This window comes from Halichoeres trimaculatus, unplaced genomic scaffold, assembly GCF_033239565.1.
Source record: "Halichoeres trimaculatus isolate MK-OKI-2021-1 unplaced genomic scaffold, fHalTri1.1 fHalTri1_scaffold_15, whole genome shotgun sequence".
NCBI classification, from domain to species: Eukaryota; Metazoa; Chordata; class Actinopteri; order Labriformes; family Labridae; genus Halichoeres; species Halichoeres trimaculatus.
Genome location: NW_027437193.1, coordinates 15,157,353 through 15,301,531, shown reverse-complemented (window position 1 = coordinate 15,301,531; position 144,179 = coordinate 15,157,353). Strand labels below are relative to the sequence as shown.

The window sequence follows — 144,179 nt, the reverse complement described above, 5'->3', positions numbered from 1 at the left end:
TTGCCACATGTTTCCAAACTGTCCTCAATGCCTCCTCTCACACAACTTACAAACTTACTTACATACATACAGCAGATACTAACTTTGAAGTTCCAGGATTGATCAGCTCACTGTGTCAAGATAGTCCTTTTTACAAGACATGTTTGTTATTTACAGCTACAGTTTCAGATGCTTTTGTCTAAAGCAACATACAACACAAGAAAGCAAGAATTTAGACAGAAGAGTAAACCTTGGTCAGTGGAACAAAGAGCTGCCATCAAGTGCAAGAAATTTTTTTTTTCCATCTTGCCACAACTAAGCACAATTAATCACTGCAACAGGATAGTTTAACCTTCAACAACATTCAATAATCAGAGCTGAATTTTTCAGAGCTGGATCTGAGACCTTCTGAATCATTTTACCCCTGAGGACAAAGAGGAGAAGGGTCAGTTTAAGTGCCTAAGTGTTCCCCCGAACAGATAAGTCTTCAGACTTCTCTTAAATGTAGAAAGGGACTCTTCAGATCAGATGGAGTTAGGCAGTTCATTCCACCATTTGGGCACAACAGAGGAGAAGAGTCTGGCTAGAGATTTGGAGCCACGCTGGGCTGGGTGCACCAGGCGTCTTTCACAAGCAGAGCGTAGTGGGCCAGAAGAAGTGTATACCTGAATGAGGGACCCCAGGTAGGCAGGAGCTGTTCTTGTCATTGTTTTGTAAACAATGAGCTTTGAATTTGATTCGAGCTGCCACTGGAAGCCAGTGATGAGAGATTGACAGTAGTGTAGCTATTTAGACAATACAAGGTACATAACTACATTGGTTTAAAAATGAGCACATAATGAACATTATTAAACAGCTGTGCTTAGCCTTAATTTTACTTTTTTAGACTAACTTGTTTTTCTTTTTTCTGGTTTACTGTTTTTTTAAGTTCAAACCCAAAATGTTCCCTTACTAAATATTGTATTAGTTCATATTCTGCACAATGAAGCATAGGCTGAGGCTGAGATTTGTTCCACTAAAACTAACTTTGAATATTATATATATATATATATATATATATATATATATATATATATATATATATATATATATATATATATATATATATATATATATATATATGAATTTAAATTCATTTGCTTGAAATTGTATTTAACCTACTTGAAAATACCTGTATTTGTATTCCTTAAATGCAAAAATACAAAATTCAATTTCAGTTCAGGTTTTTCAGAGTTCCACTGCCACAGTCATTAGGTCCTAACACTTTTTTACCCAGTTAAGATCCAAACAGCTAAAAATCTAGTAAGTAGCCTTGGACAGTAATGAAAGTAATGAAAACACTTATTGAACTAGATTTCTTCCCCAAGGCCTCTCTTGCCAACTGTTCTTAATGGGGAATTGGTTCTTTAAACCCACTGATACATTTTGATACCATTCTCGCAAGTTTCTTTTTCCTTTTTTTTTTATCCGAGATTCATTCTTGGCTTAGAAAAAAATCAGAAAAATCTTTACTTAACCTGTTTTGTCATTTCACTTTAAAATACAAGGGATATAAAGTCCATTTATTTTTTTGTAACCCTTAACATTCCATCCAAGAAAAAAAAGGAAGGTTTTCCTTTTCTGATGTTGTCAGAGCACTAAGACCAGACAACACAAAATTCAGAAAAAATATTTCAAGCGGTTGAGGCTGAGTCAGATTTTACTCAGTTTAACAATTTTTCAATGAGATATTGTTACTCAAAAATGCTCTACAAAATGGTTAAGCTGCAAGTCAAAGGGTTAAGTCCAAATACAATGGCTAAACTTTTGTAGATAGGGTTTTTTCCTTTCCTTTTTATCGTGTTGCTTTTTCTTTTTCAGTGACTGACTCAAATACTGATTATCAGTCATTTAAAAACTGCTCAGATTGACTCTGATCTGACATTTGAGGTCAGGCTCAGCACATCCCAAGAAACACCCAAGGAAGATGTTGCAAATATGTGAAATGTAGAGGATTCATTTGAGTCCTCTGAATTGCAATATTCCTTTTAGTTTATTCTTTCATTCATTCATTCGTTCATTTTCTGAACCGCTTATCCTGTTCAGGGTCCCGGGTGGCTGGAGCCTATCCCAGCTGTCATTGGGTGAGAGGCGGGGTACACCCTGGAGTGGTCGCCAGTCAATCTAAGGGCTGACGTAGACAGACAGACGACCATTCACACACACACTGAAAAAAAAGAGCTTGATATAAAAGTGCTTGTGAAAAAGGCCAGCAGCCTAATTGGTGCACCGCTTGCCTTTTGACTACTACATGTGAAACATTTTGCGTTAGGAAGTTTGTCTCATTCAATTATCAAATCAAGGGTAAACACCACATTTCTTATGCATTATTTTTTCAAAGTTTGTGCAAGAAAAAGTATAAAAAAAAACTCAACATAAACCCAAGGATACTAAGCTACAATGGCTCTCATAAAACCACGGGCACAATAAAAAACTGACCTTTAACCAATGTTTTCAAGCTTTACAGAGAATGTACATTTCTAGTCAACCTTGTGGGCGTGATTGCTCAGACAGTTGCGAGTACAACAAAGTCTGCCAAACATTCCTTTATTAAAAAGCCCCTGGTTTGGTTTGTATTATAACTCCTACAGTGTATTTGTTTGCCTCAGTACTCCCACATAAAATAATTTAAATGTTTACACATACAGCTCTGAAACGTACAGACACAGTTGGAGTTTGCTAAGCAATGCAACAGTTCATGATAAACATCTTTATGTAAAGGACTTTTTTGACCTAACAGTAAACAAACACTCTAAACACAGGTCGTTTTTATCTGTACCAGGACCAGGACGCTGGCGAGACACTTTGATTGTCACTGAAAACATTAACAAAGACTGCAACTCGTGACTACTTTGATAGTTGATTAGTCATCGATTGTTGGAATGATTATTTGGCTGATCCAATAATAAATTTGACAAAAACTTAATAGTTTATATTGACTGGGTAGCTTTTTACTTAAACTGTATTCCTTTTATTCTTTCAGACTCTAAACTTGCCCTAAACAAATCTTAACTCATGCAAGACAGAGAAATTATTATATATTATAATGTGCAGCGCGGTGAGAGCGAGGAGAAAGAAAAAAGATGAGAAGAGAGAAAGTTTTTATGAGGTATGGATTTTGGGGTCTGGTAAAAATGCAGAACTCACACAGAATTTAACTAACGCATGCTAATGTGCTTCTTTGAAAAGCTCTGCTCTTGCATTTCTTGTATATCTTGCTGGTTACTCTTTCTTTCCAGCCTTGAGTCGATAGCGCCTGGACTTTATGACTCACTGGTGTTGTTGCAGCCAGGTTGGATTACCTGTTTTTTCCTGGTAGCTGTTCTGCATATGCCCCACTCAGCAGCAATGTTACATCTGTTAGGATTTCCCACTCACTCATTTATTTAGCTCTTTTGTTTACCTGTTGCTTCACTGTGCCACAAGAAAAGACTAAATATTAAAGTCCCTGTAAGGACTTTTCAAGTGAGCATGAAAAAGTCTTAATTCTAGATATATGCCTGATCATAATCCACAATTTAAAATGAGATTATTAGTACCAGTATAGGTACCGTAATTTCCAGACTAGTGGGTGCACCTGAATATAGCAGCTAAATTTGGAAAGAAAAAAAGTACATATACATATAGGTGGCACTTGACTACAAGCCACACATTGTAACATTGAGCTGACACATGTTCACGCCATTGCATTTTGTCCCCCAAAATATAAGGATAATAGACCTAAGCTAATATCTGACTCCTTTTTTTCAATCCCTGAACAATAATACTAACACATGCCTGTGCAGATGCCAGAAACTCCCAGGAGAAAAGTGTCAGAAAGCTGAGCATAAAAGCCATTCAGGACAACACATCTCTTTTGCAGTCACAGCATGGTCTTATCCTGGATCAGCATCCATTTCTATCTGTTTGCTCTCTCTGACCAAGTCCACGAGTGAAGTGTAAATTATCTTAAAATATTCTGCTGTCACTTTTCTAACCTGGGCGCTGGATTACGGCTGTCTGAGCTTGTTAATTTTGTGTAAAATTATATCATTTGCAACATTGAAGCCAAAGTCGTGTGTATTTTTGCTGATTTATTTATTTAAATGTAAAGCAAAAACAAGCTTATTTGTTATTTCAAGTAGGCCTAAATATATTTTGCAGCCTAAAGATAGCTAAACCCTAAATTAACACAATGCTCAAATAACAATGTCAACAATATTTATATTTGTTTATAAAAAAGGGTCCTACATAAGGATAAAATAAGTCTGTGTCTTTTTTTTTTAGAGTGCTGTGTACGGGTGAGATCTGGTGTGACCATGCGCTCTGACCTCATCTGTCCTCTTCTCGTGTTTCTCCTCCTCACCATAGGCCGCTCTGTTTGTCTCTTTCCTTTGAAAATCATTGAAGATCATTGTTGCTTAATGAGTACAACCTGAAGAACCCCCTCTGGCAGCCATAAAAAATCTATAAATTAGCCACACCATTCTATAAGCTGCAGGGTTCAAAGCGTGAGAAAAAAAGTTGGAGCATATACTCCAGAAATTACGGTAATTGCAAAATGCTTTTTCTCAGCTTCTGATCAGGTTGGGCGGGATTGATTTTCAGCATGTAGTCCCTACGCCAGCTGACTAAGTTCATCAGTGAGAACAGAGATCTGTGTTTTTCTCTACTGGAAACTATCTATTGGATTAATTTTGGACACAGGAGCTGAACTGTTTAAAACAGAAAAGGAGAGAGGAGCAGAAGAAAGCTAAACGGGAGAGTGAGAGCACGCTCTCTAAAACACAGACTAAGCTGTAATGTGTGTTCCAGCCCACATGTGGCAGTTATTCTGCAGTGGTCTGTTCAAACGTTAGAGTCTATCAATAAAATGAAGAGACGCCCTAGAGGAACCGCACCTTCACATCAGCTCCATGTGTCTTGGCTGGAAGTTGCCATTTGGTGGCATACAACATGATCTGCAAAGATAGTAAAGAAGCAAGATGTATCACTCTGGAAAAAAAGAGGATCTCGTGTCCAGGCATAAAAACATGCGTAATGACCTCACCAGCAACGATTCATTAGCTTTTTAATTTTTTTGCGGAATAATTTTATGATCAACTTTTGATGATGATGATGTCAACAAATTGTTGCACCTCTTTTGATTTATCACATTCACAGCTTTCATTAAGTTACCATAGGGCATAACTATCTCTTTAACAAAATCAAACTCACAAGGAAGCCTTTTGCTACCCCTACTCTCCACTCCCACAGTTCCTCCTTCTCTTCACTTTTTTTTTTTATCAATAAAAGCAAACTACTCAAAAGTACAACTTAAAAAAAGAACACATTTGTCAAACTAAGATTAATTTTTAGTGCATCTTTTGGAAGAAAACTTCTTTAAATGTTGCAGGAGTGCTTTGACCAACAGCCAAATTTTCTAGTGTCCTTGAATGCTGGTGATAGCTTTTTAAGAAGGATAAATGTAGTATAAATCAAAAAACTGAATGTTAGAGGAAAGCACTCTTGAGTGTTTGCATAGGAAATCTCAGCTGAATATTCACTTTAGAAAAGAGAAAACACAATTTCTCTTATCAGTTGCTTTCTGCTATACCTGCATGTGATGATGTATGGGGAAAATAAGGGAGGGATCAGGGGCTTGGGGAGCAGCAGAATGGGGTGGTGCTGGGAGTATCATCATGACCAGCCTGTCACTGTTCGTGTGGACAAACTGTGTGGGGATGATGGGGGACAAAGGAGGCGATTAGTTGGACAGAGCACTCGTAATACACTCTCTGGGGACCAGTAAGTCGGGCCACTCAATGCTGCAGCCAGGTTCACTGAGCAATTAAGAGAGCCGGGAGAGTCAAAGTGGCTTAGCCTGATGCTCTGCAGCTCTGTGCCAGTGTTGAGAGCAGAGGGTCACTTTCAACTCCTATCAGTCCACCTGTGTGTGTCTTAATGCACCCATCCACGACAGCCAGATGAGCTGAGAACAGAGCCAAGGGGACAAGTGGGGGCTAGTGTGGAACATGCAAGGAATTATTCTCCCTTTCCCCCATAATTGCGTCTGACATATCCTTTGGCTTCCCTCCCAGATCACTAGCAATACATATATTTTTCTTTATACCCTTGTTAGCACTTGCTCCTTAATGAAAAATTTATAGCAGGGAGGTTGATTGCAGGGGTAGGGAGCATTTCCCATAGAGTAAACATACCAGTAAAAGGGAAGATGACAGCAATAAAATGATATGAAAGGCACCATTTGCCCTTTTACCGAAATGGGTTTGAAAGTACTACAGGCTTTACGTTCCTGATCTGCAAAAACCGTCTTTGGCCATATGATTCACAGGAAGGGTGATGGTGGGTTCAATGTTAAATTGTAAAAGTGAGTATCTCTGGGGCTTGTGTTGTAAGTACTATCATAATTCATTTGTGATGCAAACACAGTTGATCCAAACTGTTTTAACCATAGACTGTATAGAGTTGACAGCATGGTTCTGCCATTTATCATTGTACAGTTTTGAAGCCAAAATACACCAGTCACAGGAAAGGTTATAATATATATATAATCTATATATATATATATATATTTGGATTTGTCATTTTAGTTTAGTTTTAGTTAGTTTTGACATTTTTTTCCATTATAGTTTAGTTTTAATTAGTTTTGGAGCAGGCATTCTAGTTTTTATTTAGTTTTAATTTTTGCAACAAGGCTTAGTTTCAGTTTAGTTTTAGTTAAGTTTTAGTTTAGTTTTAGTTTTTTTTAATACCTTATTTGCCAGGTGCAGGATTCAAAAAGGTCAGAGTAAATATTTTGTCATACTGTTTATTTTCCAGTTCAACATAGTGCTCACTGCTCAGTCAATGCTGATACTGAACTGTTGGCTGCTGCCTTAAACACATGAAAATAATATAAACTAATATAAAATAATGTACATATAAATTATATAAAATTAATGTTAACATAAATTACATAAAATAATATAAATATAAATTATGTAAAATTAATGTTAACATAAATTACATAAAATAATATAAATATAAATTATATAAAAATAATGTTAACATAAATTACATAAAATATAAATATAAATTATATAAAACAATATAATATGAGCTTTTATAATTAGAAACTTGGACTCTGTAACAATAAAGTCAGACTCAGATGAAATTAAACTATTACAGATGCTCTGATTCATTGCTCCTCTACGTTTGGTCGCAGCACAGAACACAGCCAGTCAGCGCAGTAAACAAGCACGTCCCAGTACATCACTATGATGGTGCCGTACGGCGCTGACAACTGCCGAAAACTGTCGTAAATTGGTTGGGAAAATGTGACGGATTAATTTAAATCCTAAAGGCTATTAGTATTGTCAAAAACTATAACTAGGGGAATTTTGTCTGTCATTTAAGGTAGTTTCAGTTAGTTTTGCGAACACAAGATACAGTTTAAGTTTACTTGTCGTTTTTGTTTTCTTTTCTAGTTTTTATTAGTATGAGTTAACTGCAATGTATTTTAAATTTTTGTTTTTGTTTTTGTTTTCGTTTTAGTTAACTATTATAACCTTGGTCACAGGCGCCACCATTGTAGCAATTGTACAGCCAGAGGCTGCGCAGTAGAGATGATGAGGGATTCTGGGAGAATCTGAGTGGAGCTGGGTGACAAAGATAATATATGTTTTTTTTTTTTGAGAGACTAATCACTTCTTGACTCTACCTCCAAATATATTTTAAAATCCCCCCAAAAATACACAAGAACGGCAGCTGTAAAGCCTCATTTTTAACCTTGTATAATTAATGAAAACGAAAATTTTCAGGTAAAAGAGGACTTGAGTACAAGACAGCCAAATGATATCTTTAAATCACCACAACAACCAGACATGAGAAACATTTGTACGAGGTGTATTAATTTTTTAAAGTTTGATCACAGCCCATCTGGAATGGCTGGGAAGCTGGATTTTTTAACCTATACTGCAGCCAGCCACCAGGGGGAGCAGTTTTTGTGGGGCCCTCACTTCAAGCCGAGCAAGCGGATGTCCATTTTTTTTTAGAGTCTATGGTTATAACCCTGGCTGATGCATAAACTCAATCAATTAAATCCTCCCATAACTGGCATTTTGGAATGTCATTTGACCTTCACAGGAAAAAGGTTAACCAAACATAGAGATCAAAGTGCAACAACTGTGTGATTCTCACAGTTTAAATGTGCTCATGACTACACAAAGCTTACTTTACTGTACTGTCCTGGTAGCATCTTAACATGTAAGACCTAGAGACAAACCCAACAAAGACTCTTTTTGTTTTTTTTCCCCTCCTTTTATTCCACCAGTCTGCAAGACAAGCAAGATTACAAGAATGAAGGCACTGATGCCTTAAGGGGGAACAATTTCCATCGTACCAGCAGCACATTCATGAGCACTCTCTCACCTAAAGGTCCTCGGAGAAATCCATGCTCCAATTTACGGCTTCAGCAAGAATGTGAGAAATAACTGTCCTGAAATGAGGAATCAAGCTCTTTGTTATTTCAGGAGAAAATTGCGGCTTTATTGAAAAGGGCTCAGGGTCGAAACTGAACAGCACTCAGCAGCTCTTCCTCTCTGTGAGAATGTATATGTTCTGAAGACTTCATTTACAGTCAGTCTAATTAATTCTTAAGCCGTCTCAAAAATGTTCACACATGTGGGGGAGAAATACGCCCACGCATATGATTATGCATGAAGTTTTTGCTCATTGAGACACATTTGCTTGCAGAGTTCCAGTGTGTGTGTTATGTGAGAGAGGGCAGCAATAGGTCAAAGCACAGAGGCTGTTAATTGAAGTTGTACATAATAAAAGAAGGAGCTGCAAGAGGAGGGGGGGATTGTTCATTAATAATTGATCAAAGAGCCGTTAAATTGAAATGTGTTTGCATCAATTAATCATCCCCCCACATGCCACTAATAAGCCTTTTCCATTGCAGCATCATAGTGATCCTGCAGACTCCAACAGTTGTGCAGAGCCTCGATCATCATTCATCATGTCTGACTGTGCTCTTAAAGCTGGCCTCAAGTCTCTGACACAGTGATTAAAACAGTATTGCCACCGAGCGCTACAGGCTTTACTCACAATCTCCTCAGAAAATTGGCCGCAGCCTGTGTACGGTGTGAAACCTGATTACCATGTTTCTTGGAGTTATTGATATTCTTTGAACTTTACCAGGGTGGCTAAGGCGTTGTGCAGCAGTCTGCGGCGACACTTTGAGCACCCGAAATGTTCAGCTCAATCACTGTCAGGCTCTACAATTACCTGGTTTGTGAGGAGGGAGGGCACCCATTAGCAGTCTGTGAACACAACAAAATAGAATTTAAAAGACTCTGAAGATGACTTCATTAAAGTTTGTGGTTGTATTATTTTGAGTGGCTATTGTGATACCTTGGATGCCCCCTTTGCATCCTCTACATGAGTATATTTCTGCAGTAATTTAAGAATTGCTTCAACCAAATTGCATCTTTTGACCAAGGTGGTGATGGTTTTAAATTTTTCTTTGGTTTTTATTTTTATTTTGCTTTGACTTTTTTTTTTTAATGCCTAGTTTTAGTTGAGTTTTTTTTTGTTTTAGTTTTGGTTTTAGTCTTTTTATTATACGGGGTTGTTATCTTGTCAAGTTAACATTTTTAGAAATGTATTCTATACTAAGGACTGATGAGCAACCGTCTTCATAAAACAAGAAAGCTCTGCATTAGTGTTGTCTGTCCTCTGCTTGTCCCGTGTTTCGTCGTGCTGGCAGGACTGGAGTAGCTTCTGTTTTAGGAGAAGGGGACTGGGTGCTCTCCCTTACCTTGGCAAGATCAGTTAGGTTAGCCTCCGCTTTCAAATGTACTTTAAGACTAATGGAAAATTTCCCTTTAAGAAACGTTCCACATAGCAATCCAAGATTAAGCCTTCTCTCAACTTTTACAGACATTTACGTTCAAAGTGTAAATGCATGCTTGATTGTGGGCACCATAGACTGTATATAGAGTGGACAGCATGGCTGCACCATTTATCATTGTACAGTTTTGAAGCCAAAATACCCCCATCACAGGTGCAGCTATTGGCAGCAATTGTATCCAGAGTTTGCGCAGTAGAGACTGTGAGGGATTCTGGGAGAATCTGAGTGGAACTGGGTGACAAAAATAGTAATTATTTTTTTCTTTCGAGAGTCTAATCACTTCATGACTCTACCTCCCAACATATTTTACAATCCTCGAAAGAAATATACGAGAACAGCATCTGTCAATCGTCATTAAACATTACGTAAAGCCTCATTTTTTAACCTCCTATAACTAATGAAAACAAAACTTTTCAGAAAAGAGAGGACTTGAATAGAAGACAGCCAAATGATATCTTCATATTACCACAACAATCGGGCGTGAGAAACATTTCTACGAGGAGTATTAATTTTTTAAAGTTTGACCACAGCCCATCTGGAATGGCTGGAAAGCTGGATTTTTTAACCTATACTGCAGCCAGCCACCAGGGGGAGCAGTTTTCGTGGAGACCTCACTTCAAGCCCAGCAAGCGGATGTCCATTTTTTTTGCTGTCCATGGTGGGCAAGCATCAAGTAGTGTGAGATTGGCAGAAAAGAAAAAATGTTAAACTCACCCAAAATAAGGAGTATTTGTACAAGAAAAATTGACAAAGACAAAATCTTTAGACATTATCCTGATATCTTTTTTTCTGACCTCTCTTTTCTTTGTTTTGTTAGTTTCTGCTCACTATAATAACCCTGCTTCTTACAATAGTGCTCAGAGCCAAACATACTGAGTTTGATGTGATTGCAACAGTTTACACTCAAAACCACAACAAGTCTGAGATTATCTGTGAGTGCTTTAAATATACAGGGCCTTCTTATTGAGGAAAAAATAGTTCCAAAAGACATGTTTTCTCACTCTCTTCTGAAACTTTCAGCAAGCATTTGGATTTCAGAAGTTCAGGGCAAATATTCCAGACTAGTCCAAACACTTAACACAGGGATTATAGATCTGTCTCAATTCTGAGGCTGCATCCTTCAAGGGGTGAATTTCAAGATCAACTGTGTCACAGTGGCACACCAGAGGCTGTGCTGTATTGAAGGGTCCTTCAAATGCAGCCAACAAACACCCCGTTTTTCCCAGGCCATGAAGGATACGATGGATGCATCCTTCAAGGCTCGACTCAAAGGAGATGAGTTCTCAAGAGGCCGCGTAATGCTCTCTTAAGATAAGTAATCAGTTTCAACTTACTCACAAAGCTGGCAAAACAAATGTTCCAAAAAAAACAAACAAGAGGGTAAAGGCAGGAACAGATGGTAATGTAAACACAGGCCTGCAATCACATTTCATTTAAGACTGAGTTAGGTCTGACTCATTAGACTTTTTAAGAGACGGATAACATGATGGCTCTCCAAAAGTGAAGCTGAAACATTGAAACATTTAAAGCTGCAGTTGGCCACAAAAACACGCGCACACACACACACACACACACACACACACACACACACACATATATATATATATATATATATATATATATATATATATATATATATATATATATATATATATATATATATATATATATGTATATATAAATATATATATATATATATATATATATATATATATATATATATATATATATATATATATATATATATATATATATATAAATTAATCAAATTAATTATGCCATTTGTAATTAATTAATCGTAATTAATCACATTTTAATCACATCAATATTCAACATAAGAAGCAACACTTTTCAAGCTAAACAGATTTTGGTAATAGACTAAATCATTGAATATTCTCATACACAAGTTTAAACCACAAAATCCTGTTTATTTTGGTTAGAAGATGTTTTTTTTGTGGACACTACTTTCAAGTACATTCATCAGCCATTATGTGGTAAATAGTGCTGTCAGGAGATTAAAAAATAATCAAATTATTTACAGGATTTGTTATTAATTGATCTAATTAATCACATTTTAATCTTATATCTGCTTAAGGTCCCCACATAAAGAATTTGAACTGTAGGGCATTACAAAATTATAGTGCATGACTAATTAAATGAATACACGAAAAAGAGAAGATTTGTAAATCCTTTTTTTTTTTTTTATCCAACTGGTCAATATTAATCAAAATGTCCATGTTCCCTGCCATTGACATTGGATTACTGTTTACTGCGTCTATAGAAGTAAATTATATTTTTTAGCGGAGGGAGGCGGGGTCTGGTGGAGCTTGTCAATCAAACTCCTGCTCGTAAACTACTGTGGGTGGTGCGCTCTTTGGATGAGAGCTCAGCATGGATATTAGGAGAAATGTGAGATGACAGAGACACAGAGAGACGCTGCTAGTCAGGAAAGTTCAGGCAGCTCACACTGATATGAAGATGTGTCACGGTAGTTCAGAGAGAAAGAGCGGTGCCATCATGAGAAAAGACGACGGAGATCATCGAGAGGATCAAAGGATGGAGCGCCCGAGATGAACACAATCAAAAAAGTTTGATATTTCTATTTTTTGGACCAAAAACAGGAAGAGAGACATAAAAGAAGAGAGTCCACTCTTCTTAAGTAACTTTGGTGTGTACATGGTCAGAGAAAACAAGATTCTTTGGGTCTTAAAAGATCATTCAAGATTGCCTGAAAATGTCTGGCAGCCAATGAGTTAATCTTACATTGATTTTTATAACGCGTTAATGTGCGGTGTAATTAATTAATCTAATTAACGCGTTAAAGTCCCAGCCCCAATATATATATATATATATTAGGGCTGGGACTTTAACGCGTTAATTAGATTAACTAATTACAAAAAGAGTCTCACAACAAAGTTTAAGTCAGTCATTGTTTTTTGGCAAAGCCATGTTTTTTTAAATTTTATTTAAGTTAACAAAAGTTTTTTTCACCTCACATTTTCATTCTTTAATTAGTTTTTGTTAACTTAACTAAACTACTAGAGATAGTCCGATATAGTTATTAGCCGATTATTAGTCGAGAAGGCTGATGACTGATATTTAGAGTTAAAGTGAAAAGTGAAAATATTCAAAATTTTAAGTGGAACAAACTTCAACACTTAACTTTATTTAAGTGCCTTTAAAAAGCTCCCAGGCTCAGTCGCATGTCTTACAAAGTTAGTTGAACGCACAAAATATAACAATAACTCCCTTAAATTTTCTACAGTCCTCCAAAAAAAATGGCTGTGCATGTAACAGTGGGTGGGTAGCTGTGGGTGGGAAAATGCTAGAGGCAGATTACTGACTGCAGAGAAGCATGGCTGCATCAGAGCCAAGAAATAACACAGTTTTAAATTTATGTTTTATCAGTTGTCGAATTAACAAAAAAAGGGCCAAGGCTGATATGCCTCAAAATGCCAAAGATCAGCGCCGACAATCGATCTATCACTACTTGGTACAGAATAAAACTTAATCCCTGTAAAGACTATTCTTTTATGAAAATAGTGAATAAATCACTTTTATATTTTGAATTTTAGGGGTTCACATTCTGCACAGTATAAAATAGAAATGTATATAACCATCTAGGTTACAACTATTATCATTACTTTGTTGTTTCTATTTCAAAGAGCTTTTCTCAGTGCATACACAAGTCACCTGAGGATAGGGTTATTACAAATGTGATGTGTCCCAAGGAGTCACCTTCACCTGATCTGCATGAGTTCAGATCTTTAATTAAGACGAAAGCACAAAGCGATGCCTTTTTATATTTACATCAGTGAAAATCCAGGTTAATCCAAAAAGGGATTACCTTCACCCACAGAGATTGACCACTTGTGTAATGAGCTCACAGGTAAGGTGACTTAGCCTACAGGGCATGTGTAGTTACAGCACAAGATAGTCTGACCACTGAACACAATAGTCAGTCTCACTAAGCTGTTAGGAAATGTCCCCATCATCTTTATTTAATGTGTAATATCTCCAGGCTGTGTCTTGCGTCCGAAGCTGTTGACATGAAAATGATCAATGACAGTAGATCAGCCCCGTGGGAAGTGCAAGATACACATCACATGATTAATGGCTTTGCCAGCTGTCATGAACTATACTGGACCAACGCAGTGAAGGCTTCATAAATCATAAGTCTTCTGACACATGAAGTTTTTGTGCACTTTATAAAGCCTACAATTGGTTGCGATTTCTTTATTATTCCTGCATTACTCTCAGGAACATAACAGAATCCATTTTGCATCAAGTTTTGTGTGTTTATCGTCGCTGTATTCAGTTGACAGTACTGCTGCTGTGAAATGCCTCCAGCCTGATGATGAATTAAACATGAAATTTAAGAGCACAAATAAGATGTCCCTCAGGAAAGTCTGTCATGTGCTGTCATGGGCTAATGAATGTCTCTTAAACCTGCATTAAGTGTTTACCACATGAGAGAAGAAAGACTCCACAACAAATCCACTGCAACAGAGCTCTGATATACCATTGGCTTATCAAGTGCTCGGGGCTAAAGCATTAGTATGAAATTGGCTGCTTACACATCCAACACACAGGCAATCACATGAGCAACCCAATGGTGTGTTTATTTTCTCTCTACCTGTCAAAAGAAAGCTTAATATTCATTTACTTTCTAGCTGTAGTTTAGCTCTTGAACACTTGAGGGGAAAAAAATTGTATCACCTTGCTGGATCACAATAAAATACTTCAAACGTAGAGCTGGTTTAAGAAGGTTTAATATTTCAGTATTAAGTGGTTGGTTCACACTAGGGGTTTACATCAGAAGTGGGATTTAATTCTACAAGTCCTATAAAGAGATGATGGAATACACTTTTTCCTTTTTTCAGTAGCACATTCATTCTTACATAGTAACTGTTAACATGTATCACTTCAATACCAGGGAAATATCAGAACATTTAATTTTGAGGAAAATAAAAGAACTGAAATTTTATGAGCCATAAGTTGTATTACATTCTTTGAAAACACTGCACAATTGTTGTTTTGAATCTTTTGACATTAATATACCAAAAAAAGGGTTTTGGGAGAGAGACTCCAAGGCCTGAACCACACGTATATGGATGTATTCCTAAACGCACATTTTTCTGTCCAATTGGGCCTCTCAACCACACGAACACAGCGATTTCACCCACATAAACTAAGATTTTTAAAAACGGATAAAAAAGTAAAAAAAAAATTTAGAAAATATCCGGTTGAGTGGATTCGTGTAGCGGTGTTAAACGGAGCTGGTGTTGACGCAATGACGTCAAGCACCTAGCAACAAGTCACTGGCTGTTTCCCAAAGCCCAGGTACCTTGCCTTGCCTTGCCTTGGAAAGCAGTGCCTCCGAAGCCACTTTCCAATTCAAGGCAAGTGTCCTGCCTCTGATCAAAAAGAGATGCTAATGGAACAGCCTACAAAGGCATATTTTTTACCATCAGATCTCACATAACGTGTTGCACTGTGGACAGTGCTTGGAAAGTTAAATACAAACGTGGGAGTAGACCGTATGCTCAAGCAGCTACAAATATTGTCATGGCTTGCCACTTTTGTACCCTTTTTGCTTTTTTATTGTCACATCATTGACACGCTGCAGGTGCAGCTTCTTAGTAATTATAGTTACGTGAGTGACACACAAAAGAGTTTAGTGTTGACATGGTATAAGTTGTTATTTTCAGAGGTGTATTTTGTTAATTATATTTGAATTCGAATTTACTGTGCGCCTCCACTGGAGCGTCTCTCTGGTGTGTTTTTTCCTTCCATTTTTTTCCTTTTACGTAGATTCACGCATTGCATGTTGGGTATATATAGCCATGGCAAGGCAGCGAAGGATACACCTGTGTATCCTTGGTCAATTAGCCACATGGTAACCAAACGGAGGACATATGCCCCCAGAGGACATGAACATTGGAACAGCACTTGGGCAGCAACTGATGATGTGGATGCCTGCCCACACCCACATCAGACCAAGGCAAGGCAAGGTACCTTGGCTTTAGGAAACAGCCAGGGCCTTTTTCAAACCGCCCCCTACACACTCTCCCTACCCACTAACCCTCCGTTTGCGCGTTCTCGCAGAGGGTCCGCCACGGTTTGTTTTAATTTGAAAGTCACTGGGCCTTTTTGATGGTTCCCGTGCAGAACTTCCTGTCCAACTCAACCTGCTTTTTGTGAAAACCAATGCGTAACAGCTCGAGCATCCTGCAATTAACTGTGACCTGCCATCATAAAGCCATCACCACATGAACTACTCAATTATTTTATGTTAATGACTATTTGATGTGACATAAATCCAACCTGAGCAGTTCACAATGTCACAGCAACATGGGTCTTATTCATTTATTTAGAAAGATAGCCCCTTGAGATGGACCATATCATTTTCAAGGGGGTCCTAACAAGGACTCCCTTGAATCAGGAAGCTTATTCCAGTCAGCTGGGGTTTATATATCTAAATGCAAAGCGACCAATTTCTTTGGTGATTCTGGGGTTAACAAAAAAAAAAAAAAATGCTTCTATGTCAGAGTCTATATTGTGATGTTAATGGTATTAAAACCTGCTTCTTGAGGAAGACTAATGAACTCTATTAAGTTAGTCTAAATCTATAATTCATGGAATAGCTAAAAGTCCTTATGATTTAAATTAAGTCAGTTTTAGTTTTTGACATAAACTGGTAACATTTTTAATTGTAAGCAGCAGAAGTACGAGCCTTGCTGGGGATTTGGAGGCCTCTGGATCTCACAGCGAGTGTTTTTTCCTCTCACTACGCTTCAATATTTTTGCTACAAAATGTAAACAACAACTTCTTTGTTTGTATATTTGGTTTTTAGTAATAGTTGTGGGTAATCCTTACTGCTGTGACAAATATAAGGCATCTCCTTTGACTGCTTCATAATACGTTAAAGGCCATTGCACTCAGACGTGTTTAATGTGCAGCAACAGCAGTAGCAAATTTAGCATTTGCATTAACAGACACTTAATATGGCTTTCATGTAAAGAGAGAAGGAAAACACACACTAAGGCTGTAATTGGTGAGGTTAAATTACATGCTGTGTTGGTTCCCTGTGAGTCCTTTCAGCACATGAGGCCAATTTGAATTCAGCCACGCACTGTTGGACCTACCACTAACACTGAAAATGACTAAAGTGAGCTAATTATTGAGTGTTTATGTGTTAGTTATGCAGAAAATGTCAAAAATGAAAAGCACGATTACACAGGGTTAATAGAATGGAGATGTGTGTTTGAACGGTTACATTTTATAATACAATACAGATGGTAACAAATCACTTCCTGTAAGTCCAAACTAAGTCTTATGTCTTTGGTTACAAGTCCAAGTCAAGTTGTAAGTGTTGCAGGGCTGCAGTATTTCCCAGTCAAGTATTTTATAGTTTCATTGAATAACAATAAAAGTTTAAAAATACAGAAATAAAATTGGGGGCTCAATTCATTGCAAATATGCTCACTCAGATGTCCTCTCAATAAAGGAAAAATATCAAACTTATGAGTTTTGCCCATATAAGGGCATGGCTGACTTGACTGAGGAGCGAGCCCCCCATAGTTGTCTGCTAAGAGGCTAAAGGCCCGCCTCTTTGCCTCATCCTAACTCAAAGTTAGATCTGCTGAGTTAAGAATTTCTAACATGACTTCTGTTGACAATGGGCTTTAAAACTCTGTATAAGAAACAAATCAGTGACATCATGGATACTATGTCCATGTGGTCTATAGTATGATCCACTATCATAATGCATATCAAAACGTCTTTCACTACAGCATGTACACATGTGCTGTGAATGTCTGTCTTGGTACATATGTAAGTGCAGCAAATCGATGGTGCGTAGGTGCTGCTGTATTTGAGAAAAATGATTTTTTTTCCCGTCTGATAATGAAAAACTTGAAATGCTGTTCTTTTACATTTTTTCCTGCATTTGCATTCAACAAGGACCATTATGCTGCCACGTGGTCACCATAACTCTCCTTAATGGCTAGATTAGCAAGACAGGTCACCTGGGGTGCGACTTGGGAGTGATTACGAATCCACCCACCTACACATATGAATGCATGAGCTCATTACTCAAACATGCATCCACTCTCTGCCCAGGTACAGAGGGGACAACAAAAGGAGGAGGAAATGAGGGAAAGACAGAGGTCAGAAGTAATAGAATATTGAACCTTTGATAACACCTTACAACAGAGAGGCCATTATAATTATGATTACATTCATTAGCTTAATATCTCCTCCTCCATCCTGTCCGTGATGATCTGCAGCACTATTGAGATCTATCAGCTTCAGACCCACTGGGACTGTGTGAACATATGGTGAATTTAATGATGTGGGATAAAAATTTAGAAAATGAAAATAACTCTATAAATCTGAAATAAGTGCTCACCTGACCAAGCTCCTGGCTTAGCATGGGACTTCGATAAAAATGAAAAAGTAAAAGGAGAAGAATTTAATTTAATTGCTCACATTCATGCTCAAGCCAGGAAGCTCATTTATCTCTTTTCTGCATCTTGATTTTATTCCTTCAATCTGCAGCTTCACAAGTTAAACCTCAGCATTTCTTAAATACATCATTAGCTGAAAATGTTTAAAGTATGCCGACATCTGTTGAAAGGATCATTTTTCGTCTTAAAGCCCCCGACAAAAATTCACCAGTTTCTCAGCAGTGCAAGGTTACCTATCAAACCATCTATTCCTTCCTGTACTCAATCCAACTACACTTTATGTGAATTTGACAGGTCTTCGATTTTAATCTAACATAGCAAGGTCAGCGCACAATGAGGAGCAGCTACTATCACTGAGAGCATCTGCAGAAGTATTTGCCAATGCCAAGAGGCAAAACAAAACAAAAACATTGGAGAGACATCACAGCATCAAATAAAGAAAGTCAAATTCAGCTCTGTAACCTGGGAAATAGAACATGATGGTTTAGAATTTGTATATTTACAGACTTTTGACAATTCTATCTCATATGCCCCCAACTACTGTGAGGGGAATTCGCTTAGTTTTTATTGTTCATATTTTCACCTGAACATTTCTTATCATTTGTTACTGACTTGGGGCATGTGCAAGGCATATACCATGTTATCTGGGAGAGAAAGCTAAGACATGAGCAAGACCAGCTATGATAAGCATGTATAGAAAATGAATGCATAACTGGATGCGGTGGAGTCTCCCTGGAGAGGAGCTTCATCTGTCATAGGAGTGTCAGGCAATCTGTCCCCACCAGTGTTTGTGTTTGTTTGTGACATTTCTAGATGGACAGGAGAGGTTGGTTGGTTTAAGTCTTACACTGAACTGATAGTTGTAGCAGCTGACATACATAAGGTGGCTGGTAAAGCACCAAAAGGATTTACAAATGAATAAGGCTGTGCAAAAGAAAAAAGTACTACCACATCAGTGAAAAACACGAATGCAAACGGAAAAACACAACAGCCATAAAGCAAGTAACTGATTCATAGAACTAAATATAAGATGAAAAATTTGTGTTATATATAATAAAAATCCCCCTAGTCAAGGCTTGAATTAAAAAAAGACAACAATGATATTCTTACTTTCACAGCTGTTCTTATAATAACCCTCTGATAGAAAACTACTAAAGCTGACCTTTTTTTTAAACTTCTATTGTGTTGTGTCTTTTGCATTTGTGTTGTTCTGCTTGCAATCGTGTTGTAGCATTCACCTTTGTGTTTTTCATTGGTGTGGCTGTGTTCTTCTTTTTACAAAGCATTTTAATTTACAAATTGTCTGACACCTACTGGCCACTGTATATACAAGATGTAGCATAAAAGCAAAGATGGCTAACAGGGGTGTATGAATTTATCACTCAGAAGCAGATGTACTGTATGCACTTCAGTCAGCTGGGGAGATAAGCGCAAAAACATTTCAACACAATCAAGACAACGACACATACATGCTAGCAGCAGACTGCTGCAGGAAATACAATTGACATTAAAACCAGTCTTCAAACTGGCTTCAGTATTTGAGGCTATGAGCTAATAGAAAGATCAACAAATAGAGGCAGACACTATATATATATATATATATATATATATATATATATATATATATATATATATATATATATATATATATATATATATATATATATATAATATTATATTATATAATTATAATAATAATAATAATAATATTTATATTATTTCATATTCATATTTATTCATATATTTATATAAATGAAAGATAGACCAATATGGACTTTTTAGGGTTGATACCAATTATTAGTAGGCAAGGAGGCTGATAACCGATATTTGAAGCCGATATTAATTTGCAGTCAAAGTGAAAATATTGGCATAAAAATTTTAACAATACAAACTCCATCACTTAACTGCATCTATATGCCTTCAAGGATATGTTTATGAAACAGCTCCCACAGCATGTTTTATAAAGTAAAATGAAAACTTTAAAAAAATAAACAGTTAAAGTTTTCTACGGTAAATAAAGTTTTCCAAAATTACAATGCAACTGCAATAAAACCGGACAGAATTGAGTTTGTGCTGCCTTTTGCAGGCATATTCACATGACTGATTTTAAATGTTCTGACCATCTAGGGCTTCCATAGGGTAGACAGGGAGAAACTCTGTGCAGAGAAGCATCAACAAGCAGCTCCTGAATGTCTGCAGTTTAAAACATTTCTAATAATTTTTTAGAGGCAGAAAAATGAATTATGTGTGAGAGAGAGATGAGAGAGAGAGAGATGCTTCCACTGCTGAATGGCAGTTACCCAAGCCATTGCTCTGCTTGTAAAAAATCAGATGGTACTGTGGGTGGGACAGTGCTGGGGACTGAGAAGTGACTGCAGACAGCGGCGCAGCTGCATCAGAGCTGAAACAACACAGTTTGGAATTGGTTTCATATCATATCGGCTGTCAGATCAAAAAAAAGGCAGATGCCAATATGTCCCAAAATGCCAAATATCGACCCCAATGATCGCCCCCGCTGTTAATCGGTCTATCCCTAATATATATTTATATGTATATATTTTTTTTTTACAAGGTGCAATATTTTCCACTACAAGCTACCCTGCTGTGACAGGATTGGGCTCTTCGGGGTTGAGCTTTCTTACGAAAAAACAGTACGAGCAGTAGAGATGGTGTGGTGTAGTGTAGTGTTACATCAGCTAATGAGCGGGGCAGCCCTGAAACCTGAAAGCTTGCTCACACTCGGATGTATCAAAGGAGACTTTGGATGTATATTTCAGCCAGCGGAGTAGATCATGAGGGAGTGTAGCTGCGCAGTTTAAGTTGTCGGCCTAAACTAGCTTGGAGGCCTCCCAATTGATGTAAAAAATCAGAGACAGAAGTTCCCCAATTTGGAAAAAGAACAGTTTCCTATGGCTGAAGGCCTATTTATTTCCCATGAGTCACAGCAGGTCTTGCGTTCTTTGACTTAGCTTTATGGTACCCACTTAGAGACACATACCCCGACCAGGAAACTCTGATCTGGATCATACCTAATGACTAGCTTTTAGGCTAAAATGGTCACTTTCACTACAGTTGGCAGTAAAATGTTATTGTTATCCTGTAAAGCAGAAACTTTTGGACCATTATTTGTAAATGCCAACTCTTGCAGCACAGCACCCCTCCATGTAAGGGATGACCACAGTATTTGGACTCATCCAGCCATTTAACAATGAAAAAGGTCTTACTATCAGAGGTCTGGGGAAAAAAAAAAGAACAAAATAAAAGGCTGTAATCATCACAATTATGTGTCCAGGACGCTGACACTGAAAGAGTGTTATTGTGACAAAAAGAGCTAGGGCACAACATCCTCATTTAATGCTGCGTCTCAGGCTGTGAACAGCAAGGCATGACCCTTTGATTACACCAGAGACGAGGACAAAGGCAATCAAAAGAAAGAAGAAAAAAAAAAAAAACACTCTTCCACCGCTGAAATTAATTCTGCAGGAGCTCAGGCTTCCCAACACTTTTTTGATCATATCAGATAATTTCTGTCAGAGTGGCTCCCAAAATAAATAAATCAATAAAACGTTAAATGAAAAATAAAAAAAAACAGCCGAGGCACCATTAGGCGTGAGGGGAAGTGAGAGGGTTCAATCTTGTGAGATGAAACAACCCTCATGGGATGCTGATTTTTTTGGAATCAGTTAGCAATTGGCTTCGAGAGTCAATTAGGTTTAATGATCACATTCCATAACACAAGCGAATGCTGTGGGGGCTTTTCATTTAACCCATTTCATCAATTATATACTTAACGGTTCTGAAAAATACTTTCATGTGAACTAGTTTACTACCCAGGTTGCTTAGTAGATAGCAGGCTGTGTTGAATACTTGATTGTGATGGGTTGAAATTCCTCAAGAACCCCTTACATCTGTAAATTATGCACCTAAACACAAGAGCTGTTAGCATGCTAAGAGACTAAACAAATGCATATTTCATAATACTGGATCCTGTCCTGCAATCCAGGCACGGGCAACAGAGCTGGAGAGTGCATCCATTGAACCGTTTACATGCACACAGCAGTCTGACTAAAGCCATAGCTGGACTATAAAGTCACAGCAGGGGATCTAGTTTTGTCTGTGTAAACAGTCCTGCTGGATCCAACTGCTGTCTTCAAGCAATCACATTTTCTAGGTGTGTCAGTCGCGCTATACTTAGTCCGTCCAACTAAGCTGTTTTCTTGAATCTTCATAGTCCAATCTCATGCTGACTAACTCAAAGTCTGATTTTTTAAACTGCATGTAAATGTTCTGACTGAAACTGATCACAACAGAGAAAGCAGTGAGAATAATAGAAACAGTGTAATAAGTTTGATAAGTTTGAAAATTTTCAGTTTAACTTAATCGTAACAAGATGTCCTGTTCCACTTTTCTAACATTGATAATGCTAATACTTTGACTGCTAACTGGGGTTCGGAAGGAGTAATTAAGTGCATCATTTTAGAATTAAAACTGTCATATTTATCAACAAATAGAGTCAATTAGTGTATGTATTCGTTTCGTGGCCAGGTAACAATGGGTTATGGTGAGTCTGTAGTTGGGTAAATTGGAACCTAGACGAGTGATGTCTCACTCTGAAGAGGCTATGTTTGCATAGCAGTTCACAATGACTCTTCCCTTACAAATCAAATTTAAAAGGCATCAAAACAAAATAAAGCGACAGAATATGTTCTTGAAGACACCTTGTCATTTCTTTAAATGCCTCTTTAGCAGATGGATAAGGGAATAAACTGAGATTCACAACAAATGGAAAATAGAGGTGGAAGTCGAACTATGATAACAGACTCTGTTGTTTACTTCCAAATAAAATATTTCAATGAGATAACAAGTGTCCTGGGAGATAAGAGTTTTCAGGTAATACAAAGGACTGCAACAGAGACATTTCAAGCAGCTCTGACAAACATTACACCCATAATAACATCTGTAACAGGATATACATATCAAAGTGATATGTATGAGAAGTTAAAATGTCATATATTTGATCAAATTCACTTTCGGTTTTAACATTTATGCTCATAACTGGGTGAAGCTTATGTGAATATTGAAGATAAAAAATATATCTAAATTTTGCATTGACCCCCCCCCAGCTTAATGTGTTCAGGCTTGATTAATATCACAATAATAACACAATAACCCATCGAAGCTGAAGACTAATCATGATGCTGAGTGAAGCCTGACAGTTTAAGCTCTTTTTGTTTCAGACAGTAAAAAGACATGAACTGGTGGCCACACTAATGACCTTTAATTACATTTCAACCTATCATCACTAAAAAGCACCTGTGGCTTTGCAAAGCACCTCAGCTATACGCTAAAGAGTCATAAAGTGTCCTGGGCTAGTGGCTGCTCTTGAGCCGTGGCTAGCTTTTGTCCACAACAACTATCACATGACAGAATTAGCTAACTTTTAAGCCAACTTCACTTCTTGCATTTTCAGCAATAATGTATCCAGAATGTTAGCAGTTTGTGTTGTCCATTCTGGCTTTATTAGTATCACAGTATTCTGTTTCCTGGGTAAAACAACAATATATAGCCACATAAATAAATAAATACATACATACAAAGTCACACATCACTTTCAATCCTAGAATGTCTTGTCAAATACACAGATATCTTATCCTCACATAACAGCAATTCAAATTCAAAATTTTTCCACTTGTGGAAAACGCTTTGGAATTCTTATGTTTCTTGTTGTTCTTCCTGTTCTTGATCTTCTTACTTCTTCCACTATTAATAGTAGTAAATCTTGTATTAATAAAAATTATCATAATGATAATAAATAAAATAATGATAATAATATATAATAATAATAATAACAATAATAATAATAATAATAATAATAATAATAATAATAATAATAATAATAATAATAATAATAATAATAAATGTTAAAACCAAAATTCTTTTAAATACTATGTTGCATTGAAAAGCTTTGTTCCGAACTAAACATGTTTCAGTATATTTTTTTTTACCTAATAACTTTATGGCATTTTAATGCCATTTCAGCTGTTCATGGTTTATATATAGAAAGATGTACAGTAGTGACCAAAATTCTTAGAACATTGCATATGGAAGAGGGTTCAGTTGTTTTGTTGAATTTGATATTGAAATACATAATAAATAAATAAATAAATAAACAAATAAACAGAATATCTACAAAGTCATCATTATGGCTGGACTGGCTCCCTAAAGCCCGGCCCTCAACCCCATCCAGCAAATCTGGAAATAAATGGAAATACATCAACACATGTGCTTCTGTAATTGCTGCAATAGGTGGACAAACCAAATATCAAAGCTAAAAATGAATTGAATCAATTAACGCACTTCATCTGGTATTTGTTGTGCTAACAGCTACCATCTGCATGTTTTATGGTCATGTTTTGGAGGCAAAAAAGGTTTCATATTTTCAGATCTGTTAGGTGTGAAAATTCTGGCAACATCTGTAAGTAATTCAAAAGGTCTGCATTGAAACAAACTATTTTTTGATTCTGTAATAAAGATTGTCCTTGGTGTTTTTTAATTATTTTGTTGTCAAGTTAACTTCTGGTTTTAAAATTGTGTTTTTTTTCTTTGTCTGTTCTTGTGAAACAAACCTTCTGCTGCTGTTTATTTTTTGCTGTCATCTTGTAAAACACTGCTGTCTCCATCCCATGCTTCTCCTTTGATTATTCCATTTGTGGTATTATTTGCTGCAAATAGATGTTACATTCTATTTTGTTCATCTTCAAATTGCTCTGCAGCGTACAATCACAGACACTGAGTTCCCGTAGACTGAGCTGTGTGGTCGGGTAGTGTGGCGTCCTCAGAGTGTGAACAAGAGAGGAGGGGTAGGTTCAGGGAGGGGGCGCTGTCTCCTATTCATGGCTGTGAAAAATCATCTGTGACCACTCCTCTGAAGGCAAACAAACAAAATGATGGAAACAGTGTTGAGGCTCACGCTGAGGCTTGTTAACTGCTGATTTTGGTGACCAGACTCTGCCCCCAGGGCCACATGTGGCTCTGGTTTCAGGAGGCCTTGTGGTTTTTGAAAAGCAATGACCCTAACTGCTCGAAAGCTGTTCTGAATCAGAGACCAGGAAACATATTTACCAGTGCGTTTATTTTCCTTTTGCTGGCATGCAGTCTCTGAAATATCTCGATAAAGCCATCAAGATGCTCTGAAATCCACAAGCAGAAACAATTAGCGACCACATTAGTGTGCAACATCTGGAATCATTAAAATTTGCTTTTTGGTAAAAGATTTGTTAAAGTTACCGACGTGGAACAGGACTTAAAATAAGTTGGCAGGTGGATGTGACATGATATGTATGCTAATCGCTCTTCTTTCAGCTGTGAGACATGAATGAATATGGTTCATAAATATGGAGGAGTTTCATCAGCGCTCTCTGTTTCAGGACACCTGGGCATTACACTGCCACAAGCCTGCTCCTTGGACAAGTTTCATCAAGTAAGCTTCTTCAACATCAACATTAAGTGATTAAAGCCACTCAGGTTTTTAACTTGAGTGTAAAAATTAAGAACCAAGCAAATACAGAAAAGAAAGATATTATATCCCTGCATTTATGCAAAATACAGTTACTGCGAATAATCTTTTTCCACACTAAAAGTTACATTTTGTTTGATTGAAAGTCCTCTCATGGAAGCCGCATCCTGCTGCCCATCATTACAGGCGAGCAGTGAGAGGATCAGAAGAGGGAGAATGAAAGCTTACGTCTCTGAATAATTATCGTCGTCCTGTTACTTTAAAGTTTCCACTGCAAAGGCACACACATGTCAGCCTTTTTCTACACTAGAGCAGTTTGGTGCACAGGAGACAGCTACACTGTGCAGAAGGCGCTGTATAGTCACCTCGTTATTTACTGGTTTCTATGATCTCCTGCGTGTCTTAATCACAGTGTGTGAAAGGCTGTGTTTGGGGGGGAGAGTCATTTGATGTTTGTAATTATTAATACAGAGAAAATAAATCATTTTGGCCTTGGATTTAAACACCATGGAATTAAATGTGCACTTGCCAAGATAATAAGAGCACACATGCACACACATTGCAGATGCAGGCAAACAATGATCATAACTGGATCCAGATACCCCCCCTTCCGTCCCTAATCCTAGAGGGATATTTTCTCATTACTGGCTCTTGTGGTGAGCCAGGATGCAGGAATGCAGCAGCTAGAATCCAGTAACTGGTGCCCTGTAGCTAACACTGGGAGAGCCCCCACAAGCCCCATGTGTTCTGCTAGCAATCACAGCTGACTGAGTCACAGGCCACTAGAAAATGTCAGATAAACATCACACTGGGAATGAGCTTCCTCCCTCCATCCCTCTCTCTCAGGCAGCATAAGTGGTTTAAGAATAGCTCTAGAGATGGAGACGCTTATTTTAAATGACACCATCAGGGTCAAAAGGCCAAATGAAGCACACAGCGTTTAAAACAGGAGAAAACGGTGCTTAGTGGATCAGATGACTGCAGTGCATGCCAGGATGTGTTGTGGGTTTTGCTTTAATTCAAACGCCATGCTGCGTGTTATCCTGTCTCACCAACATCTCTGCTGTCATCCCTGATTATGTACGACGCAATAAAGGAGGAAATCTAAAGGAAACAAGTAGCAACTGCAGCCTGAGTCAGTGCTTCGAGTAGTTCAGCAGCAGAAAACACTGCATTAGAACTAACTCGAGATTTGGAATCACTCTCAGTCGTCTCGGTTTACACTTCCTCACAAACATTTGCAGAAGCTTGTTGTAATTTCCAGCGAGACAGTAAAAAACTTGAGTCAGGAGCGGCTCTCACTGCAGGCAGCTACTGTAAATCACATGAGGGCAGCGCTGATATTTCATTTGTGCTGAACATTTCTCTGCTCATCGACCGGTGGGAGAAAGTAGCCCGTGAAACATCTCTTCCCCTTTCATGACGTATTACACAAACTCTAGGCTGCACTGCAAGAGGGACTTTCACCATGTAACATTTTTCTCAGACATAATAGCTTTAAACTTGTTAAAGTAGCAGACATAAAAAAAGAATGCCTCAACTTTCGAGGTGTTATGCCGGGCCGGGGAGTTCCAAAGTACATTTATTCAAGTCTGTGCTCTCAAGCAACCTGTGCTTCATTCAGATATTCAGACTTATTACTTTGTCTCCGGTTCATTTTGAAGGAAATACAATACTAGCCAGATTCGTTTATGAAACTTTTGCTAAAATAATACATTATTTTTTTCGTTTATATACCTGTCTCCACTCTGTTGTGGTTTGGCTGTGTCCTTCCTTATCCACCAATGACCACCAGACAATAGACCGTATTTACAGTCGATTCACAAGCTGTGATGTCGGGATGCATCACAGAGCCAGACTGCAGAACAGCTGGAGTCATGTGACCAAGGATCTCATACACTTCCCAGCCCAACGATGAGCCTCTCCCTGCTTATGTGGCCACTGACTCAGAAGCAAACCTCTAGCATAGTGTTTCTCAAATTGTGGTCCGTGGACCACTAGTGGTCCCCCAGTGCCCCCTAGTGGTCCAAAAAAAACCATGAGGAAATAGTTTTTTTTTTTGTTTTTTTTCAATGGAACGTTCAAGAAAAAAAAGGGGGTGGGGATGCAAGTTGTTCAGCTTCAACGCAAATTGATAAAATCTACAAAAATTGGTTCGTAAAAGTGTTAAGGAATTAATTTAACCAAAGTGCTTCAGTGAATGTGAATACTGGAAATTTTAAATATTTTGGAATTATGTATCAGTAGTGTAGTTATACTCAGATTTTCAGGTCCATTTTTTCCTCATTCTAAAAAAAGCAATAAAAATTTTTTTAAAAAACCCCCACCAAACTATGAGGGACTAAATGCACTTTTTCACTCTAGTCACTATAATTGAAAAAAAAAAAACTTGTTCAGGATAAAAAGAATTGAAGAAATAAAATGTATAATTTTAATCACAAAAGTATTAATCCATTTTCAAAATAACCGTTAGTTGCAGCCCCAGTAAGTTGTAACATGTATGATTTGAGTTTATAGTATCTGTGTTTGTTCTCTGGGATGTGATTCTGGGGCTATTTAGCTCGTGTTGGTCCGCAAGAGTTTTCTGGGGCAATAAGTGGTCCTTGGTCTGAAAAAATTTGAGGAACACTGCTCTAGCAGACTCTCAGAGAACTTCAGTTTTTAGCAATCCTGCAAAGACTTCATATTTTCAGACCAGAGGTTGCTGCTTGGTCACCATGGAGTGTTTCATCTGAAAATCAAGTGAATTAAATGTGTTTTTGTGTCTGACTTCTGCTTTTTTCAAACTGATGCACTTTCTGCTTTGGAATCAACAAAAGAAAGCTTGTGCATCAGCTTCAGAGGGCTCCGACTCGCTGGGTCTGAAACAGTGCCAGAACACAATAGAATAGAGCCAGTGAAGCTTGACACACTGACTAGAATTGAAAACTACAACATACACAGATCTGGTAGGAGCCTTGTTTGTAAAATCTGTGTCTGCATTTAACTATGGAGACATTCATCACTGGCTCTCATAATGTCTCTCCTGAAACTAGTGTTGAGGTCACTGAGCTCTGACTCCAGCATTTTGAGTTCCTCAGTCCCAGAATCTGTTTCTTTTTGGAGGAGAAAAGCTAAAGTTTTGGTCCATTTTTCAGGACGACTTTTCTAATGCCCTAAATCAGTAGAGCTCAGCCCTTTACTGCTCGGCTGCTGCACACAGCACGGATGAGTTACTGTAGGTGCAGTCCAGCTCCTCCTCCTCTTCTTCTTCCCTGGCATTCATTCACACTGGCAGCCGGTGATCATGGCAACGGTGAGTCTTTGACGGGGGCCAGTCAGGTCTAGACCGGTCCAAGCTGCGGTAGTCTGCCGGCCGCAGTGCTGAGGCACTGTGTTTAATTAGGCCCATCCTGCTGAGCTGCTGCTGTTTATTTCCCCTGTGACACTCCGCTGATCTCTGCTGAGCAGCCAGAGAGAGGGAGAGACAGAGATTCATTATGCATCCATCCAGCACAATAGCACCTATAGTCTTGCTGCTATAGGACCATAAAGTTACCCACACATGCACAGTACAACCATGCTCTGATATGGCCTGGCTATACTTTACTTTACACACAGTCATTGTCTGGTAAATTGAATTCTGTGCACACACAACCACTTTGAAAGAGACTGTATAGCAGCTCAAAGTGCTCAGCCAGTGATCCTTTAGTCTTAGCCAGCACTCCCACATTATCTCTGCAGCAGTGTGCTAACATCACACACCTCAAAAAGCCCTCCAAAGGTCCTGGCAGCTGAGATAACAAAGTGCATGCCTGATATCAGCTTTGTCATCATGTGGACACATAAATATGTTGTGTTTCATGCTGAAGAGAACTTCATCATTAAGTTGTCTAAAGTTAGACAGTTTTGTGAATACCTTTAGGATGAGTTACACAGAAAATTAAAATCTCTTTTATGTTGCTAGTGTACTATTGAAAATATGTAAGCAATTTCTAACTGACCTAACACAATAACTGAAAACAAATCAGCCCAATAAAAGCTAGTCTGGTTCAGTCCAGAGGGAACTTTTGTTAAATCATTTGAAAAAAAAACTTCCTCGAGTCCCAGAAGACGTAAAATTAAATCAAATTAAAATCACATTTGTAGTTTTATCACAAAGATCGACTCAGAGTCAGGATGTGTGCAAGTCCTTGATGAAAGAAACAAAATTCATTACTCTTGTTTGTTTGTAGTCACTGTAGACCAGGGAGGGCCAACTTGTGGCTCCAGGGCTGCATGCGTCTCTTTGCCTTTCAGTGTGCGGCTCTTTGATCAATTCATTAAAAAAAAACTTATATGTATATTGTTATGAGAAGTGGTGCTATTCAATCTTAAATTTATACCAACATTGGGATCAGTATTGATCAATACTTGGGTAATGAGACTGATACTTAAGTTTCAGTTTCTCTTCTCTATATGTTCTTCTCTCGATCACTCATGTGCTCATAGATAGATAGATAGATAGATAGATAGATAGATAGATAGATAGATAGATAGATAGATAGATATATAGAAAGATAGATAGATAGATAGATAGATAGATAGATAGATAGATAGATAGATAGATAGATAGATAGATAGATAGATAGATAGATAGATAGATAGATAGATACATAGATAGACCACATTTGTGATGTGGCTCTTTGTTGTACCACGATAATTTCAGTGGCTTTTGGTCTCTGATTTGTTGGCCACCCTTGCTGTAGACTGTATACAGAATGCACAGCCTGGCTCTGCCATTTACCATTATATGGTTCTGAAGCCAAAATACCCCTGTCATAGGTGCCACCATTGGCAGCTGTTGTGCAGCGAGTAGAGTAGAGGCTATGGGGGACTCAGAGAGAATCAAAATATGGAGCCAGCTGAAAAAAAAAAATATTTTTTTCTTTCAAGAGTCTAATCTCTTCTTGGCTCTCCCTCCCAACATATTTTGCAATGCCTGAAAAAAGTACACAAGAACAGCATCTATCATTTATTGTTACATGTGACATAAAGCCTCATTTTTAACCTCTCATTACTAACGAAACGTTTTAGAAAAAAGAGGACTTGAATACAAGGCAGCCAATTAATATCTTCAAATCACAACAATCAGATGTGAGAAACCTTTCTACGGGGTATATTAACTTTTAAAAGTTTGACCACAGCCCATTTGGAATGGCTGGGGAGATGGATTTTTTTTTTACCAATACTGCAGCCAGCCAGCCAGGGGGAGCAGTTTTTGTGGAGACCTCACTCTGAGCAGAGCAAGATAATGTCCATTTTTCTTAACAGCCTATGGTAGACACCAGAATTACTGTCCAAGCTGTAGTGCAGTAACCTGGCAGTATCTGAGTCTGTAGCTCCTCTCAGTAGGCGAGTCCTGTCCTACCTAAATGTTAACAAGCACAGATGACACACACCATCTTGTAGCACAGCGCAGTTTGGCAGGATTTTGATCCTGAAATGGAGATAAAGTTGCATGTAGTTTATGTCCAGCTAAAATGCCACTTATTCACTCAACTGGAGCAACACATAACCAGCACAGGTATGTGGACACTAAGCTACAAGGAGGACTGATGGCAGGTGGCGCTAGCTCTGCTTTTAGTAGCCACAATGTTAGTCAACAGACTCTGTGATCCCAAATTTAACCATTATGAACAAATTGAACTCAGTCTTGACTTTTTTTCAAATTGATCAGTCTGTATCTAAATTCTCTGCTCAGATGAAGCAAAAGCAGAAGTGCTTTTTGATTAATTAATTAATTAATTAATTGATTGATTGATTGATTAGTTGATTGATTAATTAATAAATAAATTAATTTATTTATTTTTTGTCAGCTAGAGGTTGGATCTAGGCATGCCAGAAACCACATACACAACAATTCAACAAGCCAGTCTTTACAGAGCAAATGAACATGTTTCCAGGGTAAAATAAAAATAATAAAAAAATACAAGAAAAATACAAGAAAATAAAAGAATATACATAAAATAAAATATGTTTACACTATGGAAAATACAGCTGGAGCCAGGTTAGTTATTAGCTTGTTGTTGACTAGTTTCTATCCACCTTTGTGCCCATTACAGTCCCTCCACAATGAGTGTACAGACCTGAATGGTGTTGACTTTTCTCTGGACTTCTGACTTTTGAGCAAGATGTGAATAAATGTATCTGATCACATTGTGTGTACCTGCCTGTGTGAGGTAATGAAATTTAGTTTGACAGTCGTCTTGTGGACTGACACATTTGTGTTGGACACCTTGGGTTTACAGAAATCAGACCATATTGCCCTAAAATGAAAAATACAGAGACACACACTCACATAAACACACAGCACACTATTTGTCTCGAACACATAACTGAAAATGGAGAGCATGTCATATGGGAGAGAGGGCAGTAGCTGTGCCTTGCTGGTACAAAAATCAATCCCAGAGAAAAACAAAAAAAGCAATAGGTCTGACAGAAGTTAAGTTTCTTAGAAACCCCGCAGGGCAGAGACTCCGCTGAGTTCTTTTAAACATTAGCTGTTTAATTTGAGTGTGGGTCCAGTGAGCTGAAGGAGAATTACTGTTCGTCTCTGGGTCTCTATGCGGCAGCCAGAAGCATCAGGTCAGCACAACACGGCAGCCGAATGTAGAGACAGCATTAGATGGATTGTCTGAATACATCAGGACCAAACAGATCACATACAGGGGAGCATGTTTCCCCTATATGCAAGCTGCTTCTCTTAAATCTAATAGACCATACGGATTTTGCCCTTCTGTTTTTTTTTTTTTGTTTTTTTTTTCAAATTCCCTCATTGTGTTTGGATTGCTTCAAATTGAGAACAATTGGAGCACATGGCATGTTAGCAATCATTTTGACTACTCTGGCACCTTCCAAACTGTGAAAGTAGGACTGGCAGAGCAACCATATGTTCCATGCCAGATCCTCTTTGTTGTATGAGCACTTGACGCACACACTCACACACACACACATAATTATTTTGGGACATATGATTGCTTTTTAAATGATTGATGCTCCTTTGATCTAACATCAATCATTTGACTTGTAAAAGAAAGTATATTGGTTGATTTTCTTAGTTAAATGGCACAAAATGAATAAGACGGCAGTTGAGTAGGTGTCATATTGAATCTATATTTTGGCATCAAGTATTTAATGAGTTCAACATTTGATTTGTAGGGTTTGTTAGTTTTTCTTTTGCTGTTTGTTTCTGGCATGCAATTCCTTAGATAATAGATGAATACATTCTTTTATAAATGGCACAATTTCTCCTCTTTAGGCTTAGAATAATTCATGAAACACTTTTAAAGAATCTGCCTTGGCGTGTTATTCATTGGCCACATGGTGTCATTGTGTCGGAATGATAAAGTGACTGAAAGCAGCGAAAAGGACATGCAGGAATTCCTCTGAAGCGCACAGCTGTGCTCATACGGGTTGTGTATGAAGCATAATGAGGGACCTCCTTGTCACTGTCACCTGTGATAGACTCATCAGACTCCAAATCACCAGGCTAATGGAGAGATCGCCCAGCGGGATACAAAGGAGAGATATTGTTGAGCGAGCTTGCAGGGGCGTCTTAGCGCTGAAATAGGATGCATAGCGGGGGATTTATTTATGGTGTTAATGTATCTGAGAGGAGCTCATTTGTCTGTCACCGTGTATACTTGACTGGAGAGGATGGAGATTAGCCGTGGCGTCAAAGTGACCTTTCTCTCTGTCATTCTTCTTCCCCTCTCACTCTCTGTTCCACCAAGCTTTGGTATTTTTCTCAGGCCGTGCACACAGAGTGACCGTGAACTCGTTTAAAGGACGGCTCTTGGCAGCGGTGGCGGTGTTTCTGTGAGATGACAAACAGCAATCACAAAAGAGAAGTGTTTCTTGATCTGGTGCCTTGGACTAGAATGTTTGGAGAAATGCCTCAAGGAAGGAGCTGATAGCTTCCTGTATTTACTTAACCAGATTAGAAAAATACACTTATCATTGCACAGGCACATGAGAGCAATATGTTTCTTGTAGCCTGTCATCTTAAAGTGTAATAGAAGTAGAGCAAATCAGAAAATATGACACCCCTTGTAAAATTGTGTCTTTTGAAATTTTTAAAGCCTACAATAATATCGAATTAAAACGTAGCCAAGGCGGAATAATAAAACTATTACAACCACAGTATCTACTATGTTTACTCAGCGTTTAAAAAGATAAACATTAGTTTAACGCCTTAACAAGCATCAGGACCCAGAGCCAAAACAGATTCATAGCACAAAAAACTTCTCGCCAAATGTTTATAAAGCTTAGCCGCAGTCTAGCCTCTGTTTTAATTATTTCTGATTGCACATTATTAGCGATGCTCTCAGTACACATGTCTGCGTCTCCCTCTTGTTTGGCAAATGAGGCCCATTGTTGATTTCCCCCCTTTTTTCCCCACCATGTCACCAGAGTTCAGGACGACACTGTTGGCACTGAGGATGATTGGAGGAAGAAAAAAGAGAGCAGTGACAGGCTCAAGCAAACAATCTCAGCATGATCAAAGCTGCTGAGTGGAAGAGAACACTGTGTACAATGATTAGAGAGGGGTGGTAGAGGGGCGGGGGGGCGCTGTAGTGAAACAGATCACCTCAACACAAAGTTTCTCTGACACTGCAGTTCATGGGATGGAATGGGGTTGCAGTTACATGCCATTAATCACAACTAGCTTGGTAATGTCAAGAAATGGGTTCGTTGCCAGTGGGGGAACTCTACTGTACACCACAGCAGGGAAGCTGCAACACGGTTTTAATAACAGAAGCTTTTGTTTCTCTGGTTAATTACCTGTGATGTGACAACTACAATGACAACAAAACTGATGTACATTGTCATAAAACTGACTAGATAACAACCTCAATTGTGCATCAGGTTCACAATCTGCCTACATGCTCGTAATTACCACAGTTCTCCCCTGTAGCGAGCATCGCCTGAAGCAGAGAAGGACGCGTTGCAAACACACAAACACACACACACACACACACACACACACACACACACACACACACACACACACACACACACACACACACACACACACACACACACACACACACACACACACACACACACACACACACAGCACCATCATTAGACACTGAGTGGAGGCTAAGTTCAGCAGACGACTCCTGTATTAGGCTTAATGGTGGCAAACTGGGATGAGGAGCTGATGGCGGACAGGGCAAGTAAAAACATATAACGGGTCGGCGGAAATAAATGGAGGCAATTAGCTGGGTGTGATTAGCCAAACTGCATTGCAGGATCGACTGCAAAGCTGTAAATAATCCTTACTGTTTTTTAGTCTTGGCGTGTAGTCATCTTTTTCCTCCAAACACGATAGCTCAAGGCTTTTTTGATTATCACAGAGCAACAGAATATGTAATCAGTTTTTGTGGTTTATTTTTCACATCAATGAGGTTAGTTTTGCTAATGTGGTTTTTGTAAAGGGCAATGTCTCCTTCTCCTGAAAACAGATTTGTTTATGACATGTATGAGCACAAACCAAAAAATAAATAACCAAAAATAAAAATGAACCTCTGCAACCTGCAGAGACAACTCTATCTATGAAATCTAACTTGTATGAGAAAATATGCAACCGACCTTTAGGATAGAGAGTCAAACATTTAGGGGTTGAAGTTCATTGGTTGTGAACTCAGCAACTTTTCTTGATAAAAAAATAAACTAAGAAAAAAAACTTGTGTAAGAGTAACGAGTTCAGGGTTTAGTGTTTCCAGTTGAAAACTCTGTATACCAAAGACACTTGGTGTGATAAGACTTACAAAAATTAATGGTCCCATATTATGCTCCTTTTCTGCAGTTTGATATGGATCACTGATGTCTTCATGTAGAAACATGTTTTGGTCCAAAAAGCCAATAAATCAAGCACAGCAGCATTGTTTCCAGGCTCTCATAGCCCCTCTGTTCAGAACGGTCTGATTCAGTGGGCGTGACCTTCATATGTAAATGAGCCACCGCTGATACCGCCCTGCTCTTCCGTGTCACTGAGAGCGGCGCCACAAGCTCCAAGTGCACATTGTTTAGAAAGCAGCGGAGCTTGTTTACCGTAACATTACAGGCTAAAACAACAGGCTAACCACAGCTCAAGTTAGCATCCTAAAGCTAACACAGAGAAAGGGGGACACTGAGGAAAAGCTCTTACATCTGCTCCACAGCACACAGCATTTAAAATACTCACATTTCCAGGGTCCGAGGTTTGTTGGCGGATGGTTGGTAATGCGCCTGAATTCAGGACCAGTCAGCTCACTAGCCCTCTATTGAAAGTTGGAAAAGCAGTCAGCCGTGAAGTGACAAGCACACACATGCACAGTTTTACTGAGTGTAGCTGGCACATTTCCTTGATAAATGAGCTCTAGCCATTCAGTCTTGTCTTCTTCCGAGATGGGAAGCTTGTGCATGTCAATATGTGGCTGATTACAGCCAAAAACAGAGCAGTGATGGCCCTTCAACTTTGGCATTCTCCTCTCTAGCATCAGGAAGAGGAGTGAGCAGGGAGGGGGTTCGGAGGTATCTGCTCCTATTGACCAATCAGGTCAGACTTGCTCCTGATTGGTCGAAAAAGGGAATTGCTGACGTCGGCAAACCCCGGAAATTCCAAACAGCTTGTTTTAGGTCAGGATTTTACATTCACAAGCACTACTAAGTACAGGTTTTGTCATTAAATATTACATTTTGTGGACTGGGAGGAAAGCCAAAGACCCACAAATTTCACTAAAAGAGTTAATAAAGTGATTTTTGCATAATATGGGACCTTTAAAAAAATAAGATAACATTTACAAAAGCAGAAGAAAGACTTTTATTTAAGCTTATATTATGATCAATGAATATACACTACATCAAAACAATTATGTTTATGACATAATCCTAAGATTTTTTTTGTTATCAGGAAATATCAAAAATATTTGTACAGTAGGTTTATTTGCCATAGTTACTGTACTTTCTTGCTGATCTTCTGACTGAAGTTTGATTCTGAATGGCCAAACTCTTTTGACAACCACTTGATGATGGTCCTTAAGAGGTAGACTGATGATACACCATGTCAAATTAATCCATAGAAAAACGTTTTCAGTAGACCCTAGGGTAAGATAAAACCATTAGCTCAAACTAATTTAGGAGTAGAATATTGTACATTGTCTGCAATCATGTGTATTAGAATATAGTTGCTTGGTACCTTCTTAATTTTAACACAGAAGTATTTACCCTTTCCACTGTTCAATCCAGCCACTGTAGCTAGAGGAAAAATAATGTGGGTGGTTACAAGACAGAAAATACACGGCTGAATGATGATCAGCCATTGAGAGTGTTCACTTAGCATGACATTCTGTCTCCCACGATGCCACTCTGCTGACGTTGGTGTTACCTCGCTGCCATGCGAGATGATTAATTAAATGTAGTTGTCGACTATTTTCATGTAAAGTAACCAGACCTGTATGTCAACTTAAGCTGTGTTAATGAATCTGAAATGTAAATTTATGTACAACATTTCAGACGCCATAAATAGTTTCAGCTACTGTTATTTGTTACTAAGTATCACAATATTCTTTATGCTGTTGCACAGTTGGAGGTTTCACATTTAGTTTGCTGTATCTTGAATTTATGCCACTTTCAGTGTGTTTATCCAATTTGAATATCAGTCTTGACTTGTATGCATATGAGCTCGTATACAGCGACACTTCTGGGTCAGTACCTTGGCAAGATTTGTTTCCAATCTGTTTCCTCTATGTACAATTAAAACACCGCTCAGGAATACTCCACTGTGCCCTAATTATATTCCTCCAACTGTTCCATCTTTGCAGTGTGTATGTGTGTGTGTGTGTATGTGTGTGTGTGTGTGTGCTCCTCTCTCACTCCTCCCACCACTAAGTTTGGGTGACAGGCGTCTGAAATACCTGGTTTGTCTGTAGAGCTTTTTACCATGCCCCAGATCCATCATTGCAGGGCCATCGAGGCTCATTGTGTGCATCCATTAACTGTATCTACGATGCAACCTTACAAAGGGGCCAGCATGAAGAGGGTCAGTGGTGCGTGGGCCCCCGCCATCATAAATCTGCTCTAGTCCAGGGCTGAACCTCCCCTGTGCTCGACTAATGGCGCTCTAATCGCTGGTACCACTTCTTGGGTGGGACGATAGTGTGTGTATGTGTGTGTGTGTGCATAAATGTGTGTAAGTGTGGTTTTGGTTGGTGGTCTTATGAGCGTTTAGAGCGCGTAAAGCGCTTCTCATTTGTTTCCAAGCTCTGAGACCAATGAGCTCGAACTAATCACCCATTTTTTTTTGTCTTTTCCATAAAAGTGTTCCTGAAGGCACAAATTAGCCTACCATTTTAGCGACTCTTCCTTTGTCAAGATTTTGATATTAATCATTGTCTTTATCTCCACTCCCTTACACAGATAATATCCATATGAATTAAATATAGACTGTGCACAAGGGATGGTCAGACCCCTTCCTGGGCTTGCTTTGGGACGGATCTCAGTGTTCCTCATTATTGAAGTGGGTCAGTGCCACTTCACCTCTCTGCTCACCTGTGGAAAAACATTCAGGTTCTGGAAGACTTGCTATGATAATGAGCCTACAGAGCATGAAGGACCATCTCAGCAGTGATTTCATGAGAGCAGCCATTTTGAAAAGGGCCAAAATACATCTTCAACAGCCTGTAGTTGTATAATAATCCTCAGGGGGGAAGAATACTTTTTTTTTAATTATTATTTTTTACAGTTTTTTAAGGTAACTGTTTATCATGTTGATAAATTAGGGGTATTTTAAACCATAGACTGTATAAAATGAAGCAAAACAGGAATCGCGGCCATATTTGAAGTGACAAGGGCTTTGCGTACAGCTATGGGGCACCTGTCAGTCACATGACCTGAGCTGTACCTTTGATTGGGCGAGCTCGCAATCTTAATATCCTCTGAACCGCCAAGTTAGAGAAAAAATTCACCCACTGTACAGTGTGTGCTGACAGTAAAACAGAACATTGTTATTTTATAACATTGTCATATTCAGTGGATGAGGATATCACTGGTATTAAGCTACATCAGGGATCCCTAAAGCGGTGCAAACACTTCCTCTCTACACTGCACGACAGGCATGCTATGATACTGCTCAGACAAGCTATTATGATAATGCTAAAGTAAGACTTTTATTGAATAAAAATAGATGTAAATCTTAATCAATTTTTTAGGTTACTGAAATATGTTCCAGCTGTTAAGTTATGAATTAATTTTAGATTCAAATACTACTTAATTAGACCTTTTTTAGACATAAAAACTCAAAACAAGTGAAAGGAGTTAACAGAGAACCGATTACTTGTAACAGTGACAGTTTCTGGAGCCTTTTTTATTCTGTACTACATGGACATAATCTTGATGACTTAATTTTGACTTCAAAAACTATATGTGACATTTATAGTCAAGCCTACATTACAGTAAACTTCATTACATGTCAATAGGAGAAAAGTCCTGGGTTATGGAAATAACTTTAGTGTCTTGAAAAGGTTGAAATATTGCCAGTGTCACTGTCCTTTGACTTAAGCAAAATAAAAAATAAAAAATAAAAATAAAAACACACACACACACACACACACACACACACACACAAAGTAACACTGTAAATATTGGCCATTGCAGGAGTACATTCACATGATCTGTTCAGGATATATATAAGACATATAAGAAAACAAACATGGGGAAGCCCAAAAATGAGATGAACCTAGGTGCTCGCTAGCTACCCAGCGCCCCCTTTGCAATAGATATGAAAAAAACAACATCAGGAGAAGAGAGGGAAAAAAAGGTCAGTTTCAGACTATTTCCAACAGGGGGCGTAGTTTGAGATTGAGTAAAAAAAACACCTCAGCATATGAGCACATGGTGTCCAGCATCATAGTTTGAGCCAACTAACCAATTAAACAAGAGAAGGGATTCCTGCTTCCTCTTGCAAATATAGGTTAAAACAAACCATTATAAAGAATAACAAGCAAATCTAAATAAATCAAAATCTAAGAACCCAAGCTAAATCAAATGTCAGTATGGTAGCAACGATGACCTTTGACCCAGCTTTTCTGTGGGGAGCAGGGGACCAGAGCAGAAAAAGTATCAATCAATCAATCACTCAATCAATCAGTCAATGTTTATTTCTAAGGCCCTTTACGGTTACCAAAAAGGCTCCCAAAATGCTTTACAGCAGTGTCAGAGAATAAATAAGAACACTAAGGATAAAAGTATCATAAAGCAATACTGTAAGAACAATACATAAAAGAAAATGATAAATCAAAATGCAACGGGAGGTGTGACCCAGCAGGGTGCATAAAAGCCATTGGGACGAGATAAAACAAGATAAACTAGAGGTCAGAAGGCTAATATTTGATACACTCAGGTTAATTCTTCGTAATCACAAACAAGACAGTGAGATCATGATCCTGCTGCTGCTGATGCATATGTTGATCTGTTGATTTAAAATTAAAAGAAATCACAGTGCACTGAAATCAGATTGTATTCACAGCATTTACTGAAATGAAAAATGATCAGCACAAAAATCAGAATGTTTCTAAACCAGGCCTCGCAGCCATTCATGATTTATAAAAGGTAGAAATAAATCATATTCCAGACAAAATATTCTTTTCTTTTCTAAACCAAATTGCTTTTCTTCTCTCTCTGTTACTTTTATGGAGAGAGCTGTGTCGAAGCATTGAAACTGGCGTTCTTACAAAAGTCACAAAGTGTTAACTTGTTTAATGTGTTTCCCTGAGCTCTGAATGCGGAGCAGTATTCCTCTAAGCATTGCCATGCAGGTACAAGTGTCCCACTAATTTGCCTGCCGGGCTCTGGGAGCAGCTAATTCCCATGGCTGTGAAACAACTTCTAACTCTAAATTGGGTTATTTTGAGAAAGCTGAGGAGGATATGAGAGGATTCTTTAACGCCCAGTATCCAAAAGTACATCCTTCGTATACTGGGCGAAGTATTTGAATTCTTTTTTCCTTTGCCTTTTTTTGTGCGTTTCTTTTTCACCACCTCCAGCTTTGTAGGCAGCTCTGTCAGAACATCTCCCACTGGTGTCTGTGGGTGTCCTCACAAGTAAAAAGGATCTCCTGTTGGTTTTCCTACTGCACCCTACCCACACACATCCAAAGGTTTCCCTCTATTCCCTGCCAATCGGTCCCTGTGAGTCCTGGCAGCCGCCACAGTGTCGGAAACACAAAAGAGAAACGTGTCCACCTTAATACTGTCCCTGGGTGCCTGTGGGGAAATGCCGATTGCTGGTATTGGCAAAAAAGAGAAGTGTGCCTCAGTCGAGAGCCCCCCAGTCTTTCTCTTTCCTTCATACGGGGATGATCAAACCTCAGAGGAAGACTCCAGTCAAGTGTTTGGAATACAATGACTACCTCCTGCCAAACACTGCAGGGTTACCAGTGGACTGTGGCCAGTTGTACTTTCACATCAATTACTTCATTCAGGTAATAGAGCAATACTCCATGTCCTATCAGTGATATTTACTTTTACTCACGTGACTAATGCAGCACTTTATACTTCACATACATAACATCATGTTGTTTTAGAGGAGAAAATACCAACAGCAACATAACTCCAAAGTAAACAGATCTTCATGAAATTTTCAGGAAATGTTCAAAATGGGATAAGGAAGAAGTGATTGAATTTTGGAAGCGATCTGGATCACTGTCTGGATCCAGGATTTTTTTTTTTTAAAGAATTCATTATCATTGTGAGATAGGGCAGTTTTCACCATATGTGTGAATAACTCATTGCAACACAATAAAAAGCAAGGTTACAATAATTTCTGACAGATGTTCAAGTAAATATGTAAAATCCACATCCTGGCAATATTCTGGATACTAAGATCTGGAATATGAAATATGTACAGGGTCATTATAATTTTCAACAGTCAGGAAACAAATTATCGTACAAACCTGCAACTAACACCAAATTGTAGCAAACAGTCTGCTGAAAGGGAGTATAACATTAAAGTTGGACTAAAGTGTTGTTTGTCAATCACAATATGCTTGGTGGAGGTCTGCGCTCTCTGAGTGCTTTTCTGGTTGGAGATGTCTTAACTCTAACACTGATATTGTCAAATCTTCTGACAGTTTAAAATGCAAAATTCAGCTGTGGTGAGGATGTCATCAAAGCACAGATCCAATAAAAAGAAAGAGAGAGAGATTAAGAGGGAGGAAAGAAACAGAAGGAAAGAAAGTGAGAAACTGAGAAATAAGAGGAGAAAAAGAATGGAAGAGAGGTCTGATGAAAGGAAAGAAGAAGAGGAAGAAAGAGGACACAACATAAATAAAGATGGATGAAAATAAAAAAGGAAGAGAGAAGAGAATTACAAAGGAAGAAGAAAGAAGAGAGGGAAAAGGAGATGGGGAATAAGAAAGAAAAAGAAGGTGTGTGTGGAGGAAGAAAGGAATATAGATGTAAAGATACAAAGAGGGACCTAAAAGGAAAAAGAGAGGGAAGGAAGAAAAAGATTTTAAGTAAAAACTATGAAAGGGAAGAAAGAAAAATAAGAGGTTTGCAAAAAGAGATTGAGACTGAGAGAAAAAGAAATAAAATGACATAGAAAGAGCAAACAGAACTTAACATACATCTGGCGACCACGATGAAACTATTAGAGAAGCAGTAATTGGCTGTTACTGGAGCATACAGCAATAGCAAGCTCGTGTTTGTTTCACTGCTTTATACATGTTACTTTCATTACTACTTTCAAAATTAAAGTTGCAATGAAAGTACTTTATTAAATTTAAAGAAATGGAAATAAAGAGGGTGAAATCTTATGTAGAAGCAATCATTTTTTGTGATTGTTTTTTTACAAACAGAACATCAGGGGGGGCTGTTAGCCGTTTAAGTAGCCTTTTTCAGCGTTTTCTGCTTTTTAAAAAAAATAATTTTATCCCTTGTATTTATGTTTTTATTTTGTTGTTTTCATGAAAGAGTTTAAATCAGCAAGTATGTAAGAGATATAGAAATGTAAGAGGTTTTTTTTTTATTTTTTATTTTTATTTATTTATTATTTTTTTTTACAGGAGCTTCTTTTCAACTACAAACCCGACATTTAAAGTGAGTGGATGTTTGAATATTTGAATATTATTGGCTGTTCAACCATATGGACACATGGTAACCTTATCATAATCACCTACTACTCTAGAGTTTGGTTTTACTTACATCCATATCTAATATCTGTATCAGTAGCTCTGTTCGGAGGTGTCGTGCATGTTTAATGATGCTTTGTGTTGTTTTTACCTAGTTTCCCAGAGAACAAGTTTTCATTCTGATGCAATCTCCTGCAGTAACACGTTATTATCACTTGAGCGTGTGGAGCAATACACGAGGGAGAACCATATCAGATATTCATCTGAGGTAATTTCCAATGTGTAAACATGAATGTTGCCCTTGATAAGGTTGTGCCCAGTAGTCCAGCAATGAAGACAGATGACCAGAGATCCACCCCCGAGTGTGTTATTCACACTCCTCCACACTGGATGTGCTCATCACCAGCTGAGGAGATTACTATTCTCCTCAGGCTCTTCTTCTGCGTGTCAGGACAGGAATGAGAAGCTCTGCGAAATATTAAATGCATATGCAAACACGCAGGAGTGCAAATAAATAAATAAAAAGAGGCATATCTGTGCCTACCTGTTGGTTGCTGTTTGGTAATGATTTTCACAATCACTCGTGCATGCGGTGTGCTTTATTAAACAGAGCCCTAAAAGTGCACTTTAAAGAATTCCACTGCTGGAGATCTAGTTATGTGTGATGATGTTTACTGACTTATTTCATCAATATAGTAAAGATTCTTTCCAAAAAAATATTTTATCATCATATCTGTTTTGTGTCAAATGCACCAAACATGCCAAAAATACCTGTTTTGTATGCTCTAAACACAGAACACGCAGGTTGGCTTATTAACGTGTTTTTCTCCATCATTTCCAGTGAGAGAACACAGCCACACACTGACAAACATAAAAGTTGTTTTGATGCTTTGAACACATTTGTCTATTAAGACCTTTTTTGTGCCCAATTACAAATACTTAAAACTTCCTGTGAGAAACTTTTCTGCTTTGGCCTTTACATGTGTAACTATTGTTGCTTGAGACAAGATCAAGATTAGAATCAGTTGTATCACTCATCAAGAACCTGTGTGATGTGCTGAAAGGCTTTAACATCAGCATGCAGTTCATTAATAAATCTGACTCCTACCCCAGGAGTTGAAGGTCCCAGTGAGGATTTTCCAAGTGATCTTGAAAGGTCCCTTTTCTCTGATGAAAACAGTTTATTGTATTTGTTTTGTTGTCATGTTAGACACTGGAACTGGACTGTTAAAAAAAGGACAGAAGAGCAGAAGAAAGCTGAAAAGGAGAGAGACAGAGTACAGACTAAAGGCTAAAACATGAGCTCAACTGTTTGTGATAATGTTCATTCCAACCCACAGTCAGCAGTTATTCTGCAGTGCTCTGTTCAAACTTGAGAGTCTATCAATAAAATGAAGAGTGAGGTTACGTTTGCTCTGTTAGGTGAGGTTGGAGTTTGTATATGAGCACTGGTAGGACATAACGATTTGCTATAACAGCAATATTTCTATACTTAAACATAGAATGAAATTATGAATATTGCTGATTTAATGTGACAAACACTAGCCAGAAATGCTAAGATAAACAGAATATTACAGGAGCTTTGATGTTTACACCCGGGGCAGCTATCCTACACTGTAAAGTTGGAGGTGGTGTGGATCCACCGACTTCCCAGTAGAAAATTCTGACCTCAGGAGATGTTCGAGTTAAAATTTCCCAATCGAAAGTCTGTAAAGTCATAAATCCTGACTTCCAATACAAATGGAATGCACCAACTATATATAGCTAAATATACACAGTGGGGGAAATAAGTATTGAACATGTAAACTTTTTTCTCATTACATTTATTTCCAAAGCTGCAATTCAAACAAAATTTATACCAGACATTGGTATTAACTCAAATAATCCACCCATGAAAAGAAATCACAACATTTAAGTCTATAAATAATAACTATGTGGAATTAAGTACGATAACACAGGAAAAAAGTATTGAACACACCATGGAAAGGCTGTATACTTTGGCAAGGAAATGCACCATATCACCTGAAATCGGTCAGTTATTATTAGTTGAACTTCCAATTAGTGCAAACCAACATCAGCTGGGCTAAAATAAATTGATGGTCCTATGTGAAAGGTTGTTTTTTCACCAAAAAGTTAAATACGACACACCCCATGATGGGTAAAGGCAAAGAGCTCTGAAGACATTCGCAACCCGATTGTTGCTCAGCATCAGAATGGAGCTGGTTACAGACTTCTATCAAAGCACCTGAATATTCCAGTCAGCACCGTTGGGGCCATTATTCACAAGTGGAAGAAGCACCACCTTACCATCAACAGGCCACACACAGGAGCCCCTTGCAAGATTTCTGACCAGGGAGTCAGAAAATTGGCAGAAGAGTACTCAACGAGCCATGGACCACCCTGAAAATGCACCAGAAAGACTCGGAGGCAGCAGGTACAATTGTTACAGAGAAAACAATAGGCAGTGCACTCCACCGCCATGGCCTCTGTGGACGCTCAGCCTGCAAGACTCCATTCCTCAAGAAAAGGCATGTTGAAGCTTGTTTAAAGTTTGCTAAACAGCGTCTTGGTAAGCCTGTAGAATACTGGGAGATTGTTGTCTGGTCAGATGAGACCAAAATTGAACTTTTCTGCTGTCATACTACATACCATGTTTGGAAGAGAAATGGAACTGCACATCAGCCAAAAAACACTTTACCAATGGTGAAGTTTGCAGGTGGAAGCATCATGGCATGGGGTTGTTTCTCATCTCATGGTATTGGCAAACTTCATAATGGAGCCATGTATCAGGAAATTCTTGATATAAATCTGCTGCCATCCACTAGGGATGATGAAGATGAGACGTGGCTGGACCTTCCAACAGCACAACGATCCAAAGCACACGGCAAAGTTAACTCTCAAATGGTTTCAAAAAAAGAAAACCAATCTATTATAATGGCCTAGTCAATCACCTGACTTAAATCCAACTGAACATTTGTGGAAAGAACTTAAGAAAAGGGTTCACCAGAGGGCACCAAAGAATATTCAAGATTTAAAGACAATCTGTGCAGAGGAATGGGCCAAAATCACACCTGAGCAGAGTGAGCATTAAGTTAAAACATACAAGAAGCTTTTGGAAGCTGTCATTGCAAACAAAGGCTTCTCCACTGAGTATCAGTAGAGTCTCCGTTAGCATGTTCACTTCTTTTTTTTTCATGTGTGGATTATTTGAGTTAATGCCAATGTCTGGTAGAAATATATATATATATATATATATATATATATATATATATATATATATATATATATATATATATATATATATATATATATATATATATATATATATCTGAAACTACAGCAGCACAACGAGCAGCCATGAAACCAGCAGCTGTCGGAGAAAGTGGAAGAAAGACCCAGGTAAGAGGAGGAATCAGGTGAAGGACGGAGACAAGTTTCAGCTCTTTCTTATTATAAGGTGTGATTGATCACAGGATCTTGCCATTAATGGTGTTGGAGCTCAGATCCAGGCAATGGGTATAACAAGGTGGTGCTCCCACATTATTGTGCGCCGCTGTTCCTCGACAGGGCGGTAATATCCTGCACTCCTGTCCCACTTCTCAAAATCTTCCTATTCAGATTGACATGTACAATTTTTTTGAATTAGAAATTGGATTACTTATTATAGAAAAACCTGGTAGGAGTTCTATTAAAAGCCTGTTTAGCATATGAATGTTTTATAAATCTCTCCTATCCAACTCCAGCTAAGGAATTATTGGCTTTGCATAGTCATTTCATGTCTAATGTGTGTTAATGACATCTCTGTGGTTCCCATTCCAGACACTAATGGGCAGTAACGGATCTCAAACTGTGGTGTGTAATATTAAATTAATTATTGATCCCAGTCTCATATGCAATTGACGTCTCAGTCCTTGGATACCTTGTTATTGATGCCTCTTCTTTTCTTTTCTTTTTTTTTCCTGGGCTGTAAGCATGTCTGAAGAAGAAGAAGAGCATCAGGTTTCAGAGTCTATATGTACAGACGTTTTCGGCTGCAATGATGCAATTTGTAGTCCGCAGTGAAACGAAGGGAATCAATGAAACATGCAGGCAGACTTGCATTTACAACTAGTCGACTCACTTTGGCATCGATACATTAAGATAATGAGCTTGAATTGTTATGTTCTGTATTTATGGCCAGCATCATTTCCACCATATTTTACACCTAATTAGAATAAATTTTGTGTTATTGTTCCAGTGTCGTCTGACTAATTGAACAAGGATTTACAGATGTAAAGAGATTCAGGAGGTCGAAAGATCATGTAGATGATGTCAGCAATATACAGAATTTCCAAGGCAGGGAATTAAACAAGTTAATTGTTCAATTAATTCTTTTATTTGTTTATTCGACTCCACTGAACCATGCAGATAGCTCTGGCTCTGCTCGCACGCTGCACTCTGCTGAAAGTATAAACGGCATACTTGTGTTTCTTTGCTGTCTCGTTCAGCACACTGCTGCCAGAAACTAAAATAATCAAACAGCATTATGAAAAAGCATTCTCCTATTGTTGTTTCTTTGCCTTGTGCATTGTTTTTGTTTGTGCACCTGACCAGAACCAGCGCTGTGATGTTCTACACACTGATCACAAAGAGGGTTTGGAGTTCTGAGATCTGTGTTTGCAGCTTTAAAGGCATGAAGATGATTTATTCATCTTGGCAGGTGTACGTTTCTGCTTGTTTATAAACCGAGGAGTTTATGGGCTTCTTAGCTTTGGCACAGCTGTCTTCATCTGTCTGTTCTTTTAGAGATGAAATAGTCCCCATACTGCAGGAGGAAACGTTTAAGCATTGTTCCTTAGTGCCTGTCTATAACAGAGTTTTAAAGTGATACTCCGGGATGGAACAAGTTGGGTCCTATCACAAGGTTTAGGGCAGAAATTACCCCTACAGCAGTGTTTTTGTGTAGCAGAAGCCCAGAGCGCTCGCACCAAACACCCCCTCCCTGCTCCTCTGCCGGTTTCCTCTGCACTCAGACGGGGCCATATTTAACTTGACCAAAAACACAAATAAACGGACCCCCACCGAAAAAAGTCTGAGATCGGTCTGCATTCACGCTTTAATAAGAGAATTTTCAGCGCGTTACTTTCACACAAAAACACCGCTAAATAAGGCTCTAGTTCTCATCGTGTCTCTTGGTCCTGGCAGACTACCTGCGTTTGTTTATATCTGGCACCCCGTGTGCGTGGACTGATACACCAAGCGGCGAGCGCCTCGTAGCCAGCTGTGGGTCTGCAGCGGAGGTAGCGCCGTTTTACGACACAATGAGAACTAGAGCCTTATTTAGCGGTGTTTTTGTGTGAAAGTAACGCGCTGAAAATTCTCTAAATAAAGCGTGAATGCAGACCGATATCAGAATTTTTTCGGTGGGAGTCCGTTTATTTGTGTTTTTGGCCAAGTAAAATATGGCCCCGTCTGAGTGCAGAGGAAATCGGCAGAGGAGCAGGGAGGGGGTGTTTGGTGCGTGCGCTCTAGGCTTCTGCTGCACAAAAACACTGCTGTAGGGGTAATTTCTGCTCTGAACCTTGTGATAGGACCCAACTTGTTCCATCCCGGAGTATCACTTTAAGAGACAAAGAGGAATGGAAGCAGTTCTGTAAAATACCGTGCTGTAAAACACCTTGACCAAACATCTGTGTAAAATTGAGTAAATACTAAAATGAAATTAAACTGGATACATGTGGTAAGTTGTTACATTTTCATCTAGTCTATTTTTTCTTTCTTTAAGCGTAATGATATTCTTAGGGTCGATAAAAAAACATTACAAAGCAGGATTTTCTTTTGGGACACATTAAACATCCAAGAAGTGTTCTGAAATATTCACAATTCTGAAACTGCTGCAGGTTTTCCTTCCACTTGAACTCCATTAATGTAGGAGTTCAAGCTGCAACATAAAAGGTGTTTTGTTAATGCAAGTCATTACTCTGCAATGTGCACACAGCTTGATACTTCTTTCCTTTGGTCAACCTGTCAAGTGATTGTACTTGATATAGACAGGGGCACATGTATTCTGAACTTTATGCAGGTGTGTAATGTATCCTTTCGACTATTATAGTGTAATAAAAAAAAGGATAATGCCAAATGTGGCGGCATTGTGCTGTAATGGTTGGTACTATTGCCTCACAGCAAGTGCTCTGGGTTAGGAACACGCACTGACCTTCCCCCAACAGGAAAGTACACAAAGCATTTGACTTTGTGTTATGTACTGGAGAGTAAATATACCTGAAGAATTACAGCAATGAATTGTGGCACATGTGGCCAGCAGCGATGCCTCACAAAAGCCTTCCTTGCTTTTAGATAACAGAGAATACTTACATGGCAAAAAAGTGGGAAAAATGTGTTTCTTATCTCAAACTAAGTTAGGCTGCAGTGATAAATGGAGAAGGGCCATAGGGTTGGGTTGCCATTCTTTGATATTTATGATTTTAGTTGCTTTTCAAACACCAGACCATGAGAAAAAGTTTAATGATGATGATAATGTCTACAGACTACATCAGGAGCCATATCTTCCCAAAAAATGCACATCACGTGTGTCAGAGAGAAACATTTCACCCTCTGCTGGAGAAATGTGGTAACTTTTTTCCAACCCAGTTTTTAAAAAAAACTGAAATGAAGAATTTGAATTTGAAGAATAAGTTGATTTTGTGACAAAAAATCTCAATTTTGATATTGTCAAACAAAAAAATCCTAAAATATAATATCTAGATTTTTTCTCCCACCCCTAAAATGGAGCAAAGCCAGCAAGGTAGTTCAGGCAGACAACTCGAGCTGCGCTGCTTTACACATGTCACATGTCCCACCTATCATAACCATCTTCCAATCTCGGCCTTTGCCTCCCAATTTGGCGGTCTATTTAAAGTGGAAATCTCCCATTGCTCCCTCTGCCTCCCAATGCCTCGCTGCCCTGCATTTGATTGCTGCATGTTTTTTCATTCCCAGGAACCACCTGCAGGCTCTGGGGGGGATTGTGTTCAGCATTTTTTGCTCATCACTCTTCAATGTCTCTTTGTAAACTTATCTGCAAGGAGTGATGATGAGTGAGGAATGTGTTTGCTGCTAAAATAAACAATTCAAAAATTGTCTGACTGAACTTCTCATTATCTCAGTCACATTCTTACTTTGAGAGATGAAAAAGAAACGCTAGGGCTAGTCAAGGTACATGTACAAGTGTGTGTGTGCAGTCCGAAAATTGACGACTGGCTGCTAGATCTCAGCAGACTGGTTTGAAGGTAGATCTTGGTTCAAAAAAGCAAAAGTACCCCTTTCCCAGAGTCTATCTCAAGTGTTTGAAGTCCATTCTGAAGTTGCTGCAGTCTGTTATGATTCCAGGTCCCATGGTAACACCATGGACCAGTGGTTCTCGAAGTTTTTTCAGTCATGTACCCCCTATGGTATGTTTTTTTTTTTTTTTCCCGCCAAGTACCCCCGAACAAACACAAAACAGTTTCGGATGGAAAAAAAAATAGAATGTAGCACTGTACTCTTAGTGTCTTTTGGATATAATATTACATTTATAAACTTCAACTTATATTGGGTTCAAATATTGATTAAATAAATGCTGATAAAAGAATTGTTCTTGGTTGCTATTTTTTGAATATACATCTTTGAATCTTGCGTACCCCCTGAAGTGCCCTTGTGTACCCCCATTTGAGAACCACTGCCATAGACTGTAGTGGACAGTGTAGCTCCGCCATTTATCACTGTACGGATCTGAAGCCAAAATTCCTCCGTCACAGGCGCAGCCATTGAGCAGTTTGCAGCCAGAGTCTGCGCAGTAGAGATGATGAGGGATTCTGGGAGAATCTGAGTGGAGCTGGGTGACAAAAATAAGAATAATTTTTTTCTTCGAGAGTCTAATCACTTTCTTACTCTACCTCCGGACATATTTTACAACCCCCCCCCCCCCCCAAAAAAAAAATACACAAGAACGGCATCTGTCAATCATCGTTAAACGATATGTATAGCCTTGTTTTTAACCTCGTATAACTAATGAAAACAAAACTTTTCAGAAAAAAAGAGGAATTGAATACAAGGCAGCCAAATGATATCTTCAAATCACCACAACAATCGGATGTGAGAAACATTTCTACGAGGAATATTAATTTTTTAAAGTTTGACCACAGCCCTTCTGGAATGGCTGGAAAGCCCTATTTTTTAACCTATACTGCAGCCAGCCACCAGGGGGAGCAGTTTTTGTGGAGACCTCACTTCGAGTCAAGCAAGCAGACGTCCATTTTTTTACAGTCTGTGGTTAGCGCCCAGTGTAGGTTCACTTTGTTTTCTCAAGTCCAAAGTCAACACAGCAATCTCATTAGACGTTTTAGAGCACTTCTGCTCCAATCTGCCTAATAGCTTTATCAAATATGACATTTTTTAAGTTGAACTTAGCATCTGCCTTAATCTTGCACCAAAGCTGACCATGATACTGTTCCTGAATGGCCAGCTCTTTCACCTGACCTGAACTGCATTGAGAATCAACCTTTTTTGCAAAGGGTAGATGAGAAACAGTTGACCTAGAGATGTTGTTTCTGAAATGTTGAAAATACAGGCAATTCCATGCTACCTAGTGAAAAAGATACAAGGATAGCAAACCATGTTTTTTTTTCTAGGAGGTAGATATCAGGTTACATGCAAAGTCTTCTATGTTGAAACAGGGACATAGGAAATATGATGCCGCAGCTCACTGATACAGGAATTCGTAGTACATAACATAAGCCTGACTAGAATATGAGTGTATAAATGAACACACTTCTGGAAAAGTCTTCTTATTTCACGTTATGAGGTTTCTCTGGGGTTTGGTATTTGATTACATGAAAGCTTAAAATTGACTCTAATCACATGTTGTCTGATCTGGTATGAGGACGTATCCCTTACATTACATTTATCTGACAACCTTCAGAAAAGTTATTTAATAAGTAAACAGTTGGCAGCGCACAGTGTGATACGTTTTCTAGGTCCCAGAATTCCTTGTGACATCCCTGTGGCTGTGTAGCAGTGCTATTCAATTTGATCTGCCGCAGCAATGACTGGATGTGTGTCTTTTATTTCTTACTTTTACAAGAGCCATGCAGATGATTTAAGGACTGTGTGGCAATAAGGTCCAATGTGACACTTCTGAAATGTCCCCTGAGCAGAATCTGTTCATGGACTTTTGATTTTTAAGGACACAGTTTATTAGAAAAAAAAAAAAAAAAAGGAAAAAACCTGTGACGGAGCAGCACCCGGCTTTCTGAAGCTCCTCTCCACTTAGAATTGAGGCCAAAGGGGTCAAATCAAGAAAAGTCTGCTTTACAAAAAAAACCTGATGGCCTGAGCAGAGATTAGTCAGCACAGGGTGAACTCATTTTAACACCGTCCACTCTCTGTGTAAATCTTTTTTGCATTTTCACTTTTCACATCACATTGGCATGAAAAATCAGCTTGAGACATTTATTACATTTAGTTGATTGAATTTAAAGTGTACAAAGGGTTACTGGGTGCTTACAATCTTCATGTTTATCTCTACTTGGTGGATGTTTGACATACATGTCAAAACTAAGTGATGATTTCCCCTCCCTGATTCATTGCTGTTACACTAATAAGCTATAATTCACGATTAATGCACTTTACAGATGTCAAACCAACAAAAGGCTGATTCAGACTCACTCAGATGGATGCGCATCCTTGTATCACATCTTTCCTCTGACATTGTGTGAATAAAAGCTGATGTTCTTCATACTGATGCTGCTTGGGAGTTTTGTTCCTGCCCGCCTGATGGCTTGTCACCCGCGCCCTCGGCTATCCATACCAATGGGTGACTACAATAGAGTCAGCAGACGGGAAAGTCTGGCCTACTCAGTGGCCTCTTTTCTCCTCAATACAGACAATAATATAACAACCCAGTTGTACAATCAGCAGCACATTGATCTCAGGGCCGTCTAGCCTTCAGCACATCCATTAGATGGTGGAAGAAAAGTCTCACTATGCAGCAGCAAAGACCACAAGAGGAGTCACATATTTGTTCTCATTGGAGGATATTATCTTGTTATTGCGCGGATGTGGCCAAGGGATATAAAGTCTTAATGGCAAGAGGGTGACAGAGTGTCAAGTGTTTAAAAGCATGAATAAATCCAAAGGCTCTCGAGGGAGTCTTTGTTTCCCTTCTTTCTTTTTTTCCCTCCCTCTGTTTTTGCATATTTTATTGCACAGGAGAATAAGAAATCAAAAAGTATTTCTCCAGAGTGCCATAATGTAATTGTTTTTTCTCTTTGTTAGTCATTTCCAGGTTGCGATAAAGTAGCGAGTGCATGTGCGGTGGTGTATGTGTGTACAGAGGAATAGAAATAGAAACAAAAAGGAGGAAAGAGATGGCCCGGGTGTCTGTAAATGTGAGTGCATGGTTTATGATTACATGTCCTGTTGTTGAGCACATCAACCATTCATGCAGCAGGAACCACGGCCAGATGAGAAATTCCTCGCGCGCACTCGCAGGCGACGGAAAGTGACATTGAACGTTTCGTATGCGGGCAGGAAAATCTCATGCTCGGCTGATATGCATCTTATGAGAGAAACGGCGTTCATCTTTTTCGTCTCAGGGCGCCCCGCCCTCCTCACACCTCCACGTCTCTTCTTCCTCCTCTGTGACCACGGTGTCACTGAGGCTGTGTGTGTGTGTGGACTGAGATTAACAGGCGGGATGGGGGGCTGATAAATGAGAGCAGATAAATCAGTATCACAGAACAGGGGGCAGAACAATATCTGCTGAAACAGAGGGGAAGCCATTGGAGAGGTATCTGCCTGCAGTCAGGGAGAACACAGGGAGTTGTAGATCAAGGCTGTGTGTTGGTTAAAAAAAAATGGGACTCAAGAAAAGGTCCTTTCCACTCTCTGTGGGTAATGCAATCCAAACAAAATTGATCTGATATTACACTTAGAGGGCAACAACGTAGAAATGAAATTGATTGATTCTGCTCAAGTGACTCAGTCTATGCACAAATACATTAAAGGCTGCAAGTGCCCACCCTGTCAATGCGTGCATGTGTGCGCGTGTGTGTGTGCACTCTGTCATCCAGCCTGCTTACTTATTCATTCCAAAGGTAGCATGCCGGGGCAGGGAAACCATAAGAAATATGCTCTTGCTGCTTCGGGCCAGAATTTTCTGTCGATAGCCCGGGTAGCATCCATCTTCCCAAAGTCCACCAAAGGTCAGGAGCAGCATAACTTAGACGCTGGTTTGCATCGGGTTCTCGTCTGTATTCTGCATGTTCACCAGCAACCTCCCCCCCGCAGAGGGCTGGGTGGCTCTGTGACACTTGCCCACTATCCACACTCACACACACACACATGCACTGAGTGAGGAGCTGAGGATAGCTGTCTTGTAAATCTGCAATGGTGAGGGGGTGTTGTTTGTGAAAGCATTGTTTCACAGTCAATAAAAAGGGCCCTGGGGTGCTTGTAAGAACAGCAATCTGCAGCCATTTTCCAAAGAGAACATCTCAGGAGTACTCAGGGGTTATAAGTTGAGTTCCTCCTTGTATTCAGAGTTAATATTTCGAATGAAAACTGAAACAGTCCCACACACTGACCACATCTCAGCATGTAATGGGAAAAAGATACAGAGCACTTGCATCCAGTGTACACATGAGAGCTGCAACTTGCTCCAGGACGGACAACAAAGCCCAGAGAGCTAGCCAACAAACTCTAGTACATTTTTTATTTATGTATGTAGTCCTAAAGTACGGTGGCTCTGAAGTGCAAACCACAACGGCAAATGAACTAAACACAACAGCAAATCAACTAAACACAACAGCAAATCAACTCAACACAACGGCAAATTAACTCAACACAACAGCAAATCAACTCAACACAACAGCAAATCAACTCAACACAACGGCAAATCAACTCAACACAACGGCAAATCAACTAAACACAACGGCAAATCAACTAAACACAACAGCAAATTAACTAAACACAACGGCAAATTAACTGAACACAAGGGCAAATCAACTAAACACTGCAAATCAACTAACCACAACGGCAAATGAACTAAACACAGCAGCAAATTAACTAAACACAACGGCAAACTACCTGAACACAACGGCAAATTAACTAAACACAACGGCAAATTAACTAACACAACGGCAAATTAACTCAACACAACTGCAAATTAACTAAACACAACGGCAAATTAACTAAACACAACGGCAAATTAACTAAACACAACGGCAAATTAACTAAACACAACGGCAAATGAACTAAACACAACAGCAAATGAACTAAACACAACAGCAAATGAACTAAACACAACAGCAAATGAACTAAACACAACGGCAAATTAACTTAACACAACAGCAAATTAACTAAACACAACGGCAAATTAACTGAACACAAGGGCAAATCAACTAAACACTACAAATCAACTAGCCGTTGTGTTTAGTTAATTTGCAGTTGTGTTGAGTTGATTTGCTGTTGTGTTTAGTTGATTTGCCAATGTGTTTAGTTCTTTTGCCGTTGTGTTTTGCACTTCAGGGCTACTGTACTAAAGGCGTTTTCTTTTTCTTCCTCCGACAGTGCATTTTATATGTCAAAGATGTTCAAATGACCTTGCAGATGAAACAAATCATTTCTATCTAACTACATTAGCTCTGTGAGTAACCATCTCCCTGAGTATGTGAATGCTATCTTTTACTCATTTGTCTGCTACCTAAAATGTGCAAATGAGAAACTATTTTGAGCAATTATTCCCACCATCCTCGCTAGACCATATGGCAAATAAATGATGAAAATATGTTTCTCTCACAATAGTCACTCCAATTACTGCTCAGTCAGTCAATGTCACTGATTATAATCCTCAAAATGCTTTTTTTTCGTATAATGCAGCATATTCTAACCGCAGTAGAGTCTTTCCTGGCATTGTTTAACAGTCTCTAACTCTACATGTAGTCTATAAATGTACAGAAGTGTTTCGGGTGTGGATAGTGGAGGAGCTGTGCAGCGGCTGCCTTTATGTCCCAGCTCTTTATGATTGCCAGCCTTCCTTCGGGGATAATCCATGTTGTGAAATTGAAGTGCAGAGCTGGAATATCAATTCTTCTTCTCCCCCTCCTTTTTTTTTCTACTCCAACTGCTGGTTAAAAATGAAATGGGACTCTACTGCATGCTGAAAATGAACCCGTAATCTGAACATCAAGATGTCAGTGCCAGCATGGTAGTATAAAGCCTGTAGAGAAGTTTAAAGCTGTGTGCATTAAGAGCTGGACAAATGTAGCATCATGCATACTTTGAAGCTACTCATCACTGGAGAGTGATTTAAAGGCAGGGTTGGACATTTTGAGGAGTGCACTGGGCTGCTCTCTGGTGGGAATCAGATAAAAAGATGAATTTGACTACTTATCTGTTCGTTCAGGTAATGCTGAAGTTAACTGTTAGCTTGGCAGCTCGTTTTTCCTCTTGCATAACAAAACCCACATGATAGAATTTCAAAGCTAATTTAATCCTTGAATTCTTTGTGAAAACTTTTGTCACAAAAATTCTCTTACTGTTAACAGATACTGGATTTTCAACTTTGTTGAACTCAAATACAACAGTAGCTAGAGTGGTAGCTCATAAACTTGTTGCAAACAATTTGCAGTATATTGTCACCACATCTTTATAACTCTTAGCCAAACTGTTACCTCTGATTTTGTAGTGTTTGATCGACATAATACCACAAAGAATCAAAGAGGGAGGACCCAAGCTTTGGTCTGTGATAAAAGGCCCTGATAATTTGGTAAAGTGAGAGATTCAAGATCAATTTTAAAACTTTTGTTGCAGGTGGACAGAATGTGAGACTTTCAGGCTCTTTAAAATAGTATTAACTGATCATTAATAATCTAGATTTCATGCCAATTCTTCTGACAAGACCATGGTTGCTAGTAAGAGAAAGAGGTAGACAAAGATTCTTGCAGTTTTGAAGCTACCGTCTTAGTTGTGACCCCTAAAGCTTAAAGAGATCTTATTATAATAGTATTAAAGGTTCAAGTTAGGGTTAGGATAGAGTTAGGGTTCTGGTTATGTTTATTGAGGTTAGGGTTTGACAAGGTTAGGGTTAGGGTTATAAATAGTGGCAAGCTAACTAATGCTACCTTGAACTACAAATAAGACTACAAATCTTGAATATCCTTGTGTCCATTGTCCTTTATAAATGGAGCATGGTAGCTTTCATAAGCATGTGCTATAGTAGACATTTGAACTGTTGTTCATTCATTTTCAATGAGAGCCCAGCATCCTGAGCAGCCAAAGTGTCCTGAGCGGCTAAAGCAGCTAAAGCGCCAAAAGAGGCACCAGATGAGAAGTTGAGCCTCAGTCAACTTCATGGTAATTAGTTATGACGCAGTTCAGCGGCAAACGGTGGCAACCAATCAGAGTAGAGATGTCCTTCGACTGAGCGGGCCAATGGAACAACGCATGTAACTTTGGTTCCTAGTTCCATCTTGGATACAGAGAAGCTCATAAACTGTGTTTGGGCTCATCCTATTCTTTTTAATGTCGCCTTTTTGGCTACCGCGACCAACAACAAAAAAATTGTGTCGCGGAGGTGGTAGAATGTTCTGGTGAATTAAAAAAAATGTGCAGTAATAGCAGAAAATAGTGAAGTGAAGTGTAGTTTGTGGCAAAGACGTAGCCTAGCCTAGCATGCAATCATTTCTTGCTTCATCTGAATGAGATGACACCAGGGCTCCAGACTAACTTTTTTCAGCAACAATCTGAGGTTTACGCCGGGGGTGCAGGTTACTTTTATTACCAAACAGTCTCCCGCTGGATCCTTCTGGATCCTTTCGTGGATGGCCTTGTACCGGACTGTGCGCCGGGATCTGAACGGACGCCGGTAACCTGGTTTTCACTTGCCTGTTTTGGGCTACCTTTTTTCTTCCTTGAGGATTTATCTTTCGTTTCTTGTGGATCAATGTCGTTTTGTGTTACGGACTTAAGAGGACCAGAAAAAAAACAGGATTAAAGGACCGTTTAAAATAGTGTGACCAATGTCAGCTTGTATTGTTTCATTAGTTGGGAACTTTTTCATGATTTCGGGTTTATGAACATTGATATTATTGTTTTATTTTGGTTGTGATTTATTTTGGAACGGGGAATATGCACAGGCTACGCAGGGGTTTAATTTATTGAATAAAAGATTAACATTGAGTCTGGCTCCTGGGTATTTTTCTTTAGGATTACAGAACACACACACACACACACACACACACACACGCTGTGCAAATGGACGCTCCTTACCACCACAGAATTTAAGAATATTTAAAAACTGTAAAAGTTTGATGTCGTGGATAAACCAATAGTATCTCCTTTGTAAACTGCTTCCTGCCTCGTAATTAATTAGATGGTGATTTTACATTATTATATGTTCATGCTATGCTTTAAACTTAAGTTAAACAACAGCAAGCAGCTGCCACTGTGAAGAAGTCCACTGTGCAGCTCCTTTACATGACAAGCGCAATTTTAGTCTGACGTCAGTCACGTGACGAGTGGCCAAGGCTGCTAAAATATTTAGTCGCTTTGGCCGCTGTCCGCTTTCTCAGGCGTGCTTGCCGTTTTTTGCCTCTTTTGGTGTGAACGCACAGTAACCCTGACCCTAACCATATCCAACTCAACCCTAACACTACAATGCAAGCTTACTTGAGTCAGTGTGTTTTTTGTACAGAAAACTAAGAATCAATTCCCTCCTAGAGTCCATGCCATTATAAGCTGTTTTTAAAGCAACAGTAAATATCTCACCTACAGTTCAAAGGTCCCATATTATGCAACTTTTAAACAAGTTCAAATAGGTCTCAGAGGTCCCAGTACAGTCAACTTAAAGTTGTTGTTTTTTGCCTCAAAATCCCGTTATTTTCTGGACTTCAGCCACTCTGTAAATCCTCTCTCCCAAGCGCTCCTGCGAACAAACTGTTTCTGTGGGTGTAGCTCTGAATGATAATAAGCTGCCCTGTCCACACTCCCTTCACAACTTCTTTGGACGAGAGTGTGGCTTTCGCTCCCGTACCATGCAAACCCTACAGCTGAGGCAGGACGTTTCTGTGTGGTTAGTAACTACTGCAGTTACCATCAGGTAAATAAAGCTAACATAAGCAGCTTGGTGCTAACCAGAGTTATATGACCATACAGAGCAGAAAGAATTGCGCTCAGCCTGGACTGTTAGTTTTTCGAGAAAGTACCATGAGGGACATCTATCAAGCAAACTAAACTGCAGCAGTAACACACACATCAGTGGTGACTGTGGTCTTGGAGTCCATAATAACAGCTGAGAGTGCGTTCGCTACCCTGTAGCACATTAGCTCTGCCAGGGGCTTCTGCAAGTAGCCACATCCGTCCAAACAAAAGATAACATTATGTATATAAAGCTAGCTTCACGTGAAATTTATGTCCATATATTCTCTTTAATGTCCCCTGATATTATTTACTCATGTGTGTTTAAAATGTATTGTAAGGAAACTAAGTTACAAACTGTAACTGACGTTAGCTGCCATGCTAAAACCACATTCATCATGCTATCGCGCTAGGTAGAGCATATAGTAAAGCAACATAAATTAGTAAAACTTACTGCTCCCACGTATGTAGCTGGCTCACTGACAGTTGGTACAGATCCATGCTTCAGGTTCAGGTTCTTGGTGAATCCTGCTTTGTACTGGCCCTCGTTGAGAAAGCAGTCCAAAGTGAAATGGTGAGCACACACATACAACATTTTAGGAGTTGTTGTGGGTGCATCTCCATCAAAAATAAAATTAATCCACTGCGTCTTCAAAATCTCATTAAAAAAGTCTTCTGTGCTCTTCCGTGCAGTCAACACCAGAGCAAACGCCGTGCTTCACTCATACTTTGGCGATGTTTATTTTACCAAAGCAGCCGAGCAGCCAAAGTGAAAAACACGCTGCACAGAAGGGGCAGTACAATGGGCGGGCCTGGAGGAGTTACTTTTTTTAGGATCATGACGTCATGCAGGGCAGATCTCAACTCTGCGTGTTGACACATGTCCTGAAAGCGAACTTTGGAGCAAGCAACAGAAGGAGACAATAGAATTTTCTTATTTCAGGGGTGTTTGTAGACAGGCTGGGGACGCATGTTACTGTTACAACACCAGTCTAAAGTGATTTTTTTTTCATTTAGAAATCAACAGGTAAACCTGATGCAACAGTCAGGACCAGTATAAAGCATTTGCTCAATGTGTCCCCACATTTTTTTTACTTGTTGGTGTATTACTAACTTTAAGACTCTTATCCTCTAATTGTCAGATATAATGTGCATAAATTAAGAGTCGTTTCTTAAATGAAACTCACAAACTATCACCGATAATTCAACTAAAATAAAATAGAGAAATAAACAGGAAAATTACCTAAAATGTCAATGTAGAGCCTCCCACTGAGAGTTCATCCTGCTTGGCCTCACAGCTGCTAACTCTGGACACAAACCAGGCCATAAAGCCATAAAAAGACTTGATGAAGCCCTTCTGAGATGCTGAGTCACTATAACCACATCTGTGCATGCCCAAGATCAAAGCAATCAAAGTAGTTTGGCAAAGGTCAAAGTGGTGTAATGCCTCCATTTGGATCACAGAAACAAAGGAATGCATTAAAAGCAGTCTGGTTTGAAAACCTCAAAGTTTGAGGCTGCGATTTGGAGAAACAAATCTGACTCTTGTTGAAAAACACCTAGAGGTCAAACGGTTGGCTGAAAGTATTGCGAGGTACACTCTGAGGTAAGTGATATTCACCAGACAAGGGCAGAGTGAAACGACTCTGTGAGGAAAATAATCCTGGCATCAAATGAGGAATTCTGACAAATTCTGGTGTTCCTCCATGGCACAGGATGTGGAACTGATTAACACAGAATCGCAACAATGACTACACACGCTGACAAACACGAGACGGGAATGGTTCACTGCTTACTCTCTAATCGACATTCATTGGGTTATGTGTGGGGACTACAAAAGCAAAACTTGCTCCTGTCTCATTTGGTTGAATTAATAAGCCATGTCCCAATCTATTTAACTGGGTGTGAGTGTGAATTCTGAGTCCCACACTGACAGAGCAGAGAGGGGACAGGAAGGGCAGGTGAAAGCTAAACGGTCCAGCGTCATCCTGTGACTTCCATCATCCAAATTCATCCAACGTGCATGTGAGGGCAGGACGGATTGTTACTGCTGCCACCATGTACAGTACACACATACGCACACACACGTCATTCTTGTCTTCATCCCGTCCCATGAGTGCAGATACATGCAAAGTCCCCAGGGGCAGTTTTTGCAAGCATCCTTCATTTTGAGGTCAGGTCCTCATGACCTACAGTACTTTGCAGTACAAATCCTCGATAGTAGACAGGTGCACGATGGATTTGGCATTTCTACAAGCTTCTGACCTTGACTTGGCTTAAGAACATACAGATAGTGTTACAGAAAGAGCCTATTGTTTACCAGTCAGCCTGCAAGCAACACAACTTATCATCCACGGACTCATAAGGGCCTGAAGCTCATTACTTCTACAAAATGTGCAATAACAACAAATAAGAGCATAAATTATCCCCTCTGGTAAAGTATTTTACAATAAACTTTTATTTTATTCAAGCCGTTGTCCTTTGAGATAGACTGCGTGATTTGTAATCTAATTAGGGCCTGTGCGACAATGCTGAGTTTGGGAACAAACACATAAATAACGAGGCAGATTTTAGCTCCAAAATTAGCATTTTATTGGATGGTTGGGGTCAGAGATGTTTAATTTGTTTTCCAGTACATATGGTTATCCACAAGGCTTAAGTCCAAAACCTTTTCCAGTCTTAAAGCTGATCCAGTAATTAGTGCCTAGCATGTCATCCCAGCCCACTACCACCCCCCCTTTTTGGTACAAATTCAACAGTTGTGCTGACAGATCACTACTTTTCTGTTTTTCATTTTTTTAAAGGTTTTATACAAAAAAAACTCTCTTTACTTCTACACATGTAATGTCACCCAGATTTTTATTCTTTTTTTCACTTTGTAAATAAATTTGGGAAACAACATTTGTCATTTTTGTTGTCATGAAAAGATAAAAACATGCAAAAAACTTGAATTTGTAGTCCAAATTATACATTTACAAGTTTGGAACTTTTTGCACTTTTTCATATACTACATCAAAAAGAAAAAAAAAAGAGAAAAAAAAACATTATGTACACACATCTTTTTACAGTGAAGTAAAACTTGAAAATATCAGATGATGACTAAGGCAAATGAAGTGTACATAGATTAGACCAAAACAGTTTTTTTGTTGTTTTTGTAAAATACTACATCACTTCAGAAAGAAAAGGAAAAAAAATCTGCTACAAAAGAATGATTCGGAACTCCCTTTAATTGCAACCAGCTGCATAATTGTAATTTTTTAGTGAAAAAGTCTAGAAGTCTAGCGTACTGTACAGTGCTGCTCTTCATTGTTTTCTTCCCGTCCGAAGCTAACAGATGATCCTTCATTTCTTCTTCTTTGTATTTAAATAATCTTCAACAAACAGGAGCATTGTGGAACCAAAGAAAAAATGCATGTAGAAGCATACCAGAGTGTAACATACTTTGTTTGAAATCACTCCAAAAGTCAGTACCATTAAAGCCTTGAACATAAAACTAATCATTTAGATCAAAAAAATGTACAAAAAGGCACATTATATCCCAGTGCTTCTGTACTGTGAAATTCAAGTGTAACTGAGCGCATTCAATACCAACAATCCAAGTGGCGACAGTCCACCAGTGTTCCCTCCCACAGCCTCCAAGACTGGACCACAGCCTATGCCTAAGCTTTCAACAAGCATATGTATGCGTAGACTACAACAATAAGCCTAGGTTGGTTGTTTTTGAAAATATTTCTGAATCAATGTTTGTTTTTTTGTTTCTTTTCTGTCACAGTTCTGTCACTCTCAGGGAATATCAGAAGCTGTCCATGTCCATCAACAAGAAATCTTTCCTTCTCATCTTTTTTTTAATCTCCTTCATTTTTTTTCTCATCCTTCAGGGAGTGGCTGTGTGTCCTAGTCATCGCTTCCGCCGTACATGTCTGCCAGTTTTCTAAAGCGAGGGCCCCAGTCGTTGAGGTAATCGTAGTCCTGGTCGCCCCCGCTGCTGGAGGAGTTGAGGGAGCTTAGGGAGCCGGCTGTGGAGCCGCTGCCCTCATAGTCGAACACTAGCAGGGAGTCGTAAGGGGGAGCGGTGGGGTCGTTGTCTGCTGCCTTCAGCCCCTGAACAGAGAGGAATAAAGCCATGGTGAGATGAGAAGATTAAAGCACGTCTGCACAACACTGTCTGCAATAAGGAGGAGGACACATTAATACACCCAGCCCCCAACTGCTGCTCACAAACAGGCTAATCTTCCTTAAACCTGTCACTGCTTCTCCCTCCAATTGTTCAGGAAATAAGATTAATCTGACTGTGGTGTTCTCAGAGTTTCTGCCGGGTTTTGGATCATCTGCTGCTTGATCGAAAGCCAAGATGGAGCATGACCAGCAGACTCACATGAGTGGAATCACACCCCCCTCTCTCTCATACTGAACTTTTTCTAATCTGAAACCCTTCAACATTAAGTACCACCCCACTCCGACACTTTGTCTTCTATAATGTAGACGTAGATATTTCTGATAAATCACGTCTTCTTCCTCAGCAGTGGTACTGAGCACTGAGCTTGGATGAAGCAGAGATGAGAGCAGTTTGTGTGTGTGTGTCTGTGTTATCTCGTGGTATCGGTGGGGGTGGTTCTATTTTGAAGATTGTGCTCAACATTCCTAGAAATCCTCATAGCGACATGAGAGGTCCTCTTGGATTGTTATTGATTTCCAGCCCCATCCCCTAACGGGACTCTGGAGACTTGATGGATTGGTAATCTAGGAGTGGAGATGTGCTTTGGCCATGAACCCCCTTTGGATCGGAGCCTGGTTTTCTCCCTCTCATCGCAACAACTGAGGATCCCCACCAAATAATAAATGAATTAACAGAAGTGGAGCAACATAACACGGAGAACGAGACCTCAGCTCATTGGGAACTTGGGGAAGATTTATAGTTTCCTCTGTGCTGCTATAATAGCGCTGAAACGCTCTCAAATAAAAAGAAGGATTGAATTAAAGTGCCCGGGCACTTAGCGATTATTTTCCACTTGTTAGCTTGTGTTAAGTATTTGCTCAGGGCTGCAGTGCTGATAATTTGGTGGGAAATATGACAGATGGATCATTCATTACAATTACTACCATAAGCGCTCTGCTAGTTATAGCCCCCTACATCCACAACCAAAACTCCGCTGGCACTTTCACGAGGTTAGTCTATCACAGAACTCCTCATTTCATTACGTCTGAGTCATCCACTGTGCTGCAGACGACGTGTGAATCTTTCTGCTCAGATTTTGGAGCCAGTCTGTCCCACAGATAACAAAAGAGATGTGTCATAAAAGCCTCAGATGCTGCCTTGCCAGAGCTGATACACGACGAGTCACTTCAGCTTTGTGACACTTAGTCCACCTGTGACCAACAGAGGTCAGCCAACTGGGTTTAATATAAGCCCCCTCTCTGTGGGACCAGAGCAGAGGACCTTTGTTTGTCCCCCTGTGAGGTTAAAGTCCTTATGCCCAATTTATTTCCCCCTTAATTTAATTAAGAGCCACAAGCTCCTTTGGTGTTTGCACATTACAGGACGAGCTGAGACCCCCCTCTTCGTGTCCTTCCCCCACCCCTCTCTCATCCCCCTGCTCCCCTGGCAGCCATCCCTTATCAGTTAGGTCAGACTCCAGCTCCACGTGAGCGGCGGAGCTACCATGACGGAGCTTTAGCGACAGTCGAATCTGGGACTAAAAACAGATCAACGTTGCCTGGTTTGCAGCGAGTGTTTTCTGGGTCAGGATGCTCAGACTTGAAACGTCTCTTAGGTCTTGTGAGGATTTTTTAAAATAACAAGTGTGATGAAAGACGGTGAGCGCTGTGAAACATTCTTTATTGAGGAGCGGAAAAATATTAGATTTCGCTCGGTATCAGCTGTTACGACAAGTGGTACGAGGTGTATTAATGACACAAGCGGCGAGGGGGAAAATGAACGGTGCCTGCGTGAGGGGATCTGAGAGAAAGATGGTCGAAGGGAGTCGAGCTGAGAGAGCAAGTTCTAATCTAAAAACATGGGCGCCGTCCAAAACCTCGAAGAGAACTCCATTTGTAATGCCGTGAAACTCTTGTCTGTTGGAGCTCGTGAAAAATACATGACTGCTCTTTTCATTTTACATTCTCCCTTCATGCTGGAGTCAATGATGGCCTCAGGCAAACGAGGGCACTCTGAACACTGCACTCCCATAGAAAGCCAATGTATCGCTGCTCTCGTCTCCTATTTCTATGCTGACACATCTGTAACCCCACTTTGGTAGAGAGTGAGGAGAAAGACAATTAAATGAAAGTGGGTTAGCATCATGTACTTTCTGGGCTTCATGCATGTCTGAGTGGATGAACGTTAAATGAGAAAAGTTTTTGCTGAGGAAGACGACAACAATTAATAACTGATTTTGTTCAACTCTTCTTTGGCGCTGCATAACTATTTCATAGAGGCCTGAGGAACAAATTTGTTTATTTCGATAAAATTAAATTAAAAAGAAAGTCCTTCCCTTGAAGTGTGTTTCTTGTCTCTTGATTTGACTCTGTGATGCATTTACCTCATTGATGAAGTCTCCGATGTCTCCAGGGTGGGGTGCTGCTGACCTCATGGGGTACTGCGGCTCAGGGTGGAGGGGCCTTTCGTCTAGACGCCGGATTCCCACTGGCTTGATGGCATCGTGCTCTATCGTGTCCGGCTGCTGTAGCTGACTGAGGTCGTAATCCTGGGGAACACATGGGTAGATGGGAGTTAGCAGTGCGAGAAGACAGAAAGTGTGGTTGATAGTTTGAAGAAAAAAAAAAAAAGTTAAACACATCCTGCACAGTCCAGAGAAGAAGGAGTTCAACTGAGTGTAGAAGATTTTAAAGTTAGACTGCGGCAGGAAGAGTTGAGGGGACACGAGGGGAAACTTTAATCTTCTTGTCTGTGAAGCACAAGCCCAGGGACAATTTGACACATTAAAAGAAGCAGCACTGAGGGGGTCCGGGGCTGAGGACCACATCATACGCTGCAAAGTGTTTGTACTTGTGCAGCGTGCTGCAGGACGGATGTGCAGGCGACTGTTTTGCTCTAATCAATGCCCAGACACGGGACGGTGGATATGCATAAGCCATTGCTAATCCTATTAACATTACCAAGGCAACCTGAATGGCTCGCAGTTTGTGCAAAGTCATGGGCAGGGAAGGAGGAGGAGAAAAGAGTGAGGAGTGAAAACCTGAGCTGAATGGCGGGATGGTATCAGTGACAGCAGAAATGATAGAGAAAACCCCGTTAGAGAATCAGGGTGTGTGCCTAATAAGCGTGCATGATGGATTGTCCCTCTTTAGAAGATTTTCGGTAATCCATCCATCTCTAATATCCCCCTTCAAAATTGTCTTTGCTCAGTTGCACATGTTCCCACTCACACACACACACACACATCTACAGACACGCTCAAAATTCTTGCAGATGCTACGATATAAAAATAAACGTGAATAAATATAAACCCTGTGAAGATTCACAAACAACCCTGACATGATGAAGCACATGGGCACTTTACAAACACGAGCTCAGCTCCACAGCCGTACGTCTGAAACCTTAAACAAACACATTGATTATTCATGTGTGATTTGATTTTCATAGAGAACGACAGCAACCCCGAGGCCAGCTGGAGAGGAACGACAGCCATCGCATGCCACACAATAACGCCATCCATCATCGGAGGTTCACTCCACTGTGACTCCTCTTTCACCTTCTCTGAGGTCACACACCGAAGGGGTCAGGAGTTGGTGACAGGAATTGCAACGGAGCCGTATAATGGCTGAACTAAGCAGGAAGGTCTAATGACACACCAGCCTCCTTCAGGGAATTGACTCTTCACACGTACAGTGGGCTGCTGAAATGGCTGCCTCTGGCACTCATGACCCACATTCGATAATGGGAGAGTGAACATTGTAGAGCCTTCTACGCTTTATCTGTCACAAGATATTGCTGAGCAATTTCAAACAGAGCTGAGGTTATATTTTCATGGGGTCCACGTTGATTCAAAGTGGTGAAATAACACTGACTTAATTCATCATCAAAAACTGCTCCCACAGGGCAAGACTCATGAGTGATCAGATGATCGTACCGCTTACAGTTGTCCCAAACTGTCCTAAAAGCTGGTGTTTGTTGGGTCGTTCTGTTTGATAATGGAGTATCACAGAGATTAGAGTTGGGCTAACTTTTGGCTCCACATTCAGATGTATGATCTGGCTCAAGTTCTGGCTTTTCGTGTCAATTCTTCAAAATATACAAAGACATTTTGGAGAATTTGCTTTGTTTTGAAAGATTAGACGACCAGTATGATGACACTCTCATGTATGTTTGACTTGGCACAAAAACAGCAACAGAATTGAAGGAGGAAGTCATTTGTAGAGATTGTACAAAGCTGGTGCTTCTTTTCTCAATCCATGTGGAAAGTGAAGCTTTAAAATAAGCATATGATTCAACTCCCTACAGTAAGGTTAATCTAGACTGTTTGTGTGAATGCTTTAGTCTCTTGTGTAGTGAGGTTTAGTTGCTGGTGTAACTGTGATCCAAAATCTAGGCAATTAATACTTTTTTGTACAGCGGTTTTTATCAAAATAGGTCCAAATTTACCCCCAGGTTACAACAAAACAGAACTGACTGAGATAATAAACTTGTCTTTGTGTCTGACGAGTAAAACATGAGGCGCTTGAAGTATCTACAAAAACAGGTCTGATTCGTTTTGTTTCACTTACTGTGTGGGATTGAGAACAAATCAAAACATTTTTCAAAGCATGCCTGCAAAGCCACTCTGTCTAAGGTTAATGTGCATCAAATTATTCTGTGATTCCAAGAAGCAGATGACTCATCTCTGTCTTACATTTTATTTTTCTCACCTGTGAACCTGTGCACAAAAACTCCTCGGTTTGCTATTATCTCGACATCATTTTTTTCTGTGTCTGTGCCGTGCTGCCTGATCAGCTGTCTGCTTTTGATGAAATGAGTGCCTCACAAACCAATACAAGCCAAGGCATGGCAGCAGCAACTAAAATCATAAACTCTGGGAGCGTCCAATGGTCTGACACTTCAATTTCCTCCCCAGCGGGAGATAGGGAGAACACAGAGGTGGGCATTATAAAGACCACATCGCTGGGAGAGAAAGGGACATTTTTTACCCAACACTGACTCTCCTGATTCCGCAGACAAGACCATTTTCTCCTGGCGCCCTGCCTTCCTCTGCGCCACTCAAAATGGAAGCTTGTTTTCTCACAATAAATTGCTGCACCAGCTTGTTTGCCTTTGAGGGGCCTTACATATGTTTCATTTCTCAAAATGTTCTGGACAACAAGTTTGTGCAGTTTGTGAAAGTGAGGATTTGAATGCACAAGTGATTGACTCCCTCCTGCCTAATCGCTGGCTGATGTGAGTAATGGCCTTCCCGTCTTATTGTTGCCTCAGACAGACAGATTCTTGTACCAAAGCAGATGTCTATCTCTAAATGACATCAGCTCACCAATTACGAGTCTCCTAGGCTAATTTGGCACTCTGCCGGGTCAGACCGGGGTCTCCTGCTCATTTCTGCTTTACCTAAGCCTCCGCAGTGCTTCAGCCAGCAGCAAGACAATTGCCCATTAGGAATAATAGTGCCTTTTTTATGAAATGGTTCTGTTCTGCTAACAAGGGGTCATTAGGACAATTGAATTTGTGTCTGTGTGTGCCTGATCAGTGAAGGGCGACACAGAGATGTGACTTTATTGATGCCTATGGCGCTGCATTTCCAGAGCTTGTTTGTGTGTGTGTGTAAGCAGGGACCAGTTCCAGTTGGGGAAGCACTTCCAATATTTCCAGAGCTGAATGGATCACAATGTGTTCATCCTATTAATTCCAAATTTCTAATTCCAGCACTTTTTCAGGGAAAACAAACATTTCTCGTTTAGACAGAGAACAGTTTTACCCCTCATTGAGATGTGTGTATCCTGAAGCAGCATAACCAGCAGACTATCATTTGAAAGAATGCACTGTAAGTGTGTATAAAGCTTGCAGAAAGAGTGTAGGGGGTCCTCTTTTCCTTACAATGCTTCAGTTCCACAGAAGCTGCTTCTATGCTGCAAACTGTAGATGTGACCTGAATGTTTTACACAACAAAGACAGCAGCTCCTCTTGAGGCATCCTTTCAGTCTTAAAACATGGTGCAACTCCATGGTATAGAGGGCTGAGTAATGGCCCACATTTTATTGTACTTGTGCGACTATGATGAAAGTAAAACATGGCCAAATCATCTTTTCTGGCTGAATAAAGTCAGGGAAAGTTTTCAATACAGCCCGACCGATATGGGATTTTTGGGGCCGATGCTGATACCAATACTGGGGGCAAAAAAAAGCAGATATCCAATATATCGGCCAATATCCAATATATCGGCTGATGTATATAAAAAATTCAGTGATATACACAGGATATATACTGTATATGAACACAAATTATTATAATACCCATATGATTAAAGACAGAGACAGAACACTATTAGAATAAAACAAGGAACTTAGACTATAAAACTGTCAACATAAGAGCTGTAGTTTAAACCAATGATAAATAAGAACAAGCTGTAAACACAATAATCAAAAAAAGGAGTCAAACTGTAAACACCTTAAATAAATAAGTCAAACTTTAGACAAAGCAAGTATAAAAAAAATAAAAAATGGAAACACACAATGAGCAACTTAAACAACGTTAAAACGCTGTACTATAGTCTTACATTACATTAGAGGTAGACCGATATATCGGCCGGCCGATATATCGGGCCGATATTTGGACATTTGTCTCTATCGGCCATCGGCCGTAGTTTCTTTTAAAAAGCCAATTTTTGATCCATTGAATAAAATGACGCAATTTTTGATCAGGCACACCTCAAACTTGTGGAATCACTTGGATACATTACATACTTTTGTTCAAATTATATTAATAAGTTTAAATTTCTTTTTTGACATTTTAAGAAGAGTGTGAATGTTTACTACTGCTTGTTACATTGTGTGTTTACTCAGACAAAATCTTTCATTGTTTTGAAAGCTGAATAAATGTTCAGAGGACTGGACACGACTTGTAGTAATAGATTTCTTTTAGTTGCTCAGAAATTGCTGCGTTTCACAAAAATGTGATAAATATATATTTATTTAACAATCAGCCTGAATATCAAATTGGAAAAATCAGCTATGCATATCGGCATTGGCTGCCCAAATTTGGAAAGCATCGGCATCGGCCCCCAAAAAACCCATATCGGTCGACCTCTACATTACATAATGGTGGACAGAGGGGGCGGGCACTCGGGCAGTGTGCAGCCCAACACACAGAAAAACAGGAGCAGGAACGACAGAATCTCTGTGGAGCAAAAATTTTTAAAATCGGCGACATTTTGGCCGATGTCGATTGATCGGTGACAGGCATAATCGGCCTGATTAATCGGTCGGGCTCTATTTTTTAATGCTTCAATGATCAAATTAGCTGTATAACAGTTTATCTTTCTTGGTTTAAATTATCCTGAAATCTGATTGGTGCTCACAGGAAGACGACATTTCACTCCAACTGCACACCAAGAGAAGCACAACCACCCCTCTCCATCTCCATCCCCTCCAAAAAACATGATATTAAAAAAAAATCATGGGTTGTGCTACAAAGTAGACATAGAAATACAGTATTGGAGCCCTTATGCAGTACACTATCTGTATTAGTCTCACCTGGTCTTCCTCTCCTCCACCCTCTTCATCGTACTTGAGAATGTTGTCTCTCACATCATCCTCTGGATCAATGAGCAGCTGCTTGGCCTGACGTTCTTTATCGCGGCGCTTCATCCACACGACAAACATGAGCACGAGAACTAAAGGACAGACAGAGAAAAATCTCATGTTACGAAAATAAATTAATAAACGGCATATTTTCATACAAGCGTAATCGGATCCCATGTTTTAGAGCTTGGCTGAGGGCCTGATCGAGGCTATCTTTTTGGTAATCCTACAGTAATCTAGCGCTACCTCGGATCATGTTTAGCTGTCTTTATAATCCCTGTGTGTGATCGTGTGATGAGCTGTATGAAAGAGACAGCGAGACACTCACTGAGGAGGATGATGATGCAGAGGAGTATGGAGATGATGGCACCAGTGCCCAGACCGGCAGCCATGATGTGCTGCTGGTCAGTGCAGTCTCCATTGATGTCACACTGGCACACTTTAATCCGCAGATAGGAGGTGTTGGACATGGGCAGGTTGCCTGAGTCTGTGATTATGATGGGGAGCTCGTAGATGCCGCTTTCAAGGAAGCCAATCTTCAGGCTCATCTGAGCATAGTCACCTGAGAGGAAAAGAGGAGAAAAGATCCATAACCCATCTTCGTCAGAGCTAATACATATTTTCAGTCACTTGTTCAAAAATAAAATCACATGTTCCCTTTGCAGAGGTGTCTTTTGTAAAGGAGGATTAATTCAAATCTCTGAACAGTCGTTTGTAAAGACGGTGTTCACAGCTTGGTTACACTCAAATTACCACAAATATGCAGCGTGAATTCATACCTGGAAGTTGCATCAGCATATCTAATCCAAAACATGGTCAGGATTTAGATTTGGAGCTTATAAACCCACTGAATACCTTTTGATAATGCTGCTTAGGCTAAATTCCCAGCAGCTGTAATCCAAATGCCATTATCCTATTAAGATATATTCACTGCTCTCATCTCACACTGTCTAACAGCTAACTCACAACAAATTATTTTCTTCTACTCATATTTTTGGATCAAATTACCATAAACAATTATGGACTGTTTGGTTATGTTAAAATAATATTAGTCTGTCTGCCCCGGCTCTACCTGACCTCTCTGCAATCAGAGTTTTTGGCAGTTTTCTTTCTAATTATTACACACCAGTAATTTAGTTGCTGAAAATCGTCTTCTCCTCTTTAATTAGCCAATAACTGATACAAATTGAGATGTATTCAGGCCAAAAAATAGCTGCTACACTGTGGGAAGCAGTATTGTGGTATTTGACTTGAACTCAAGTGCTGATGACTCAAGAGTTGGACTTGGAAGATGGAGAGGGCTCTGATTTCTGTACTGACAAAGAATTTTATTGTGATAAGTACAAAGATACTGAAGAAGCCGCCCTTAGAGAAGCGCAAGGTTCTTTTTCAAAGGTCTTCCCAAAAACACAAGCCAGAGCAATGTAGCGTATGTAACATGTAAAAGACACATCAAGGAGAAGACGGAGACAAACTTAAAGTTTGAGTAAAGAAGTCAGTTGTCATAGTTAGCTTACACAGGGTTCCTACAGCTCAACCCAGGTTCAATTCAAGACTTTGTAAGACTTTTTTAAGGTCGTTTGAAATAAAATTTAAGACCAACTCAACAACGAACAATTGAAACAAAGAAAACAAACAAATAAAAACATCTCATAAATTACCTGGCAATTTTATCCCCACGTTTTTTTAAAAAATAAAACATCTCTTTTTACCTTCTTTTTGACCCCATTTTTACAAATTCATGCCTATTTGAACATGTGTTTTGAAATCTAATATCAAATGTGATTCCCAATTTTGCTGCCATAATAATTTTTCCTAAGCCACTTTTGGATTTTTTGCCATTTTTTTTTTTTGCAATTTCATACCTATTTTGCACCTACATATTAACCTTTTTCTACTTTCATACCATTTTTACCCATTTTTTACTATTTCATGCCTATTTTTTTTACCTCAATATAAACACTTATTTCCCACTTTTGGACCATTTTTACATTTTTTAAACCCAATTTTACAACTTTATGCCTATTTTGCAGCAATTCATCTTTTTTCGGCCACTGTCAGAACCATTTTTGGAATTTTTACATGGTTTTTGAAATTTAATTGAAAACTTAATTCCCAATACTGCTGCCACAATCAATTTTTTTAGGCCACTTTTGGATTTTTTTTGCCAATTTTTCCCAATTTATTTCTATCTCCTGGCACTGTAGGTAAAACCAATACATGTGTCTGCTCTAAAAGACCCTGGTGCAACCACATCACCGTTATGTTAGTTCTGCCATTGTGATTATGCGATGTTGCCGTGAGAGTAAACCGGTGAATTATTTTTGAAAAATAGATAAATGTTGCTAAATATTTTTTTAGTTCAATCCAACATAAATCTTACTGATGTGTTCACATTTTTAAGACTTTTGAAAATTGGATTTAAGACATTTTAATGCCAGTTAAGGCCTTATTTTTAGAATAATTAATTTAATGCCTTTTAAGACTTTTCAAGAATCCGCAGGAACCCTGTTACATGAACTGTTAATAACATTACAGTAGGCAAGCTAATGCTTATTTTAGCCAATAAAATGAATGAACCACGAGGTCAAAGATATGAAGTGACCTGCAGTGACCCTCCTGCTGCAGAAACAATGAGTGTGTCTCCATATTGAAAGAGGCCCTGTGTGTACACACTGCTCTTTTTCTTCATTGATAATTTAGATCTCCTGACATGCTGACAGAATAAGTCAGAATCTACACATCCACAAGGTCCCACACAGTCAGTTCAAGTTCAGATTCATTCAGAGTGAAACAGTGCCCCTGCTCTAAATAATTTATATGGATAAAGTTGAACCCACTCAGCCGTAAACACAGACAACTCATAGCTGGACAGACTTGAGGCTTAATCACTCAATCACCACACAGGTATACAGATAAGCACACTACATGATAATGGTAACCATGTCTCACCACTGATTCGAGTGATGGTCCAGTTTCTCCTCACATCAGACGGCCGGTGGGCTAACTCAAAGGCAAACGGCCCAGCATTGGGGTTCAGGTCTCCATCCAGCGCTGTAATGTTGATGGCGTTTGGTTCTGGCTTTTCACATATCTCTGCCTCCTGGGGGAACACCTTGGGAGCGTTGTCGTTGATATCCAGCAGGTAGATCTGGAGAGTACCTGTGCCACTCGCTGCAGGTACACCTGCACAAGCAATTTAATGACACACACTTCACTGAGCTGATACATATTTATGAGAGAAGGGATTTTTATAAATCTACATATGGATAGGAATATACTAAAGAAATGCCATCCACAGGTTTGCATCCATTACGCCACAGTTGACAGAGAAAAGTAAAGTATGGAGTTTTTTATTGGAGTCTTGTGTTATAATGAGACACTCTAAACAGCTATTTACTGGAGTGGGAGAAGACCCATCCAAACTGCATACTGATCTAAGAATCTAATCTCAAGTGAGGAGGAAGACAGAAAGAGGGAGATATCAGAACATTTGTGTGTGTGTGCAAGTGTGTGTATGTGTGTGAAGAACGTCTTCCTGACGAAGGACACGGGATGGGAATACTAAAGCAGACAAACAGAGCCCACTGTCGCTGCTCTCAGGCACCTCTATGTATTCACTCAGCTAAGAGGCTTTTTTATCATTCAGGCCACGCTCAAAGGAGCTAGTCATCCAATCCTGACCCATTAATGCTGAGAAACCTCTTTATTGGTGGAGTTTTTAAGCCTATTGGCCTAAGCTATGCTCCACAGAACAGGGTAAACCTGAACAGAGGTAAATCCCACCAGTGCAGGGAAGAGGTGAATATATCCACATGCTGGATGGTTCTGGGATTGCTAGCCCATTAACCTTCTACTAAGGTGGTCACCATCGCAGACACGCCAAGTGCCCGGTACAAGGTTGACCTTCAGGCATGGAGGATACCTTTTGTGGCTGTAACTGAGATACTTTTTTTTTCACCAGATAAGGAAAGTTAGAGCTCTTTTCCCTCTGAAAAAAAAAAACAAAACATCACAGAGGTAGTAAAAGTGGTTCCAGCTTGAGACTGACCTTTGAGAGGAAGCCTGTATCAGACTTCCACTCTGCTTCCTTCTGAAAGGTGGCATTATCTTCTCCTGAATGCTCTGACAATAATAGCTTGCAATGGAGTGCTTGTGTAACAGCACAGCTAAAACACCTAGACCATGTAACCAGTGCATCGCAGGAGCTCGACAAGATATTTTTGGAAACTGCAGTGCCACTAAAAACGGTTACATACCGTTGTCAGTAGCCAGGAATGTTGCATTGTACAAACTGTTCTTCACAAAGGGCGACTCTCGGTCCAAGATGGCAATTGTTGTGATACGGCCAGTGTTTGGGTCGATCCTCAGCCAGTTGGCTGGATCTGAGAGTTTGGAGTATCTGTGAAAAGAAGAGAAAAAAAGCTTAACTCAGCGATTCATAATCCTTCGTTTTCACTTAAGCTGAATTTCAAGACAGTGCTTATCTCAGAGTTCTCTTAAACCAGCAGTGATAAAGTTTAATAAGGCTTAATTTTGTTGTGCGCAGTGGAAAATCTCTGCCTTTCTCTTTTTCCGGCCTGGCATATTTTCCTCCTCAAGATGCTTTTGTTTCTATTTGTTTACACAGAATAAATATTTTAGACATCCCGCATTTTACATAATTATTCTAACTTTTGCGCAACAGCCTCACAGGGGAGACCAAAACCAGCTTGTTGTTATCAGGAGCTCAAACTAATTTGTAGGACAAACCGTGGAATTACAAAGCTAGCTCATTTCACACAGACCGTTTTCAGGCAGATAAACACTTCCACGGCCAAACAGCTGTGAGGCAAGACGTCTGATGATGGGAAGAAAGAAAAGAAGTGGGGCTCGTTCTGAAACAATGAAGTAGAGATATACTTGCTGCATAGATTTAATTTAGCAGGAGTGATGCAGCAATTCATCAAAATCATATCATGACTGTTTTTCACATACAATCCAGGATGTCTACTTATTTGCGACTAATATTTCAGCTTGATGTATGTTTAAACATCTGAGCTGGAAGCTTAGTGAGACAGATTTTGGAGGATATAAACCAAAATTTAGAGGCTGGAGAAATTTTCCACTTCTGTGATAGGACTTCACTCCTGTAACGGTTCAAAGAACTGCACAGTAAATCCTACCTGATGCTTTGCTGCATGAAGCGATCAGGATCCTGTGCAGTGAAGGTGGTCAGCGTCGACTCAGGCATCATTCCCTCCTCTAGTTTGATAAGTTTGGGGTTTGGCTCGAAGTACGGACTTTCGTTGACATCTACTACTCTGATGGAGACGGTGGCTGTGGACTGGCGAGGAGAGTGTATGCCTCTGGCCAGGGGAACCTCATTCCTTGCTTCCACTGTCAGCACATACGTCCGACTGGTTTCATAGTCAATGGGCTGGAAAGCGTTGAGAAAGTACAAAGGAGTGAGTCACACATCTAATGTGGCATAAATTCAACAAAGGCAAATCACATCATGTTGTTAGTAACATGAAACCGATGAGTCTTATTGTGGGAGCTCACAATGAAGAGTGGGGCGAGATAAAAAGACATTTTCAGCAACACAGGATTGTAATTCTGTCAGTACAAGACTTATGAAGTTGTTCTACACATGACGCAACTGTCCTCCAAACATCTCAACAAGACAGGTTAATTGCTAACGTCTCATTTTAATTAACAGGAGGAAAATATTTTCTATGGCCTCTTTCTTTTTATCAGACTTTGTGTAGTAAACAGATATTTGCTTTGATAACTCTATCTGACCCCCTCAGTAGGGCATCAGTACATCAACAATGCACCTCGGATAATAAGGGAGGAGTTTGGAAAGCAAGTCTTACCTTGACAACCGTTACCAGGCCCTCGTTAGTGCTGGGATCAGTGGGTACGGAAAACCTGCCGGTGGGGTCGCCCCCGGTGATTTTGTAGACTGCAGCCCATGCCGGCGTGTTGGGCTGGTCCTTGTCAGTCACCGACAGGTTGGCCACAATGACATTCACACGGTTTTCAGGCACCTCACCGAAAAACTGCATGAATAAACCATGAATGCAGAGAACAGCGAGCTGTTAGTGATACTGCTGTGGCAGCGGAAAACACTCCGAGCCCTGCCTCGCACAGCACAGCAGGACCAATCTCGGGTAAATAGACATCTGAGGTAACTTATCATGTCGTCATGGTCATCTCATTCCCTGTCCTCCCCTGATAGCACAACAGTGGCATTACAAATTCCAGTGACTCGCAAACACAGTAAGTGGCTCTCTCATTCGGGCCGACATCCCCACAGTTGCATGTGTCAACATTTGGAGGGGGATGTAACACTCCACGCATGGCTGGCTACTTGTATATCTGTATGGCTTCAGAAATGCTGGGCCAGCAGAACTAGGTAAGTGAGCAGAAGTGACGCTTGAGTGCACATTTCCACAGACAGTGATGTGAAACAGGGGTCCATGTGGTGCTTTCCTTTTGCGCAGATTGCTGTGTTGATGTCTCAGATGAGACTTTGTTTCTTACCGTCTCAGCAGTAAACTCTGGTGGATTGTCATTTATGTCAGTGACTCGGATGACAGCAGTGGCTGTGTTGGAGAGGCCGTACATCGGGTTGCCCTCCATGTCAGTGGCCTGGATGATCAGAGTGTACTGAGGCACTTTCTGTAGGGAAAAGGAAAAGAGGGAAAAGGAAAGTTCAGTAAACAGTCGCTAAGTTTCTCTCACGATTTCTGGAGCTGTGTTTAAGTTTTGATTCCCTCTCTGTGCAGAGAGTTAATCTGTTACACTCAGGTTATTAAAAACACTTCAAGAATAATTATTGTGGACTGGAATGTTGTATTAAAGCACACAAGACTTTACAAGAGTCCTTTTTGAAACAAGCTGTTCATTTAAAGCACAAAAATCTCAGTTTGTTCAACAAAAAAAATGCCTCTTACTTAATATGAGTAATGGCGTTTTCATATGTATGTGATTTACTCCATAGGGGATGCTGGTTTGCATGTGCATGTATAAAACTTGCAACTATGCTATGTGCACACTCATAAAGCTAACAAATGACTCTTTTCACATTAAAAGCCACTCTGGTGACGGACCAGTTGCTGGGTAATGAGTGTAGGGCAAATTACTTTCATGGTGGCAACTGGCGGACATAAAACTGTGGCCCCAAGGCGGAAGTGATTGAGCAGCCACCTAGCCAGATTGCCCTCACTAGAATTGCACCAACCTGCCTCAGCTTTCTATTTCATTCTGTGTTTTTTTTTTCCGACAGCTGTGCGATCCAATTAAATGACAAATAGTTGCATTTACAGGGTAGGGGGGAATGGGAGGAAGAAAATGCAACTAAAGCAACTGCTTTAGAGGCATAGAGACAACAAAAAAAAAGGCGTGAATGAAGAAATGAAGACATTTAGCTGCTCAGTGATGCAGGATGCCTCCTTGTAAGAGTAAATAAGTGTGACACATCTGAGTCCATTTCTGCTTCTCATTTAGTTAGTAATCAGAAAAATTCACGTTGGTTCATTAGGTCTCAGACAGTCTGGATGAAAGCAAATACACTCAAGCTGTGTTTTGTTCCCTCATTTTAAAAGGCACAGCCCGTTTGTATAAACACAGAAAATAAATATGTTCAACAAGCAGATAGTTAACAAAATTGGAAGGTTTATTAGCAAAAAGTTCCACCTAAATACTGATTAAATTATAATGCAGAACTCTAGGTTAGGAAAGAAAAAGTCAGGAAAACGAAAAAGGAGTAGAAAGAATGAAGTGAAGACACAGAGAGGGAGAAGATGGGAAACCTCACCTCTCTGTCCAGGCCTGCAGCCACCGTGATGATGCCTCCAGTCTTATTGTTGATGGTGTACATGTTCGAGGTGGGACTCTCTGGGTTCTGAGAGAGGATCTTGTAGCGAAGCATCCCGTTTGCTGTTTTAGGGTCGTCTTTGTCAACAGATGTGACTGTCATTACAAAGGTTCCTGTGAGAGACATAAAATACAAATATGTATGCGCGATCTCTCTTTGTGTTTATTTCTGCAAAGGAAGTTAAAAGACGTTTAAAGACGAGTGAACTGTGCTCTGTTATCCAATGCTCTTTTTTTGTGGGAAAAAAAAAACTACTGATAGCTGTGATACAGCAGAGTCAAACGTAAAGTGGGCGCTGCAGGAAAGCCGTCAGTGCTGTTTGATCTGTTAACACACATCAGCGTGTGGAGCCGCCGGCTTAGACTTCAGCCGATCAGCTGCTCATACAGTGTGATGCTGGGGTTTTATTACCTGGCTTGGAACCCTCTGGAACAGTGCCGTTCCAGATCTGATGAGTGAACTCGGGTCTGTTGTCGTTCATGTCGATCACATTGATCACAATGTCAATAGGGTTTTCTACCTGGTTGCCGTTCAGGTCCACTGCATGAGCCCTCAGCTGCAGGAAACACAAACACATCTGGACTGTAGAGTTGTTCAAGCACAACTGTGTAAACAACACTCAGGACAAAGCACAACTCAATGTCACCCTTTTAACGACTGTGATGATTAACCTCACTAACCACAATCAGTTTCATGATTTTGACTACAGTGTTTCCTCTAACATTATATAGGGGGGAGGCCCACTATCTTAACAGAGGCACCTGCCTCCCCTGGAAGTCGGGTTAATTTTATTTTCCATATCGCGCTAGATCACAACAGAAGTAATTTAGAGATACCGCCAATAAATCAGCTTTACCCTGTTATTTATTTAATTTTTTAACATAAAAGACTAGAAACCCTTATTTTATTTATGTAATTTACATGACAGGATGCTATTTAAACATAATTTGGTTCACATTTTTTCTAGTGCTCTTTCGCACAAGGTGAAGTTCTGCCCCAAAGCCCCAAGGCATTTACACACACAAACAAGCACATTCCGTATAGTGGACAGAGAGCTGGGAAAACCACCACAAGAAACATCTCCTGGCGCATTCTCTGTGAACTTGTAAAACTTTCTGATTTCTCTATGAAGATAGCTGTCTTCACAAACTTTAGAAGAACTAGTGATTTCTATGTCAGCTCTTCTACTGAAAATTAAAGAAAAGCAGTAAAGACCTGAGTCCAAAACACAATTGTGTCACATTGAAAATGATACAGGGACTAATCACTAGCACAGTCCATAGAAAATTATTGAATAGAACTTTAATCATAAGGACTTATGACCTTACAAGTGAAAGTGAACTGTAACCTCTGACCATTGCTAAAAACCTTTTACTCTTAATTCAAAAGCAAACACTTTTTAAAATCCTATCCCTCAGAACAGCATGTGACCAAGAGAGGAATTCAGATTCAAAGAACAAGGTTTTCCCACGACAAAATCAATCATGTGCAAGGCAAAAAGAGAAGCGAATGACTGGATTTAGTCGGGTACCTGCTCGAGTCGACAACACAAGCCTTTTAGCTGCACTTTGTGGGGGTCTTTTGAAACAGATATTCAGAAGTGTTGCCTACACCAGGTCAGCAAAGGTTCAGTTCTGTTTTACCAAAAACAACAACTCTAGTCGGCAGCATATTCTTTTACACTTCAAATGCATCTTTTATGCATATAAACAAATGCAAGGTCAGTGCTTCAAACAGGATTTCAACTCAGTGATATATCCACATTTTGATCCCACCAGTTCATGCTCAAAGTTCATTTGAGGTATGTTTTATGTGTGAATTGCTGACAGGCTGTGTTACTGTCAGTAAAAGCACTTTTTTCAGTACTGTAGTTCAATTGTAAATGGTAATCTCAAGCATCAGCATCATACTGTAACAAAACGACATTGAACTGCAGCTTCAATGCTTTCATTAACAGTTAATATCAAGCTCATAATTAAGTCCTTTCAGCCCTCTGTAAAAGTGAGAGATCACATAAGTCGGTGATGAGTAAGTTGAGGTGTATAGATTTATTTTACTAGTTCATTCTTAACCGAATTCACTGATATGTGCTGAAAAGGTAAACTGTATAATTGAGAGACCATTCCCATGCGAGCATAGAACTGTTAATGAGAAAAGCAGCCATGAAGGAAGCACAGTTTATCATTATACATCTAATGCACTGAAAAACATCAAGCCAAATCCTTTAAATTCTCAGACGGATCAGTCAGATTTCCTGGGAGACCCCAGTCTGCATAGTGTCTGAGGAGACTGTGTGGGCAACACATGACTCTGAAGCACATGCTGACAGGCTGGAACAAACAGCACAACCACTGAGAGGCCATTTCTTTTGATGAGGAACAGAAACATGATGGACAAAGTTGTAATTGAGTCGTATCTGACTGAAAATATTCTATTTTCATATGAAGTGGTGAAAAAGAAAAAAAGATTGCTTTACAAAGAAAACGCTTAAATTCTAAGTTTAACGCCAGAAAAACATTTCAAAACCTTTTCATCCATGGCATGTTAGCAATTATTGTGTTGCATCACCTTTTCTTTTTACCACATTTTGTGAAGGTTTAGTAACTGAGGAGACCAGTGTCTGGATTTTGAAAGTAAATGTTGTCCAGCTCTTGCCTGATAAAGAGTCTCCTTTGTTGTTCAAGTTTTTTGTTAGTTTTTCAGCATTAATGTTGCCTTCTTGGAAAAATAAACTAGATATACCATGGGCACTAATGCGTCCTCATTTCAACAGGGATATTCCCTTTTTCAGCATTACTCCTGTCCCAAATCATTAAAACGTGGTTGCATCACATCTAAAATGAGCATAATTTATTCATAAAGATATTAAATGTTTTAGTTCAACATCTGATATGTTGTCTTTGCACTAGCTTTAATTAAACATAAAGTTGAAATGATTTGCATACCATCATGATCTGTTCTATCAGCATTTTTCACAGTCTCACATCTCTTTAAAAATTGGGGTTGTGAATAAATGAAAATGTTTGACTTACATGGAAGTTGGAGATGTGCTCTCGATCCAGAGGCTTGTTGACAGAAAGCTCTCCAGAGATTGGGTCAATGATGAAGATACCTGTGGGGGGCTGGTCAGCTCCAGGGCCTGTAACACTGTATCTGAGGGACCGGTGTTTGTCGTGGTCAGACCGGATCTGTTGGTGCAAAGAGTTGTTAATATCAAAGCTAACTAGACACTAACAGAGAAAAGTTAAAGAATCTTCAATCTGAAAAAATATGGGAGTAATTTAGTAAAACTTCTTTAAAACTTAAAAAACTTACTGACTCTTTTCAGTTTACTCTCAATATTAGTTTATTAATAGGTTAAAGAGAAGAGCCAACAAAAGGTGCACGTGTCTGTGGAGTATTGAAGTCCTGTCTTGGCTGGCCTTTCTATTCTGCCTGCCATGTAAGCCGAGACTGTGTGTGCCTTCACCCAGAATCCATGCTGAGCAAACAGAGCATTTCCTCATTCTGATATCATCCGCTAAAGCCCAGAAACATCCCTTCTAATATGGCCGGATTAAATATAATACATACAAATAGCATGTACAGGACTTAACACTGGGTGCGGAAGTCAGCTTAATATGCTGAAAAGGATCGAGTTCTTAGCTGTCCCCAGTATTGCTTGTCCTCTGTCAGCCACCCACACCCAGCTCTGACCACAAAATTGATGCAAATGAATCGAGCCGTGTGTGTCCTTGAGCCAAGATAAAAAAAGGAATGTAATATCTTGAGAGTCGACTGAGGAGCAATTGCGATGGTAAGCACTTCAGATTTGTTTCTGCTTCTATATAATACTAGGTTAAGTTGATACCAACTGCCCCTGAAACAGAAGATAAATAATACATTGAGGAAAAAAAAAGCTCCTGACCTTTAGCTAAGTGCTGTAAATACAAAACATTTTGCTGGAAGCCCCTAGTCTCATGTTTTTGACCCCCTGAGAGGGAGCAGAGGGCAATGGGGACATATAAGGTTGTAATACCAAGAAAAAACCACTTCCTTTGAAGTTATAAAAGTGGTGTCTGTATGTGTGTATGCTGTGCAAGTATGTGCTTGGGTGAGCTACGTACCCGGACAAGCTCTTGCGGGAATGGGCCTCTTGAGTTCTCTGGGACATTGATTGGGGGGATGACCCAGTCTCTCTTCATGCGTTTGAGTTGGCTGTCTGTATTCCGTGATGGAAATGCTATTTCCCTCAAATCCTTGGACATGACTTGAGGGATGGCACCTTCCTGGACCTGTGAAAAGGAAATCATTTAGTTCAAGTGCTGTGTAGTGATCTTATCTACGCAGTAAAATGAGTACTCTTTAAACGGCGACATTGCTCTGTGGATGGCCATCTTGGTCAGTCGGTCAACCTCTAGAGTACATAATAAGTCAACAGGCACTTCATAAATCACCTTTAAATTTTGAGCAGGCTTTCATGGACCAAAGAAGACAAGACCTCTGACTTCAGAGAGACAACAAGTTTTCTCAAACAACATCATGAGGCCCGATTTGATGATTTGAGTAAAATATCTTGATATCAAATGGATGGATGGAAGCAGATACATAGATTGAGGTGGATTTTAACATGGTTTGGTCTTGGCTCATGCACAAGCAATGACAAAAGCAAGGCAAAGGGTCCATGTTGGTGTGATGTAGAGGTGGAGCAGAGTGGAGGGTTCTGGCATCGTTTCACCTACTTCTAAGGTGCATGGGTTTGGAAAAAATTAGAGCCCGACCGATATGGGATTTTTGGGGCCGATGTCGATACCGATATTGGGGGCAAAAAGAGGCCGATATCTGATATATGCCATATATCGGCTGATATCCGATATATCGGCTGACATATGTAATAAATTTATTGATATACACAGGATAAATACTGTTTATGAACATAAATTATGACTAGCTATTGAAAAGTTCCATCTTCCATTTAATGCATGGGGCTAAACTAGATTTTAAGTAACAGTGTAGCTGCTTTCAAAACATGCAATAAATACAATTACAACACAGTACATTGAAACATTTTCAAAAATTATTTCAACCAAAACAATAACTTGTGAATTTATAAGCCCAGATTAATCCTGCATGGGGTTATGAAGTGAGACGCTGTGTAGTAGCCTTATATTAATTAACACCCAGGAGCAGGAGCGACAGAATCTCTGCGGAGCAAAAATTTTTTTATAATTGGCTACATTTTGGCCGATGTTGATTAATCGGTGACAGGCTTTAATCGGGCTCTAGAAAAAATGTCTTCAAGCAGCTACAGCAACATTTGTGGTATAAAACCTTCACTTTCAGAAATGTGTTTGTCTTAGAATAAAGAACTTCAAGCTAACAACATAACAGCATAAAGCCTTAGGTGTGTTCACATGCCAACGTGATCAAGTATGTGTAAGAGGAAACCTCACCTAGGCCTGGTAAAGTCTGGAATAATGTGAGTGTTCTGGCACAGCACAGTATGAGGCAACTGGGCCGAGTGTAAGGGCTTACTAAGGGTTCTTAAAATCATGATATTTTCCAAGAATTTTCTCTGACAGTAAGGACTAGATCCTGTAGATAAAAAGATGAAAAGCTATTCACAAAGCATCTTAAGTCCTTAAGAGAGACTCCTAAGGTGAGAACTGTTGGGAGCAGAGAGGAGGACTTTTAAGAGGCTTAAGACTTTCCAAAGCAGAGAGGAATATGAAGAAAGTTGTTGAGATAGGAGAACTGTACTTTAAACAATGGATGATGGTAAGTTAATGAAGCACTAGGAATCTATAAGAGCAAATGCAACAATGCATAATCCTGGGAAATGAAAATAAACAAGGAATTTGAAAGCTGGAAAAATGCATCAGTTAGAGCTTTTTCTTATTGATGATGTTACAAAACTAAGAGTGTGATGATAAAAAAGTGATTAAAACAACAGCATTATCAGGATCATATTTAGTGTGAGATGTTGCTTCGTAATCAGTGAAAGGGAGAACAGCAGACAGCAGATCACACTTTGTTTTTTTGATCTCAGAAGTTGCTATGAGTGAAAAAAACAAAATCAAAATGTGTTGGTTAGCAAATTCATCCTGGAAAAATACTGCTGTAGCCATCAGAACGAGGCTGTGTGGTGTTTTCATTACATAAACTTGTGATTTAAACACAATAAATGATAAGATTCTCTGATAAGACCACTGTTCCTCTGTACCAGTTATCATAAAGCCTCATAACACATCATGAGAGCTTTTGTTTTTCTTCCTGGGGATCGTGCGATAGCGGTTTTTAAAAAAATGTGTCACACCCGAGCTGAATCGTGCCTCATCTCTAAGATAAAAGTTACTGTTTTTCCCTGCTCTGAGTTCCTCTGAAAATGTTCCCGAGTACGGATCTCTCTGAGAGGATTCCCAGGCTATGTGTGAATCTGGCTCAGGATCTTAGCATTTTTGCTGTGAGCATGTTTGCACTCTCACAATAACGATATACAGTCTCAAACAAGAGCAAAAAATGCCTTATTATCATATCTATCCCACGGGAAAGAAACTCATAAACGTGACTGTGCAGCATTTGAGGTCCAATCAATAACACTAGATGCCAATAAACACACTGAAGTGACACTTCACTGCATAAAATGATATTTTAGGCTGAACGATGACCCTTTAGTCTAACAAAAGGAAATTGAAGTGGTGATAAAAGGAAACAAGCTGCCATTTTTCTCCAAAATCTAATAAGCTCCTCCAAATGTCATTTAGTACCCATTTAAATGTGTGTTCAATCAAACCACTCATTCTTTCATGACTTCCTTTGTAGCTTAAAATATCTACAGTACAACATGTGATGGTATGCCTCAAAGAGCTTTGGTGGGGCTGCTGCAAACAGCCTCACAACGCCAGTGCAGGTTTGCTTTAAATGGCAGGCCTCTTCTTATGTCCTGATAAAATGCACCCACACAGACAGACCAGCTCCCATAATGGATCTGCCATCCTCCCTCTGCTGTAATGAATGAGATTTGAAACAAAGGAGGATGGTACCTGCAAGCCAGACACTAAACACACAGATGGCTCAAATTGCCTATGCTGCTCCAGAGACTGAGGAGACTGAAGTAGTGCCAGGGAAAGTTAAAATAACCTTGAACAAAACAAGGCAGGATGGGAAACAGAAAAACAATATGTAAAATATGTCAATGTCAATGAATGATAGCTGGGATTTCAGCAGCACTATCACGTCCCTTGAAGATTGTGCTCCACTGTTGCCTCAAATCATTTGAATGTTGATTTGTTGTGAGTTATATAAAGTCTCACAATCTACTACATGTTTTTTTTTGCAAACAGAAATTAATTACCACTTTACCACCTAAAAACGTGACCCACATCCCACACTGCTCCTCAAACATCTGGGGAGCTGTCGCAGAGATTCCACTAATCATGTTTGAAATCCGATTATTCTGCTTCCACACACTGGAAATTCAGAGAGGCATGTGGACAGATAGTAAAGGGGCATGCTTCAGAAATATCTATTACCCTATTAAAATGGGTCCGAGTGAGAGCGGTAATTATTTTCAACCTGTGTCTGGAATGATGAATGGCAGGGTGGGTTTGTTCAGCCCAGCGTGCATCTATCTGCGCTGCACTAGGGGTCTGCACCTATCCCACTCTGTGAACCCCTCTCCATCTCTGGAGTCCAGGGGAATGTTTGGCTGAGTGATGGTCTGAGTGTTTGGAGGTGTGTGGGAAGGATCAGTCATGTGTGTACACACCCCTTTGGAAAAAAAGATTGTCTCGTAAATGTTTTCTCCTCACGGACTGCGGTCGAGTCGAGGTTCTAATAGAGGTGGAGATACTGAGTGAAGACACCCTCATGTTAATGAGGATATTGTTTGGTTGTCATTGATTAAAATGTTTCCCCAAGGCTGCCGCATTCATGGACTGAAAAAAAAAAAGTAATCGCTGATGTGATTAAGAGATGCGTGATGATTCATGACAATAATTATGCTGCGGGGAAGACAACCGCTCATGACCTCTTAAACGTGCAAGAGATACGGGAAAGTCAATCCCTGATTTCATTACAAACAAATCAGGGCAAACCCGAGAGCTCTCTGCAGATAGAGATCTGAGTACAGCTGCTGATGATACAGCTGATTATTTATGAACACATGGCTCACCAATGTGGGGCTCTGACTTTTATTTAAAAACTTTCTAAAAAGCCTCCTGTGACTTGTTTACCTGCATGGGAAAACTATGCATTTGCCTTTGACCGTGCGACAACAGTGACTAATGGTATCATTAAAATCACATACCTGCAGCAGTCCCTATAGTTAATGAGTGTCAGTGGGTAATGATGGTGTTTTCAAAGCCATGCAATCATTACCTGCTCAACGTTTAATTTCAGCCCAGCAGACCACTGAGCCTGCAGCACAACAAGTAACTACACATAAATGTCAGGATCAACTTTTAATCTGCGCTCGTATGAAATACAACCCTGAGACTTCCCTGGGATGATCTTCTGTGCTGCAAATCTAGAAATTGCCACTTATGAAGATTTGCTTTGATGTAAGACAGATTTGAAAAGCAAGCACACGTTGAGCTTCGTAAAACAAACATGACTGCTACATTTGCAGGTGTTCAATAAGACTCCGGGGTTTAGCTTTCGAAGTTCGCACAGCAGATTAGCTCTTACACCCCTACAGGATGGGTCAGGATAAAGAGTAGTGTACAGAGTTGTGTGTGTTAGCATTAGCCATATAAGATTAAAGGAAAAGATATTATCTAATTTATCAGGATCCCATAACCCACCATCACTGGGGTTGAAACCGCTACAATAACACCGCCTTTAGAGCTTCTTTTCATTTCCTGGTTGCGAGGCAGACGGATTGGACATGTGCAGTTCATTTTCTGTGCCGTTCCTCTGATCCCCAGCCAAGCACAATGTTGACATACGAGCACACGGTCATTCTAACTAATTGCAGATGACTGCACAACACGTCCAGTGGAACGGTTAGAGCAGCACTCCTTGGCTCAGACAGATGCTTCCTGTCTTCAGAAGCATTCAAAGAGGTGTGTCCCCTTTGGATGATAAGGCTATAACCTCACAATGACGAGGCATGCACACTGAAATCAACTTTATGAGGAGCTATTTTACATCTGTTCTTGCTACCCACTGACCGTGTTGAGTATATGTTTGTGCTGCAAGTAAATTGACACATTAAGTTTTAATTAGCAAGCATCCATCCAGTCTCCTGGAACACCTGCTACAATTTAGGGAACTAGTCATCTGTGAATGTGCACCGTGCCTAATAAGTGTAAGTTATTTGAAGCCAGGGGAGAATTGATCGTTCCACCTTTCTAAGGCAGTAACATCAGTCAGACAATCGACAAACAAGCTGAAAATCGTATGGAGGTGGTTAGGTTTCATCTACCTGCTGGCTGGAGTGTGTGGAGGGCATCAGCCTGACTTGAGTCACCCACTGCTGCTGGGTGGTGCTGTCACTGGCCTTGATCAGCAGCAGTGATGCTGGGAGTGTAGAGAGTTGAATGCTCCTGGCAGCGTAAACCACTCCATCAGCTTCTATCCGGAAGTCAGATGGGTTACTGCATTCAAACCGCACCAGACCACCTCGGCCACAGTCGAAAAACCGCACTGCAAGAGACAGAATAGATTAAGGTTAAAAAAAAAAAAAGCAACAATGGCGGAAAAAACAAGTAAATAAGCCAGAGCTAGAAAATAAAGGAAGAAGACAGACAGACACGCAGACAGACAGAAGGTCCACAAAGGTTTTCTGATTCTCCTTCGCGCTCATACATTATTCACTTCAAGCTGTGCCCCAAAGGTATTGCTGAAAACAGGTGCAGTGGAGGAGAGAGTTGGAGGGGGAGAGGAAACTAAAGAAAAAAGGGAAGTGAACCCCTTAAGGGCTATTAAAGAAGAATCCAAAAACTCAACTCATTGCCTTAAAACCAGATGTGTAAATTGCACCGTCTAAATGCTCTTCTGTGAATGGCTGGAGGAGATACAGCCGACACACAACATCTTTAATTCTACTGGAGAAGTCTTGTTTTATTTCCAGCTCAAGCCATCGCATGCTAGCTTTGTCCTCCATGACATACAGGGATGCCTTCTGCGGATGACTGCAGCTCCTCAGCTCCTCCAGAGAGCAGAAGTAAGCGCGTGTGATGTTTATTTCATCAGCATGCTCACACCGAAAACACACTGGAACTCATGCACGCACACAGAGGTTGCAGAAAGGTGGCTCATGGGGGCTTGAGTCCCACTGGTGCCTCAGTGGCAGTGGTACAACAACCAGTTCATGTTACAAGTGAGTGACAGGACAGCGCAGCCTACGTAGCTGCTACATGTAAACACAAACACACACACACACACACACTCCTCCAAGAGAAACACTGTGATCTTTTTGTGCAGCTTTATTCCCCTCCCTCCTGTTTGAAGCACACAAAAAACAGCATAAAGAGGAAGATAAAAAATTCCTTGAGGCCACAGAGATCATAACGTCACCCAGTATTGTTTGTGTGGAGGCTCTGCTGGTGCCACTCTGAATTATTCACAGAGATGTGGAATTACTTAACAAAAGCCTTGAAGGAGGGTGGCTAATTTCCCTTTGTGCTGCTTCCTCTGGGACCAAACGGTGTCTTCAGAGTGCACTTTAGGATGCACTAGATCTGTTAAGGGTCCAAAGGAAGTCATAACTTTAACCGCTAGGTGTAATTTAATAGTTTCACCAAAACACATGCAATCAATTGTCCTGAAGTGCGCCACACCCTGCGACTACTTAATCTCTCAGCGGTGACAGGGGTGAATTGAACACTTTTCTTGTTGCTTGTAACAGCAGATGTTTTCAGGTAGATGCCCTTGGTCCCAGCGCTGACAAAGACGTACGTGTTTTCCCGGTGAGCAACCACAGGCAGAGTGGCTGAAAGCAACACAGGTGCTGCAGGAAAGGGAAGAAAAATCGTCCTTATAAAAGAGAGGCTATTATCTAACGGTGAATGTAGAAACATCCCTTCTAGACTAGCATGTTGAGGTGGTCTATGGAAAGTTTGAAAAAAGCTGTGTGCTGTGTAATCAAAATGTATTTACCCCCGACTTTATCAAACCCCAAACAAGGAGAACAAATCTCCACCATTCACTTCACTCCATCACAGCTACCGCTAAAAGATTTCAACTCTGACAAAACAAGACAACAGCGTCTTTTCACTGGATGCTGAACTGCAATTCATCTAAATGTTGCTTAACAGCTCTCAAGGTGAAATAGCGTTACAAAAGAGCCAGCAGTTCCAATAATGAAGATAGAAGATGACAAGATCTTTCCTCTGTACTGGAATGCACTTGATATTGACCATCTCTTCCTGGCCGCCTTTGTTAAATTACCCTTAACCAATTAGTTTTTTCTCTCTTTGAACCTGGCAAAGCTGACATCAGATAGATGACCTTCTCTCTGTGAAGGTTTCGCCTTAAAGCCAGCAGCCTGTAAACTCAAAGCCTTCAGGCAATCACCAGACAGCCCAAGTCAGCAGATCCACAGACAGAGAGAGAATACAGAGTAAGTGTCTGTCAAAAAAAAAAAAAAAACAACTCACAATGCAGCAGAAGATGGTGCATGGGCTTTCAAACTCCACATAGAGGTTGTTTAAGTCTCACTTAGACCTTTCTTTGAGAGGCTCTGACACTTCATGTTATTCAGCAAATGTATGTGACTGACTTTTGGTTATCTGAGATTTGAAAAGCTAGCTATGGGAAGTGTTTATGGGCTGCTGAAAGATGTCAAAGTTTTAGATTCTTGTGCATTATGTCAGCAGTAGTACTTTTGCCTGTTTTGCTCTCTTTTCAGAAGCTTTCAGTCAGCACTCTGTCAATAAATGGTCAAATAAAAACAAATGTAACACAGACTTGTCTGATTTTAAGCTCATTTATACATGTAAAATGTCAATCTGGATAGTTTATTAGATCCAATTTGGAGAAGAGTTTTATGTTTTTGACTCATCGCTCATGACTACTTCAAATCATCACGAAATGACTTTAAGCTGCCGTCCATGTGTTTCCATTTCTGTCCTTCTGGCACGTTTGGCTTTACATTTTCGTGAACATGTGTAGCAGAGCACTTGACAGCAGCATTCCCCTGCCAGTTATTTCAGCCCCAATCCTCTTGTGGAGCTGTGCACCAGCTCTTTAACTTAGTCTGAAATTTGGCCATCAGGACACCTCTGAGAGGCTCTCAACAGTCAGCCCCCACGGCAATCACTGCACAAACTCCCAGCAGGCACAACCATTTCCAATGATAATGAATGAGAGCGTCCGGCGTGTGTCTCTTCATTTATCAGAAACACTCTGGTGGCTTAGAAAACCACAGAAATGTGAAGAGTGGCACCGCTTAGACCCCGGCTTCTGCAGCTTATCTTTATCTAGATGTATTGGCTCCCCAAGGTGCAGGGCCAAGAGAGGTCTTAGCTGCCCCACCCTATCAGACATGTCGTCATGGGCGCAACGATAAAGGCCCATGGTTTGGATAGAAATGCCGATGCAGCAGAGGGGGGACTGGGGGTTGGGGGTTAAAAAAAGGAGGGGGAGGGGGAGAGAAACAGGCCTGTCAGCAGAAAGGCCTGTCCAACTAATGCCTTGCACCGGGGCCCAAAATTACCTCCGACTCAATGATCCTATTCACAGCTTAGATGCCCCCCCCAACTGACAAGCAACACAAAAAACCCGGCTAACCTCTCCGTAGAGCCAGAGTGCCTCTCTATTGTCCGCTCTGTCACGTGATTACTCCAACTCAGACAGACACAAATAGTTAGAGGGACACAGAGAGAGGCAGAGGGAGATGTATTTAATTTGGAACGGGGAATGTGGGCTGCACAGAAGCAAAGAAAATGTTCCACGATCTCAGTTTTTTCATGCCTGTCTGCCAAAATCGCCGGCTGCAAGTGAGCAGGGCTGAGAGTCCCTTTAATGTGCTGTAAATGTGACAAGCCTGAAACCTCTTGTGTGAGATCATCCCAATATACCATCACTCATTTCTGGGAAGTGAGGTCACTGACAGTTGAGAAATACTCAGCATAGGTGTTTCATCAGGAGCTGAGAATAAATGCAGGCCCAGGCAAATACCCCAGTGGCAATTTCTCTGCACCCAACCCCGGCAAACGTTCCAGCACCCCTGACAAACTGCATTATTCACAAATGAATGTGACCAGGTTTAGTTGAGTGGCCTGCACTGGCGGTGAGACAATGCGAAACGAAGCAGAGGCTACAGCTGAATGTGCTGTGTGAGACATCCATGCCAGAAGCGCCGCTCATAAGATCCTGTTAAGCCCCAGTGGAGCTCGCACTCGGGTACCTCAATTCAAACTGCTGCGATATGAAATTCTAATCCAGTCCAAAACGTTGTGGAGAACACGCCAAATCAAGGTCAATGGTTTCAAAACAGAACGTGGACTTTGCACCCAAGTGCAAAAATATCCTTCACAGCCTGTTCTGTAACTGACCAATTATAACATAAATTGCAAAATGCAAGCTAATGATGGCTTAATTAGAGACGTGGCTTGCAAAATTGTGCATGCATGTTTTTCTCTCCAAGAAGACTCCTTTTCTAATGCTACCACTAAGAAAGCAGATTCTTCTTCACCATAATGGTTCCCATAGAGATGCATGACTTCTTACTTCCTATAATGGAGAATAATTGTTTCTCTCTGATCTAACGCAACCACTGAAGATGTATTTATGTTATTCTACTTGTTTAAAATCTGTACTTATTTCTTGTTTAGAGTTACTGCAGTATCATGTGTCAAAAGTTAGGAGATGCACTGCAAAAACTGAAATCTTATCAAGTGTTTTTGTCTTATTTCAGTAGAAAATTCCTTTTTAGACTCAATATGAGCAAAAATTCGCATGACCAATCCAGAAAAATGTCTTGTTTAAAGCTATTTAAGGACAAAATTGAGGTCTGAATTGCTCGTAACCAGTAAAAAAAAATCTGCCAGTGGAACAAGAGATAAGTTACTTGTATTCAGACATTGTTCTAGTCTCAAGGAAATTTTCAAGCAATTTTTTCTTGTTCCATTGGCAGATTTTTTTACTGGTTACAAGCAATTAAAACCTCATTTTTGTACTCTGATAACTTGAAACAAGACATTTTTCTGGATTGATAAGTTGAAAGTGGCTCATATCAAGTATAATAAGACAATTTTTACTTAAAAAAAGACAAAAACACTTGATAAGATTTCAGTTTTTTGCAGTGTACATTTTGTGTTTTCGAAGCACCATGACTCATGTCTACATCAGAAAGCAGTCAATGTACTTGAGATGATGCTGCGTTCCACCACTGAATCAAGACATTTATAAAAACTCTGTTTATTTAATGAAGGTGAGAGAACAGATGACAAACAAAGGTTTATTTCTGTTTTCCGAAAACAGTGTATTCTTCAGAGAGAGTAAACTGTTTGTAGCTGAAGCTTGGATCTGGGAATGATGATACTGCCTTTTGCCAGACTAAGCCCTTGAAGGCATTTTACTAATGCACTGCACTTCAAACGCGCAAAGCGTTCCGTGCATTTATAGCCGGGCCTAAAATATGTAAGGGATTTGCATGAAAAAAAAAGGAAAACAAGCAATGTTTGTGCTCTGTTCTGTGTCTCTAGCAATTAAAAACACTAAAGAGAAATTGCATCAGAGCACGAACACACTGAACAAACCGCAGGCTCATTTTGCGAGCTTGATTTCAGTGACCATTCCCCCAGCCTTTTGTTTATGTGCTTTATATTGTTTGAGCTTTTTCTCCCTGCTCTCTAAAAGTGCAGCCTCGATTAGAGAATCATGAAGAAGCCCTCAAAAAACCGTATTGATAGTACCTCTTCTTATCACACACCCCCACATTGGTAGACACACTGAGAAATTTAAGAAGCATGGGTGTCTGAGCCGCTCCAGTGATATGAGCGTGCTCAATCTTAAACACATGGATTTTTAAGCTCCCTTGATCTACCAAACAGGCCCTAAGGAGAAGGAAACTATTTTTATTCACTTTGACGTGTTCGTTTGGTTTGGTTTTTTTAACACTTGTATTTATATCACATTTGCACATAGCCGTTTGTTCTTCCAGGGAACAGCAACCAAGTTTGACAGGCATTGTGTTCAAAAGGGGCAATTACAAGGTAAGCAGACCCCCCACCAGGCTGAGAGTCACCTCCATTTTCCTCAGAGTATCAACAGCGTCTCACTGCTCTTGAGGAGTACACATTTTCTCTGTTTTGACCCGGCTATGATCAGCCTCAGAGAACTTTCTATTACCCTTTCAACTGACTGTCCCATGCCTTTTCATCAACCACATGCTTAGCAGAAACCTGCTGAGTTCTGACTGAGTGAAAAGCCTAAATTCTTTCATCTTTCCAGAGTGACATTATTCCAGTGGAAAAACAGGTTCTTCTGCATGAAAAAAAAGAATGCATGATGACATTCAGGCTCTTTTGAATAAGTAATATTTGGCCTTTGAAAATGAGAAATCTCTGTTGGTTAGTAGTGAAGGGGAAGGCACAGGAGAGACATCACAATTATTCTCAGGCCTTTGTTGGGTAAATGAAATGATTGTGTGTTTTCCAGTACAATGACAGGCGAGCATTGTGTGGATTACTGTGTCACTGGAGCCAAGAGCTGATAAGGCTAAGCTACATCCTTCTGCAGTTATCAGCGCATAGCTACTGGGATTTTGTTCTGTGAGTTATAGAGACGAGAGGCTTGATACAGAGGCTTTAGTCTGGTGACCACATTACCGGGATGTCAGACTCTTACGCTTTATGATGTCTTTTGGAAGAGCTCCGTGACCCCTGCGAGTGCTTAAAGGTGAAGATCATTATGGAAAGCGTCCCATTAAACAGCTGCTAAATAAATCAAACAAATAAACAGGAGCGAGCAGAGAGCTTTATAGGTTTCCAGATTATGTTTTCCAGTATGTTTTCTCTTTTACAAGTTCAAAGGAAGATTTTTGATATGTTTCAAGAAAGAAAGCTATCATTACCGAAGCTTATGATGAAGTTAAGTGCAAGGTGAGTGTGAGCCTGTAATGACTACGTCCTCTCCACTCTCTGAGTCTCTAAGCTCAGTCGACAACGCCCAGAGTAAACCAGAGTTCATGAAACAGGGTGTCGAACTTAATGACCATCACTGCTTTTCTTTCACCTCCTCTCAGGTAAGGTGACTGGTTTTTAATTGCGCTCTATGCCTTAATCCAACTTAAAGCTGCCAGCATGGGTCACCTTGTTTAGTCCACAAAGGCTCTAATGATTAATGGAGGGGAGGAGAAAGGGATGGCGAACAAAAGCAGGCAGGAGTAAAATAAACTAATCTGTGTGAGGTTGAAGGCCAGATGCAGGTCGAGACACTGAGATGTCTTCTTTGGAATCAGACTGTGAATAATAATCCGTTTAAGGTGTCCACATGCATCACTTTTTATTGTTTCTGTATTACGCAGGTCATTCTCTGGGCCCATACACAGCAGTAATACACATTTTAAGGGGATGCTCGGCTGCACCGTACATCCATCACTGCTGTGCCATGGAGCTGCTACAGCACTGCTGCGTCTCAGGCATTTTCAGCCGGACAGAAAGTTGACTCATCGCCGAGGCTCTCGTCGGTGTGAGAATAACCATGAATATTAAACAGCTGATATTGATCTCTGTCATGTATTATACATTCACTGTGATGAAAACAAAGACACTACTTAAAAGAAGGAGGTCAAGTATTATGCACAAGCAGACTACTCAGACACCTGCATTCATCTCTGAGAAATCATGGTTTAAATTATTCATTTTCTCAGCTGCTTTATATAACAAAAGTATTCTTTAAATAAGGCTGGTGGTTAATGCTATGCATGATATTGTACAAAGCAAATATGTGTTACAGCCAAGCCAGTGGCTACATGAGCCGAGGAGGCCAATCACGAGGGCCGGGCACTAAAACTGCCTCAGAGCAACCTGTAATATGACATTATTAGGTCCCTTTGATCTCAAAAGCACAGGCTTGAAGCTATTTAGTTCTTTCCCTTGATCATTTCTGTCAAAAAATCTCATCATAAAAATCAAAGAGACAAAGAAGACGGCAGTGACCAGTGATGAGGTAACCCCTGCTGGCATTTTCACTGGCTCTTGTAAGACTTTTTTAATCACAGCAGCAGTGCGGGTCCTGTCTCTGATTTGTTGCTGAGAGAAGAAACACAGAAATGCATTTCTCTCTGCACAGAGCCGTACCAATCATGGATCCACAGGGACAGTCATTATCCTGCTTTCCATGGGAAAACAGAATAGGTGACTTATGCAATGATGTCAATGTCTAGTTCTGCTTTCACCTAGTGGAAAACTAATAGCGTTAAATCACAGACGGTAAGGCTATAGGCTCCAGCTCTTCTGCGTCCAGCTGATAAATATTATCTGCTGCTCAAATTCAAAAGCTCAGCACTGGCGCTGTATCTCCCAGATCTTCACCGAGTCATGAGATCATGTTTATGGAAATTATATCAACAATCACTCAGAGTGTCTGCAAGAAGATACTTATTTATTTTCAAAAGAGTAAGGCTGTTATCAGGGCAGGAAAAACACCACTGGTGGGTCTGTAGTTAAAGATGGCTGGTGCCAGGAAAATAGCAGTTTGTCTGGAAACACTGCATGTTTTAAGAAAGGAAGGAAACGTACTCTATCAATTAAATCCTGACCACTCAGGATCTCTCCCCATGAGTGAGGAATAACTGGCAAACAGAGGCAGTAATCAGCCAGGCTTCTGGTCTTTCCTATGGCAGTCAAACACTTACGGCAGAGGATGCTATAGGAGGAAACTATCAGTATTTATTAGTCTCATTCATACACATTCAAACACCACTTGAGGCTCGGTGTACTACCCAAGGACGCTGACATGTGACTGCAGGAGCTGGTATTTAATTGTCAGCCTTCCAATTCAGAGACGAGCAGCTCTGCTAACGAGCTACTGCTGCTCTATTGAAGAACCCATTAAAAGATCAAGACCTCTAACTTGAAAGTAGATGCATAGTATCAGGTGGCGTAGTAGATATTATCACAATATATCAGGGTATATGCTGAAATCCTGGAGTTGATTTTAATACCCTTTAAAGACTCTTTAAATAACCTTTCAAAATGTTAAAGACTTAATCGCTACTTTCAGCTTTAGTTTGCATTTTTACAGAAATTAAGTAAGCTGAGGAGGAATAAAGCTTGAATAAACAATTAAAACTAAAGGCTGGTTTATCAACCCTCCAACAACAAGTAACAGCAGTTACTCAAGGCCAACTTGCTAAAAAAAAAAAAAAAAAAAAAACAAGATATTATTTCATCATTTTGGAAATTTAGGACATGGGCCTGAGATTGTGTGATTTGCTTAAGTGTTGTATTTAATTTTCAACTAGTAGTGATATTAATTCATAGCTAGAGTATATACCTCTAGAGCTGAAATGATTCCTCGAATGATTCGAGGTACTCGATTACAAAGAATACTCAAGTAATTTTTCTCCGCCTCGAGGAATCGTTTAATTTTAAAAAAGATCAAAGAGTGGTATTTCTAATAGAGCTGAGGCCATATCAAGAGAGTTTTCAGACCCCTCAAGCTACCTCTTATACTAAATGGCAACTAGCAGCAAATCTAGCTTCTTTTCTGGAGTTTGGAGACTAATGGGTCATTCTACGAAACGGGTGCCATTTGGGTCCGCAACATTTGATGAGATGAACAAGGCACAAAAAATGTGTCAAAGTGTGTTTACAAATTTTGGAGCTACCAAAGCAAGTGCTCTTATTGACATGCTGTATCAGAAAATTCTACTTCTTAAAGAGAAAAATTTTCATTTTAAAAATAACTGCTCTTTTACTAAACAAAAATGTATTTTATCTGATTACTCGATTAATCGATGGGATTTTCAGTAGAATACTTGAATACTAAAATATTCGATAGCTGCAGCCCTATATACCTCTGACAATCTTGATTGTTGTATCTTATTGTAACTAGAGTCTTAATGTATTTCTTTGATTTTATTCTTTTTTATTTTTGTATTCTGAATCCGTCAATTTCTGCTGTCAACACAAGTTGCCAGTTTGGGAGCAATAAAGTGTTTCTATTCTACTCTATTCTATTCTATTTTATAACTTTATGGGCTGAATGTTTAACGTCCTAATCAGGGGAGAGTCGCAAGGAGGAAAATAAATATGCATGGATACTTTTGGAGTCAAAGCTTGAATACTTATAAAATTTAATACCTCATAAAACCACAGGTAAGACTTTTTAATACTTTTTAAGGGCGCTAAGTTACCCAAAATTGATTTATCAACTTCTAATACTTTTTAAAACAACGCTTTTTCTATGTATTTGATTCTTCTTATCAATTGTTTCTGTGTTTTATAAGGTAGAAATGAAAACAAAGTAAAAGTAATAAAATATACATGATCATAACTACAGAAATAAACATGCATGCTTATAAATATTACATTAAACAGCCTAGAGACAGGCAGGAAAATCCAGACAGTTCATTACCACTTCATTTTATCACAAGACCAAAGGTTGTGCAAATTAATTTTCAAGAGGACAAAGCCTGGGAGATTGACCACCGAGGAAGCTATTTGTAAGTTATCAAATTTGATTGGATGAAAACAGTTGTACATCAGGAAGTGATTAAGTCCTGACAAATTGTCTAACCTCCCGTACCACTGCTTGACATGAAGTTTGTTAAACGCTGAAAAAAGGCGGATCCAGCCAGCGTAAATAATAACCACCATGCATGACAAGGGTAGGCAGGCACCCCTTCTTCAAACATGTCACCCTCCAAGCGTAGCTTCACAGCAGCACGTGGTTAAAGCTAATCTTTAAGCTTTGAAGTGTTGTCAGTCTTATCATGGAAGACACCATCCTCATATCTCAAAATACCCACAATCATTTCATTACGTTATGCTGAATTACATGAGTGATCAGCCAGCACATCAGGTGATATACGAGGTAATGTAACTCAATTATATGAATAATACTTCAATTTAAATGCACCACTTCCCACACTTTCTTTACAAGTCTTATTCACACTGTCTTGATTGACAAGGAGCCAATGGGAGTAGGAAAATCAAACATTCAGGACATTAAAATGTGTTTTAAAAATGTGTGAAAGAAGAATAAGAAGGCAATTTCACTCCTTATTTTATCGCTTTACGATTGCACCACATGCTGAATATCTTTCTACTGTTTTTGTCTGAGTGTTTCCAGCCTGTTCAGCATTACACCTCCTTTATTTTCTTGTTTTAAGCTTTGCTCTGCTGCACCTTTTCAGAAGAATTTAAACATTTATGATTCTTCTGAGTCCATTACGTTTGATGACTTCAGCATATTTATGGAAACCTCCCACTCTGTTTAACCTGTGGTGAGATCTAATCTGCGAAAATAAACTCAAACACTCCAGCAGATGGGCCGAGGTGTTGTTGAGTTAATATGCTTTATGCAGATGCAATTTCAACCTGTTTTTAGCAATAATGACTCGATGCTAATCAACATGAAAGTGATAGCTAATAAAAAGGCGATGGTCTTTGCACCCTCTCTGCCGTCGTAGACGATAATACTTGTGCCTTCTTTGCATAGCGCTGTTGTCAATCAAACTCATGCAAATGACTAGCTCAGGTAAAGACTGATGCGGTCCACTGCATCCAATTACAAACCTAACCACACACACAAACATGCCATTTCTGTTCACTTTCTCCCTCTTTCTATTTAACATGCACATGTAGCCCCGTGCACACACATACACACACACACACACACACACCTTCAATTTCCCTTTATCCTTCTGTGCTCTGGAAACAGAGCAGCCCAGCAATTTGAGCCAGTTTTTAAAGCAAGGGATTTGACACAACACCGTGTGTCTGAAACAAGAAAGAACACGGTGGGATGAGACGCACTCACCTGCGGTATAAAATTTGTAATGAAACACATAGAGGTTTGGGACCAGCTCTGAGGCCATTATGTCATGCGTAGCACAGTCACGAGTTCACTCTGAGTTTTTGAAAACAAAGCTGGCGGAATTCCTGCTTTTCTGCTTTTTTTACCCATTTGGAGAAGTTGGGGCACGGGGAGAAACAAGGAGAAGGCATGTGAATCCTCTTTGGCAGAGAAACAAAGCGGCAGACAAAGGAAGATGAGGCTGACAGCCTCTAGAGAAGACGGTTATACTGTGAGATACTGTGAGCCTGTTTCTGAGGCTCTCTATCTCTCTCCAAGAAAAGAATAATGCTTTACCACATCATTCACACGCAACACATATACATCCTGCCTAACTGATAACGCAAATCTCTCTATTTTAGCAGTGGCTTGGTAAAATGTTCTCAAGTGGTTGAATTTGAAACTCATTTCTAATTTTAAAACAAAATCCTGAAGAAAAAAAAGGGAAGAGCAAGAAAAGCAGCCTCTGCTCAGGAGACCATGAGGACATTTATATGCTTCTCTTTCCAGCTAAACAAAGGAAATGAGTCATCATAGTGGGCAGACTGTTACAGTTGCAGCTAGCAACCATTATATTATTTTACTTACTCGCCCTGTGCCACACATTTTGGGACACTTGACACTTTCTTTCTATAACCCCTTCACGAGAGCAGAACAATGAAATAACGTGAAAAAAAAACAAACGCTGTGGAGTCACTGGGTTAAAAAAACCTGCCTCCTCTGGAAGGGTGGTGAAGGGAAGAAAAAAAAATCCAACTCAAAACAATGACAGCAAGGAAAAAGAGGCTTCTTCAAAGAGAGGGATTAGGGCAGCTGCCAATACATGGGGTGGGAGCATTTGCAATTGCACGTTTGAATCAATACGTGTCAAATTCTGCTTGAAACACAATTAGCCCTTGCTTAAAGAAAAAGAGGAAAAATACACAGAGGGAAGATTAAAGACAAGCCCAATGTTCCTCTGTGAAGCCTTCGCATTCAACTCGTACACAGCTTTTCAGGCGCATGACAGCTTGTTATGTGCTGCTACAGTAGAAGCAAAGCAAACACAGAGAAAAGCATGCATTTGTATGAATTTACTGTCTTAATGTGTCAATGCGCTTATCCCTTTGTACTCTGCTGGTTCCTGGAGAGATCAAGCTGGAGATGAGATGCCGAAAGCAGCTCGCAACTGCACGTATTTGACCTGCGTGACCCTCCCCCACTCATAGTTTGTACTCATAAGAGATCAAAGGGGAGGGGGCAGGTTTATTCTATACATGGATACAAGAGCAACATCTAGATGCTGGTGAATTTACGTCTGTGCCTCGAGGCTGGATGAATACTGTTTTCAAACCAGTGGAATAAATTTGTAAACCTCCAAAAGACAAAGAAATCAATTCAAAAGCTTCTTTTCGATCGTGGTCAGTTTGAAGACTCGGAGAGCTTGAATTTTATTAATCAAATCTGGACTGAAAGGTGATCTGCTGTGTGATACAGACATCTTGTGCACAATTTAAAGCAGATATTGATCCCTGATGGCGTTTTTTTCTTTTGGTCTTCAGAGCAGAAGTTCAGCAAAGACGCTCAATGCAGCATCTATTTAGAAGAGAGACACATCTTTCTATTACCACTGCCTGCTTTAATATGCATGACTTCTTTTTTTCTAAGTAGAAGCAATTCAATTCAATCCTACAAAATGACAACCTGCATTGAAGTCAGACCTTCACAGCGAGGGGAACAGCATTGGACGATCACATGAGTTGCCTTATAGGAAAGAAGAGCTTAATTCAATATATGTGGAGATGGGAGGGAGATCCGAATTGTTTTATTTGATTTATTTGAAGTGGTATTGGAAAAAAAAATTCCTTATGCATACTATAATGATATATATATATATATATATATATATATATATATATATATATATATATATATATATATTAGTGCTGGGCAAGTTAACGCGTTATTTTCGCGTTAACCCGTCAATCTATTAACGCCGTTGAATATTTTATTGCACATTAGTGCATGTTGCTCACATGCTTTTATTTTGTAAATGTCTGTTGCTGACCGCGGTGGAACCGGAAGTGAAATTGGCGGAAAAACACGATGAGTAACCAAAACAAGCATGGAGAAGAGGGGCAACGCCACGGAACTTAAAGGCGCTCGCCGCTTAGTGTATCAGTCCGCGCGCACGGCGTGCCAGATATAAACAAACGCAGGTAGTCTGCCAGGACGAAGAGACACGATGAGAAGTAGAGACTTATTTAGCTGTGTTTTTGTGTGAAAGTAACACGCTGAAAATTCTCTAAATAAAGCGTGAATGCAGACCGATAGAGTTTTTCGGTGGGAGTCCGTTTATTTGTGTTTTTGGTCAAGTAAAAATTGGCCCCGTCTGAGTGCAGAGGAAACCGGCTGACGAACAGGGAGGGGGTGTTTGGTGCGAGCGCTCTGGGCTTCTGCTGCACAAAAACACTGCTGTAGGGGTAATTTCTGCCCTAAACCTTATGATAGGACCCAACTTGTTCCATCCCGGAGTATCACTTTAATGCCCTGACAGTGGCAATAAGCTTTAATTTTGTATTTACATTTTGTAAATTTGATTTGCACTAAATATGTGATTTAACTATTACTGTATAACAAGTACTGATTTAGTGTTTGCCTGACAGATGTTATGGCACTTTCACAATGCGATTAATTATGATTAATCAAGGAAATCATGCGATTAATTACAATTAAAAGTTTTAATCGTTGCCCAGCCCTAATATATATATATATATATATATATATATATATATATATATATATATATATATATATATATATATATATATATATATATATATATATATATTCATATATATATATTCATATATATATATTCATATATATATACAAATATATACGTGTGTGTGTGTGTGTGTGTGTGTGTGTGTGTGTGTGTGTGTGTGTGTGTCTCTAACAACAGTATTATTTAACAAAAACAGAAAGTAAAAACGACCATAGAGAAGATTAAACACTGCAAAGCAAAATACCCATACATAAAATTTGTAGAGTAGAAACCAAAAGCATGACCTAAAATCAAATCTAAAATCCAACTCATTCAAATGTTACCTTTCAGAAAAGTTGATCTGCTTCTTCTATTCAAAACTCATGACACAAGCCCTGACCTCAAGACAGATGTCCTCTGCCAAAGTTAGAAAGTCCTGTACTGAAGTCTTGTGCCACAAAAAAAATTCTTCATCTAAAGAAAACAGAATTTAACCAACATTAAAAGTGGATTTCTATGAATCTGTGCTTGACTACTCTTCCTCACAGATGTAGATGGTGTAATGATCGTGCCACTCAAAGCTGAAAATGAATAGAAAAACACTGGACCTGAATCTTGCGACTTGATATTGCATTTCGTGTTTTTAAATTCAAAGGAATAAAGAAAAGCAAGTGAATTTTTTAATCAAGTTAAATACAATTTCAGAAACCAGTTTCAGATCAAGCTTTTCAAATCCAATATAATAAGTCAAATTCAGTTTCAAGTGGCGCAAATCTCAGTCCATAATCATATAACAAGCATATAACAACACCTCTGAGCTAGCAGGAAGTAAAATGCTTATTAAAGCCAACAAGTTATTGTCCATAAGGGTTTTTACCCCACCATAACAGATATTTTATGGAACAAAAGGGCACTAAGTGGAAGCTACTTTGGTCTATGTTTCTCTTTAAGTGTTTTACTGGAACATATCTGAAAAACACTGACTCTAATATTTCACTGGGAAAAAGAACAATCTGTTTTTCTTTACAGAAGGATTCTTTATGTCAGATGCTACAAATAATAAAAGACCTAACAGTCCAAATGATGTGTTACAATTACCCAGGGTGAATTCATCATCAGGTGTGAACAATTAGCCTTGGCCTCAGTCCAACAGCAAGAAGTGTCTCTTCTCACATACATTATCTATGTAACAGTGCAGCATTAGCATGTGTGGAGCACAGCAGTGGGACTGGACTCTGTGAGAGGAGAGCCCTCTTACTCCCATGTAATCAGCTGAACTGAGTGGGTTCAGAGGAAGGATCTGTGCAGCTGTGCTTTATTACAGACACAATGAGTCCCAGATTAGGGGGAACTGGAAGGAGAGAGGGAGGGAAGAGAGGATAACAGGGAGGAGGATGAGGGGGAGGAGGAGGGGTGAAAATGACTCCAAACACATCTGTCCTCAGTTTGTCTGCAGCTATAACACCAAACCACAAGCATGGCCATGTACAAATCTGTCTTCGCTTGGAAAGCCAGCCGGCGGAAATGTTTCCAGACCTTGGGTTTTTAACACGAGGACCCACAGGAGTAGTCTGTCTCCTCGTGGTGATAGCAATGTTTGTCAGGGTCACACCAGCATCGACGGCAGTGGCATGAGCAGGCAGGTGGCAGAGGCATGTGAATCACCGCGAGCAGCTTCTGGTGCTGCTGTGTGGTCTCTGTATGCTCCTCAAAGAAACAAATGTTGGTGTTTTTATCCTGATTTTTCTGATGATTTACAGCAAATGGCATGTGTTGTGGCTCTTCTGATTCATGAGACTTTAAAGAAAAAAGACCCCGCTGACTGATCAGGATCATGGTGTTCAACCTGAGTTACCCTAACCAACTTGGGGAGAGAGAAAGAGAGACAGAGAGACAGACAGAGAGATGAAAGGGAGTCAAGTGTGATGTTACGTTTGGTCTGAGCTGTCCTATCATTCTGCTTCACTGCAACCTCTCAGGCAAACAAAAAAAATGCAGGTTCAACGCGAGTTCTGCCCACAGAGGCGAGATTCAGCAGAAAGACATCCCACTACCATTACAGCTTACTGGAAAGCCTTTCTATCCCCCTCAGAACAGCTTACGCACAAGGAGTGATTAAACATCAAACCACGCTGTTGCACCCTAATCCACCACCCAGCTCCTGACGTGCCTCCCTGTTTGTCTTGCTTCCTCCCCTCACACATACACAAAGTTTAGACATGCTGATGCCGAACACTGTTCAGAAATAATCCCACAATAACATGCTGTGTTTGAAAAGTGCCAGAGAGACTTGTCGTCAGCTGCAAAGACTTTCCTTTGTTACAGTTTACTTGCTAACAAGAGAAGCAGAAGCTCACTTCATGATGAAATGTAATTCTTGTGTTTCAAGGCCGAAGTTGGGGGCGTTTTGAGTTGGCATCGACTGACCAACAGGATCATGATACAAACTATTGCAGCCCTGCTCTTTGTCTGAGAAGTTGCACTTGTTCTAGGTGGAGTTTTACTTTTTTTTTTTTTTAATGCTCTCCTACAGAGCCCGCAGGTAAAGGAACTGCAATCCAGACCCTGGAATTGATCCTATTTTTCCGAGCGCATGAACAGAATAACAGGAATAATGGGGGCTGCATCACTAGGTGGCTGGTTTTATTACTTGCACGGCTTCTCATCTAAGGCTGCTCTCCCCACTTATCCACATTCCTCTGATTCACTGGAGTGGGCACAGGAATTATGTTTTTTTACCAGCTTAATCTCATTACTTTCATTGGTTGATAAAACCCAGTGCTAAAAGTGAGCGTATCATTTATTGTTTTGAACAAAGTCTGCATGCATCTGGAGTGGAGGCCTGCTCAGATGGATGTAGTGATTTAAAAAGCAATCCTGGGGTGATAATAATTATAATAACCTTTCATTTTTTCGTACACACATTCTGTGGTTTACCAAGGCTCAGCTGCTTAATAACCAATATGATCTCCTCGCCTACTCCATTTCCTCTAGGACCACAGTGGACAGGTCCAGCAATACACATGGACACCCAAGATGTACAGCCTAATAACTCACATTATATGAATTCAATAACACGTGTCTATAGGCCTGCATGGTTGTTGATGGGAGCAGTAAAACAAACTTTAATATCCCACTGTGTTAGACCTGTTAATGATCAGCTCTGAGGGCACTGAGGCTGTAACTCACTGTCTACAGCCACCACATCGCCAATACAGCCTGCTATTCTCATGCTAACACTTTACATGAGTACTGAAAAATGTCCCTCCACAGCACCCATAAACAACATCCATTTGACGTTTTTACAAGCGCACCAGATCTGTGACGCCAGCACTGAACTCTAATTCCCCAAAAACTCACCACATTGTCTGACTAATCACCCTCTATTGTTGTCAGAGGAGGGCATGACAGTGACCACTTTTGAAGGTTATTCATCAGGATGTGATTTGGCAGCCGAGGGCAAATAATTAGTTAGTGGAGGGAAGGGTTTTGGCAAGCCCAACGAGTACAGCAAAGTATGGCTAACATGGCATGCGATGAGATCACAGACTGCCGGCCAGCTGTGTCTGTGGATGCTGAGGAACCCTTTCAACCTACTTTCAACATATGGTTTCAATCGAGTCCATCAGAGCCACACCAAGTCTGAAAAACAAGCAAGAGGCCATGTATTCGCTAATGCTGGATTAATTCAAAACAGTGAAAACACATCATAAAATGCATCTTGATGTATGGAAATGCTGACACGACTAATACGGCCACATAAATTAAAGCATGTTTCAAACAAGGAGAAATACTTGGCTTACTGGTTCAGAGCATTCCTGTTTCAAATTATGATCCAAGCAGCATTTGTGGGGAGGTTTTACTGTTACTGAACAGTTGCATGAATTTAAAATCAAGCAATCAGCACTCTAATGTGGCACTCAAGTATCCCAGGACGTTTTTCACAGCTCTAAAAATACAGTTGAAGTGGGAAATTTTCAAGAAGTCAAAGCGATTTAAATTGAATACAGCTTTCACAGCCAAACTTCCCACCACCACCACCACTAACCTCTCATCAGCCACAAGTTAATCTTTACTACTCTTTAGGTGAAAGCCCGGTAATGACAATGCTGAAAATAATGTCCATGAAGGCCATCAGTGTAACTCCCATCATTGATTAATTACAGGAGCTGTTTTAGTCATCAACCTCAACACAAGGGGAGGCTGGATTCCACTCTGATGTTAATGCAAACACACAAATGTTTACTTGTTTTTCTGGGAAGGGAGATGAGGCTTAAGCTAATGATTGACTAATGGGAGGCATGGTCTCTCAAAAGCAGGATATGAAAGAGACACTCAGATTAACACACCTTTTACAGGGTATATGCTGAATTCCTGAGGTTAAACTCAATACCTTTTTAAGACTTTTTTAAAAACCTTTCCAAAAGTCCTAAGACCTATCAACTTTAAGCTGTTGTCACCAACCAATCTTTGACAGTTGTAGTTTGCATTTTAACATAAATTATGTAAGAGGAGAAGAAATAAAGCTTGAAAGAATAAATGAAATTAAATGTAGGTTAATTGACATTCCCATTCCCACAACAAGTAACAGCAGTTATTTAAGGCCAACTTGAAGAAAAAAAAAACACAGAATCTATTTCATCATCGTCAAAATTTAGGACATGTGCTTGAGATTGTGTTACTTGCTTATCAGCGCTACATACGGATGGCTACTAAACTACTGTGCAAACTGAGTTTGTCGTCACATTAGCCTACAGATGTGTTGGGCTGCTAGTGCCAGTGCTATAGCCCACGCCTCACAAAATGACAACTTTGCTTGTTGTCACGTTTTAAACAACAGCGCTATGTAACTGTATTGATAAATACCTACTCTCGTTGCGTTGTATGCAGTAAAAAGTTGATTTGAACGAAGAAAATTTGTTCCAAAACAAACACACACTGTGATGAGTGTCATGAGCAGAATTATCATCCAAACACCAGGTGTGGTTATTTTGAAGGTTCAGACCCTGAAAACGTTTTCGAACAAGATGGACTATTTCCGTGGTGGATATATGTCTGTCTGGCATGTCAGGTTAGTTTTTGAAAATTAATTTAATACCTCATGACATTACGGTTAGGACTTTTTAATACTTTTTAAGGGCCTTCATTTTCCCACAACTGATTTATCAACTTTTCATATTTTTTAAGACCCCGTCGACACCCTGTTTTAATACCGGTCGCATGGTAGAATTAGGCTCAGTCTAACCTCAACTTACCAAAGAAACATTTGACTCCTTTACCACAGGCAGTGTCTCCAGTGACACAAAGTGGCAAAATTCAAACAACCATAACTCCTCAACAATTTGGACACTTCAGACAATTCAAACAGCTGCTAAAAGAAGCTTTATGGTGATATTTGAGGTATTACAGTACTGCACAGGAAGCTATGTGCAACAGCGTTCCAATCACAGGCAACAACTGTCGCAGGACGGTCTTATAACTGTAACTTTTCAATTATTTGGGCTTGAAGAAAAGTTCAAATGGTTCCTGAAAGAAGAGGAGATGAGCTTTCTGGGCACATTGCAAAAACTGAAATCTTATCAAGTGTTTTTGTCTTATTATTAGTCAAAATTGTCTTTTTAGACTTAATATCAGCCACATTCACCCGACCAGTCCAGAAAAATGTCTTACTTCAAGTCATTTAAAGACAAAAACGAGGAATGAATTGCTTGTAACAAGTTAAAAATATCTGCCAATGGATCAAGAAAAAAGTGACTTGTATTAAGACAATATTTTAGTTTTTAGCAAATTTTCCAGCAAATCTTTCTTGTTCCATTGGCAGATTTTTTAACTTGATTCAAGCAAGTCAGACCTCATTTTTGTCTTTAAATAACTTGAATCAAGACATTTTTCTGGACTGACCAGTTGAATGTGGCTCATATCGAGTATAAAAAGACAATTCTTACTTAAAATAAGACAAAAACTCTTGATAAGATTTCAGGTTTTGCAGTGCGGGATATCTGACTCTTCTAAGAAAAAAAGAAAAAAATAATCCTGGTGGTCAGTATGATACTTAGATGCTAAATTAAGTCAGTGGTGGAGGTTTGCATATAATCTAGTGATACTGAGACATATTTGTGACAAACTTAAACAGCCCCTACTTCTACAATATGGTAAGCTCAGAAAGTTTTCTCATAGCATCTAAGATGAAACATGAGGGTTGCATGTTATCCAGGTTTCACCTGATTTGCACTCAGAGGAAAAACGCAGAATAAACATCCTGTTGAACCCGTTTGCAATGATAACACACACAGTAGTTTCCAGATAGTTTCTTTGGGGTGAAATATGAAACTTCTTTGACCAGAAAGTGGCCAGTTGATACACTCTGATACAGTCTGGGAAAGGGCGTTGTCCATGAACCTCAGCGTGTTGCTCCATCTAGAGTTACACATCCCCCCATCCTTTGTGCACAGGGACAATAACAGCATTTGGGAGAGGGAGGGGGCTGCGGGGCTGACAGGGGGGATCTTGTTACCTTCCCAACTACTGCCATAACAACATATGGTGGATGCTCAGTTACATGACAACAGGTCTGTCTTCCTATATTTCTCCTTTTCCTGTTCAGAAGCCTCAGGACATTGATTGTTAGGCAGTAAACACACACATACACACACACACACACACACAGGAGAGGAAAGCTGAGTGTTGCAGTGGAAATTTTGCATCATCATGGACAAACAAGCCCCATTAAAAAATCCACATGCACACACTTTAAATAAATTCAGTGGGTTTTCGGAACATAATTGTAGCACCCCCTCTTTGGTACACTCATTTACATAATGTGGGCGTAGAGAGGTCAAAGATCATCCCCATCACAAATCCCTTTGAGTGAAGCTCACAATGGGCAGGAGCTGAATGCTTTTAGCCTAGCGGCAAAAAGGAGAGCAGCTCCTCCCAAGGTGCAGCGTTCCACCATCCCCATACCCGCACCTCTGCTACATCCTGGTATTCAGAGAGATGACCGTTTGAAAAGAATCTTCCAGCCTGCACTGTAACCTGAAGCGGTCTGCATATCAATTTTCAGCGGAGAGAAACCAGAGCTGTGAAAAGGAGAGGAGGAAGCAGAATTAGGTAGAAAAAAAAAACTTGTGAAACAAAGAGAACAAGGAGGGGGTGGATGCAGAGCTCGGCTAGTAGCTTTTTTATTGTATCCTGGTCCACGGAAGAAACTGTGGGGCTTCTTTCAGATGTCACATTAAAGGAGCCATCCGTCAGAAGCAAAGCTGAGTGCAGTCCCCACACTGGCAAAGACAGGGACACTTTCCACTGTGCTGGCCAACACTCCTAAAACCAGCTAGTGTAAATAAGGTTTCCATTGGTACTCATTATGACCAGCAGCACACAAACAAGGCCATAACATTCCAGAGAAAACAAAACAATGAAATTAAAGACACAATAGGAGGGAGGATTTCTGCACACTCACCAAGCGTAGCTAAGGAGAAGGTTTACTGCCTTTTACCCTCGACAGAATTTAAAGTGTGAATTAAATAAAAAGTGTGGTTCATGTAAAGTGCACGAGGAGAGTGTGGCTTTATGAGAGTTTTAAATCAGGTCCCCGCCTTGAAAAACTACAGTTGTTGTTTTCCGGTTGAGCCTCAAAGAGGGCTATTGTGCCGGAAGCCTAATGATTAAGTATGCAGGCTTCTGTCAAAATAACAGCAGATATCTTTAAGCGTCTGCAGCTGGGATGCTAGCAGATATTGTGTTGCATTCTGAGCTGGAAGGCTTCAGCAGGAAGGGGATAACATGACAGCTGCAGCGACCCAGGATACCAGGAAGACCTGGAAGCACAAACATTTGCCTTTCTGCCTCACTGGAATCCACATTAGGAGGTCATCGGCATTACTGAAACCCCCAGACATGACCTGGTGGCAGCTGTGCAGAGGAGTTTACGGCCTGAACACAAACAAGAGATTGGGTGCTCTGAGAGAGATGTATGCTGCCATGCACGTACAGTATGACACTGACACACTATCCCTGCCTGGGGTCATTTAAATGACCATGTAAGAAGCTGATCTGAGTACACATTTATGAATAATCACAGAATAAAGGGGGGTGAAGATGAGAAATGAAGCGAGTGGTAACATGAGAAACCCCATTTGTGTCATAAATCAATCAGAATAACATCACCAAGGTCATGTGATCTCACCAAAATACTAAAATCTTTGATGTTGTCCTTGCACATGTCCCACTCAATCATGATAAGTTCTCTCACTCAAGTAGACCAGAGGGAGTCGAGCTTTTTAAGATCAATGTAACACATGGAAACACACCAAACGGAGAGGGAGTGGCACCCAAGGGTTAGATTTTAACACAGACAGACAGCTGGGGCCGTGAGCTATGACAGCAGAGAATTCATATGGAATTCAATTCCTGGTTTTACTGCCGGGGAATTGTGGGCAAATTGTGGCGCTTTTCTGGTAAGAGCATTAAAAGCAATTTTTTACAGGTCTGCTAGCAAAGAACAGGTCGCTTTAATGAGTGGCAATGTCCTGCCCATGCTCCTCCTCATTTTAACAGCGTAATGCCTCGAGGCCCACGTCGGACCCTTAACCACATGAGGGACATCTGGCCGCTGAATCTACAAACACAGTCCATAATGGGCTATTACCATGTCCAGAGCCTGGGAAATGTGCTCCGATTTATAGTCCCAATGTATCCAAACCTAGAATCTTTTGTCTATCATGGCCACATTAGGTTATATGAGACAGGACGCCATCAGACCTAATAAGCCTTATCCTTTCCAGAGGATGGCTATTAAACTCCTCCCTGCCATGCCAGCCTAGCCATCAGCTCCCAGTCTAGTAAATTAAACAAATGAATGGCGTCCGCAGTATCACAATTAAAGCGTAGAATAACATGAAACTATGCAGCTCATTAAAGCTCTCCTCCATGGACTCTCCAAGCAGAGCCCGGGAAAACTCAATTATACATCATTTATAAGGCAGACATCCAATGTGTGTATTTTGTTTCATCCTTTCAATGTCAGGCTCGTATTCAGCCCTAGTATGTGCCCGAGTCTGAGCACTCCTGAAGGGAGTGAGAGAGGGGGGCAGGTTACACAGAGTCATTCCAGTTGCCCCTGACAACCCGTGGCTTTTGCCAACTTGAGCCCTCTTCATTTAAGTTCCCCTCTTCTTTTTTCACTCTTCCTCCATCTCTTCTTTTCAGTTGGGGGTCTCCTGCTTTTATTAAGTCCCCTCCCCTTTCGTTTCAAACACAACCACGTTATCCATGTCAAATCCATTGGAGACAGCCTGGGGAAGTCAATATGGAGCCAATAGATTCAGTGTGCAGCTCCTGCGGCAGGAAAAGTAAACACAGCTGAAAGTATCACGGACAGCTCAAAACAGCAACAACAAAAAAAAAAATCTTTCATATAAAGCAAGAGTACCTTTTCCAGGGGAAAAACAATTCAATCGTGCTATTCCTTAACATTCAGTGGAGATTTATTCAGGTGTGACAGAGATGTTCCAGTAAACTGCTTTCCCTCCAAGCCATGTACAAGTAAATGAAAAAGTTTAAAGCCGCAATGCTTAAATGAAAAGCCTGACATGCCAGAGAAAGGATGAAACTCTTCTCAGAAGGCTGGTGAGCTTGGGGCCTTTGACGAAAAAAAAAGTTTTTTAAACAAACCCAAAATGTATGCGTGGTGGTGAAGCTCGTGAGCAGATAAAGAACAGAATGATCAGAAAGCTGAAAAACTCCTACTTATGTTTGGATTGATTTGTAACTTAGGCCCTGTTTACACGACAACGTTTCATCTGAAAACGCTAAAACGCAGTGAAAACTCAGTGAAAAAAATCTGCATTTACACAGAAACGCTGATGGACTGAAACGCTGTAGTGAGCACCCCAGGCCTATAGGTGGTGCTATGACTGTCTTGTCCAGAGGCCGCTTTTGTGGGTTGTCCACCGAAGTAGAGTTCAGCTGGTCATCTGGTGTATTGGGGAATACTAAGTCAAAAAGTGGAGCAACAGATGCAGATTTTGTTGAAGGACAGTCAGCAGATTCAGCAGCACAAGCACAACTCGGTAGTCCGTGACGATCGTACCAACGGTACTGTTGTCCTGTTGTATGCGCGCACGCAAGGCAGACTGTGACGCCATTAGAGCTGAAACGATTCCTCGAATGATTCGAGGTACTCCATTACAAAAAGTACTCGAGTAATTATCTCCGCCTCAAGGAATCGTTTAATTTTAAAAAAGATCAAAGAGTGGTATTTCAAATAGAGCTGAGGCCATATTAAGAGAGTTTTCAGACCCCTCAAGCTACCTCTTATACAAATTAGCAACTAGCCATAAATCTAGTTTCTTTTCTTGCGTTTGGAGACTAATGGGTCATTCTACGAAACGGGTGCCATTTGGGTCCGCAACATTTGATGAGATGTACAAGGCACAAAAAATGTGTCAAAGTGTGTTTACAAATTTTGGAGCTACCAAAGCAAGTGCTCTTATTGACATGCTGTATCAGAAAACTCTATTTCTTAAAGAGAAAAATTTTCATTTGAAAAATAACTGCTCTTTAACTAAACAAAAATGTATTTTGTCCGATTACTCGATTAATCGATGGGATTTTCAGTAGAGTAGTCGAATACTAAAATATTCAATAGCTGCAGCCCTAGACGCCATCGTTTCCACTGAAAACTCCGGCTTACTGTTTACACAGCAATGGTGTGGGAAGCGTTACAGAAAAATCCCACTCTGGAGGCCGTTTTCTAAAGATTGCGTTTTAGGTCGGCTGAGGCTGAAATGCAACAAAACTTTTGCGTTCCACCCTTAAACCGTTGTCGTGTAAACGGCCCCTAAGGTGAGCAGTATGTAATACAGTATCAACTCTGGAGAAGAGCAGGAGGACATGATCAAACTACACACAGCATCAGGCCCCAGTTCTCTACTGTCTTTTTAAGCAATTAACACCTGCCAACAGCCTTTCACCCTCCTGTCCTGGGCCGCAGGTGTGAGGACACCAATGTGTGACCTGATGAAAGACACACTGCCAGTTTAGAGCCAAACTGCCATTTCCCCTCACTGATAGGCCATTCTTTAAATAGCTTAGCCTAAGGAGGTGTGCGTAGACCGGCACACATCGGCACCGAAACCAAAAATAACACCCTTACCCCCAGCACAGCTCACCGGTCACACATAAAGCGCAGGAAGCTGGCTGCTGCCTCTCTGATACGATAGTCAGAATTAAATGCGCTGGATGGAAAACAGAGGCGGGGAAACAAGGAAACGTGGCATCAGAGGTTAAAGAGTGGATCTCCACCTGTGCAGCATGATTTCTCTCACTCTTTTCTTCTGCTTGCCCGATGGCCAGAACTGGAGAAGTGACAGTGAATACTAACAATGCAGGCTGATGTCTCCGGGGCTTCTGTACAGCAGGCACGGTGTAGAATCATAAATGAGCGACTTTGACAGAAAACACATAGGCTTATAGAAAAAAGGGGTGAAGGATGAGCAGCAGAGGAGGCAATGAATTTAGAGGTTGGGGGATTTTCGATATGACAGGGGGTAGTTATTTGCTGGCAGCAGCAAGCCCTTTACCAACAAAGGGCCTTTCATATTTCCTGTGAACAGAGACAGAGACTCCCATTAATCCCAGAGGGAGGGCTCATCTCAGGCTTCTCCTCCGCACATAAATTACTCTTCTTATGCCCTTCCTCCCATTACTGCTCAGTGTTTACAGCATGAAGAGTAAAGAAAGAAAGTGGAGGAGCCAGCCACACATCTTTAATGTGTTAGGCCGCTCTTAAAAACAGTTATGTCGGCGCTAACTCATAACACATGTGCCAACATTTGCTTTGCTCCAAGCCACAGTCGGGAAGCTGGGGCAACCCCTCTTTTGGGTCTGCATCCCTCCTCTCATTCTGTCTCTGTATGTCTCATTTCAGTCAGTCTTCCTCATGTAGGAGGAGTGAGAAAGCTCTGCCCAGCTGTCGCATTTTTTCGAGCAGAGACAGGCAGAGAACATGCCAATCCCCACTTATCCTGCACAGAATGGAGTCTAACAGCGGTGCGCAGCTGCCTGTGTGCACATGCTTGGACCCCTCGGTGGTCTGGTGGAAGGCACGATAAGCGGCTAAGGAACTGTCGTCTTGCCTGTGTGGCACGCTGAGAATGGATTTGCAAGAAGTGGAGGAGCGTGTTTGAGAGAGGGATGGGAATCCATAGAGCAGAGGAGAAAAAAGGTAAAAAAAAAAAAAAAAAATGAACACGCCCTCTTATGCATGTGCCCACTATCTGGACCGCCTTCTTTCAAATGCACACAAATCAATGGTGGTGCAATTGCATTTTCCAAGCACACTGCAGACAGACCAATAAATGAAGGCTGGGGATCAGAGGAAGGGCTGAGGGGAGGTGAGACACTGCATTGGTTGTTTCATAGAAGGCTGTTGCAGCTGTTAACACCTTTTCTCGACTCTCACACACATACACAATCTTTAATGCCAGCAACAGCTAACTTCATGCCTCTCAGTTTATGCTTAGCGTGAAGGTGTCCTGGTAGTTACTTCGGGGACCACTAAAAGCTAAAATGACACCACTGTCTTCTTGTGAAATTGTCTGTAAGAGGTGAGAAACCATGGTTGAATCACCCCATCTCCATAATAAATGATTCTTCTGCTTTGTTCATTCACAGGCTGCAGGGTACAAACACATTACCAGGTGAGTATTCAACTCAAAAGGCATAAAACCAGGCATTATTGACAGAGTGTGATGTCTATACTTCAACATCTCATCAAATACCCTCAACCTTCACCAGGGTTCCTACAGCTCAAGGTAAGCTAAATTTAAGACTTTTAAAGACTTTTTTAATGCAGTTGGGAATCAAATTTAAAAACAAGTCGACAATGAACCACAATTGAAACAAACAAAACTAACAAACAACAACACCTCATGAATAACCTGGGTTAGAGGCAATTTTAACCCAATGTTTATTTTACATAAAAAAATCACTTTTTACCTTTTTTTAACCCCATTTTTACAACTTTATGCCTATTTTGCCCCCATTCTTTTTTTGGCCACTGTCACAACCATTTTTGGAATATTTACATGGTTTTTGAAATTTAATTTCAAATTTAATTCTTAATTTTGCTGCCATAATCAATTTTCCAAAGCCACTTTTGGATTTTTTTGCCAATTGTTCCTCATTTTTTCTCTCTCCAGGCACCCTAGGTAGAACCAAGACATGCGTCTGCTTTAAAAGTTCCCGGTGCAACCACATCACCGTTTTGTTAGTTCCACTATTGTGATTACTCGATGTTGCCATGAAAGTTAATGAGGAAATTATTTAGAAAAATAGATAAATGTTACTAAATTTTTTTTTTTTTCCTTCAAACGAACATAAATCTTACCAAGGTGTTCAAATTTTTAAGACTTTTGAAATTTGGATTTAAGACTTTTTAATGCCAATTCAGGCCTTATTTTTAGAATTATGAATTCAATGCCTTTTAAGACTTTTCAAGGATCCACAGGAACCCTGTTCACATAACAAACTCCTTCTGAACTTAAATATGAAGCTTCCTCTGGATCTTAAATCTTTTAAGTTCTGATTTTTTATATTCATGAAAAACACAAAGTGGGTATCTCAACTTCTCCCCATTCAGATGATAATTAATACACAGCATTATGGCTCATTAATAAATGTCCTCTGTCAATCAACTTGCCAATCTATCAACAGACGTATGAAAGAACAATGTGTGCCAGTGTTGCTGACTACCGTCAGTGTGCACAGAATAAGCCTGGTAAACGCAGAACAAAGCCCTGTTTGTGCCTTTCGACCTCAGCTCTCCAAGACAACACATTCTTGGAAGGACATAGGAGAAACATTCAAATGAGTTTGTCAAAGTTGTTTTTCCGCTATTTATCCAATAAGATCCTCTTTTAAAAACAAGCTGTGTGTGTGTGTTTGTGTGAGAGAGAGAGTGTGTGCTTTAAACAAACACTAAATACTGAGGTAATAAAGGCACGTCAAACTGATGGTTTACATGAGCATACCTGAATGAGGGGCTCATCTTGTTGGAGGAAGTGGACTCAAAGGAGGCCTTCTTACGTTTGTTGATTCTGTGATAAACTTTGTCCAGATCTTTCCAAACATTTGTGCTGAGAAAAGGTTTCTGTGGAGTCTTACTTTGGTGAGCTCATTCTCCATTAAAAAAAAAACACATTTTTGACTCAATGTTTCTGGAAGAGTCTGATGACTTATGGTCAACACTGGGCAGCTCTTTTGTTAACAAAGAAACTTTGTGATTGAAAGCTTCATTAAACACAGGCAAGTGTTTCAAGGTATATGCTACATCATCAGATAAGGAACAGGGAAGTGTAGTAAATGCCCTTATCTGTTGCTAACAGTAAGCACAGTTACACTGGCACAAGCGTAGAAGGGGCCCACCAGCTCTATGAAGTGTTTTTTCAGCTTGCCTTGATTGCTCAAACCACCAAAGGTGTGATTTTATCCACCAGGCTGTGATAAACCACAGACTTCATGTGCCTGACAAGTTTAGTGGGTTTTACGAAAACACCTTTAAGTGCAGTGTTTGGAGGCAGACTGCGCTGAGGAGCAGGATTAGAGCAACAACAGTGGAAATGCATTAAAATTTAGGGATGTAACATTTGTATCTCAATGAGTTGCGGGGATCTTTCCGGTAAAAAAAAAAGGCAACAAACACCTCAAGAAGAAAGGAAGAGAGAGGATGAAAGGAAAGCCATTACTGTTATGATGCCCACCTTCAGTCATTAAATGTGTTTGCAGTGCACCCACTGTACACACTGCATGGATCCTCTTTGATAACTGCACTGTGTTTGAACTCAAAGCTTTGGAGTGACAACCATATGCGACTGCTGTATGATCACACCCTAAGTGCATGTTTTTCACCATCAGCTGGCACCCACTTGTCCGCAGTCTCTTCTCGAGGTATAAGCTTCTGCGATATGGAGCTTTTCAGTTCCAAAATAGCCCTCCCACTCAAAGGTACCACTGCTACCCAGCAGCAGAGATAATGTTTTTTTCCATTTTGTACATACTGTACAGTTTGATAAGTAGTCCATCTAAGCACGCAAATAAGTCCCCGCAACACACAAGTGCATGTTGCATTTACAAACAGCTCTCTCAGGCACATAAAAATACTGATGCATTAGTCTTTTACCTCATCCTCTGGCTATCTTGCTGCAAATAAACAAACACTTGAAAAATTCAACGAGCTCCTCTAAATTAATCCTACAGAGGAGGGCTGAAGCAGCAGCACTGATTCTGGCTCTGTTCCCGCTCTCTAAATGAGGTTATAGCTGAAAGGTGGGTTGAAATTTCAGAGATACATGTATGAACATAATGAACGTTCATTGTTGAAATCATCCTTCAAGTTGGACCACACCAGGCTAACAAAACACACATTTGTGGTACAAGTTCTGTGTTTTCATCTGCTGCTTATTTCCACTGGGATGTGGTTGTGGTCCTATGTACAAACAATGCATCAGGCACAGATAAGCTTCTCCAGAGTCAATAAAAATGGTTTTAGTTGAACCCCATAAGGGACCGGGTGTGATTATAAGCACAAGTAGTGGAGCTGGAAAAATAACATCATAGCATGTTGATCCAATATAAATGCATGCCTCCCTTGCCTCCCACAAGGGTTTTACAGACTGAGAGCTCAGAGGGAGGATGAGGCTGAAATAACATGTGCTCAATCATCTCTGTCTATGGTCGTCCACACAGCATTCTTCACATGCTTCATTTTATTCAAATGGTTTCTTTTAATCTCCGTCCAGCTCTCCTCCTTTGTATAACAGCTACAAATTGTGCAAGTAAAATACAAGCCACGACCCACAAAGACAAGAAGAGCAACGAGGGACGAAAAACAGAGGAGTCTTGTTGAGCAATTTAAATCGGCTAGGGAAAAAAAACACCTTAATTAGTCATTCTGAGTCTGCAAAATCCTTCATCTGATAATAATGACCCCAGATCAAGATGTGCTGCTGTAATGTGTTTTGTGCTCCAAGTGTTAATCCTCCAGGCATTTCACGCATTGCACCCTGATCTCTCCCAGACACAGCCAGGGGAGCATTATGATTCAGAGGAACTCCTGCTGTGTGCTCTTTCTTTCCTCTTTGGCAGGAGACAACTGGTCAAGCGGTGTTAAGATAAAATAAATAAAAAAAGACAGAAAGTTGAGATTTAAATGAAAGAGAAAACTGTAGAGTAAAGATGCCCCCTAGGTTTGATCCAAAGCCCAGCTCCTTAATAAGCCCAATTCATTTTGCTCCTGGGTCTGGCTCCCTCTATCACTAGTGACAGGCGTGAAAGGTCAATAACCTTGGCTCATAGCCCTCATATGGTTAGCAATGCCATAAATTAATGGTTGAGGCCGTTATTCCAAACTCTTGGAGTCAGCCGATGGAAGCTTATCTTCTACAAAGGTCACAGTGCTTAGAACACTTAGTGTGAGAGTGAAGGGCTGACACAGGACCTATACAAGATTGAGTGTATCGGGTTCAGGTGGAATCAGATGGATGGTGGGCGAGATGCATTTGAGCATTTAAAAACCTGTTACTGTTGTCAAGCTTACAGAGCAGGAAGCTCTCGCTCTGAAAAAACATCCAGGTTTTATTATGTACTCTTTTTAATATTAGCATTTAATCAAATAACTCTCTGGATGGTGAAACTTAACTCTTGTTATTCAAAACATCCTCAGTTTAAGTGACAGGGAAATAGAAACATGGTGCAGTTTAATATAATGCAAAAGAAAACAACCTTGAAACTTTTTTTTCGGCAACAGGAGATTGCACCCTGAAGGCAACAGGGATCTTTGTAATGTTTTATGGGCTCATCTGAATCATACTGATTCATTCATTGTCTGCGATGTTATTTCAACTATCATACCATTTCTGTTGTCTGATGATAATCAAGTCAAAGGATATTATCTGTATTTTTCCAAGCCTACTTGTGTCAGAACTGGATCATGCATTTCCTTTTCAAAACAGCAGGGTTTCCTTTTCCCAAACTCATTTTTGTTGTAATTTGCAATTTAGGGAGAAATTAGGATTGTTTGGTTTAATGCAGCTGATCTCCCGCTAATCCGAACAGAAAATCATCGCATGTACAACTGTGATTCTGGAGTTATGAATGTAAATATTGATTTTAATAGAATTAATCATGCAGCTCTAATGGATGGAGGCTGCCAGCTTTCTGCCTCACACAAGCTGAACCTACCTGCCCAGGGAAAAACTGGAGGAAAGCCAAAGAAAAAAAAAAAGAGAGACTGGAGAAGAAATTTAAACATTTAGCAAGGTAAAGAGACCTCCATGTTTTATTCAAGACTTGAAACAGACATATGGATAAAAACCTTGATGTGTGACCTGGATTTGACGGCTGGCTAAAAGGAGAACTGGATTCACACACCAATGCTACTTGTATTTTTGACAAATGAATGAAAATTGTTGGCTATTACATCTTTCAAAGGGCATTAAAGTATAATTCTGAGGTTTGTGCTGAAGCAATGCTGACACTAAGTATTTAAAGATTGCGTGATTTAGTGAAACTTGATTGATGTTGACAGCTACTTCATTCAACACAGTAAAACCATTGTTCCACTGTCTCCACAATTCTGATCACTGTGCTCACCACAAGAGTAAAAAAACACAATAGATGTGCAATCAAATCAAATCAAAGTCACATTCAAACTGTTATATCAAATGGCTTCCACTCAAGCACCATATTGGTGCAGACATGTCTAATACTTGGTTATTTTATGCAAGTCAGACTCAACATGCTTGCAGAAATTAAATGACTTTCAAGTAGAAGCAGTAGTTATACCCTTCAGTAAGAACAAACCCCCCTCCAGCCCCTCAAGACCCTCTCCTGCTGAGCAGGCAGTGCTACAGGAAATAAAGTGGCAACATGCTGCATGCTCTTTAATGCCTCGGTAAATATCGACAGAGGCAGAGATAATATAAAGTCAGACAAAGCAGGCTGCAGAGCAGTATGTTGCTAGCTGCCGTGGAGGGTGCTCAAACAGGGGACCGCAGAAATTGCTTCAGGTCAATCATAATATCCCTGCGGTGCTGGCAGGCACTGGTGTCAGCTGAGTCTGGTACCAGTAGATCACTTGAGACACATATGTTGAGCTACATATGCTTATCTGATGAGCCAACAGTTCAGCAATGTTCCCAATATCCAGTCCATCAAGATTAGACTAACAGATGTAGCAGCTGTAAATACGAGTAATGATGTTCTTTATTTTGCAAGATAAGCAGAAAAAAGAAACCACAGAATCAAGAATGATAAGATCAACCAGAATTGAATATAACTTTATTTATCTCCTGCTTGCAACAGAGGCAGTGGACACAGAGAAACTATCAAAAGAAAAAAAACACACAACCTCCACAAAACCTCAGCCAGTCATCTATCAAATATATTACCAACAGTACTAAAACCGCACATCACACTCATGACTGAAGCCGTGAAGCATCCAAGGTCACTCTATGAAACAAATTCTGTTGCAGAATACTGGACTAAATGCTACAGTACTGTCCTTGCATTACTCAATTAAGTCCCATCAATCATTGTATATAGAGCCCAGGGAGCTCCTCCATCTTAAAGCACACGTGCCAGAAGGGGGGAAGGGAGGGAAGTGAAGGGAGTGGTGGAGGTGCAGGGTTGTATAAAGAGGAGAAGAGAATGTCATGGGATATGACCTAAGCACTCATCAGAGGCTAGTGTCCAGAGAGGAGCTGGTGCGTTGAAATTGAAGCCTGCACAGAAACACAATAGTCGGCGTGGCCGGCAGGAGGTAGACATCTCTTCTCAGGCAGGATATTGGTCTTTGTGAAACATGGTTACAGTATCTGGGTCAATTAACGTGTCCCTGCTTCAAATGTCTCTTTTGTTGTCAGGGGAATAATAGTGTGCCAATTCATGTAGTCCCTTGAAGGCAGCATGAGGTTGAAAAATGCTATGTGTGTCACTTACATACAGAAGAAGAATAAACACAAAGCTTGTTCTGGTACTGTTTTGTCCATTTTCCTTCAAACAGTCTCATTAATGTATTAACTTCATGATTAACCTCTCTGTTTGACCCTGTACTCAAAGACACTGTCTCTGCCTGCTGTTTGTCATTCAGTGCTGCTGGATCTACATCTGGACAGCCGGTGAATGAACTCTTGTCTAAAGTAAATAAAGCTAAATGTATCTTTGTACGGACAAAAAGACTTAATGAGAGTTGGAGAAAGTCTCAAGCACTGAGTGTAGCTTCCGTTCACATGCCTGTCAACAGAAAACGTGAAGCAAAGGCTCTGTACTCTAATCAGGCTTAACATAATGACAAAAACAAGCACGACGTGGGAAGAAACTGTGGGCAAAATCGAACAGGGGGTATTGCACAATAAACAGCTGGGGCAACACAGCAAACAGAGCTTTCTTTGTAGAGACAGGATCTGTGAAAGAGATATGGTGTTGTTTGCTCTCTCAGCCAAAAAAAGGCCGATCCACAGAAGAAAAATGGCACCCAAATCCACAAATCAGTCCCTGGAAAAGTAAACAATTCACTCCCAAAGCTGATGTATTGTCTTCTAAGTGCAAGCTGGCATTTTCTTTTCCACACAGGCTCTAACATTTCACTTGTGAAGAATAACGCTAGCCTAGTTATAAGCAGAAATATATGCAGAAAGTCAGGTCAATATAGCTATTTATACATGGCCTCATTACAAAGCCCGGTCATGGTATGCACTTCCTGGGTGTTCTTCGCATTAAATAAAACCTATCACAAGCAGCGTGTCAGCTGAACCTGAGAAAAATCACCAAGAAAGCTTCAAGCTCTCCCTCACATCATGACCAATAGGAAAAGATTGTTTTAGAAGACGAAATAAATCTTTTCTCCTGTGACAGTCCTTTAGATGGAAGCACACATCAGTTTTAAAACCTTTGCAATACGGCGTCAGGGATGAAGGGGCCCAGGTGTGATCTAGAACCAAATAACCTATAAAAGCTGTCTAACCTTCACATGACTGTGAGCAGGAGCAATACAGTTAAAAGGTCTGCCTTTCAGATCTGTATCCAGCTCCCCTTGAATCATGATAGGCAGTGACGTTTTGATTTGGTAAGTGTAGTTATGTGCAACCTCATAAAAGCAATTGACATGCTGTATTTAAAAAGTCACAGTCGAGATTATACATCTATACTGACTGCTGATTTTCCCTTTGACAAACAGATAGTTAAAGAAGTCTGTGTTACCAGGAGCCATCTGGGTTAAAGCTAATTATATGCCAAGGACAGACCTACACACTCTCACAGGCACGAGAGATGGACACCTAAACTACTGACCAATGTCAGAGCCACACACAGCGAGGTGCCAACAGCAGAGGGCAGGGCCTGAAGCTGATAAGAGCGATATGAGCAGAGGTGACGAGAAGCCATCAGGATAATGTCTGCCTCTACAAAATACTTTATCAGCAGCACAGAGACATTTTCTCAAGTACCAGCCTGCCTCCAAATATAGAGAGATTATTTTCAGACCAGCCTTTGTTTTTGTCGAAGACTTAGAGCCTAAAAAGGTCAGACATAAATAAAATATATCTTCTCCTGCCATGCCACCCAGCAGGCTCAGAAAACACACCCACAAATTAGCCATGGATGGTTAGCAATTGCTTCAGTACACAAGTATTATTATTTCATTTTACAGTGTATACTTCAGAGTGGAACAGATCCTCTGATAAATGGCTAGCACACGTGCATTCTCCTCACTCTACTTCGTAGTTATCCCGGAGGCAAACTGCATCAAAGGTTACTTCCCAAAACCACATACTGCCAAGATCCAATCTGCCGTCACAATATGTGGTGGATATCTAGGCCACGGCGCTCCCAGAGTTAAAGAAAACCGAGTGACAAGGAGATGAAAATAAATTTATGCAGGCTGATAACAATAAAGAATGAAAGGAATTCAACTCCAACTTGCCAGTGATGCTTTAGCTGGGAACTGGAGCGCAGCCTTCATTACAACATATTGATTAGTGCAAACAAAGACCCTGGATTCATCGATCCACTTCCAGAAAAAAAAGATGGGGGGATGGGGGCAATGAGGTGCTCTTACAAACAAACTTAGGACTAAAACTACTGCTTGAGATAATGAATATTAACCAGAAAACCTGTGGGATTTAACTCAACGTAAAAAAGAAAGCTGCTCATAGCAAAAACAAAGAGCAATGTATGCAGTATGCAGCACCTGCTGCACGGTTAGCAACAAAGATCTTCAGGGTATCTTGTGCTTTTCTTCATTTCTTTCTCCTCATCTACTACCACTCCATGAAGGCTCCTCTGTGCCCTATAGGATCTTTCCTCGAACAGGGATTTGAATATCAAAAAAGTCATGTTTGGCTATTGAATTATTCAGCCCAGGCTCAGACATCAGTGCAGTGCTCATACACCTCAAACGTAAAGATCTGAGTGGCAGACACTTTTTCCGACACTGTGGGCTTTCACTGATACCTCGTTCCAGGCTGTTCCACAAAGTTATCACCCTATATTGAATATTTTAATAAACAACCAAGATTGATACAGAATTGAAATTCCACACGCCACATTTCTGCAAAGTCTCTGACCAACACCACTGCAGTCATAATCGTTATTTACTGAGCATCATGAGGTTGGAGGAGAATAAATAACAAACTCACCGTGAAAACTCTCTGTTTTTTTGTGTTTTTTGTTTCTTTGTGAGATGTAATTTTGTCTGTTCCTCTCAGTGATGAATGATGGACCGTAACTCAGAACACCATTAGGTACAGGTGACATAGAAATGTGGCCTCCCTGGTGAGGGGTCAGGACCTTGTTGGCTGGTCTTTCATTTATCTGCACCTCTCAAGGAAAACCCCCAGCAGCCCCATCCCAAATCTGTTTTCAGGAAAGAGAGCATGTCGCTGAGCACTTGGCCCAGTTTACAGGAGAGGGTCGAGCAGGGTCACGTCTCACCAAACACGGGGGCCCCTTAAACACATCTGAGTGGCCCCAGCTGTACCAAAGAGCTATCACAATCTTAACAGAGCGCAGAGAACCAGAACAACATAAAAATGGGTTCAGCCGGTGCAAAATTTCAGGACTTCACGGATACAATGTTTTTCTTGTCAAAGGGGTGAAGTTTGGTTTGTTTAACAGGTTTGCCTTAAACAAACAGTAAAGAGAGGCAATTAAAGCTAATGATGGATTAACTGCAGATTCTGAGAAACATTTATAGCCCGGGAGATGTTTCCAGTTCATGTTCTCAATGCTGATGTTGACACTAATTGTAACAATCACATTATTAAACCAGTCAACTGTAAGTTCCTCCCCACGATTCATCTGTAGAGCCGCCTCGCTGGACCTTCTTGACACGCTCACACTTAAAGCATATGAACCGAGGCAAAAGCAGACTGTAGACATGCCTCTCTTTCATCAACGGAGCTGGGATAATTGTCAAGAAAATGAAGTACAACACAAAGCAGTAGGGTGCAGGGAGGAAAAATGAAAGCAGGGAAGATGGTTGGGGGTAGGGATGGCAGAACAGCAGCATAAGAGAGTGTATTAAGCCCAATTAGGCTTTTGGGCTTTTCATTAACCCAGTTTTTAGGGAGGGAAACCTCTGCTGAATAATGCTCAGACTGACTCACTCTGCAACCCTGCTTTAAAGGCCTCATCTGGAAAAAAAAAAAAAACACAATGTGTGTCAGCTCTCCAAAGCCACCAGAATTCCATTACACACCCAGGGGCAAACCACCCGCAGCCTACCTGAGATTAAATGCAATTTAGTAAAACAAGACGCTTCATCAAGTGACTAAACAAGATAAAAGGAAACTGCACAAATGTTTAAAGCTGCTTTCATCTGTATGACGGTCTGATAGGGGCTAACAATGTTTGGTCGTTTCCTTCCACTCGGTATCAGGCCAGAGCAAATATTCCAACCCTAAAAGCAAGGTCATGTGGGCCTCACTAAGCCCAATGTGGTTTTGCATCTGCAAACAATGAGCGTAACCTCCCTTTAATGGATCATTGGAGAGGACTTCTTATGGAAGAATAATTGTCCTTCCTGGCTTTTCCTGCTGCTGCTCTGCCTGGCAACTTTGAAGAAACGTGTTTTAACAAATCTATTGAGAATCAATGGGGCATCTCTTGGCCAGCTAACAGTTAAAAGTCTAGTTTACGCCCCCCAGGCATGTGATTAAATCTTACAGTCAAATAGCTTTGTTAACTAGCTGGTCACAATTGCCATCATCAAATCCACAGGATGTCTTTGATTTGGCGCATACAGTGCCAGCTGTTTGCACAAGAAGTGCTACCATTTCCAGGTTTTACAGACCTCAGGATGTGTATTCTCTTAATCAATAACAAAGACACGAACACAACTAGAATTGAAAGAGATATTCAACAACTCACCCCCTACCCTGCTTCTTAAACTTGTTTTGGAGTTAAAGTAATACAATATCAGCAATGACTCATATTACTGACATCTCATACAAAGCATTGATAGTATGACAGTTTAAATTTCAAACAAGCTAGCGATGAAACCACTCATTTTAAGAGTACTGCAAATGGTTGATCAGCTCAATCAAAGCATGACAACCTATGTTTGAAAATGCTGGAAGACTAAAATCATGATTCAACCAAGATCCATGAAGTACCCTTCTATTCACTATCTATCACCTTTCATGACACCACTGACTGAGCTAATGAAATGCTTAGAAACTTTAACATTAGAATGTTGCATGTGGCTACAGAAGCCTCAATTAAAGGGACAGAAAAAGAAAAAGAAAAGCTCAGCTTGGGTCAAAAACAATATCCCAAAACAGCATGGGGAAAACCGAGCTGAAAAACTTTGGCCATACTCTCCACACTGTGGGGGCTTTGTCTTTCAAAACATGCCACAGAAGCTTTTCATTAGAGAATGCAGTTTCATTAACATCATCCCACGCTGCTGAGCTCTGCTGCATTACAATGACACAGAAGTGCCCCTTTCTGTCAAGGAAAGCTCTACAGAGCAACAACTGGCTGGGGGAAGGGGGAAAGAGAAAAAGGGGGCAGCAAACAAAAGGGAACCTGATTACCCCCCTGGTCACGGCTCATCCACAAGCCAACAGAGGGAAATCCATCACCTGCAGGATCAAACGGAAACTTGTGCACAAGGTAAAGCCCAGTGAAAGCTGTACCCACCCATCTAAGCAGTCTCTTCCTTCCCTCCTTTCTTCCCTCGTCATTGCTACCTTCCCCCCTGCCTCTCTGACTCACAACGACGACTGCTTGCAACTTTTAGGCACTAGCTGTGAAATCCAACACAAGTGAGAATGTTTTCTGCTCCAAATGACCTCAAGGCTCTCACCTCTCTTATGGCACACTGGTGATATATTCCACTTTTATTACCGTCTGTAGGATTACATACCGTTTCACGCTGGCTGCATCCTTATTTTGCCTATGATAAACTTCTGAGAGGTTGTATTGGTCATGCCTGCTAGAATTTAATGAACCACTGCAGAAAAATCATTATTTTTCCCTTTCTTGTTTGCACCTGGTTGTTAGTTTGGAAAAAAATATCAACATACTACAGCTGGGTTTCTCACAGAAGGACAACTGCCACAACGAACACTTTGAAAGACACTAAAATTGCAGTTATTTCTGCCTTTGAGTGGGTGTTGTATTGTAATACTGCAACTGGGGACATTATCATATAACTCTAGAATGAGGCTTTAGGCTACCAAGTGTTGGTAGAGAATTGAATCAAAGTTTTCTCAATTAGGAGAAGATAAATGCAAAAAAACCTGTCAAATCATTGCTAAAAACCAGCAGCACAAAGCATGACATGTGTAAGCTAAGCTGTTTGCTTGATTAAAGCCACACAAGTTTTCAAATCTGTGTGTAATTTATTTTAAGTATTGCTACAAGAATCTTCCCGGGTGCAATCAGGAAAGTTTTCCGGCTGTGTTAATCATTTCAGCGAAATGCAAATTCCAAAAACACAAACTCTTCAGTCTCAATGTATAGTCTAGAATGTGAACAACAATTTTCCTGTGTTTGTGTACCCTGGAGAGGAGAAAATAAAGCTAGTCAGCAAAATCGACAGGAGCTGTTTTAAGTCAAACCACATTGAGCTGGTTTACAAGGCAAACTACATGACTTCCAGTACCACACGACTACACTGAAGCTAATTGTTTAAACATGTCAGAGTTTTTCTGTTTCTCCCTTAAATGTAACACATGAAGGCAAGCACGCTCAGTTGTTTCATGCATGCAGACACACACACCCTTGAACATAGACATAACAAGCATCCAGACCAGAACGGCAGCACTAGCAGGAATTTTTCACCACTCACCGTTAAAAAGGGGCTGTCCTATCTCTGTCATATCTGGCACCACAACCTTGTATACATCTTCAGAGAAGCCCGGCCGGCATGGTGGGGTGCCCCTGCCCTCTGCTGCAATCTGTGACAGTCATGGGGGGAGGGGAGGGAAAAGAAAAGAGGTGGGGGGGAGCAATGAGTCATAAATCAACCTTCAAAAAATGCACTCTGTTGCCTCCAAAACCTCTTGGTCACGTTCTGAAGTCCCTGCAGTTGTACAAAAGCATCTGTTGTTTTTATAGCAGGGACTGCAATTAGTATAATGAGGCCAAAAGGGTTAAGCATTAGCCAAAAAGCATGGCTAGGCAAGAACAAGCTCCATTTGTCCCCCTGGAGAGGCCCAGGCACAGGCAAGGGTTACGACCAACTCTCTCTCAGTCGGCCCCTCTGATCAACACCCTGCTCTGGACAAACACTCCACTTTGAAGTGCAGGAACAAGGGAATAAAAAGTAAATGCTAACGATCCACTGTTGTAGGAATAAACATGTGCAAAGACAGAGTAAACAAGAAATAACCAGTGATGTCTAAAGAAACTGCAAGAGTGTGATCAATAAAGTGCTTTTTTTGCAGAGGTTCTGCAAAGGAAAACGTTTTGCTTGAGGTGTCATCACAAAAGGTTTGAGAAATAATGGGCAGTGTTGCAAAGGAAAAAAAAAAAGATGTGTGAATCACTTGCGCGGGTGTTTCTTTAAAACATGAATTTAGCAAGTAAGAGAAATCACAACTGGTTGAAACACTGGTTTTCAAATACCCTCCATCTCACAACCTCAGCATTGATTCAGCTCCTTGGAGTAGAGGCCTTGCCTTATTTCTTTGCATGCACTCTCAAAAGAATGTAAAATGAGAGAAGTCCTGCTGAAAAAGAGCATTGTGGGTATCCGTGCCACTTGCCATTCTTAATCAGAGGAATTTAAATGGAAAATGCTGGCAGAGAAGGGGAGGAGCAGAGCTGGGAATGCAAGCACGTTACAATATGCATTTCTAGATTTAACATATATGCCATTCTAACGTAACTTGCTATTCAAAACCGTGAAACTACATTATTCAACTGTGGAGTTCTGTTTCATCGAAAAATATTTTTATAAAGAAAGAAAGAAAAAGAAACAATCCGTCACACAGAGTTTCCGTTCCTGTGTTGAGCAACAATCATTATCCCATCACTGGTTAAGCCACATATTATTTGCAACAGTAGGCTACTTTTCATGGTTGCTTATGACTGCTTTAGCAGACAGACAATTGTCTCACCCGAGGGACAAACACGCTGTAGCAATCTACATAAATCTACCTAAACAAAATAAAACACAGCAAAACTAGGTTAATACAGGCCTTTTATGTCCATCTCAAATGCAATAAAATGTTAATCTTTATTTCGACTGCTAAAATGAGACGACGTCATTGCAAATTTAAATTCTTCTAACCGTAAATAATTAATTTGAACGTGCGTAGTTTCAACAAACAGCGTCTCACGCGCACACATCAACAAGAACCGTTAGCTCGTATTTCGAAGCGTGCTTAACGGACTTAACCGTTAATTCTGTGCTACATTCAAGGTACTGTTCTTAAACAGCACGCCGTGTAAAGTGCCCGTTTAAGAGGTTACCAGCTCTCCCGAGCCCACAACTCAACAAACAACATATTCGTAGAACAACAACCATCTAAAACTGTCCGGTGTAACTCCGCTAGCAACAAACCGGTTTGAATTACATTACCTGCAGTCCTGCCAAGACCGCCAGCAAGAACAGACCGCTGCCCTCGTGTAGTGAGTACATTGGTACAGCCGTGACTGCTAAATTCTCCCCTTCGAAATCCAAATAAAAAAAAGAAAGAAGTAAAAAAAATTAAAAAAAGAAAATCCCTGTGGCTCAAGAGTAGCCTCGGTGATATTGGTTCCTCTCTACGACAAAGGCAGGAGCAGCGGTAGCAGCAGGAGCGGTGGCGGCGGCGGCGGCATGTAGCAGCAGCCTCCTTCTCTGTCTATCCAGTTCAGTACTGAGAAGGAGAGTACTGCCTGGTACTGAGGCTGCTGCTGCTCCCTCCCATCTAGTCCTACACACAAAAACAATAAGAGCCCCAGCCACTAGTCTATAAACCGCCCATCTCACTGTCTCTCCCTACTGGTCACACAGCCAATTTCACTGCTGGGACGGAGCTGGGTCCCCTATGTTAGTCATCATCCCATATGACAGGGTATTAAAATATTAACACGTAATAGTCATGTTCACGAGTGTGTTAGCCAGACACCGTGGAGTTTATGGTGGTCTTATTTCCTGTTTTATTTTTTTCGTAAGAGAGTTCTTTGTTTTAAATTTCTGTTACTGCGTTTTATGTACTCACATTTTAAATGCAAAGTACTTGATATCAGGGTTGGAATTGCACTACTAATCAATTATAGGCCTATTTGAACTCCCATTGATCTTACTGCCTTCTTCCAAAGCCCGTTTTATCAGCCCTTAAAGGACAATATCTCTCCATTATAGATTACAACACCCTATGAAGTTTGCATTATTTCAAGATGAGGATGATGTCTGTTTGCTCTCACTTACCAGTAATCACTCACATTGTGTTTAAATGAGGCTATAATGCAAATACACATTATCAAAACAGACTCTAACAAATGTAAATATTCTTGAAATTACAGTATGCCTTTTTTGCATTTCAGTACTTAAGTATTGTAAGATTCTGTAGTTGAATTTGAAGTTATCAGATGGCAGTGTTATCTAATTTCACAATGGTTGAATTATATTTGTATGTTCTTTAATTGAGTTTTAAAAAAGAATGCCTTTTGAATTTCAAAAACATCATTAATTTATTATTCAATCAATTGTCTCTCAGATGTCCCTGCTGACTCAATGGCTTTTTTTGAGAGAGAGAATTTTTAAATTTTAATGCCTGTAGATAATTGAGGTCTACAGTATGTTTGATCATTAGTATTATCTCTTGGTTGTCATATCTATGAATGTGTGTAAATGACACACATTCCCCCACAAGCCCCCTCTTTGCAACCCAATAAGCTCACTGTCGCTAATGACTCTATCACTGTGGCATTTTGAATGCAGCATTCCCCTCATTCATCCTCACTTAAGTCTGAAGTCCATGAGTAAAGCTTTTTTTCATGTCCTTCTAAAATATGCAATGAATTATTCCCTCACATTATCTTCTCATGTGATTTGGCCTGATGAAGGTTAAATTACCTCGGTTGTGCTACTGACACCCAATTAACAATCAAGACTAGGCTGTATGGAATAGATTGAATCCGTGACACAGAGACTTTCGGTTTGGTAGATGAGAAAAACATGTACTTTATCTCCTAATGAAAAAACAAGGGCTGACTTTTAGTTCACCTCCTCCCGGGCAATCTGTTGTTTTTCAAGTTATTGGCGTTTTAAGGTGCAGGTGAGTATTTGATGGGAGCAATACCGCTCCCCTCTTCCTACAAATCAAACCATCCGCTCCAGAGAGTGTGCTGTAATCCTAAATAAACAGTGAGCACCATCAAATCTCGCTTGCAGACAACACACACATAAACACACAGGAGGAGGGTGAGTACTTTTTGAAAGTGCTTGCTGCTTTAATAAGTGACTCATAGTTCACGCTCTCACCAGTGATTAGCACGCATGGTCATCCATGTTTTGAAATAATTATAAATCCCTTGGACAGAACAGGTAATCAAAGAAAGTCAGAAAGTGCAACAAAAAAGGTGACATCTTTTGCCTGGAAGAGACAGACTGTTGTGGTCATAGTTTTCCAAAGTGACTGAGATGGCCCAACCCAGGTACTAACTGGGGGGTGTTGACATAAAGCATGTGTGCACAAACAAGTGTCCTTGTAGCATTTAATAATCCTGGAAAATAATCATCCTTTTAATGACTTCATTTAGGAATACCCCGGCCAGCTATTTGTTTGGATAATATTCAAGTGTGTGGTATCAGTACCACTACTTTAATGCCCCCAACACAGCACCAGAACCTCCACTATCAAGAATCGTCGACATTTAACATGTTTTACAAAGATTCATGGTCAGTCTTGTGTTGCAACAAAGCCCAAATAGTTGGTTATGATGAGCCAGTAACTAAGGAGTGGCAAGCAGACTTGAAAATGAGCCAGTGCCACTCCAGGCCACCCTCTTGAACGACCCTGATGTTTTGCCATGGCTAGCTAACTTTAAAGCTATTAAAAAACAGAGCATAACCATATTTCGAAAACTATGTACATCTATTTTGTTTGCCATGAAGGATTTAGGGCAGGAGATCAAAGTGAATGACCTGTTGATAATTGATATCACATTTTGTACAAATTGTTAAATTCATGTAATCTAATCTAATTGGGAGTGGGATCAAAATGCCCCCATCTCTTTGATTAATGCAGAGGCGGTTATCTTTCATCAGTACTTGTCTGGGCAGGGAGCAGGGAGCAGGGAGGGGAGGAGGCGTTGGTGGGAATCCAATTTGGACTTGGTGCATTCAATCAAACAATATCATGTTGCATGATTCATAAGACCAATCTTAGACCTCCTGAGATTCCTGTGTGCAGCAAATTCCTGAATTAGGCATGGTCTAAAATGTGCAATCAAAGGTGAAATTTAGCACCAAGGTTGCTGTGCTGAATCTGGTCTCCTGCCTGTGCTGCCTGTGAGTGGACAGATAACATTGTGTTGCAGGCATGTGTGTGAGGCAGCTGTATGATGCATGTTGGTTTGTGGCGCTGACACTGCGGTTGACTCCCATAAACGCAGGTGTCCTAAGGCCTGGTGGCCTGCAGGAGCCCTTGAGTCCACACCTTTTACTCTGCACAATTGGACGCAGTGTGGAGCATTGCAGCACGGTGGCCTTGATGGCACATGAAGAAAAATGGACGAGGTCAGCAGCACTTTCATATCTGTGGCTATTCCTCCTGCTGGCTCTGAGTTGAAATGGAAATATCACACAGTCCACCCTCTGCTCTATAGTGCTGTAATTTAGAGCTCTGTCATTTTCCCTGAAAGCTAAATATAGATGATTATATTCAGTGACACACATACAAATTCTCTTTCTTCTGTATATAAAGGATGCTTACATAAATGAATGACATGAATGCATTTTACTTTAAAAAGGCACAGAGTTCTGATATTCAATCCCAAAGTAAAAGGTTATGGACCATCTTTTAGCATACACACATATTTCGCGCTCTCTAAACTCTTGGCTTATTATTCCCTCACTGACAATCTGATGTGTGTCAAAGGTTGCTTTGGAACAAATTAGCATTTGGAAAGGAGCACGCCACTCCTCATAGCCATTATCAATTCCAATCAAACATCATTGTTGTGCACTCAATAAAGCTTCTCCAAGGACCACAGTGATGCTCTGATTATTCTCCTCTCGTGCCAAACAGCTCATTTAATCTTTTATGCAATTTAAACAATGGAGCCAAATGGAGGATGCAAACTGCACACATGTTCAGAGCATAAACTCTTTTTGTTTTCGTGCACTTTTTCAGAGCTAGGACATACCATGACATCTTCTACGAATGTTTAGCATGATGGACATTTGGAAAAATATTGCATGATTACTTCACAGAAAGTCATACGCTTAAAAGGATCTGATTAAATTATATTGATGCAAAGTGACGAACAGTGACAGAAGCATCAAAGAAAATTTCTGCTGAGCTTATTCTCTGTAATTTCCACTGAAAAGACATGTCAGTAAAGCAGCTTGGTGCCACCCTCTTGTCGACAAATAAAAGAAAAGCGTTGCTTCACGAGCTCTGGCAGCAGATCTGGCAGTGTCTACAGAGTCACTGGGCTCATACAAGTGTGTGTCTGGCCTAATTTAGGGATTGTAGCTTTTGCTAGGGGCCACATCTGCCTGCTGTGTGCTGGCGTGGCACACAGATCTAATAGTGATTGATTACATGATTAAGCCAAATTGTGTTGAACTCCAGAGCAACCCAGCAGAGAAAAAAAAAAGCATCTTTAAACTGTGATGTAATAAAACGGTGGCTATTGATTTCTAATGGCACATTTGTGCTACACAGTCTTAATTATTCACTTTTCCCTTAATATGTTTTATTTCATTCTAAGCCTGAGTTTTATTTATTAATTTTCTTTCTTTCGTTTTTTTTCTCTGCAAAAAAAGGCATTACTACGCCAAATGTTCAGTTTTGCCGTGGTTGTTATTTATTTATTTATTTATTTACCAACAATGAGGATTTAAATAAAAAATGGAGTGACACTTGTTAGTTCAGATAGATTACCCGACTTTCTCGCGACTGACAAATATATTTCACCTATTAGGTGGTTTATTCAAGCTGCAAGATGTGCTCTCTGCTTATTCTGTGTCATGTCCACTGTTGCCTTGCACCATTGCTGTTTTCATACATGCAGCCAGTATCCACCTACAGACCCAAACCAAGGGTTTAAGGTGTTCTCATTACTCCCCAGATTTCTGCTTGTAAAATAAATCAGCAAAGAGTGATGAATATGATGTTTACACACCAAATGTATACAGTGTTCTGCTACTAAAAGAAACTTTTAGAAACATTACACAGTCATCTGGTTAAAGGGATGTGGCAATTGGTACAAGAGATGTAGTCATGCAGCTTAGGGCCTTGCTTGTAGATCTGTGTAGCTCTACAAGGGTACAGCAAGGCTTTGTTAGCAAAAACCTTGGGTCTCAAAAAGTAAAGTCGATGAAGTACTCCAGTTCTTCAAGAGTGTGCTTGAAGCTAGCCGCAAAAGCAGTGGAAAACAAACACATTTCGAAACAAAAAAAAGATTTTTACAGCCTGGTTGAAAAAGCATAGCATTCTTAAAAGCTTATTTCTTAATTGGTACACACTTTACGGTGGTCGATTTCCGATAACTTGTAACGTTACACGTTTTTTCCAAAAAAAGAGCATGGTTGAATTGATTGACAGATGGACTTCCTGCAACTGTCAGCAAAGAGAGGCTCAAGGCCCGCCTCTTTGCCTCCTTGTTAAGCTTGGTTTATGCTTGATGCATCTACAAAATTCATGTAGCTTCATGCAGATGAACGACGTCACTTTAGCAGCCTCATCCCCTTGCGCAGTTCTGTTCTGTGTTGCTCAGCTCTAAAAATGTCTAACTTCTGCGCTGAGCTAGCTGGATGACCAGGAACTCCTGGTGTACAAAGTACAAAAAAACCCTTGCATTTACATGATTCATTGCACAGAGACCACCCTAGTAACCATGTGAGGAACATGTCCTGTGTGAAATTGTGGCCAAAATGTTCCGCCCGCTGCAGTTGGCAATGGATGCTGTACAGAGTTATAAAAAAAGTATAAAAGCCATAAGCATTCTCTTCCGCTGTATCTGTGCGTCTCATTCCTGTACATCATTTTCATGTAGAAAGCATAATCTAGTCTTTTCTATGACAAAGGTAGACTGACTTTGGAATTTCCACTATGTCCCGCATGGCCATAGGCTTCAAAACTCTATACCAGACACAAATGGGTAACATCATCAACACTACATTCATTTATCATTCAGGCTAAAAATGTTAGCTCACTCATTATACTCATGTTCAACCTAATGTCCTCTACACATCTCAGGTGTCTGAGTTTTCAATTGAAACCAGTGAATGCTGCTTGAATGTACAGTTTATACAACACAGCTCAACGATTCTTGACAATTGTCCTTGGTTACACACATCTACAGGCACATGGAATAACAGTTGAACGTCCTTGGAACCATATAGACTCAAACAACAATACACAAAGAATTAACACTTGTAGATTTGACACTGATTGTGTCAGTTACCATCAAGGGCGCTGCAAGTCAGTCATGGACTGAAATGCTGAAAATCTGTTTCTATTGTACAGTACTTATGCAGCTGAGTATTTATACTTGTATAAATGAATAGCTTAGCACATTCATTTATGCTGTTTTTTTTTCTTAAGACATTTGCCCTCATTATCAAATCAAATCAAAGTCATTTATATAGTACTTTTCCAACATGTTAAAATGCAACTCAAAGTGCTTCACAAAAATAAATGAAATAATGAAATAGAAAACTATAGAAAATGAAAGCCCGTCCCTCCCATCCCCACATATATAAACCCCACACATACACACATGCACACAAACAAGGAGAAGCCACCCATGGGAGGCCATCCCCAATGAGAGGCATTAGACAGGACATGTGGGGAGTAGTGCATGGTGGTGGTGGTGGGGGGGGGGGGGGGGGGGGGGGGGGGGGGGGGGGTTTGAAAGTAAACAGACAAAGTTACTGAAATAAGCTTACCAGTAAAGTTAAGATATATTCAAATTTATGCTTTTCATTGCTTTTTTTCTGTCTTGGAATCAGTGAATACAAAGACAAATCTAACATTTAATTAAGCAAATACAACAAAATCACCTCAAGGATAAACAATACTCTTGAGGTGCTGCTATCATAAGAATACCAAATGAATCTTACTCTCCCCTTAGTTCTCTCCTAATCCACCAAATGTTTATCACATCCTCCAGTATACCATAGCTCAAACTATAACACTCAAAACTGCAGCATACACTTTTAGCTCCTGGCAGCTGGACTGCCTCTTTGGTGTCTTCAGTATTTGCGGCTTGAAATTTATTTCCCCTTATCACTATTGATCTGCAAGAAGACAAGGTCTCTGGTGGTGACAGCCTGGCCTGTCTGATTTAGGAGCAGACCAACAGCCTGTCTGAGCACAGGGGCCTGGATGGATTTATTTGAGAGCTGATCCACGCGTGTGCATTCCTCTGTCTCACACCGAGCTATCTCACCGAGAGGCAGCCAGTGAATGAGACAGTTCGTTTTTTTTCCTTCCTGTTGTTATGTGAATCACAGAGGTAATGAGGTTAGGGGTAAGTGAAATAAAGACAGCTAGCCTTTTGTCTTGGTTTTACTAATGTGTTCAACTGGGAGAGTTCAGTTTTCACACTGGTTCGACTGCTTCATGCAAATGGAGGAAGAGCCTGATTACTAAAATCTGTTAATAATTACTGTGGGTTCAAGAAGGTGGCAAAAGGCTTGCTGTTTTAGTTTGCTAGTTTGCATAAAGTACTAGAATGTGTTCATTAAAAGAATTAATATCATAATAAAGAACAAGTTGTTTAATACATCACTTAAGTAACCAGTACTTAGAATATTAAGATGTGTTAGTATGAGTATTTTTTTAGGCACGTCATAAAGCTCGCATAGATTAAACATATGCAATAAACATACACTATGTATGAAACCTTCTTATAGGGAAGAGCAAGAGGATTACATTTTCATGTACAGTATTCCTGCTTTAATGAATCAGAATATGATCCTAATTGATGATAATTGCCATAGCACCTATTCCAACAGCCTCGCCTTTGGGTATTAGCATCTCTTTTTTTCTCTGTCAACATGAACAGGATTATTATCTTGTGCATAATGCTATCTACACAGCTCATTAGCAATCAGCAGGTTATCAAATGCCTAAGATGATGTTTTTCTTTTATTACTGAGGAAAAAAAAACAGGATTTGTCATTTGAATAAGATAATTGCTAAAACATAAAAGATATTATGAAGCTTTTAGAATTGTAATCATGATCGTGCTTATTGATGGGCTTTTAGCTGTTTACCTGCCTTTCATTTCCAGAATAGGTCCTGTAGGTAAAAATACAAGTAGTATAAATAGATGAATAGCATTTGAAAGTTAATCCTGTGGAGTTCCAAGGTTTTTATTATTGTGGCAAAGACAGTGGTGCAAACCTGTGTGAAAGCAGGATTCACACAAGGGCATTCGTGGCCAAAGCAGCAGATGTTAGTGGCAGGTTGCTCAGAGCAAAGGGTGCCTCATTTGGCTCGCTCAGGAGGTGATCATGAGACATATTGCCTTTTCTCTCGCCCTCCACACGGGCACATGACTGCTCTCCTCGCCCGCAGGGGAATTCAGTAAGACTCATATCAAAGAGTCAGTGTGATGCAGGGAAACGTCTGAAGTGAAGTATTTCAGGTGTCCAATATTGTTTGTTCACTGAGACTGTAAAAACAGAAAGCTCTTCTGTCATAGCAGAGTTTTGTTTGGTTAAAGCGAGTCAGACTGATGCACCGGTGTGACTCACATGGACACACAAAGAACGCACTACACAACACTTTTCAACTCCCACAGATCTTGAGTGAGGCTGAGCTCAGATTCCTCTGGTTTTTTTTTGTTTTCTATCAAGCTTTTGCTCAGTTAAACACTGAGAGCTCTCCTCTGTGTTTGTGAATACAGCAAAGATGTTTGATTTACTCTCAGCTAGCTCTACAACAAAAAGTCTGAATGATCACTTTTTGTCTCAGTCTGTGCTTTTTTAGCTGCTCAATTCCTCTCTCACCTTTCCCAGTGCCTAATTGGGTTTCATTGATTTACTCCTCCATGATGCTGGCTTGGCCAAGTCTCTGCTGACCCTGCAGAAAAATATCAGCCAGGCTGTCTAACAGGCACTGTTCCGGCTACACACACACACACACACACACACACACACACACACACACACACACACACACACACACGCACACACACACACACGCCCAGCACTCCCAATACAGGCAGTGAATGATTGTGTCAGTGAGCTGGAAGTGAGTCAACCTGCCGCTCCTGTGGCCCTCACAGCAGAACCCCTAGATTAGCGTCGCACTGAAACAACAAAAGGCTCCAGGGGGGTGTTTGTGCCCGCTGTTCATGGACTCTAGTGGGGGGGGGGGCCTAAAATGGTGGTCGTCAGGAGGCCCAGGGACACAGCCGCTCATCTGTGCCTGAGCAGCCGTGTGTCACCTTGAGCTTTCTCCCTCTCTGGAGGAGGTTTCCGGACACAAACCTGCTGGGCCAGACGGGGTGTGAGGGAAGAGGAAGGATGAAGGCAGAGAGAGAGTACTGTTAGCCTTTCCAGCGTGCCATATGCGACGACTGTGACTCAGTGGAGAAGAGAGAGCTAAGCAATAACTCGAAGGAAATATGAGCCGAGTGGAAATTATAAGAAAAGAAAAAAGAATGCCTTTACCCTTTTAGTTCTGCACAGAGCGATAGAGAGGATAACAAGAAAAGGATATAACACAGACAGAGCTTTGATACCGACTGTGTCCTCGTTTCCTCCTCTCGACTCCTGTCCCCCTTCTGCCGTGCATTATAAACGGCTGATTATGACAGTGACAGCTCCTCAGGTGTGCAGTATGCTAGATTTGTTATTCAGCTCACAGGCATTGCTGTCCCTCCCTCTTACCACCTGCACAGACACACAAACTGACACACACACACACGAGCAAAGGTGCACGTACACACACACACCCACACATGAACGTATTGCTCACAGCTGCTGTGTCAGCGGGACTCTGGAGCCAGAGAGAAGAGGGGATATTACATGAATCAGCCTCACACTTCTGTTGTGTTCACACTGCTATGATCCAAACTCACAATTTAAATTGGGCTTTGATTGTTTGAGTTGGGTTTTCATGGGCCACTGGTGTTTCTGTGAACCCTGGGTTTGTTTAATTTTGGAGATATCATTACACTTTAGTGGACAAAATGGAGTGATTTACATTCCAGGAGCAAATCCTGAGACAATCCTTAACCAGACACTTTGTGTCCATGAGAGCAATGTTATGCTGCAGTGCATGTCCAACTATAATATACAGTTCAGAATGACTTAAGTTGCCAAAAAGTCCAGTATCAACTTCTAAAACGATCCGCAAAAAGATACCACAAGATAAAAAATGTTAGTTTCCAGCCTCATTTGTATGAGAGGAACTGCTCTGTTCAGTATTTTTAAATCATAAGTAGTGTAGAGAGTAATTCTTACAGTAGTGGAGTTCTTCAAACTGTGTACAAAGGGTCAAATTAAACCCCATTTGCTCCAGAGGGAAGATAAAGAAGACCAGCTAAGTTTTCTTTAACCCAACAGTACCAAAAAGATACCACAAGATAAATAAAAAATGTTAGTTTCCAGCCTTATTTGTATGAGAGGAACTGCACTGTTCAGTATTTTTAAATCGTAAGTAGTGTAGAGAGTAATTCTTACAGTTGTGGCGTTCTTCAAACTGTGTAAAAAGGGTCAAATTAAACCCCATTTGCTGCAGAGGGAAGATAAAGAAGTCCAGCTAAGTTTTCTTTAACTCAACAGTACCAAGTTGACACCAATTGATGGCCTGCCAACTTGGATCTTGGCCCATTCTCAGTAATACAAACTATTGCCCTGTGCAAGTTTTTCAAGAAGTCTATTTTCAGAGAGCTACGACACTGTTTCTGTTACCCCCTTTCCACCAGTGCTCAGTGGTTCTGGGGCTAGTGCTAGAGCCTAGCTGGTTCTAATTATGTTCTTCCCAAGAACAGGTTTGGTTTTCCATCAGTATGGATCCACATAATCGCGTCACTATAAAGCATCACTATGTCAAGGCATACATAGCCAAAAGTTGCAGAGATTTCATTTATTCATTCATTTTCTGATCCTGTTCAGGGAGCCTATCCCAGCTGTCATTGGGCGAGAGGCGGGGTACACCCTGGACTGGTCGCCAGTCTATCACAGGGCCGACAACCATTCACGCACACACTCACACCTGTGGGCATTTTAGAGTGTTCAATTAACCTGATGAGTATGTTTTTGGACTGTGGGAGGAAGCCAGAGTATCTTACGAGAACTCACGCATACACGGGGAGAACATGCAAACTCCACACAGGAAGGCCCACCCGCCAAGCTGGAAATCGAACTGGTGACTTTCTTGCTGCAGGCTGCAGCGCTAACTGTTGCGCCACTGTGCGTAGAGATCTGTTTAACATTATTTTCCCTGACTGTCTGGTAGACAGAAAGTGCTTGTCTGTCTGTCCATCCATCTATCTATCTGCCTGCCTGCCTTTCTGTCTGTCTGTCTGTCTGTCAGTCTCTTTCTTTGTGTTTGTGTGTGTGTGTGTGTCTATGAACACAACAGGGGCAGTGCTCTGCCGTGCATAATGGGAAGAGGAGAAATGTGAACGCACGAAAATGGGGCAGAAATGAAATCTTGTCATGTTAATAAGATAAATAACACACAATGCACTGCTGCTTCAATTTTGCCTCTAGTTTAAGTTATGAAGTTATGAATGAGGATACTCCAACAAAACAATGGACGACTCACTCGGCAGCTTTCCTTTTTAAGAACGGTAAATAACGTAAGACTATTTAGTCTGTTCCATAAAATAAGAAGGTATATACCTGATGTATGAAACAGGTAATGTGTTGCTGCTTCAATTTCATCTCTTTTAAGTATTTAAAGAGGAAACTCTAACAAAACAATAAACTACTTATCCTGCAGCTTTCCTTTTTTGGGATTGACTGTTTTTCATTGCTGATCATTAGCCAATGTAGCCTTGCCTCCAGCCCCTGACGTAGTCGAGGCTTTGCTCTGACAAGGCCAAGAGTTGGTGCTAGCTAAGCACTAGTTTTGAGCACCTGGAGCCAGTGCTTTGTCTGTAGAAACACAGAGTACCAGTGCTAAATTAGGCATTGGCCTGGAACTGGCACTAACATCAGTCAAAAAGGGGTATTCAAGGCCAAATCAAAAAAAACATTTCGAAAATCTCCACACACAACATGTGGACAGGGCTAGAGAGAACATGCTCATGTTTCACACAGTCCATGGTTTTAGTTCAGTCTCACCTTCTCACCTCATTTAAAGTCATCCTCAGTCCCAGCAGGTAGCTATTCTAAGCCAAGAAAGTCAGATGGACCCACCAGACCACCTGACAGGAAAAAAGTTAGCAACTAGCTGATGAAATAATGATGCATTAAACAGCTAAAGACCCAGGTATTCCTCCTGGCTTTCTCAAAAAAAAAAAAAAAAAAAAAAAAGACAAGCTAAATGGAGTGTATATTGGGGTTTCATTTAGTAGGTGGCTCACTGGTGCACCCAGGCTGTGTGAGAGGCAATTTTAAAAAGGGCATCTCCTGTATGCCATGAGGCAGCGGTGCACAGAAAGTTGTGATTAACAAAGATCTGCCTCAAGCAGCATCTTGAAGTCCGTTTTGCAAGCTCTTTGGTATTTCTGTCTGTCCTTGGCATTCTGTAATCATAAAGTAGTTACACAACAGGCCTAGTTCAGGACTGTCAAAAGGGCTGCCTGGTTAAACTGTTCAGCAGGCCACCTGGGCGGTAGACAGCCTGAAGGTTACAGAAGAGGAAAAGTTTCATAAAGTTCAAAATATATATATATATTTTTAAATCAGAGAACGGCACTGAGGGAAGCACAAACACAGCTAAAAGTGAGCTCTTCTGCTGCTTTTTCACTGCTTGAGCTGGAAAAACAAACTTTGCTCACATTTTAGACCTTCTAGGTTGTCAAACTTTTGGATACCTTGATAATGTCTGTATAATTCTGCGTAAATGTGGCTTATTTCATCTGTTTACAGCATATGTCTCTGTGCCTGGTAAATAATGACAAGAAATCTACCCAAAATTTGGTGCATGTAAATCTAGTTTTTGTTGAGTAATATTTGGACTTCTATTGATAATATATGATTGTCACAATATCTTATTCAAGTTCAACTCTCTGGTATTGTGACAAGCCTTCTATCATGTTTTCTGCTCATTTTTCTGCTCCCAAGAGGCCAAATAACAAAGAAGTACAGATTTAGCCAAAATTAAAAAATAAACAGAGTTTTAATCTTTGAAGGTGAACATTGACTACTCAGGTACAAACTTCATGAAATGAAGAGGGGTCACCTTGATTTTTTTCTACAGCTGGCTTTGCTTCAATAGAGGAAATGCATCACTAGAGAAATGCTTCATTAAAAGCATCAATCAAATCAGAAAATAAGGATGTTTTTATAGCCTCGCTGACAAGGCTCCAGAACAAGTCTTATATTTATAGTATACTTCTAAATTACAACCCATAAAACAATTCCTAAGATGCCCTGAACATCACAATTGAATATCTGCTGTATAAAAGTATCCAACAGGGGAATTTCCCCTTGAAGATTTAAGCGATAAAACAAACCATCTGTTCTTGTAGACAGTTCTTATCATACTTTTAAATTCTTCTGGTACAGTATCCCAAGGATAGGGACTCAAAGAGTAAACACAGTGAAAAGATGACGTGTGAAACAAACAAGGTGAAGAAAATAACATTCCTAAGGTGTTGATATTCGAGACGTCTCCTCACATAGCATTTATTGGAGTGCCTGTTATTCCAGCATCGCCCGTGGCTTAACTCTCTAATTTGCTCCAGCTTTGGCTTCAGTCTACCATGTAAATGCAATCAAGTTGCTGACAAAGTATTTCTGTTGGCAGAGCTGCCGTCTGTCTCATACATTTAATAAAGAAATAAATACACAGGAAACTGGGCTAAAAATAGCTAAATTAATCACTTTGCCATGCCTGGTTGTGGGAAGCAGTCATTTACAGAGGGTTATGACTTCACCTTTTTAGAGCCACATCGATTTCATTTAGGAGTTGCTTATATTTGAGTTTCTGATTTTGCTACAAGTATTTTTGGCCTAATCCAACTGGACAGGGTCATCTTATGAGGCCGTGGTTTATAGTCCGTTGACCTTCTGACACACAGATTCACAACTTTTAATTAGGTGCTCTGTTCACTTCATTACTTTGCTTTTCTAATGGGAGCAGATTGCAAATGGTAGATATATTAGACGTGATGTAACCTGAGTAGGTTAACCAAGCATTGCAGCCCCTACATTAAGACTGATTGCCCAACCTTACACATGAAAAGGTTACATCAACCTTCAATTAAAACCTCCTTCCCATTTCTCACACGCACAAAACAGTGATGTAAATGTTAGTATAATAGTGACTAGGTCAAAAGCCCAAATGTTAATGCCCAAGTGTCTCATTTACTTTGTTTCCTTGAGGGTCAGAAATTACTTAACATAAACGCATCATTACGCCTGTATTTCACTTCTGCCTGCAGGGCCACATTAGACAGACGTCACCTTGATTGGAGGTTACTGTTACAAAGTTCCAGCTTCAAAGGTCATTACAACAGTGCGTAAATTAGCGTACAACTCTAATTGCATCTGTGGAATTATTCTAATTACATGACCACTGCTGATGTATGTTGGCCAATAACGGCAAATTTGCTGCAGAAAAACAGGGGAAAAAAGATTTGCATTTGAAGAAAAGTTAAAACTGATGCTGATTTATGAACATGTGAATGTGTATGAATGGAATATGAAATGCATGTATATATATATATATATATATATATATATATATATATATATATATATATATATATATATATATATATATATATATATATATATATATATATTTATATATATATATATCTGCTCCCATGTTTTTTTCCTTTAAACCAAATGAACTGTTGATAGTTGCTCCCATAGATAGTTGGTCCCAA

General features: G+C 40.2%; 1 protein-coding gene across 1 annotated transcript; it reads right to left on the bottom strand.

Annotated features, from left to right (window-relative positions):
• Positions 1 to 62,898: 62,898 nt before the first annotated feature.
• Positions 62,899 to 129,907, bottom strand: cdh2 (cadherin 2, type 1, N-cadherin (neuronal)). Its single transcript, XM_074687736.1, has 16 exons — positions 129,574 to 129,907; positions 127,837 to 127,945; positions 88,185 to 88,405; positions 82,885 to 83,052; positions 81,811 to 81,966; positions 79,190 to 79,334; positions 78,719 to 78,891; positions 77,443 to 77,580; positions 76,773 to 76,958; positions 76,080 to 76,333; positions 75,174 to 75,316; positions 73,867 to 74,100; positions 71,243 to 71,476; positions 70,867 to 71,006; positions 65,709 to 65,873; positions 62,899 to 63,270 (listed from the first exon to the last, which is right to left on the bottom strand). Exons 1-16 carry the CDS (start codon positions 129,631 to 129,633, stop codon positions 63,064 to 63,066), a joined length of 2,733 nt encoding a protein of 910 aa, XP_074543837.1. The 5' UTR covers positions 129,634 to 129,907; the 3' UTR covers positions 62,899 to 63,063.
• Positions 129,908 to 144,179: the final 14,272 nt, after the last annotated feature.

Bases quoted from the DNA above. Each gene is read 5' to 3' on its own strand.
- cdh2 (XM_074687736.1), bottom strand. From the start codon at position 129,633: ATGTACTCACTACACGAGGGCAGCGGTCTGTTCTTGCTGGCGGTCTTG. The intron at 88,406-127,836 runs GTGAGTGGTGAA...TGTCTCTTGCAG, and splicing joins AGGACAGCCCCTTTTTAACG to TGCGGTTTTTCGACTGTGGC. The intron at 78,892-79,189 runs GTAATAAAACCC...TGTCTCTCACAG, and splicing joins TCCAGAGGGTTCCAAGCCAG to GAACCTTTGTAATGACAGTC.